We start from the raw sequence: 144,179 nt of genomic DNA on the forward strand, positions 1-144,179 counted from the left end.
ATGTGGTGTTTGAATTGTCCAATGTGGTGTTGTTTTGTTTGTGTGTCCATTGTGAGCGCAGGGGTATGTGCCACCAATGGTTTTCTGCCGATGAATGTCCACCGTGGTGATTCGTGGGTCATTATGTGATGGGCGTTGGTCTGTTGGCGTAACGGTGTGGGTTTTGATACCGCTAGTTTATCACTGACCTTTGGTCTGGAGGATTTGTGTATGTGGCTGAATACTGACGTACTTGTGTGTGTGTTTCATAATATGGTGAATAGATATCTGCTGTGGCTGCAGTAAGTTTGCGGCAGTCAGCGTGGTGGTAAGCAGGATTTACTGCCAATGTCATAATGACGGACTGAGAGTCTTAGGGCCATATTTATACTTTTTGATGCAAAACTGCGCCAACGCAGTTTTGCGCCAAACAAATTTGCGCCGGCTAACGCCATTCTGAAGCGCCATGCGGGCGCCATATTTATTGAATGACGTTAGCCGGCGTTAGCCGCCGGCGCTGTCTGGTGTGCGTTAAAAAAAACGACGTACACCAGGCAGCACCGGCGTAGGGGGAAAATGGCATATGGGCGTCCACAAATGGTGCAAGTCAGGCTGAGGCAAAAAAATCGCCTCAACCCGATTTGCGCCATTTTTTTACGACGCCCAACCCCCATTGAAATGACTCCTGTCTTAGCAAAGACAGGAGTCATGCCCCCTTGCCCAATGGCCATGCCCAGGGGACTTCTGTCCCCTGGGCATGGTCATTGGGCATAGTGGCATGTAGGGGGGCACAAATCAGGCCCCCCTATGCCACAAAAAAAAATTAAAAAAATACTTACCTGAACTTACCTTAATGTCCCTGGGGTGGGTTCCTCCATCCTTGGGTGTCCTCCTGGGGTGGGCAAGGGTGGCAGGGGTGTCCCTGGGGGCAGGGGAGGGCACCTCTGGGCTCAATCTGAGCCCACAGGTCCCTTAACGCCTGCCCTGACCCAGGCGCTAAAATCCGGCGCTAATGCGGGTTTTTTAGACCCGCCCACTCCCGGGCGTCATTTTTGCCCGGGAGTATAAATACAACGCATATGCATCGGAGTCATTTTTTAAGACGGGAACGCCTACCTTGCATATCATTAACGCAAGGAAGGTGTTCACGCAAAAAAATGACGCTAAATCCATGAACTTTGGCGCTAGACGCGTCTAACGCCAAAGTATAAATATGGAGTTAGCTTTGCGTCGAAAAAAACGATGCAATTTCGGCGCAAACGGAGTATAAATATGCCCCTAAATCCTTAGAAAACAGTGAGAATGCTGTTATTACACAAAAGTACCTGAGTAAAGTCAAAATAAAGCTGCACGGGCGAGTGTGCGTTGGGAAAAGCCAGCAATGCATACATTTCTCACTCACAAGCGAGAACGTGCATCGTTCTTCCTCCGGTCAGGTCGGCATGCGTCATTTCTTCTATCCTGCAGGAAAGCAATTTGTCAATCCTGGACAGGCATCTCGGGTCTGGGCAGGCTTTGCGTTGATTTTCCGCACCCAGCGATGTTGCATTCACATCCGGTGGCAGGGTGTCAAGAAACCATGCTGCGTGGGGGCTTGCATCATTAACAGCAGCTGCTGCGGGTGTCACACATCATTTCTGCAGCCGCGCTGCACAGATCTCCTAGCAAAGTCTGACCTGTTAAGAATAGTATGTGCCAAATGTATCCATACATTCTCAGACTGATGCAGCAGAGGTGTCGATCAGTGCTGTCAGTCGATCACTTCAGGGTCGGAGGCCATCGGTCCCTCTTGACCCCACTTGGAAATGACCAAACACACTCCAAGCAGCAAACTTAGGACACAGGCACCTCGTAGTATGATCTGTGAAAGAGACTAGTATGATTACTCTCACACGTAACATTTATCAGCTGGCACATGCTCCTTGTCCTGGTTTCATGACTAACAGAATATTGTCTTTTCCTTTTGCTATGATTTCTGCTGGTTCAGGGGGTCGATTTGGAGATTCCACCCACACCTTGGCATCAGGGTTCTTGTCAGTGGAGCCAAAGCCTCCCTTCCCTTGCACAATAAGAAGGGCCCGGGCAGTCCTCTTTTTGTCTATTCCGCTGGAATAATCACAATTTGAGCAATTCTATTTACAGTTTGTATTATCAAATCAGCATCCCCACTGTTCAAAAGTATCACCGTTATCTCTCCTTGATAGTCTGCATCGATCACTCCCCACAAAACTTGGATACCCTTAAGCACCAGCCCAGATCGAGGGGAAATCAATCTGAAATGCTCCGGGAGAATTTGTATTCCGACTCCAGTTTCAATGAGTACCATACCTCTTGGTTTCAGTCTATATATGTTCAAAGCTTGCAAATCAAGACCTGCAGCCTCTGGTGTTGCTCGATACAGAGCTAAAGCTCCTGGTCTTCCAATACGTAATACTAATAGCTGGCATCATGGGGTTGTATTTGCAACACTGGGGTTAACATTCGCATCAAAGGGGTCTCTGCTTTTGTCAACCGTCTATTGTTCAGTTTTTGTAATGCTTCATTTAAGTGATCTCTCCAATTTTTCAATGATCCATCTGACAATTTTCCCAACTGAGACTTCAACAATCCTTCAGTCTCTCAAACAAACCCACAGCTTGTAGGTAATATGGAACATGATAAATACACTCTACATTGTGCTGTGAACAATAATCTTGCACCAACTTATCTTTAAAATGTGATCGTTATCACTTTGAATCCGAAGTGGAATTCCATAATATAAAATCAACAAATCTAGGGGCAGATTTAGAAGCCCCTAATGCCTCCTTGAGCCACATTAACATCATTCTTTTACACCAATGTGGCCCAACAAGGCCAAAATTGATGCACCAAATTTACAAAGGGGCCCAAAGCATGCCTTGCACAACTTTGTAACCCTTTGCACTACATTATGCCTGTGTCCACTGGGGGGCTGAAAAAAGAGCACAATGAATTATCCGAGATTTCTGCCCATATTTATACTTTTTGATGCAAATTAGCGCTAGGGCAGATTTGCGTCAAAAAGTTTACCGCCGGCTAATGCCATTCCAACGTGCCAGCCGGGCGCCTTATTTCTGGAACGATGTTAGCCGGTGCTGCGGCCTGGTTAGCGTCAAAATAAATGAAAGTAAACCGGGCAATGGAGGCGAAGGGAAGACTGGGGGTTGTGCGCCAAAGAATGGTGCAAGTCAGGTTAGAGTAAAAAATATTGGCTTTAACCTGACTTGCGCCATGTTTTGACACACAACCCCCAAGGAAATGACTCCTGTCTTAGCAAAGACAGGAGTCATGCCCCCCTACCCAATGACCATGCCCAGGGGACTTCTGGCCATTGGGCACAGTGTTTTGTAAGGGGGCCCAAGTTAGGCCCCTCTATGCCACTTAAAAAAAAACTAAATTATACTTACCTGCACTCACCATAGATGGAGCCCCCCATCCATGGGTGTTCTCCAGGGGTGGGCGAGGGTGGCAGGGGGTGTCCCTGAGTGCAGGGAAGGGCACCTGTGGACTGCTTCCATGGTCTCCCACCATGGAAATAAGCACACAGGTCCCTTAACGCCTGCCCTGACCCAGGCGTTAAAAAACGGTGCAAATCCAGCTGGGTGCCATGTTTTAAGGACCGCCTCCTCCTGTGTGTCATTTTGACATCGGAGAATAAATAAGGCGCACACGCCTTAGAGTAATTATTTGCAGGGAATGCCTACCTTGCATGTCATTAGCACAAGGTAGGTTTTCAAGTACAAAAAATGACTCAAACTACATAACTTTGGTGCTAGACGGGTCTAGCGCCAAAGTATAAATATGTTATGTTATGTTATGTTATAATGGTTTATATAGCGCCTAACTGCCCAACGGCCTCGTAGCGCTTATACTGCCATGGCAGTGACATACTGTTTATGTTTATACAGGAGATTTAAATTTTGAATAGCCAAGTCTTCAGTTCCTTCCTAAACGACATCTCTTGAGGGTTTGCTCTCATCTTGAGAGGGAGATTATTCCAGAGCAAAGCACCTTGGTATGCAAGCGATCTTCCTCCCCATCTGGCTTTCCTCACTGTTGGAACTATGGCCAGATTAGCTGAGGAGGATCTAAGTGGCCTGACTGGAATATAAACCTGTGCCAGTGTTTTCAGCATTTCCGGTCCATTATCAAATATGGATCTATGAATGTGACAAAGGGTTTTGAACTGAATCCTTTCCGCTACAGGGAGCCAGTGTAGGGAGACGATTCCTGACCGTATCGAGTGCTGTCTAGGAATATTTAGCAGCAGACGAGCCGCTGCATTTTGTACCCTTTGTAATCTTTGAATTACATATTTCGGTGAGCCTATAAACAAGGCATTGCCATAGTCAATCCGAGAGCCTATCAGTGCCTGGATAACCATTCTTCTGGCTGAGAACGGTAAAATAGTTAAAACCTTCCTCAGGGTCCTTAGTAGAGCAAATGCAGTTCCTGCCATTCTGTTCGCATGTTGGGCCATTGAGAGAAAAGGGTCCAACCATACCCCTAAGCTTTTAATAAGACATTTGGGGCGTGGGAGGGTAGGCACCCCTCTCAGTAGGCTCGGATTGATTGAGGGCATTTTATTTCCAAAAAACATGACTTCCGTTTTGTCATCGTTGAGCTTTAATTTACTTTCAGACATCCAGGCTGCAACTGCTTTCATACAGGGACCTAGTGCTGTGCCCATATCTGGGCGGGCATTGGAAAAGGAGACTATCAGTTGCGTGTCATCTGCATATGATACCAGCTTCAATCCGAATGGCTCAACTATTCCTGCTAGTGGCCGCATATAAACGTTAAAAAGTAATGGACTTAGAGCCGAACCTTGAGGAACACCACAGCTACTGAAGGTGCTCCTGGAGATATACTCTCTCTCGAGTACCTGAAAGGACCTCCCATGTATAAATGAGCAAATCCATTCTAGCGCAGTTCCGGCAATTCCACATCTTCGCAATCTGTCTATAAGGATTTTTAGGTCAACTGTGTCAACTGCCGCACTTAGGTCAAGGAGGATAATAGAGGTTTCCATACCTTTATCCATCCTCTTTCTTGCTTCTTCAGTGATGGCAATCAGTGCGGTTTCTGTGCAATGTTTAGGTCTAAAACCCATATGGGTAGGATGTAGAAGTTTATTTTCTTTCAGAAGCGTAGATAACTGAGAATGTACGTGCTTCTCAGCAAGTTTGGCAATAAGAGGCAGTAATGAGATTGGCCTATACTTGTTCAGTATCTTAGGATTTAGATTAGTTTTTTTTAAGAGCGGCTTGACAATGGCCTGTTTCCAGTGATCAGGTACAGTGCCGTCCCTTAGTGAGGTATTAATAAGTTGCGTGATTATCGGCCCCAATACTGATATTCCCAAGGATAAGATCTGGGGGGGGGCAGGATCTAAAGGGGAGCCTGATTTCGTTGAACTCAGTAAGTTGATAACTCTGTCCAAACTGATAGGTGTAAAATTTGTGAGAAGAGTAGCCTCCATGACCTCTTGGTTCATCCTCCCCTGATCTTTACTAGGGGGGTTAGGGAAGGCTTGATATATGTTCTGAATTTTACTTAAAAAGAAACTAGCCAGATCTTCTACATGTTGTTGTGGAAAGTCCCTGATTTCTGCTTCCTCCCTTGGATAAATAAGATCTTTTAGGGCATTAAAAATCTCCTTGGGTGAATTAGCTGCTGCTTCAATTTTTCCTGAGTAGTAAGTCGCCTGAGTTTTTTTAATTTCTAAATGATACTCTTGAATTAGATTTTTGTAGCCCCTTTTCATGGATTCACCTTGGGTGCATCTCCATCTCCTCTCTTGCTTTCTACACTCTCTTTTCTTCTCGAGTAGGCGTGCATTGTACCATGGAGCCGACTTCTTTCGTTGGATGTTTTTAGACGAGGAGAGAGGAATAGTCTCCTCTAGGCTATCCTCTATCCATTTGTTAACAGAGTGCTAAAATTCAGTTATATCATTTCTATTTATACTTTCTGGTCTATTTTTTTCCAGTGCGGAAATAAACTCTGTAGATTTTAGTTTGTGCCATTTCCTTCTGCGAGGGGGTGCCCCCATATAGGTGATCTTATAGTAAGTGATGTGTAGTTCCAGCTCTAGAAGGAAGTGATCCGACCATGCTAGCGGGCAAGACGATAGAAATTTTATACTTGGAACATTAGAGAATACCAAATCCAGTGTATGTCCCTTAATATGAGTAGGCCCTTGAATAAGTTGTATTACGTCACATGCATTCATGTCTGCTATCAACATCTTAGTAGAAGCATTATCTGTATTTTCCGCATGTAGGTTAAAGTCACCCAACACTAAGAAATTTTATTTAGTGTATATTAGTTGTGAAGTTTTTTCTGCCAGTGACATCATAAAACCTCCCATGGGACCTGGTGGACGGTAAATCAAAACACCCGAGAGGGTGTAATGAGGGTTCACGTTGATGGAGAAAGACATACTCTCGCAGTCTTTAATTAGATTGGGTGCGGTATTAATCTTACACGTGTCTCTATAGATGACTGCAATGCCACCCCCTCTACTAGGTCTGTCCACCCTGCTGATCTTATAGCCTGAGGGAAGAGCCATTGCGACATCTGGAGCAGATCTTTCATCCAGCCAGGTTTCTGTCAGAAATAAGGCCAGAGGTTTGATTTGTTCAATTAAAAGGTGGATATCCATTATATGCGCTCCTAATGAGCGACAATTAACTAAGAAAATTGATAATTTATCAGAGTTCTCAACTTGTTGATAGTCTGTGTGCGTTTTGAGTGACCATGCACACAAGGGGCATCTAAATTTGCCAATATGTGGGACTAGGCTTTTACTACACAGCGCATGAGATTTATTGTTAAGGAGGAGTAATTCATCTTTGGAATAAGTGATAACTACCTTCTCTGTTGAAACTCGGGCATAGTTTCTTGGCTCGATCTGGCGCGGACGGGCGCAGACGGGCTCTTTACATTAAAATCGAGCGACTAGCTCCTTCAAGTGCAAAGTGCAAAGTGCAATAAGAATTCAATTTCAATACATCAGATTCAATGTTTAACAATTTACATTAAAATTCAACCACAACAGTATCTCGCCGTTTTAGCCAAGCGTGGGAAGGCACAGGGAGCCTCTGCCTACCTTCAGCTGCGCGCTGCGATCATGGTGTGAATAAATAGCTCTCTAGCAGTAAAAAGCTAGAGTGCTAACCCCCAAAATAGCGGCGGTTTTCCGCCTTGTATCGAGAGTGGGATGTGCTATTTTCCTGATTTTCCCCGTAATTTATATGACCTATTACTTATAGGACTAGGTCGCCGTAAAATATGATCAGTGTGCTAATATAAATCTTTACCAGACGAATTCTAGGCAGACATCTAAAAAACGAATCTCTTTACATTAAAATCGAGCGACTAGCTCCTTCAAGTGCAAAGTGCAAAGTGCAATAAGAATTCAATTTCAATACATCAGATTCAATGTTTAACAATTTACATTAAAATTCAACCACAACAGTATCTCGCCGTTTTAGCCAAGCGTGGGAAGGCACAGGGAGCCTCTGCCTACCTTCAGCCTACTTCTGCCTACTTAATATGGAGTTAAGTTTGCGCCAAATTTCCATTAAAAAAATGATGCAAATCTGGCGCAAACAGAGTATAAATATGGGCCTTCTTTAGGTCAGTTTATTAGGCACTTTTGGCACTTTTAACACCTGTTCAGAGCAGGCCTTAAAAGGAGGCACTCCATGGAGTACAATGGACCTCAATGGGCTTCGCAGGATTAGAGTCAACATTTTTTACGCTAATCATGCAAAGCTACGAACTAGTCCAAAACTTTGACACTATTTCCTTAACTACCGCAATGGTGCAACATATCTAACATGATGGCATTAGAGGGGTGCTCAGGGGCACAAGAAAACTGGTGTTGCATTTGGTACAGCACCTGTTTTCTTAAATCAGGCCCCTAGAGTTTTACTGGTATTGAACTGGGTAACACTCTTGCATGGATATACTATTAAATAGCCAGAATAAGTATCTACAACTGTACATGCATATTGGCATGCCTGACTAATTGGCATTGGTCTGATGTAATCAATCTGCCATATCTGCGCTGGAAACTTTCCTCTCCCCAGTTGACATCTGACTATCTGTGGAACAGATCTCTGTTGTGTGTGCTGAAAAATAGGACATTGTCTGATCATGGTTTTGATCAAATCTAGGGGAATGTGTATCCCTCTAATCTCTGCCCATCTGTTAGTGGCCTTCTCTCCCAGGTGTCCACATTTTTGGTGAGCCCACTTAGTCATTCCCACCAAATTAGAATCATGTTTTGTCACTTTTACTTCAGAGATTTCGGCTTTTTGATCTAAAAAGGGAATTAAACCATTGTTCTAGTGAGTCAGTGGGACAGTGGGCGTCTACATGGTATACAGTGACTCTGTTTTGCTGTAACATTTCCCAATTTCCTGCAACAATTCTTTGCCCCACACCTCCATGAGATGTATTTGCCAGTTATGTGCATGCCACATGGGGAGCCAGGTAGCTAGCCTATTGGCAGTAGACCAAGAATAGGAATAAATGTGACATTTTCTTGTTTTAAAGCTTGATATACAGCATGCAAGTCTGCATATTGACTGATCTTTCCTTCTCCAGTAGTGGAAAGCAGCTTTTTTGTTACTGGATTGTATGACACTGCCTTCTAATGTCTCTTGGCCCCCACATACTTTGCTGAACCATCGGGGAACCATGCATGTTTCCTGTCCTCAGGGGATAATGACTCAAATGGCTCACCCCACTTCACTGGTGACTCTCTTACCTCTGGCACCTCGTGTAACACCTCCTTATCCTCCACGGGGCCTGTGTGACCTGTTCATGCAGGGCCACAGTTCCCACTGGTCCCTCCTGGGCCCTGACCTGTATGTACCGTTTCCACTTAATGACACTTGCTTCTTGTGCATGCCCTATTCAGTGAGTTTTGAGTGAACTCATCACCCATTGCATTATAGGAATCTCAGAATCACATTGTGCACCATTGTTATCTGTTCAGTATCCACCAGAGCCCAATAACATGCCAGCTACTGTTTTTCAAATAGAGTGTACAAATCTCTAATGTCTGGAAACCTTTTGGTCCAGAAACCCAGGGGCACCCTCTTCCTTCCCTGTTTTTGCCACATACTCCAGCTTGCCACTGAACTGTCAAATGTAACTCAATGTCTCCCTCCTGTACTGGCCACAGGTATAAAGCTTGTTGTATGGTATACTTTGCCAATTCGAAAGCGCACTGCTGCTGCTCTTCCTATTCAAAGTCATGTTTCTTACAAGTCACTTTGTACAAAGAGGCCAAAATCTGATTCAAGTGAGAAGTATGCTGCCTCCAAAAACCAAACAATCCAATAAACCACTGGGTTTCTTGCCTATTACATGGTGTAGTAAATTCCAGTATCTTTTGTCTCACCTGCGGCAATGCCTCCCTATCTCCCTGATTCCATTGAATTCCTAGGAATTTCACACTTTGGGAGGGTCCTTGTACCTTTTGGGATTTTTCTCCCACCCCTTGTCTTGCAAATATTTCACAACCCTGTCCAACTGAATCTGCACCTGTTCTTGCGTTTCTCCCTGAATCATTACATCATCAATATGATAAAGCTGCACCCCTGGAATGACAGGTACTTCTTCCAGGTGTTCTGCCACCAGTCAGTGACAGATAGTGGGCTATGTCCATAGCCCATAGGAAGTTTTAAAAATTTCATTTTTCTCCCATTCCACGAGAAGGAGAATTGCTCTTGATTCTCAGGGGCCAATGGTATAGTAAAGAAAACATTGGCAATATCAATCGTTGCATACCAGGTCCCTTTATGTCTCAGTATCTTTTAAATCAAGGTAATGGTGTCTGGGAGGTGACAGTCAAAGGGGGTGCATGTTTATTCAATTCTCGGTAATCAATTGTGATTCTCCAGCTACCATCTGGCTTGCGCACAGGCCAGACAGGATTATTCCATGCAGTGGTGACTGGGGCCAGCACCCCTGACTCTACCAAATACTGTGTGGTTTTGCTTATCTCTTCCTGCACTCCTGGGATTCAGTACTGCTTTAAATGAACCACCTTGGTGGCTGGGGAAACCTGTGACGGAGGTATTTTCAAATGACCAACTCTCACAGCACCCATCTTCTAAATATAGAGTCATCCCCTTCAGAATATCCGTGCCAAGTATGTATTCAAAGAGGAGCACTATCATGACAGTGTACTCCCTTTTTGGTGGTCTCCCTATTTTCATTTGGACCTTGGTTTGTACAGTGGGGGTTTCTTTTCAACCTAACCCTGTGATTGTGTAATGCTGTCCTTTGAACTTTTTCGGATTTCCATATATCAAGGAGGCCTCCGCTCTGGGATCCACCAGAGTCCAAACCTTTTGAACATTCCTGTTTTTTCAATAAATTACTATATCAACATGGGGTCTATTATCTTTACGAGCCCATCCTTGCACCCGAGCTTGGCCTTCTTCCTAGTCTGAGTTCAACCTGTTGACTTTCGCAAAAGTCAAATCCAGATAAATCCTTTGATACCTACAGGGTAACTTCTCTTCCCCTGTGTTTTGCATTTGTGTCCAAATCTTCTTCTTCCTTCACCATGGGGGGTACTTCTCTCTCCTTCTTTCTTTTCATCCTTCACTTCTTGCTTGCCCTGACTCATCCTCTCATTATACTGCTTGTTCACTTTCATGCTCTCCTCTTTCCTGTCCATCCATCACTTTTGATACATTTCCCACAGACTTTTGGTATCTATTCCATCTATCTATTCTTTCTTCACACCATCCTTCAATAATGCCATTAACCTATCTCGCCTATATACCCTATAGTTGTATGTGCGGCACTCCGAATGGAAGGCACTTTTGGGTTTTATCCACTCTCCCAACTCTCCCAATTCTCAAACTGCCACAAGTACCTCTTTCAGCCCATGTCCTGTCTGATTAATTAGCAGAGTCATTGTTACCTGCTTGTGAGCTGGGGGGCCAAACAAGTTATTTTTATTCACACTGATACAGTCAGCGGTTCCTCCATTAAATTGTGAGCCTCATTCAAAAGAATGGCAATTTTCATACCTTCTTCCTTAACTATTTGCATGGCATCTCTTAATGAAGGTCAGGGTTTATCATTTGGTGGCCATTTTGACACCATATGGTATTTGTGATTACACTCCACAACCGCTAATTGTAACAGGCTAATTTGATTTTCATTCCGATAACCCCTAAATTCTGCCTGAACAGTGAGGTCAGTGCTAAGGGTGCGAAGCCTCCATGCATCTCCTACATCTAATATCAGTCCAAAGGCTCATGTAACAAATAATCGTACCACCCACATAAGCAATGTTTCCCCAGGTCTCTGATGACACCTGTCCATGATATCACTAATCTCTTGCTGAGAATAATCTTCCAGAAAGTGCATTGCGACCCCTTCTTGTAATTTCTGTCTGAATATGGGCTGCGCACGGGCGACTTTTGGTCCTCTGGCTCACCCTGACCACTATTTTGGCAACACTCTTCCCAAGAATCAGAAAGCTCTGAAGAATCCCGGACATTACTGTCCCATTCCTCAGGATTCCAGTCTATCCCTGCCTTAGCAATAGCTAAATGAACCTTCCTTTTATTAACTCTTCCCTGTCTCTTCTTGTATTTGTACTGCGCCATGTGCACTGCGGCTCTCTCAGCCACAGTCTGGTAAGTTTCCAATTTGTCTCTTAACAATTTATTCTGACATAATAACATTGTAGAACTATTTTTGGCTTCCCCTTATTGCTTTTCGATCTGCTCACGTTCCTGTTCTAACTGAGCACATTTCTCATGCATTTTAATATAAGCACATAAGAGGATCCATCCGCTCCGTCCTAACGTGCTAAGTTCTCTTCCTTTTTATAATGCCACTTTCTGCAAACAAGCCAATACATCTGCTGGCTTTGTATCTGCCATACACGTATTCCAGTTTTCACTCAAGCCAGCACAGTGAGGCCACTCATGCGCAAGCATACCATTTGGGGCTGCTTTCCATACCCGATATTTCATATGGTTTTTGGTAAACTGCCTTCGTCTTTTTGCCAGACATTTTTCACTTAAATCTTTTACTTTGAATCCAGCAAGTGATGCCAAAATATATTGCTTTCACTTAAACTAAGAGGACACAATGCCAAAAGAATTCAGCACCCTTAGTCTGAAAAATTAATTTATTAATGTACTTCCCAAATATCAATCAAAGAACATACAATTATATGAGACTCTCCACTGTGCACTACTCCAGTCTGTACAAGTCCAATGCATGCACTATTGTACTCTATGCTTTTCCACGCAATCATATTCTACTTTACACCACTCTACTGTGGTCCACTCTACGCTATTCCACTGTGTGCCACTCCATTCTATGCTATGTTATTTCACTATAAGCACCTTTGATCTTTACCCTGCTACTGTATAGTATTTAACTCTACCCTACTCTACTGTATGCCACTCCGCTGTATATTTTACACTCTACCCCTCCAAAATACACTACTCTGATCTAAACCACTTCACTGTATTCTACTCCACTGTATGCTACACCACTCCACTGTTTGCTACTACACTTTATGCTATCACACTCTATGCCACTCCTTTCTACGCTACTTCACTTTACACTGTTCCACTTTATGCCACTCCACTGTATAGTACTACACTCTATACCACTCCGGTGAACTTTTCTCCACTCGATATAACTGCACTCAACAAAACTCTACCACATTCTTTACCACTCTACCCGACTCTACTCCTCTTTATCCTTGTACACTCCACTGTCCAAATTTGCACTCAACTCTATGCCTGTGCACTTTATTGCACAACACTCTATTCCACTCTGTGACAGTTTTCAACACAGTGCGACACAGCACTCCACACTACTGTATGAGATATCACTTTAATTGATGTTTCTTCGATGCTACGCTATTCAACTTCAATGTATACCACTCCACTCCACAGCAATCCATTGTACCCCTCTCCACTGTCCACCACTTCACTCTACACTATTCCACACAATGCTACTCCATTGTTCTATACTCCACTGTACAGTATTCCACTGTGCACTATTGCATTTTATGTTACTCCACTTTATAGTAATCCACTCTATATGACTACAGCCACTCCATGCTATGCTGCTCTATTGTATGACACTCTCCTCCACTCTAAATAAATGCACTTTATAAAAGTCTATCACAATTCCTGGCACTCTCCACTGTCCAGCTCTGTACTCTACTCTATGTACCCTCCAATGTACAACACTGTATTCCATTATATGACACTTTTCTATACAACACAGCACTCCACTCTACTGTAATAGATCCCTCTCTAATTTTTAACACTTTACTACCTATGCTATTACACTCGGTTCCATGCCACCCTATGACACATATTTTACTCCACACAACATTACACCACTTCAATCAACTCTACTCCACTGTACGAGAATTTACTTCTCTCTATGCTACTATACAACAATCCACTCTACGCAGCTCCACTGTTTCACACACTACTGTACTCTATGGAACTTCACTCTAAAACACTCTGCTATACTGTATGCCACTCTTTGACACTTTACTCCTGTCTGTACACCTTCACTCCTCTGTACAATAATGTACTGTACTGTATGGCACTGTACAGCACTCTACTCTATGCTCCTCTACGATACTCTAGTCCACTATACAACAATGTACACATTTATTTGTATGTCATTACACCCCACTTTTCTACACTCTACTCTATGATAGTACTCAACTCTACTCCATTATTCCATTGTATGACACTCCACTGTACACCACTCTATGCCATTGTACTCTATTACACTGCATGCCAATCTATTCTACCGTACTCTACAACATGGTACTCCAAATTTCACCACTCCACTCTGCAAAAATCTTTGTCCCGCTCAACGCCACTGTACTATAAGCGGCCCTGTGCCACTTACTGTCCGACACACTACTCAACTGTATGCAACTCCCCTTAACAACACTATACTACACGCTATGACAATCTACTTCACTTTATGCTCATCCACTCTACGCCGCTGCACTACACAGTATGACACTCAACAGAACATCACTCAACTTCTCTTTATGATATGCCACTCCACTATATAACATGGCACTCCAGTCTACAACACTGTTCTCCACTGAACTCTACAAGACTCTACTTGATAATACTTCATTCTGTGACACTCTACTTCACTCTATTCCACTGTATGACAGTCTACGATACTCAACTACATGAAACACCATGCGCTACATTATATAACACTTTACACTGTACAAAACAATGCTATACTTCATTCTATTCCACTTAATCCCAATCTACAATACTCCACTTTGTGACAACAGACTTTACAACACTCTCCACCACATATGTCTCCACTTGCAACAAGGGACTATACGATTTGAAACACATTTTTATTAAAAAATAAAAAAAAACATTGAAATTTAATGGAAAAATAAAGGTTAAAGCTTAGTTATAGTTAGGAAAATATTTTTTTCCTATACAAAGCATGTTTAAACTACACAGACTTTAATAATTCTAAAGTTATAGTTATATAATTAATCTAAAATGTATCCACTCTCTTCAAATATTACATGTCATGAGTGATGTAATATGTGAGGTCATAAGCAGTGTCTTGTGGGGCCCAAGTTATAGTTAGTTCTGCTAATTGTAACTGGTGAATTTCTATGGTATTTTGAGTTCAAAATATTACTGTAGTCACTGACATATTCATCTAACCATAACATTACTTTAACCTTTGGTTATCAGTCAGTTCATAAGGTTTTTCTTTTCAAACAAAAACAGATATTTTCATCACATCTAACTATAATGCTCCTTTGGCCTTTGTTTTTTTCAGTGAATTTCCAGGGTATTTTTACTGAAAGTAATATTTTATTACCATACATAATGCCAACCCTCCCTCTGCGCACGGTCTTTGGCTGTACATGGTGGGGTAGGGGGGTTCTCCATTGGACCTAGTGGCAGCCAATCCCATGTTGTGCACAACCTTCACCTGTGCACAGCAGGAGGTTGACAACAGGGCCTGGCCTCTGACCAGGTCCTTTGGACAACCCACTCAGAGTAGGACAACCCATCTGCAGGCAGTCAACCTCACACTGCACACACCCTCTCGTCACATGTGGAGTGGAGTTGGCCTCAGGGCCTAGCTTGCACCCAGGCCCTGTGTCAAACTCTCCAAAGGCAGCCAGCCTTTGGTTGTTCGTGGCATGGAGTTAGCCGTAGGGCCTGTCTAGCAGCCAGGCACTGCTCCCAACTGTCGACAGGCAGGCAACCACACACTGTACAGAGCTTTTGGCTGTGCACAGGGTGGGTTGGCCAGAGGGCTTGGCCTGCCTCCAGGTCCTGTGGCCAAACCTTCCAGCAGGCTGCCAAACCCACACCACTGACACCACTCACAGCCTTTGGTGTGAGCAGCATAAGTTTGGCCTTCAGGCCCGGGGACCTCATCCCCTGTCGCTAAAACACTTAAATTAAGAGCCCCCTCCTCAACTCTTAAGTGCCCCTGGGGACCCAATCCCCTGCAACCAGTTCCAATAAAAAGGGGCGAGGGACCTTCTGGCCTCACTCCCCAAGCCTTAAAAGGCCCCGGGGACCCTACCCTTAGGGGACAAATACAAATAAACAAGTGAGGAGGGCATGCAGCACCTATTCCCTTGCCTTAATAGGCCCTCTGGACCGCCTTCCCTGGGGCCAAATACAATAAAAAAGTGGGGGACTGTGGCCTCCTTACCAAGCCCTACTGCACTCCAGGGACCCCCAAATCCCCTGGGTCAAAATCTAAGGGGAGGGGGAATGGAGCCCCCTTTCCCAAGCCTTATCAGGCTTTAGGGATCCCAACATGCTCCCCCTCCCTAAGCCTTATTAGTCCCCAGGGACCCCCCATTCCCAGCAGTCATTTTTGTTCAAAAGGGGTGGGAGGCTGAATGCTCCACCTCCCCCAGCCTTAACAGGCCCCAGGAACACCCCCCCATGGCCAAAGCAAATTAAATAGGGGGGCATGCAGCCCACCTCCCTGAATCTAATTAGGCCCCAGGGACCCCATCCCCAAAGGGCTAAAATTTAAACAAAAAGGGAGGAGATCATGCAGCCCCCCACCCCAAACCTTTACAGGCTCCAGGGATGCCAACTCCTGGGGCTATACCATATTTTAAAGGGTAAAAGGGCCATGCCACCCCAATTTCTGAGCCTATGTTGCCCCAAGAACTCCCATTCCCAGAGTTCGCTCAATTAAAGTTAGGTGCTCCAGTGCCCACCCAGGACACCAATTGGCCAACTCTTTGGAGTCTGTGAGCATGGTCCTGAGTCCCAGTCAGCTCCTTGCATGGTGCGGGAGCCAGCATTGCTCCCACCTAGATGGAGTAGCTATTTATGCTGCATCCTCCAGTTGGGACCAGCATGTTGTTCTGTTTGACTACCCCCATCAGTCTGGGCAGTTAAACAGAACACAGGTCTGCTCCCAGTCAGCAGGAGCATTTTTAAAGCTCTCTCTATGTGGAAACAGACTAGGGCCTGATTTAGAGTTTGGCAGACCGGTTACTCTGTCACAAACATGACGGATATCTTGTTGCCATATTACAATTTCCATAGGATATAATGGACTTGTAATTCAGCAGACGGGATATCCCTCATGTTTGTGATGGAGTAACCCACTCGCCTAGCTCTAAGTCAGATGCTTAGTTTGACAGAAAAATTAAAAATGTTCCCGCTAGACAGCACCAAATACATGTTTCTCTGCCCTGCTATTTCGGGCAGGGAAACTACTGTGTCCAGATAATGGGCTCCCTGGGACACAATAAATGAGCCAGCTATTGAAGATGGGGTCCCCAGGGATTACAAAAGGGTAAGGAAAGTTGGTTGTACAGCTCCTCTCCCTTTCAATTAAACCTACAGCCCTGAAGAATGGGGTCCCCAGGGCATTTTTAGGCTGTGGAGGAGGGGCTTGCAGCCCCCTCCCCTAGTGAATACTGCAGGACCCAGGAATGGGGTCCCCAGGGCTGAACATAGCTCAGGGATTGGTGCCATGCACACCCTTTCCCTAAATAATTACATTGGGCCCCAAGGGTTGGGGTTCCCAGGACTAAAAATGGCTTGGATTGGGGGGAGCTGCACTCCTTCCCCTAAATAATTACTTTCCCTGGGGTCAAAAACAGCTCAGAGAGAGGGGCTGTGCACACCCTCCCCTTAAATACTCCAGGACCTCAGGTAATAGGGTCCACCGGGGCCTAAAAAGAAGGCTGCAGTTTTTTTTTGCTGCTATCCCACAGGACTGCTGCAGGATTGTAGCTAAATTTGCCAATTTCTTATTTTACATTTTGGTCCCAGGGTGGCCCTCTGGGTCTCCTACATGTGGACTAGGTAAGCAGGGTATCCATACGTTGTGACCAACCTCCCAGTGTGGGGTTGACTGACTTCATGTGGTTAGCTGCATGTGGGGGATTGACTGCAGCCAACCCTATGCTGCAGATGGCCAAAGTCTGTGACAAGCAGGCGGTTGTATTTACGAATCGTTGTTAAATATTATTCTACATTAAAAAAGCCTAGATAATAATTGACAACAAGACAAAAGCTAAAGTACCTTTATAGCTAGGTGTAATATAACTATCTGTATTTGTTAAAAAAAAAAACTTAGAAATTCATTGAAAAAAAACATAGTTTAAAGGAAAGTGTTGTACAGATTGCTCTTGAAATGGGGTTACCATTTGAACTATGAAAGTAAGAACAAAACAGCTCAGAATAATATGAAACATAGTTACTGCTATCATACTTACATCCCCCATAGGTAAACCAAACTTGTGTTATTTGCACCATTAACCCTATACCATAAACTTAATGGATAACTGAGTTCATGTTGACTATGAACCGCAGATTAAAGGGCGACCTATCCTGCACATGGTGTTCAATCTGTATAGAGCTGTTCAGGGAAAACGAAGTTCCTCCAGATACTCAAAACCTGTTACATAACTGATGCTCTACTATAGACACTCTTTACCTGTATCAAACCCCTGACAGTCACTGAACCTACATCAAGAAATTAAGTTGATATGATTAGAAAAGTGGGTGCTGTTAAAAGTGTTTTCTCTATGTAAAGAGGTTACTCTGTACCACACCATTTGCAGGCAGTGAAACCCTCATGAGAAATATACCATAGAGTATTAAAAATGATCTACTAAGCACAGTGCACACTCTATGCACAACTTGTCTGAAAAGCAACAATTCACTTAAAATAACAAAGGTCTGCAGGTGCTAAAGATCATACTATCTGCAGCCTTCATACTGTGGTGAAAACCTTACAGACAGCCCATATTCTGAAGTAAAACAAGCACATGTACTTATGTTGGTAACTGGTGCACACAGTCTTCTATGTGAAGTAGAAATTGTCATGCTGAGAAGATTCTGTCTATTAACTCAAGGCTGCTTACAATACTTAGGGCCAAATTTACAAGACCTTGATGCATCAGTTCTGATGCCTCAGATTTTTTGCGCTGCCCTGCAATCCCCTAACAATGCTATGGATGTGCTGTATTTTCAATACAGAGCTCCATGGTGCACTTTTTCACAGGTGCTTTAGAAATTCTGATGCATCTGTGGCACAAAACTCACTCATTGCTGGACTAGCCTCAAAAGAATGACGCCACTCCAGCAATGCAAGGAAGTTTCCATTTGTTAAAATGCCTTGCATCAGTTTAATGCCTGCTCTGAGCGGGCATTACATTTTTGACACAGTGAAGTCACAGAACGATGCAGTGAAATTTAGTAAATCTCACTGCACCAATTCTGCATTACGTTTTGCCTGGGAATGCCTACCTTGCATACATTATACCTGGCACAGGTAGAATGCGACACAAGGCTTTACAAACTGATACAATGATACCCCTGCTCCAGTTTGTAAATGTGCCACAGTGTATGGGACTGCTTGCGCCACAGCAGCGTAAAACAAAGTTTATACCATGTTCAATACCTCTACACACCTATGGTGGATTAGGAGCACATATGCTTTGTAAACACTCATACAAATTAGCTGGACACAGGCTATACAAAATTAGGTAGAAAAGTAATATGGTAGTTACTTGTTAGTATGTAAACTCTAAAACAAAGTAACACACTCAGGGGGTCATTTTGACCTCAGCGGTCTTCGAGGGACCGCCGTGCGGAAGACCGCCAGTGGTGGCGGTTTTCTGCTCGTCCTATTATGACCGTTGGCAGGTCTCCGTCCTTTTACGGACGGAGAGCCGCCAACAGCCATACTGGCGGGAGGCGGGGAAGTGGAGGTTGCTCCACCTCCACCACCACGCCAACAGAACACCACCCAGCAAATCACGTCCTGTGATTCACCGTGGCGGTGTTCTGTTGGTGGTGTGGTGTCGGCGGAGCTGCCCCCATGGCTCCCGTCCCCTCCCGGAGGATCGTCGGACCAGGTAAGTCGATCGTCTGTGAGGGGAGGGGGGTGGGGGGCGTTGTGTGTTGTGTGGTAGCATGGGGGTGTGCTTGTGTGTATGTAGAGGGTGTGTGTGCGTGTATGTCTGTGGGTATGTCTCTATGGATGTGTGCGTGTATGTTTGAATGTGGGCGTGCGTGTATGACTGTGTGTGTGGATGTAGGCATGTATGTCGGCGTGTGTGCGTGTAAGTGTGTAAGTGGTGCCTGCGTGCATGTCGTGTGGGTATAGGTGATGTGATGTTGGGGGTCGGGGTGGGGAGGGGGGCCCTGCCACCTTTGGGGGGCGGCAGGGGTGGTGGGGGGTGTAGGGGAGGGAGTCGGGGTGGGGGGTGGGGGAGACCCCTATAAGTGCCAGTGAAAGAATTCCCTGGCACTGATACTGCTTACCGCCATGGATTTCATGGCGGTTCAAACCGCTGGGAATCCACAGCGGTAAGCCGGGTCAAAATAACGCCGGCGGTAATGTGACGGCCGCCGGGCTGAAGACCCAGGTCTCCTGCCCGGCGGGCGTCTCCGCCATGGCAGGCGGAACGGAGAACCAGCGGATGACCATGGCAGTAACCGCCATGGTCATAATTCCACAAGGTAAGACTGCCAGCCTGTTGGCGGTCTTACCACCGGTTCTCCGCCTTCCGCCAGGGTCATAATGACCCCCTCAGTGAATAATGTCATCAGTGATGTCATAAGTGATGTAATCAATGATGTAATAAATTATGGCGAAGAATATGTCATGAGTCAAGTCATATGTGAGGTCATAAGCAGTGCATGGGGCGCCAGTTGTAATTAGTTCTGCTAACTATAATTAGTGAACTTGTATGTGTTTTTTGTTTTTTTTCAGTGAAAATATATACATATAAAATAGGTATTAGTGCAAGAAGAAACATATGGCTACTGTTACCTGGCAAGAACATTTTTAAGGCTCTCCCTGGGTGGGGGAAGATATGCCTAACCTTCCACCAGGAATAGTGGCAGGGAAGGGAGATCTGCTCTCACTTGGCAGGAGCTTTAAAATGTCCACACTATAGCAGCTAGGAAAATACACATTGTTGCTGCCTGGCAGGAGCAAACAAAAACAGCTGCTCCTTCCAGATGGGAGCAGTAATGACTCCTGCAGCACCTAGGATGGGTACATGTAGAAAGCCGTCTTGGGCTGCACAGTCCTGGGGCTAAACCCCTGGTCACCAACTTGCTGTTTGGTGGGTGCCTAATGTGTACACCAGGGCACTCAGACAGAGGAAACACAGTCCCAGGGGGAATGGGGCCCCAGGGGCAATTAAAGGTTTAGGGAGGTGTGCCACATGCCCCCCTCCCCTTTAAGTTAAGTGCAGCCCCACAAGATGGAGTCCCTTGGCAAATGAAGGCTTGGATAGTGGGGCAGCATGCCCCTACCCTTAAAATACGTTCTGGACCCATAAGATGGTGTCTCCTAGGCCACTATTTGCTTTGGGGAGGAGGGCACTGTGTCTCCCTCCCCTTGAATGCCCTGAGGGAATGCGGTTCCTGGGGACCCTTGTGGCACAGGGAGCTTAGCCATGTGTCCCCTCCTTTTTACAAATTTCTGTTTGGCCCCTGGGGATGGGGTCCTTGGGGCCACTATTGGTTATCGGAGAGGGACTGTGTGTCCCCTCCCCACAGGAATGGGGTCTCCTGTGCTTGAAGAGGTCCAGGACATAGCGACCGTTTGCTCCTCCTCCCGTTTAAAAAAAAGGCCGGGATGATGAGGTTCCCGGGACCAGAAGTGGCTTGGTGAGAAGGACTGCACCAATGGGTTCTATGAAGGGCTTGTCTGGAGGCCAGGACCTGCCGCCAACACCATTCTGTTAATCGGGCAAATTTGCAACCTCAAAAAGGAATCGTATATCTAGCCCATGGATCCCTGGAGCGAATTTTTGTTGCCATGTGTGAATATGGATTATGCATGTGTAGCACGACGTAGGCCTGTCTCATTTGTTACGGTCTTGTTGGGCCAGGAGGAGTGCCCAAAGCACTACCCTCATGATGGTGAAAGGCTCCTGCCCTTACCAGGACTTAAGTAACATTGGTGCATTGATGGCTGCATGGTGTGTAATGATCAGTATGAGTGAAAAGGTATTTTTACCTATGTCACTGGACTGAGGCCTACGGGCCCACTGATGTAAAGTTCCACTGCTGTCTCCCTAACTCCCCCTTGGCCTACATCGAGTCAGTATGTAGTGCTGTGCAGCACACGTAGGTCCATGCATGTCCTGGGTGTATATGTGCTTGTGAGTGGTATGATACATGGGAGACTCTAGGTTCTATTTTGGGACTCCCAGGGCTGTTTGGGAGGAGCATGATTAAGTAAACGATTACCCGAGAGGTAATTATGGATTGCAGCATTTCTCAGAGGTTGGTGGGACATAAACTGAAGGAAAGAAGAACCAGGGTCTTCAGTGCAATGTTGCTCTTTGATTAGGAAACAGGTCTCTGGGAAGAGGCATGGGCATATGTTAGAGAAGAGATGAGGCTGATAAGAAATTCATAAAGAGAAGGTCTGGGGCCCTTCAATAACCCTTTGATGCACGTATCGCTGTCGTTGGCATTTACCTGTGAACCTCTAGTTACTCCCAGGTCTTGTTTTGTGGGGCTGTCAGATTTGGAGTCGCTCCTGCTTTGACAGACTGCTTTCTGGAGGAAGGCCAGGGCAGAGGAGTGGGCACTTCAAAAGGAAGCAGAACCCAAACACAGACTTCAGAGACTCAGGCACGAAATCCCATTTTGTTGGTTCTGGAACAGGGGCAATCAGAATCAGAGCTCAGGGCCCTTAAAATCGTCAATTGCTAAGCAGCCAGTCAGGCTATATGTCAATGAGAAGCTCTGCAAGACTTCTACCTGTGACCGCAAGACTTCTACCTGTGACTAGGGCTAGGGCTTAATGTCTACCCGTCTCCCAGCTGGTTCATGCAACATCATGAAGGGAAATCCAGGAACCCTTGCCTTAAAGACTGGAGCACCATCACCTTCCTGCTTTCCAAGAACAATGTACCCTGTAAAGAAGAGGAGAGCGCTTGGAGGGAGCGAGGTCCAGTGGGAATCATGGTGAGTGGATCGCCATTGTGAAGCTTGAAGAGGCAGCTGCTGCACCGATCAAGCCTTTGCCCACGTTCAGATTCAAATCAGCAACTCCGTATGACAGAGCAGGGCTGCCGTGAAGCTAGCCATTGTATTAATGCACTAATCAGACGATCACCCTGCAGGGTAAAGTTGGTGACTCGGTCTGCCAGAGCAGGCCACCGTGAAGACTAGATTACTGCTGCACCAATCGGGCCCTTGCCAGTGCGTGGAGTAAAGATGAAAAATCTATATGCCAGAGGGGACTGCATTGAAGAACGAGGACCATTGTTGGATTTTGATGTTGAGAGGAAAGGACGCCATGGTGACCAGTGCATTCTTGAGCCCCAGCAGAAGTATGAGAACCCTGCAATTATCCTCCTACCTGTAGGAAGGATCAGAGGAACTTATTGTGTCATCAGATGAAGCACTGTGGATGATCAGCTGCTGCCCATGTAAAGCCAAGGGTGGTACTCACAGCCATCACAGCTGCAGACCTCCTTGATGTCCAAGTGCTAAATGCTCTTGGAAACTCCAGTAGATCAACCCCTCCAGGAGAGGGAACGACTGATTGCAGAGCTGAAGAGTCCAGTGGAACTTGTTCTGCCTCATAGTGCTTTGGATGCTAGAACAATTTTGACATTGGAAGAATCAAAGTGGGACTCCTGAAGCTCGGACTATCAGTGTGTCCAAGCTCCCTAACTTAAGTCAGTAACCTAAATGTCTCCTATTGTGAATGGAGAATAGCCACAGCCATTAGAGAGAGGGAAGTATGAATCAGGGAACTGCCTGTTGAATATTAGCGTACTGACTTCAGGAGACTGAATATTATTTCTGTACACCGTATTTTATTTTGTATTTGTACTTAAATACTAGTTTTTTTGTAGAAACAAGTATTTGACTGGTCTATTATTTATTGCTTCTACTGAATGCATTTACATTTGTGAGCCTGTGTTCAGCGCCCTCCATCTTCCTCACTCCCAAGCCCCACTCTGCAAGTAGTCTTAGTCTGCTGGATTGCACTACCACTGAGAGTCAAGCTGAACTGGTACTTGGCCCAGTTGCCCGGGATCTGAAGTAAGTCAAGTTCTGAGATCTCAGAAGTAAAAGCTTGCAAACACTAAAGTTTGGCCAAGTAGCTCCTACTTGTCCTGTGGCCCTCCGAAAAGGGTTCCCACCCTCTCTTTTCCATAAGGAAAAAGGAATGCCTCTTGATTTTCCAACCTTATCTCTTACCACCCAAATATAGACTACTTGTAATGTTGAGTTTTGTCTATATTTTATCAAATTGCAGGTATGCATGGAAATATGTCGCTGTTTTTTAACATAAATGATGCTACATTTTTAATTAGTGGGACCGCTTTATGAAACTATTAAACACATAAGTAGAAAAAGAAGGCAAAATGTAACATGCAGATGGCATAATAACTCAAACAATGCCAGTTTCACCACTACTTAAAGGTAAATCAAAGGTCCAGAAAGAATCATACGTACACACTCTCTCTACAAAGCCTACCTATTTCAACTGAAAAATAGCTTTAATTTCAAAATGAAAATGTCAGGATGTCATTTATAGCTCTTCTCCCCATTTTTGTCCTAAAAGGGAGCCCCTCTGTTGTGAGGTCTTTACAATTCTCTGGTATTTTAAGACTGGTCTCCGTTTTGAGGATGTAGCATGAAGATATTTGAACACCCTTTTGATATTTCCTTGCTAATAGATGGCATCTTTTCAAGGAGATTCCGTTATGAAATTTCCTGTCTCCTTCCAAACTATGTACACTGAAATTGTGTAAGCTTGTATTGAACTATTAAACTCGTTCGTCCAGTATTCTTTTCCAAAACTGCTCTACATCGCCTAGCACAGGGTTTTCTTTATATTTTTTGTGATTATATTTCTTGGGCGCTGATGAGCGAGAAAGCAGGCCACTCCAGCCCTACTACCCTTCGATGTTACAGCCCAACAAATTCTGTGCTAGTTGAAAATTGTTGTTTTGCTTTTTGCATTATATTTGCAATTCATATACCTAGCAGATATGTCACATTTAACCTTCTGTTACTATCATTATTTTCACCTAAACTCCAAAAGTTCAATTGATAGGATAACATGTTTGTTACCCTTTTTTTAATCCAAGATCATAAACTTTAGGTTCTCTTATCAGCCAGCATTGCCTGACTGTTAGCTTTTATCCAATTTATACATATGTGCCTTCTAATAGTTACCATTATTAGAAATAACCAATTTGGGAAACTGGTAGGATGCCAAACAAAATCAATGTAATAGTCACTGAATTCTCCATATGAAACTTCTGATCACAATCTTATCTACACAACCTCAAACGTCTGGAACCCTTTGGCACTTGACCAACATGCGTTTTCTGTGTGTGGACATTTTGGCATTCAACACAGTTTTTTTGTTTTTTGCAAATTTGATTATCTTTGACAGTCTATAAAAGCATCTTTGCTATACAGAAATGGTGTGTCTAAAGTAACACATGTTTAACTAAGTAGAAAACATATTGATTCTTGCAATAATCCTTGAACGTCCAGCAACAATGGAAGACTTTTTCCACTTTTCCCAAGGTTAGTCTCAACTGTCCCTTCTCAATTTCCTACAATAGCCCTAGACATTTAGGGGCAGATAATTGAAAAGTTAACGAATGAATCAAAGGTGAATTAGTCAACATAAGTAGCAGAGTTCAGAAAATCAGTCCATCAATCATCTGTCTCTGTCCACTATCAATCGTCATAGAAGGGAAACCCTTATCTAATCCAAATTAGCATCAGCATGTAGGGCTTCATGCAAAACAATTTAGAAGATATATTTGGAAAAAAAAATCTAACTAAGAGAAAAATATTAGAGTGCGCAGTTGGTACTTAGAAAGAAAAGCCACAAGAATATAATTCAGTCACATTGTCATATCTACCTATCCTCAGTATGGATCAGCAACAAAGTCAGTCTTCGTCTTCAGGTCATCAATCGATCAGCATCACATCAGGCTCTCCTGAGCATGAGCCCAACGTCAGAATCTCAAATCTCTTCTTCCTCAATATCGGAATAAGGTCTCTTCCCCTAACATCTGCACCTAACATCTTTCTCCTCTTCCCTCTGTCACGCTGTTATATCGAAGTCACCCAGACTATCCCCCAAATCCTAATTGTTCAATTAATCCCACAATTGTACTCTAACCAATAAATTTCATAATTCAAATCTCTGAATTCTAATATTACACAGTTCTCAGATTGTTGATTGGTTCACTGTACGATGTTCTCATCATCCCGCTCGTCAGGTATTGAAAGTGTTGCATCTTCTTCTCCAGTCAGTGTCTCTATTGTTCGAGTCCTGGGAAAGTACACTCAGAGCGCTTCACACACTTTTCGCTACATTTCCAATTTCCATCATCTCCTGTCCGTCGGTTCATGCAAAGGTTTCAGCTAAGCAAATTTTATTTTTAAAAAATGAGTGGTTCACGTTCATTCAGCTGGTCAGTGTTTTCATTGCACATTAGAAATACAGCTTCTGCATTAAGCCTAGTATGACTAGGCCACGACTTAAGTTAAGCTCTACAATATAATGCAAAACATAGGATATATCTCTCAATATGACACACTATTACATTATTTTTATATGTTTTTCTATATTTCATATATGCTAGTCATTTTACTAGTACATTCACAAATGTAGAATCTTGGTGATCGCTCTCCGAGCTCACAATTTCAAATGTGCACATTATTTTTTTCTATGTGAATCATTTTCTACATTTTTCATTATTCAGAATACATAATCATTCATGAATAATTCTCAATTAAGTCATTTTGGGTTAACACCAGATACCAAAGAGCATTCCGGGAACAGTGACATGATTGCTGTACCAACTTCATCTTAACAAACGGAGAACCAGCTCCAACGTGATTGGATGGAAATTGATTTCAAACTCTCACTCTGGACGGAACTGTTTATGTGGAGTTCCACTATGTCATATAAAAGATTTACTTTGACTCACACCTGAATGGATGCTGCTGATGAGATTCTTGAATGAGGAGCTCCAAGCAGCCCATTAAACTGCCCATTGAGAAAGACTAATGTGATGCTGAAATTCTGAAAGCCTGACTTGCTACTGCTGCTGACTCTGTGGAAGCTCCTGAAGATCCTGTTGAAGCATATATGCTAAGTAAGAACATTGTTAATGATGTTAATGTGCTTAATAATGAAAAAATGTGTAGAGAACTTAATTGTAGATAAAATAATGTGCACGTTGGAAAATGTGCCGTTGGTGTATGTCCGCCATGTATACGAGATTTTATTAATATAACTGAAACTTATGTTTTACTTCAATTTGTAGTGTTAACTTAGCCGAACTTAAGGCCTAGTCTTCCTATGCCTTGCACGCAGAGAGCAGAAACAATAACCGCGTTTGCAAGAAGCTGCTATGGCCTGACCTTGACTCGATGTAAAAGTTGCTTAGCTAGAATTTTCTGCAACGTACTGGTGGACAGGAGATGATGAAGACAATTTGATACAATTACGTGTAACGTAGGCTACATGTACTTTCCCAGGACTTGAACAATGAAGGCACTGACTGAAGAGGAACATGCAACAATTTCGATACCCGAAGAGCCGTATGATGAGGACATCATGTAGCAGACCAATCCACATCTTGTGAACGGACTGATATTAAAATTGGTAGATTTTGTAAACAAATACTATAGGTTAAAGTCATATCTGCTGACTGGCTCACCAATTAGGAATTAGGAGGACGGACTGGGAGACCCTAATAAAAAGTCATGACAAGGGTCTAAAACTTCAGATGCGGAGAGATGCGAGGGGTGAATTGATGTCGTCAGGAGGCGCTGTCCGAGGTTCTGTCATTGGGCTCATACTCTGTGAGCCTGATGCATGGCTGACTAACTGATGACCTGAAGACGAAGACTGATCTGTTGCTGATCCATCCTGGATAGGTAGCTATGAAAATGTGACTGACAACTTGTGCCTTTTCTTCTAGGTACCAACTGCTTTGATTATAGAATTCTCACTTAGATAGATTTTTTCCAAATTAACGTTTCTTTCTAAAATGTTTTTGCATGAAGTCCCACATGCTCATGCTAATCTTGGTTAGGTAGGCTGTTAAGGGAGACATTGACAGTGAGACTTGACTGACGAGCTATTTGCTGAACTCTGCTATTAATGCTGGTATTCTTAGATTATGTAGACGCATTTATGCATATGGTTTTCCTCAAGTTATGCTATGATGTTTTCATTAATGAATTAATGATTAAGTGGATTGAATAAAGATTGAACTAACAGATCATTTAGATTTGTAATCAATAGGGAAATAAAAATTGTTTAACTCATCACTGAGTTGTGGTTATACATGAGTAGATGGTTTTGAGTTGTTTTTCCATAGAATGTTTCTTGATTATTGATGTTAGTTATTGATTCAGTAGTCACTGCATGACTAGGATACTCCATGCAATTCAAAAGGTTCATCGACCTATACTCGTCCCCTTGTGACTTTACTTACTAAGGACCAAGCATGCTTGCAATCCCAAAGAAAACTCATGTATCCTGAGGAGGGTGGGATATTTTACAGCTCCCAGCCAACCCAAGTCAGACATGTGGACACATGCCATTGAGGTGCCTTCAATTACTCTTCTAAGAATTGGAGGAGAACTGCTCAAGAAGCATCTGTCTACAAGTGAAGGAGAGACTGGCTGTAATTTTGTCTGCTGAACACACTCTCTTCCTTTGCCAGCATTTGTTTGCTTGATCTTTATGTGATAGTCTTCCCTCCAGATTAACAACTAATCTTCATCAAGCATAGTGCCCTCTAGGAGCAAATTCCACCCTCTGCACTCCACGCACAAGAGAAAATGTCCCTAACCCTGCCCTGCCCTGTAGCTGTCTACCATCAGTTCAGTTTGTAATCTAGTCAAAACCAAAACTATTAGTGAGGTCCTGTATGGCTGATGTGTACATTCTTGTACCTGGTAACTCACACCCCAATTGCCCCTGAGGTTCAGGCCACTGTGTACACAAAGTCTGCCACCTTTAACCCCTTCGCAGCCAGGCCTTTTCCCCCTCAGGTTTTGGCTATTTGGCTACCCACACCAAATTTGTGTCCTTTTTTTCCAACATCCTAGGAATTCTAGAGGTATTCAGACTTTGTGGGTTCCCCTGAAGGAGACCAAGAAATTAGCCAAAATACAGTGACAATTTCGTTTATTTAAAAAAAATGGGACAAAAGGGCTGCAGAAGAAGGCTTGTGGGGTGTTTTCCCTGAAAATGGCATCAACAAAGGGTTTGTGGTGCTAAAATCACCAGCTTCCCAGCTTTCAGGAACAGGCAGACTTGAATCAGAAAGCCCAATTTTTCAAACAATTTCTACATTTTACCGGGTCATACCCCATTTTTACTGTTTTTTGTGCTTCAGCCTCCTTCCAGTTAGTGACAGAAATAGGTGAGAACCCAATGTTGGGTCCCGGAAAGCTAAACATTTCTACAAAGTAGACAAAATTCTGAATATAGCAAGGGGTCATTCGTGTAGATCCTACAGGTGTTTCCTACAGAAAATAACAGCTGAAATAAAAGAATATTGAAATTGAGGTGAAAAAAACAGCCATTTTTCTCGACATTTTACTCTGTAACTTTTTCCTGCGATGTCAGATTTTTTAAAGCAATATACCGTTACATCTGCTGGACTCTTCTGGTTGTGAAGATATATAGGGCTTGTAGGTTCATCAAGAACCCTAGGTACCCAGAGCCAATAAATGAGCTGCACCTTGCAATGGGTTTTCATTCTGTACCAGGTATTCAGCAATTAATTTGCTGAAATATAAAAAGTGAAAAATAGGTATCAAGAAAACCTTTGCATTTCCAAAATGCGCACAAGATAAGGTGTTTAGAAGCAGTGGTTATTTGTACATCTCTGAATTCCAGGGTGCCCATACTACCATGTGAATTACAGGGCATTTCTAAAATAGACATATTTTTTGCACACTGTCTTACATTTGGAAGGAAAAAATGTAGAGAAAGACAAGGGGCAATAACACTTGTTTTGCTATTCTGTGTTCCCCCAAGTCACCCTATAAAAATGGTACCTCACTTGCGTGGTTAGGCCTACTGCTTGCAACAGGAAACACAAAATGGACACATCACATTTTTACATTGAAATCTGACATGATTTTTGGAAACTTCCTAGCTGTAGATTTCGGCCTCTAGCTCAGCCGGCACCTGAGGAAACCTAGCAAACTAGCGCATTTTTTAAAACTAGACAACACGGGGACTCCAAGATGGGGTGACTTGTGGGGCTCTGACCAGGTTCTGTTACCCAGAATCCTTTGCAAACCTCAAACTTTGGCCAAAAAAAACACTTTTTCCTCGCTTTTCGGTGACAGAAAGTTCTGAAATCCTAGAGGAGCCACAAATTTCCTTCCACCCAGCGTTCCCCCAAGTCTCCCGATACAAATGGTACCTCACTTGTGTGGGTAGGCCTAGCGCCCGCAAAAGGAAATGCCCCAAAACACAATGTGGACACATCATATTTCACAAAGAAAACAGAGCTGTGTTTTACAAAGTGCCTAGCTGTGGATTTTGGCCTCTAGCTCAGCCGGCACCAGGGGAAACCTAGCAAACCAGCGAATTTTTCAAAACTAGACACCTATGGAAATCCAAGATGGGGTGACTTGTGGGGCTCTGACCAGGTTCTGTTACCCAGAATCCTTTGCAAACCTCAAAATTTGGCCAAAAAAACACTTTTTCCTTATATTTCGGTGACAGAAAGTTCTGGAATCTGAGAGGAGCCACAAATTTCCTTCCACCCAGCCTTCCCCCTAGTCTCCCGATAAAAATAGTACCTCACTTGTGTGGGTAGGCCTAGGGCCTGTTAAAGGAAATGCCCCAAAACACAACATGGACACATCACATTTTCACAAAGAAAACTGAGCTGTTTTTTACAAAGTGCCTAGCTGTGGATTTTGGCCTCTAGCTCAGCCGGCACCTGGGGAAACCTAGCAAACCTGTGCATTTTTGAAAACTAGACACCTGGTGGAATCCAAGATGGGGTGACTTGTGGGGCTCTGACCAGGTTGTGTTACCCAGAATCCTTTGCAAACCTCAAACTTTGGCCAAAAAAAACACGTTTTCCTCGCATTTCGGTGACAGAAAGTTCTGAAATCCTAGAGGAGCCACAAATTTCCTTCCACCCAGCGTTCCCCCAAGTCTCCCGATACAAATGGTACCTCACTTGTGTGGGTAGGCCTAGCGCCCGCGAAAGGAAATGCCCCAAAACACAATGTGGACACATCATATTTCACAAAGAAAACAGAGCTGTGTTTTACAAAGTGCCCAGCTGTGGATTTTGGCCTCTAGCTCAGCCGGCACCAGGGGAAACCTAGCAAACCAGCGAATTTTTCAAAACTAGACACCTATGGAAATCCAAGATGGGGTGACTTGTGGGGCTCTGACCAGGTTCTGTTACCCAGAATCCTTTGCAAACCTCAAAATTTGGCCAAAAAAACACTTTTTTCCTTATATTTCGGTGACAGAAAGTTCTGGAATCTGAGAGGAGCCACAAATTTCCTTCCACCCAGCCTTCCCCCTAGTCTCCCGATAAAAATAGTACCTCACTTGTGTGGGTAGGCCTAGGGCCTGTTAAAGGAAATGCCCCAAAACACAACATGGACACATCACATTTTCACAAAGAAAACTGAGCTGTTTTTTACAAAGTGCCTAGCTGTGGATTTTGGCCTCTAGCTCAGCCGGCACCTGGGGAAACCTAGCAAACCTGTGCATTTTTGAAAACTAGACACCTGGTGGAATCCAAGATGGGGTGACTTGTGGGGCTCTGACCAGGTTGTGTTACCCAGAATCCTTTGCAAACCTCAAAATTTGGTCCCAAAAACATTTTTTCCTCTCATTTTGGTGACAGAAAGTTCTGGAATCTGAGAGGAGCCACAAATTTCCTTCCACCCAGCATTCCCCCAAGTCTCCCGATAAAAATGATACCTTACTTGTGTGGGTGTCCCAGGTGCCTGCAACAGAAAAATGCTAAAAACCTGTAGAGATTGAGGGGATAGCACAGCAACTTGATAAGCACATATTTTTCTTTTATACATCTTTTAGGCTGACTCTGCTTTGGGGACCCACACAAGTGAGGTATCATTTTACTTGGGAGAGGAACTCTGGGTGGTAGGAAATTTGTGCCGCAGAAGTTATCCTACAAAGAAAAGTGAGGAAAATATGCTTTTTTAAGCAAATGTTGAGGTTTGCAGAGGAGTCTGGGTAAGTAAAATTTGGGGGATCCAGGCAAGCCACACCTCCTTGGACTTTTTGGGGAGTCTATTTTTATAACAAGCCTGGGTTTGGTAAGTCTCCCTAGATGAAGGCTGCACCCGGGACCAAAGACATAGGTGCCCCTCCCAAACACAGGTAGTTTTGCAATAGATTAATATGATGTTTCCACCTATTTATGTGTTGTTCCAAACACTAAAATTGTGAAAAGAAACGCACTTTGGTTATGTTAAAAAAGACCCCTTACCCACCAACCAGGTTGGTGGCATGCTTCTTCATAGGGGTCCCACCCAAGACACCTACTGTCACAGGTATTCTGCGACGCCTGATTACAGCGGAGTAGATTTTGTCATTTTTACCACACATACTGGTTGGATTTGGCACGAGAGTAAGTGATGGTTCAGGAGATCAAATTTTATTAACAAGAGATTTCACAAAAATGAAATGCACTGTTAATAACTGAAAGGCCAAAAAACTGAACCAATGACTCACAGCTCATTAGTTGTAAAGCCACGACGAGGCAACAACCGCTTTACAGTCCATTCACACACCATCCATACATGACATGCACAAGACCATTCACGCCACCAGCCACGGGCCCAGCACATTACAACACTTGCATCGACAGACAGCGCCACTCAAGGGCCCATCACTTTCATATGCCCACATGCCTGATACAGCAATCACACTAGCTGATGAGTGTGTGGACTGGCGTGTGGCTGGCACCGCCAGTCAAGTGCCACCCCACGCACACCACCAGCCAAGCACCACTCCAGCCACTCCCACCGCCAGCCAAGCGCCACCCCACGCACACCGCTATCACTTTTTTTTTGTTTTTAAACAACAAAGAAACCACTAATTATAAATAAGTAGAAAACTACAAACACAAAAGCTCTAACTGAATACATGACAGTAATGACAAATATGAAACTGAACATATAAAAATATTAAACAGCAGTTTACGCTAACGGAATTTCCCAATAATTCTTCTGTGTGAGTTAGCTCCTGAAACAGCCACCCACACACAGCCCAGGCTTTGAAGGACAATCTGGGCAGTACATCCTAGTCTCCTTCTTGATACCTCGAGCACAGACTCTACGGGGCATATTTATACTCCGTTTGCGCCGAATTTGCGTCGTTTTTTTCGACGCAAATTCGACGCAAAACTAACTCCATATTTATACTTTGGCGTTAGACGTGTCTAGCGCCAAAGTTCATGGAGTTAGCGTCATTTTTTAGCGTGGACACCTTCCTTGCGTTAATGAGATGCAAGGTAGGCGTTCCCGTCTCCAAAAATGACTCCCAGGCATGTGCGTGGTATTTATACTCCCGGGCAAAAATCACACCCGGGAGTGGGCGGGGCAAAAAACCCTGCATTCGCGCCTCTTTTTAACGCCTGGGTCAGGGCAGGCGTTAAGGGACCTGTGGGCTCAGAATGAGCCCAGAGGTGCCCTCCCCTGCCCCCAGGGACCCCCCCTGCCACACTTGCCCACCCCAGGAGGACACCCAAGGATGGAGGGACCCATCCCAGGGAAGAAAAGGTAAGTTGTGGTAAGTATTTTTCAATTTTTTTTTGTGGCATAGGGGGGCCTGATTTGTGCCCCCCTACATGCCACTATGCCCAATGACCATGCCCAGGGGACAGAAGTCACCTGGGCATGGCCATTGGGCAAGGGGGCATGACTCCTGTCTTTGCTAAGACAGGAGTCATGTTAATGGCGTCTGGGCGCCCCCAAAAAATGGCGCAAATCGGGTTAAGACGTTTTTTTTTTGCCTCAGCCTGACTTGCCCCATTTTGGGACGCCCAAACGCCATTTTTCCCTAGGCCGGCACTGCCTGGTGTACGTCGTTTTTTTTTCACGCACACCTGGCAGCGCCGGTTGGCTAACGCCGGCTAACGCCATTCAATAAATACGGCGCCCGCATGGCGCTTCAGAATGGCGTTAGCCGGCGCTAATTTTTTTGGCGCAAAACTGCGTTAGCGCAGTTTTGCGTCAAAAAGTATAAATATGGGCCTACATCTCTTAGCAGGAAAGTTTTTTTTTGCCGTGGGAGGAATGTGCTCAGCAAAGTGACAATCTTTCAATCTAGCCACATCCTCCGCCACTGCTTCTATAGGAACTCTTTCATGTTCCAGCACAACAAGGCTTGCTATGATAGACTCCTGAAATTTCACAAATGTCATCCTTGACTCTGGAGAACTATCCTTGAACACAACAAAAGCATTAAAAGTTGCCAAGTGGAACAGGTGAACCGCTAATTTCTTATACCAAACATTAGACTTACGAGCAGCAGTGTAAGGTTCCAACCTCTGATCTACTCTATCAACACCACCCATGTGCTTATTATAGTCTAAAATGCACACAGGTTTGCACACTACGGCAACCTGACCCCAAACAGCCACAGGTGAAGTACTCTCATCATGGATGGTATTTAGCATGTACACATCCCTCTTGTCTACAAATGTCAGAGCTAGCAGCTCATCATTCCACAAGACACTGCACTGTCCCTTCTTAAGTTTTTTACAGACAAGCTCTCTTGGATAGCCTTTCCAATTAGAGCGGGTTATGCCTCAAGCAACAGTGTCCATTCTAAACAACTCCTTGAACAACTGAACTCCAGTGTAGAAGCTATCTACATATAAATAGTGACCTTTGTTAAACAGTCGTCTACCAAGTTCCCACACAATTTTCTCACTAACTCCAAAAGTGTGTGGACAACCAGGGGTTCAATACTGGAATTCCTGCCAGTGTAGACCTGGAAATTATAAACATATCCTGTACTACTTTCAGACAGCATATACATCTTAATTCCATACTGTGCCCTCTTGCTAGGAATGTACTGCCTGAAAACCAAATGACCCTTGAACAGGACCAAAGACTCATCTACAGATATTTCTTTGACTGAAACATAGATCTCTGAACACCGATCTACCAAATGATCAAGGACAGGTCTAATCTTAAAAAGATGGCCGCACGCTGACGTCATGGGGGGGTATGGGTGTGGTGGGTGGAAGGGGAATGGATTTCCCCTCCAGCCCTGGCCTTGGCCCTCGGGTGGTGCGCTAGCGCTTCTCCCAAGGGCTGTTCAGTGGAGGTAATGGTTACAGGCGCAGCCATGGACTTAACCATTACATCCATGACGGCGAAGTGGTTAAAGTGAAAGCATTTGTTTTTGTGAACAACACCGATCGTAGCTGGTTAGTGACAGCAAGCAGTGTAGACTAATTATAACTATTTTAAGTGTTAGAAATACAGTTATTGTGTTTCTATATTTGATTTGGCTTATTTATATTGTTTCCTATAATTTTGAAAGTGAATAGTTTAATGATAGATTGATATACCTACTCTGTTATTAAAATGTTTTCTCTTCTAAAAAATCTTGAACATATATTTATTGTGCTGTAATGTGCAAAGAACCTGGTTAGAGTTAGCCATGCACATCTCAACCAAACACCCTGGGGAGTCAAGAATACTTGAGATGCCAACTTTTTAGTGCAGACGAAGCACCCAGTGTCCTGTATAGTGGGTGAGAGCTGCAACCCCACTTCTGATAATTCGAGATAGAAAGAATAAATTAATGTCTGTAATTTATAAGGCACGTATTAGCATAAGAAGATGTCCTGGTGCAACAAAATGTTCTTCAAGGCTATCAAATCAAACTTTTGTAAAGTAGAGATTTTAAAAGAGTAGTTTTGAGATAGTTTTGACAAGATAAATTAGAACATTAGTAAACAAAATGGGAGGAAAATATTTCTAATTATTTCCTGATATCGAAAAAAAATCCACATCATGAATGGGCTCTCCTAACCCATAGTACCTATAAAAGGGAAGCAGATGTAAGAACACTTGCATGGACAAAACTGGTGAAATCAGCTGCCACCATGTTGCATGTGCTACACAGTGGCAGCAACCCAAACTTTTGAAAAGAGTATTCTCTTAGATATAGGATGTTAGACAAGCTGGACAATGTAATTGAAAATGTGTTCTGTCCGAAAAAAAGCCACAAACAAGTTGCTTTCTGTAATGATAATGCTGAAAATAGTTGAGGAGGCCCAAATACACAGGACTATCACATTCAATACAGTCTGAGATTATAGGTTAAGTAACGTTTTTTCTGGCACTCACTAAAAAGCTGTACATTTTGCAAGGCACTAGGTATTAGTTGATGCTGGGATTTCTATACCTTTCCAATGGTACAAGTCACTTTTCTAAAGATTGAGGCAACCAGTCATTCGACAAAGCAGATCGAAAGACACCACAATTCAGCACCATGGTCTTGTTGGTGTTGAGTTTTAAACAACTATCAAACATCTGTTATGCAATAGCAAGAAGACTTTCATAAAAACATAACAGAACATTAGTGGAATCCAAAATAAAGCCATCTGGGTATCATTCACAGGAGTACATTTGGAATCCAAAAAATTATATTTTTATTTCCAAGTCTGGATAACAAGATGAGGTGAGAGACCATATTGAAGGCCACCAAGAGGATCAAAAGGCAAAAGCCGGCCTTTCCTTTGGTGTTTGGGCTCTCCATTTGATCCTCCAATGCTTCCACAAGAAGATATTGTGTTCTGTTGGCAGGGCAGCGGCCAGCTTGAGCATATTCTAATTCTCACAAAATATGATGTTCCACATAGAAGAAAAGCTTAGCATTAAAAACTACTCTATCAAACAGTAAAAATAACATTAAAAAAATTAGATAGATTAAAAGGATCGGCTTCTGTTTTTTTAAAAGATGTATACCTGTAGCCCTCTTCTAGAAATAAGTACATTAGCAGACCTAACAGGGTATTTGCACACGTGCCCTATGACAGGGTTAATAAACAGAATACCAAATAAACCAATTTAATAAACAGAGAATCTTGAGACTCGACCAATTTGGACAGCAGGTTACACCTGGCTCGAAGAGCCAAGGTTCCCAAAGGTTACGTTCTAGCAAAGTAAGCTGATCCACCAGTGCAGACACCAAGCAAGAGGATTCAACAAAAGCACCAAATAGTGTGTGATATTCTCAGTCTTGAAACAAACCAGCAGCATGAACTGTGCATAACACTTGTGGGACTCTAGTGGAAGGATGCCAGACTGCTAGTGACATCAGATGATTTACAATTTTAAACATTTCTCATGTGGAGTAAAATAATTCCTAATACAGTAATCATAATAGAAGGAAAATGTTTTGAATATGGCAGCTTTGTGTTTTCTTCTAGTATCTACAAAGCTCTTTTTAGATGACACACAAAATGTTACACTTGCGCTCTAATATTTGCAAGTGAATTTAAAGCATTTCAGTTTCTAATTATACTAGGGAGCTTGGCGATCATCCAGCTGGACAGACACCTTCCTGAAAGGACACTGCAAAACTCTTGCAAGCCAGTGGTTAAATTAGGTAAATTAAAGATTGAACTTTGCCTCTATTCCAGGAGCAGATCATATTGTGACAGCAAGAGAGTCCACAGGGACATTTTGTATAGATCAAATAGAAATGAAGAAAAGAGCTGGACAGCCATTCCACACCATCCTCATAAGGATTGTAATCACCAGTCTTCTGTTAAAAAGAAAAGGTCTGATGACAAAGAAGTTCTAAGATGCTGAAATTTCTTACTTTGTTTGCTAAGAGTGAGTAAAGTTAAGAGCAAACAATTAAACCCAGACATTTTTCTGAAAGTATTGTTGAGAGATTGAGGGGCATATTTATACTCTGTTTGCGCCGGAATTGCGTCGTTTTTTTGACGCAATTCCGACGCAAAACTAACTTCATATTTATACTTTGTAGTTAGATGCGTCTAGCGCCAAAGTCCATGGAGTTTGCGTAATTTTTTTGCGTGGACACCTACTTTGCGTTAATGATATGCAAGGTAGGCGTTCCCGTCTAAAAAATTGACTCCGAGGCATGTGCGCCGTATTTACACTCCCGGGCAAAATTCACGCCCAGGAGTGGGCGGGTCAAAAAAAATGACATCCAGCCGCTTTTGCGCCGTTTTTTAGCGCCTGGTCAGGGCAGGCGTTAAGGGACCTGTGGGCTCGGAAGGAGCCCAGAGGTGCCCTCCCAAGCCCCCAGGGACACCCCCTGCCACCCTTCCCCACCCCAGGAGGACACCCAAGGCTGGAGGGACCCATCCCAGGGACATTAAGGTAAGTTCAGGTAAGTTTATTTTTTTTATTTTTTTGTGGCATAGGGGGGCCTGATTTGTGCCCCCCTACATGCCACCATGCCCAATGACCATGCCCAGGGGACATAAGTCCCCTGGGCATGGCCATTGGGCAAGGGGGCATGACTCCTGTCTTTGCTAAGACAGGAGTCATTTCAATGGGGGTTGGGAGTCGAAAAAAATGGGGCAAATCGGGTTGAGGCGAAAAATTTGCCTCAGCCTGACTTGACCCATTTTTTGGCGCCCAAGCTCCATATCCCCCTACGCCGGCGCTGCCTGGTGTACGTCGTTTTTTTTCACACACACCAGGCAGCGCCGCCGGCTAACGCCGGCTAACGTCATTGAATAAATACGGCGCCCGCATGGTGCTTCAGAATGGCGTTAGCCGGCGCAAATTATTTTGACGCAAAACTGCGTTAGCTCAAAAAAAGTTGAAGTAGCCCAAAAGCTCTTGTGTCAAACAAGTTGCTTACAGGAAAGAAATACTAATTAACAATATAGGAGAAATATAACCCATCAAAATAAAACTAATTAAATTAATTAAAGCACATCTAGCTCTAAAATTAAAACAATTAATTAAAGTAGCCAGTGGAGGACGGTAGAGCCCAGCATCTAGAAGTTAAAAGCAATGTTGTAGCAAGTTTACTAGCATATAGAATCCTTGCGAGGTCATACCTCAACCAGCCTTAGGTTTCCCTATTACTACAAGGGTCATGGAAAAAAAACTAACATTAGATGAACTACAAATCGAATGTAGAAGGCACATGATTAGAAATCTGCTTATAAACTGATGGTAATAACTGCATGTAAGATAGTTCCCAATATGAAATGAAAGTTGCTGTTTCCCTCCAGCGAATGAGCGCAAGTTGTCTGTTGAGAATGAGTTGGCTAGTTAAAATTATATGGTTAAAATTTGAATTATGGAGATAGTTATGGTTAGTGGGGATTATAAAGTGAAATGTGACACCCCAGAGGGCAAAAAGAAAAGCTACTTGAATTTAATGATGTTTAGAGATTTTGAAGACCATTACAGCTAGGGGTTGGCGTATCTGGCGGAATTTGATTTTGCAGAATTCTGCTAATTACATTTAATTTCTGTTACAGTGGGTATTTGGAGCTATTTTCTTAGCGCAGAATGCACCCTTATGTCAAAAAATGGATGCAAGGATGCATTTTGCGCTAACAAATAGCGCTGACAAATACCAATTGAAGTGCATACCCCTCGGCATCCTTACATACTCTGCGGTAATTAGGGCAGTGTATGTATGAGCAACAAGGCGTATGCAGTACTGTGCATACCCTCGGCACCCTTACAATTTCTCCAATGAGTATGTAAGGGCGCCGAGGGATCAGCGCCCTTACAATTACTCTGAAGTAACTAATGCAGAGTATATAAGGGCATTTGGTAATTGCCACTATTGTGGTCACCCCTCTGAGTCCTTAGATACTCTGCAGTAATCACTGTAGAGTGTGTAATGGTGCTTAGGGGTATGCACTCAGTGGTTATTAAACAGGGCCAGAAGAGGGTGCTGCCCCTCTTTGTTTAAAAATCATGCAGTTTAAACTTTAATCTGCAGTGGTTTTAAAACATAAAAGAACTGCTCCCTCTTCCGGCCCTGGTTAAAAACCCGAACACTGCAGATTAATTCTGTTGCCAGAGCGGTGGCATTTATTAGTAATTACAGGTTTGAAGAGTAATGTGGAATTACTAAATTTCGCCAATTCCGCCGGTTGAATTAAAAATTCACTCATCCCTAATTACAACCGATGGGCAGGTTGACAATACGATTAAGACATTGTCCAAATTGTAGGAGGAAACCAGTTCTGGAGATCTAGAATGATAAGTAAAATTTGACATTCCCTCTCTGCCACCGACCATTTTAGTACAACGATTGAAAACGTGCTTCGTGATGAAACACAGTATTGTCAGTAAAATTCATTTCTTAGGATGATAAGTTATCGTAGGATACTAATATCTGAAGACACTGGTGAATAACCAGCTTACTTTATGCCACTTTATTGAATGAAATAGAGGTGAAGTACAGAAATGCATGAATTGGCCAATCCACTTAAAAAATAATTATGTGACTGTATTTGAGGCAGAGCTTGAGGTAAAAGTACATTACTGAGATATTTACCAATCTATGATATGGTGTAGCAGTAAGGTTGTTGAATTAAAAAATAAGGAGCAAGAAGAAACCATGACTTCTACATAACTGCTACAGTCTTAGCAAAACATGCAAAATGGAGTAGACAATGCAAAGGTATGCTCACTATCTGCTTCCCCACCCTGAGTTACCTTAAACCAAATGGGAAGCATGTTCTCATAGTTAGTGTATGGCCCTCATTAACCGAACGTGTCATCACTTTATCACTGAGAGCCTCCACCTAGAACTGGAAAACATTATGCATTAGAGTAGATGTGGATGGTGTCACTCCCTAACCTACACTCTCCGTAAGCTAAATCATCTGCTAAAAAGTCTGAGAACGTAACAGCTAATGACCTTTATGTGAGTTAAAGTAATAGATTATGGTAGAGTTTACTCCTGTCTTCTCTACGACCGGTTAAGATTATGAGCATTCATCCTTAATTTGGAACCTCTTTTTTATTATAAAGCTTCAAGATGTTTGTGTGCATGATTGGTCCAGCTCACTCATCCAGACAATGAATTTATGAAGGGGTCACATTGGTATTAAGGAGATGACAGAATAATAAAAGATCAAATATTTCAAAAAGGATGACAGTAGTTCTGCAAGAATAGCAAGAGACTGATGCTAATATTCTTGTGATGGGATACCATATGAGAACTGTACCTGTGCTAGGGGCCAAGTCCCAAAGAAGTGATTCCTGTCAAATACATTTCTTAAACGATTCATTCTATCATGTTCTCCTCTTTGATGGAGGGTTCTGGTTACTACTACACAGGTCTCATAAATAGGTGATGAAATGCTACCTCACTAATGAAAATGAACCTCTTCTTAAGCCCAAGCAAACAGAAATGTGTCACTCGTCATATCATTCGACATAAACAGCACCAGTCTCTACAGGCACGAGGTATTATGTCAGGGAGGCTCAAACCCACAAGTGTCTCACAAAGTGGAAAAAATTATTCACCTTCTCTATGTCACACTCTTTGGTGGTACTCTCTCTGAGCTGGCTTCCTATTCTTTGGTAGGACCTTCTCACTGAGGGTTCCACTCCATCATTCTATTTGGCTAATCTCCTGAAGTGAATGTTTGCAACTACCCTGAAAACCCTGACTACCACCTCCATCACATGCTTTCAAATTATTATACAATCTTAAACTCTGTCTCTCTTGTCACCTATCCCATTGTTGCACCTATGCTGGTGCTAAGACACAGCTTTATCAACATTGCCTTTTGACATTCTGATCAGCCATCCTGGATATTTTAACTATGAGTCACTCAGAAACACATTCATTGAGTTTGGATTACCATAAACCAAACAATTCTATTACACTTGTGGACACATGGGCTGAAACATGACTCTTTCACTTGATTCTAGATGTTGCATCAAGCGCTAAATAAGGGATATATAAACCCTCCCAGCCTTCTAATAAAAGCTTCTCTAGTCTTGTGAAAGTCCTAGTCAGACAAGCCTCAACCCTGTAATACACAACTCACTCATTGACAATAACCATATATAAAAACTAAACCACAGCTCATCCACAGGGGTTTAGGGACCATGTCACCTCACCTTTTGCCTAAAAAGAAGAGTGTCTGTGAGGCTGAGCAAAGGTCGGCTTGACAGACATTCTATTTTTAGGGCAGGCAGCCAGGAGCTAGACATGTGCTAAATGCGCAGACTCCTGGCTGCCTGAGCTGAACTTTGCCGGACTGAAAAATATCACAGCTCCTGTGGGCGTGACCTCCTCAGCATGGCAAAGCACCTCAAGGCCCTCCCCCTCATGACAAGTGGGAGTGTCACTGATTAGTTTGGACGTGGGTGCTTCAGTTCTAAGTTCTGAAGTGCCTAGATCCCAGTATCACCGATTGACAGCTCGTCACAGAGTGGGGTGGGGTCAGCAGTCTCACTGACCCCATCCCGCTCTGTTACGAGTAAGGGAAGGCAGGCAGTAGTCCCAACCCACCTGGGACCTACGAGGCAGAGCTGCACAGGTAAATGTGATTTTTCTTTTAATGTTTGGTGCATGCGTCTATCAATATTTGGGAGTGAGTGTTGTGATTGGATATATGTATGTGTGTATGTATGCGTGTGTTTTTGAAGTCATGGGTGTGAGTCAGTGTTTATGGTGTGTTTATGTCCCGCCCACCCCACTCCCTGCTAAAAGTACCAGCTACCATTGCTAAATTCACAAATAGAACTTTGTGTGCTTGACTCAGAAAACCATTGAGGTTACGTGTTCACTCTGACACAAATGACGAATGTACACACATAAATGATTGAAATATGTCTTTTTACATAGCTGCGTAGAATAACATGAATGATTGAAAGGAAGGCAGAGATGTTGTATTTTTTAAAGAAATATGATTGTACTTGTTTAAAACGTTCCACATAAAACATGTGTTCCAGCCGCCCACTCACAAGCAGGCAAATATGTTTGTTTATGAACACAGAGTTCTTAGAAACCATGGAATCCTGTATCATGATCTGCCTCCCTGGTAGCCATGGGAGCCCAGGAGAGCCTCTAATCATCGTGCTATCATTGGATAGCCCTGATGCAGCCATTGTTGTGTCAAGATTCAGTAATCTAGAATGTGGCATCTCCAGTCATTTCTCAGCTGGGAGGTTGGCAAGTAGTAGCAGAGACGGTGTTGAATACATATATTCTTGTTTCTGGATTCCATGGACATTTAGACCTACCAACTGTTAGTGTCTTCATTATATAATCCCACTGGCCTAGCCCGTGTCTGAAGGGCTAACTCTGATTCCTGACAGCCGTTTCTGTGCTCACAGGAATTCATCAAATGGAGGAAAATAAGGTAGGAGAAGATCACAAAAATAAACCAGAATCTAACAATGTTTAAAGTTTCATGTATTTGCCAACCCTGTGTCTAATCCTCATCTTCTAGCACAGATGTTAAGCACAAATCAAGCATTGTGTGCCATTGTGTGCTTTTCTTTAAAATACATTAACATTTTACAAAGTTGTCAGGGGCAGGTATTTCAAAATGTTTCCCAGTGTGCTCAAATGTGCGATCTTGGCTCAGCCTTCACTTACATACAACAAATGTCTCATAAAAAATGCACATCCAGTGAGAAAGCTGCAGAGTAAGACTAATTAAAAAGTGCGAGAGAAAGGATTCACAAAGCACGACACTGAGCTATTGAATACTGTGTCTATATGAGACTTGACTAACCTGACATTTTATGGGTGCTGGCATATCCGAAAAAAATGCTCTCGAAATGTGATGTCCAAAGTGCAGGTGGGTGCTGAGCCTTTGAATATTTTCTGGTGGAAAATTAGACAGAGGCTGAATTCCAGTAGGCAGTGGTTTGATTACCTATTCTTAAAACATATTTACCCAAAAGCAAAGGGTCGACTAATGATAAGTGATAATAACACCTGAGCTTTCTGTATTTTGAACAGTTAAATTACCTATTTAAAACGATTAGCATTTTGATGAGGGATTTTAATTCAACTATGTTTCCCCGTGACAATGTAATGGTAATTCATGCTGGAGTGACTGAAATTAGGCATATCCTTCTTCCAAAATTACAGAGTTGTTAATCTAATTCCAGAAGTTTCAAATTGTTGAACAACTTGTGAATTATACTATTTCTATATGTACATGGTTGATCTATGTATCCTGCATACTTAAGATGTACTACTTTCTGCAAATGTGTGAATAACAATACCTTTGCTCACTTTAAGGCATGCAGGGAGATTAGGGACTATATGGTATGTTGGAAGTGGTCATTTTGCTCAGTTCATCACTTTAAATGGATAGTAGTTTTGAAGAACATGGATGAGATTTTGATTTTGCATCAGGTTTTCGTTACTTTTATAAAGGAGACTCAATGCAAAATGTTTTTTAGGATTTACAAACCAACGCAAATTGGTATCTGTGTTGGTGTTTAGGTAAAAGTAATGCAAGTCAGCTTGAAGCACTGACTTGCTTTACTCTGTGTCAAGAGGGCGTTCCATGGGTGGTACATGGGCTTTCTTGAGTTGTTGGCACAAAACTCTGTCTACTAGTAGTAGACAGGGTGTTTGCCAAAAAGTAATACCATTTGAAAGCAGACTTTAGAAAGGAGAAATATTTATATTTTTCCTATGTTTTCCCAGTTTGCATGTGTGCTGCACTACACAGCTCACATAAAGGTAGGAAGAGTTTTAAAGTTAGTCTATGCATCTTATTGTGTACTGGAAGTGTAACCTTTCAATGTAAAACTTACACTGGCCTCATGCAGACACCTTTGCGCAAAAGTGTGTGCATGATGCTTGGCAACCTGATTGTGCTCTGGTGCTATGGAGAAAAGAGAAGCGTGTCACATCTATGCAGATATGGTGCTTTCATGGTCTCTCCCTCTCATACAATGTAGCAACTTTAGGTGCTGCACTGCATTGTGTGAGAGGTACGTAAATCTGAGCCTATGACTTTTCAGATTTGTCTAAATGTGTTATTCCTCACAAGCAGGAGCTACCACAGAATGTATCTAACTCACAGGCAGACTGGAATTCTTTAACTAATCAAGTCAACCAATTTTTTATGTAATCACTTTATATGGATAGATTAGTCTAGGACAAACCTGTTGAGTTTATTTGTAAATCATTGTAAACATTTTTAATTCAAAATTAAAAAAAGTAAATTAGGACTCAAAGGGCCAGGTGTTGGATTGTGACTTTTAGAATTGATATTAACATGAAGAGCTTGCAATATAATGTCTAATGGAGCTGCATAGAAAATGTGTTAATGTAGTACTAATGCACGCGTTTGAAATGTTTCCACGGTGAATGACCACCAATGCATACGATGATTAATGAAACTGACTAATAATGAATTTAACAGTGTACTAATCTATGACTTTGTATTAGCATTAAGAGTTATGTATTAGGGTTATGCTAAATTACTCACTAGGCCTTAGTTTAGCAAGGGTCTGGGCCTAGCTGCCTAGTCTCGTATTAATTGTGTTTTTCTAACGTGCAATGTGCTGCTTTCCTGAAGGACATGAAGCTGTACTTTTCCAGAAGCTAGAGATATGTGTGTAGCCGTATTAAATTCTTTCTCATGGGACCCGAGTTGCTGAAGGAGAAATTCTTGCCGAATGCAACAGTGTAATTCGCAACAGGTGCAAGGTCGCCTGGACTAGGAGATGACAATGGAACTACTGACTGGAGCGACAAGTGTAACTTTTCTTACCTGACATTCCACCCGTTGAAGACGTCAATCACAGGAGCCAATCAACTGCATGAGAACTGTCTTAGGTGAAAATTCGAGTCCGGTGTGGGACGGATTATTGGACAGAGATAACGATGTACCAAATATTGCCCAATGGGAAATTAGAGACTTGTTCGACAACTTTGATATAACGACGTGACCCAAGGAGAAATTAGCCATTACTGAGCTATCACTCTGCTATTCTTCACCATTCTTCATCATCCTTTGCCATTCTGAGAGACTTAGGGGCATATTTATACTCTGTTTGCGCCGAATGTGCGTAAAAATTTTTGACGCACAATCGCCGCAAACCCTGCCCCATATTTATACTTTGACGTCCGACCCCGAGGGCGTCAAAGTTCCACCATGTGCGTCATTTTTTGGAAGGGGGTACCAGCCTTGCGTTAATGATATGCAAGGTAGGCGTTCCCTTCCAAAAAATGACTTTAAGGCCTGTGCCCCATATTTATACTGTGACGTCATTTTGACGCACAGGAGGGGGCAGGCCTTAAAAAACGGCGCCCAGCCTGATGGGAGCCGTTTTTTAACGCCTGGGTCAGGGCAAGCGTTAAGGGACCTGTGGGCTCAGAAGGAGCCCAGAGGTGCCCTCCCATGCCCCCAGGGACACCCCCTGCCACCCTTGCCCACCCCAGGAGGACACCCAAGGATGCAGGGACCCATCCCAGGGAAGTTGAGGTAAGTTGGGGTAAGTATTTTTTTCGTATTTTTTTTGTGGCATAGGGGGGCCTGATTTGGGCCCCCCTACATGCCACTATGCCCAATGACCATGCCCAGGGGACATAAGTCCCCTGGGCATGGCCATTGGGCAAGGGGGCATGACTCCTGTCTTTGCTAAGGCAGGAGTCATTTCAATGGGGGTTGGGCGTAAAAAAAAATGGCGCAAATTGGGTTGAGGGCTGAATTTTGCCTCAGACCTGACTTGCCCCATTTTTTGACGCCCAACCTCCATTTTCCCCTACGCCGGCGCTGCCTGGTGTGAGTCATTTTTTTTTACGCACACCAGTCCGCAGCGCCGGCTAAAGTTATTCAATAAATAAGGCGCCCGCATGGCGCTTTGGAATGGCGTTAGCCGGCGGTAAAACTTTTGACGCACAACTGCGTTGGCGAAGTTGTGCGTCAAAAAGTATAAATATGGGCCTTTGTCTTTAGCTGTCTGATACTTAAACCATCCTCACCTTATTCCTTGTCCGATATGCACTTCTCCTCCTTATGAGGGAAGAGCCTTTCTGGCTATGCCCTATTGAGACTTACCTGTCTGTCCTGGCTGATGGCGAATTGACTGATGTCCTGAGGACGAAGACTGACGCTGTATGCTGACCCATTTGGATGGGTAACTATTTGATGATAAATTGTGATTGTCTGTTTGCTTTTCTTTCTAGGTACTAACTGCTCTTTTGATAGAGACCACAATTAGATGTTTTCCAAATTCATGTTGCCAAATTGTTTTGCATGAAGCCCAACATGCTGATGCTAATTCGAGGTTAATTAAGGAGTTCACTAATATCGGGTGCAAATAGACAAATGACCGACTTCTTGCTTTTTTGAATAATGTACTAATGACACTCTGCTAAAGTTGACTCATGTTAACGTCGTGTTTTGTTCTAATGTTCATGACCTATGCTTTGATAACGTCTTACACGAGTTGCCAAGTTATAGTGGTATTGATGTGCTTATTGGTATTGCGACAAATAAATATGATACTAGAGTGTAACTAATAGGGAATAAATATGCTAAATCTTACTAGATTTGTGTGGTTATTGATGGCTGAAAGGTCATGGTGCGTTTGTTGTATTGATCTATGTTAACAGTATTGATTAGCTCGAGAGATTAGTATCGTGAAAATTGATGAGGTTATTGATCTTTTGATTGCAATGCAAATTGGATATCTCGTTCTGTGAAGTCCCCAAATGTGGTCAAAAGATTAATTGGCCTAAACGTGTCCCCTTGCAAGTTAAATTATCAAGGTTCGGACACGTTATCACAGGTTTACAATAAATTTGTGCATCGAAGCACCTCTTTTTTGCGTGCCCCTACTGCCACCTAATGACACCTAATGGTTGTGTTGTATTTACAATATGGCACATGCAAAAAAACAAGTGATGGACGGAATGCTGAACAATGTCAAACATTCACCCCCCAGTACAGAGATCTGGGCCTAAATCCATCGTTCTTTTGCTAACCATGCCGTTCCAGTTTGGACCCAGCCATATGCAAATCAGTCTTGACCCTGTTCCCCATAGGAACAGTCTGAAACTGCCAAGCCAGGTCCCCCATGGACTGAAACAAGCATCCTAGGACCAGTTTCAGGGTATCACCCTTCAACAGCCAGGCTAGCTTGATTCCAGTGGCATGGGGAGCACAGGACCTACGTCTGGGCATACCCTTCCCTCTTGGGGCAACAAATGCAAAAAGGACAAGTGATGGACGGAATGCTGAATAATATCAAACATTTGCCCCCAGTACAGAAATCTGGGCTGAAGACCATTGCTTTTTTGCTACCCGAGCCGTTCCAGTTTGGACCCAGACATATGCAAATCAGTCTTGACCCTGTTCCCCATCGGAACAGTCCAGCCCACACTGCCAAGACAGGTCCTCCCTGGACTGGAAACAAGCATCCTAAGACTAGTTTCAGGGTATCATCCCTCATCAGCCAGGCTAGCTTAAGTCCAATAGCATGGGGAGCACGGGACCCGTGTGTGGGCATAACCTTCCCACTTGGGGCAACAACTGCAAAAAGAACAAGTGATGAATGGGACGCTGAAGAATGTCAAACATTCACCCCCAGCACAGAGTTCTGGGCCTAAATCCATTGTTCTTTGCTACCCATGCAGTTCCAGTTTGGACCCAGCCATATGCAAATCAGTCTTGACCCTGTTCCCCATAGGAACAGTCCAGCCCGAACTGCCAAGCCAGGTCCTCCCTGAAGTGGAAACAAACATCCTAAGACTGGTTTCAGGGTTTCACCCTTCATCAGCCAGGCTAGCTTGATTCCAGTGGCATGGGGAGCACCAGACCCACGTCTGGTCATACCCTTCCCACTTGGGCCAACAAATGGAAAAAAAACATGTGATGGATGGAATGCTGAACAATGTTAAATATTCACCAGCAGTACAGAGATCTGGGCCTAAATCCATCGCTTTTTTTTCTACCCATGCCGTTCCAGTTTGGACCTAGTCATATGCAAATCAGTCTTGACCCTGTTCCCCATAGGAACAGTCCAGCCCAAACTGACAAGCCAGGTCCTCCCGGGACTGGAAACAAGCATCCTAGGACTAGTTTCAGGGTATCACCCTTCATCAGCCAGGCTAGCTTAATTCATCCCCCAGTACTGAGATCTGGGCCTAAATCCATTGTTCTTTGCTACCCATGATGTTCCAGTTTGGACCCAACCATATGCAAATCGGTCTTGACCCTGTTCCCCATAGAAACAGTCCAGCCCAAACTGCCAAGACAGGTCATCCCTGGACTGGAAACAAACATCCTAGGACTGGTTTCATGGTACCAGCCTTCATCAGCCAGGCTAGCTTGATTCCAGTGGCATGGCGAGCACGGGACCCACGTCTGGGCATACCCTTCTTACTTGGGGCAACAAATGCAAAAAGAACAAGTGTTTGACGGAATGCTGAAGAATGTCAAACATTCATCCCCCAGTACAGAGATCTGGGCCTAAATTCATTGTTTTTTTGCTACCCGTGCTGTTCCAGTTTGGACCCAGCCATATGCAAATCAGTCGACCCTGTTCCCCATCGGAACAGTCCAGCCCACACTGCCAAGACAGGTCTTCCCTGGACTGGAAACAAGCATCCTAAGACTAGTTTCAGGGTATCATCCCTCATCAGCCAGGCTAGCTTAAGTCCAATAGCATGGGGAGCACGGGACCCATGTGTGGGCATAACCTTCCCACTTGGGGGCAACAACTGCAAAAAGAACAAGTGATGAATGGGACGCTGAAGAATGTCAAACATTCACCCCAGCACAGAGTTCTGGGCCTAAATCCATTGCTTTTCTGCTACCCATGCCGTTCTAGTTTGGACCCAGCCATATGCAAATCAGTCTTGACCCTGTTTCCCATAGGAACAGTCCAGGCCGAACTGCCAAGCCAGGTCCTCCCTGGACTGGAAATAAACATCCTAGGACCGGTTTCATGGTATCACCTTTCATCAGCCAGGCTAGCTTGATTCCAGTGGCATGGGGAGAACGGGACGCACATCTGGGCATAACCTTCCCACTTGGGGCAACAAATGCAAAAAGAACACGTGATGGATGGAATGCTAAACAATGTCAAACATTCACCCCCAGTACTTGGGGTGAGTGGTTGAAAAGTTTCAGCACTCCATTCATCATCCTTTTGTGTTTACAATACGGCACACCATGGCTCATGTTAGGACAACAGCATCAAAACTGTTTATGCTATTGTGTCGCTTTGCTACACTAGAGTCAAAAATGTTGACACTAGTGCAGCAAAGTGCAAGGAGGCCCATTAATTACAATGTATTGAGCAGGCGTTACAAATGACGCCAAAAATGGTGCAGTGAAAACGTATAGATTTAACTGCACCATTTTTGCGGGCCTCCTAACACCAGAATGCCGTTCTTGTATACATTATGCCTGATGCAGGTAAAATGTGGCGCGAGGGGTTGCAATGTGGCGCAATGTATGCATTGCGCCACTTTGGTAATATGGCACGGCGACAATTGCCTCATTGTGCCACATTAGCGTAAAACAAAATATTGCTAATGTGGCGCAAGGCAGCTCTAGGGCCTTGTAAATCTGGACCAAAGAGTCTTCAGCAGACACAGTAAACTTATAACTAAAGGTACTGGCATAGCTTTCCAAAGAAAATTATAGGTAAATGCTGAGGGTCAGGTTTAACAAAAAGTTATGCAGTGCAGCAATTCACCTTGCTGTTCTGCGTGGCTGGAAAAGGGCAGGAATGCGCTGTATTAAACATTATATGGTGCAATCCTGCCTTTTCCCAGTGCTGGTGCACATGAGCTGCCTAGCTGCAAAGCAGGTACTTTTGCACCACGGTGCAAGGGTGCCTATGTTGTAAGCAGGTTTGTTTTGCTCAAAAAGGGACATCTTCCTGAACAAAGGCAATCCTCTGATGCATTTTCCTCTTTAAATGTGTGCTACTGGATGCAGCAGACACAGAAAGAGGAATAACGAGGAGAAATAATCATATTCCTCCTCATTAGTACTCACCTAGGAAGAAGTAGCAGTTTTGGTGCATTCTCAAGTCTACCAATTATGGTGAATATGGGAATGCATCAAAATCCATGGTGCAGAGTAACTAAACACAGCGATTTGCTCTGCTTTACATTACACTGGATTCATCAAGCCACTTTGGGCCACGCATGGTGGCTTTTCATTGCTTGATAAATCACACTTTAAGAGTTGTGTTGGTTTTGCAACCCCTTGCGTTGTGCAAAGCGAAGCGACCCTTTAATAAATCTGTGCCTGTCTGCTATTATCAGATGAACCTATACCACTTTCTGCATTCAAAGTTACCTTTATATATTCTAGGAAGCAAAGATAGAAGATTCATGCTAAGTATAGGAAAACAACACATTTGAGAAGGAACTGTGCATTAATGATTTCTGCAGTTGTGTATAGGGATAATATGCTACTATGGGGCCAGCTTGTTGAAGGCAGAGTCAATGTTACAAAAGTGGAAACAAGTTTGATGTAATTCCTGTTTGTGCTGGAAAAGGGTTTTGAGTGCCATATTTCAAATTCCTGCACATTCTCCCAAAACATTGCACCAGGTAAAAGCTGATGAACTGTTCAGATGTGGAATGATTGAGAAATGGGTAATTTCCAACCCTATTGGTTGCAATAATAGTGATTAATAATACATTTTCCCATTTTCCTGAGAACACTTGGAGTACGGGTCGGAGTATCACATTATTCCTCCATGTTAAAATTAGGGACGTCTCCAATATCGGCAATTCCTAGTGCAGGAATATCATATCATTATTCATGCACCTTTCTGGATGAGTGATGACACAAATGCCCATATTTATACTTTTTTAGCGCCGCATTTGCGCGGCTTTTTGACGCACAAACGGCGCAAACGTACAAAATACAATTGTATTTTGCAAGTTTCTGCTTCTTTTGCGTCAGAAAATTACGCAAATGCAGCGCTAAAAAAGTATAATTATCGGTCAAAATATCTGTACTTTATTAATCCCATTCAGTGACATATTGTAGTGTTGACACAAGTGCTCAGAGGCAGCATTGCAAAGATAGAGGAGTTAAACCTATAATGAGTTATTCTAGCCCACGTCACCCACATGTGTTTCCTATCAATGCTCTAACACATTCCTTTGCCTTGTGGGCAAATGTTTAATTTTCATTCTTTTAAATATTTGAAAATTAGTGCTTCATGCCAGCACCACAGAAAGGTGGTACTGTGCGCCTAAAATGGGTATCACTAGTAGACGCTCCTCCAAGTTTCTATGTGACAAAACTTTAGGGCATTTGTAATCCTTTCCAGAACACAAGTATTTAGTTTCGATCTTCAAACTGATTTCTGCAAGCTTATGTATATTTTTATTAACTGCCAATTGTTTGTGATTTTGGCCTACTGGGTGGATATATACAGCAAAAAGTGGGCAGTACTGTTAAATTATTGAGCTCGTGACTGCCCTTGAATTTAAAAAAAGGACTGCTAATTTCTTAGAAATTGTTTGCTTGGGGAGTTATTTCAGCATTCAGGAGGCTGTTGTATTCTGATAAATGAGTGGTGAAGTGCCTGAAGAATACCAGCAGCCATACCAAGTTTTTGGACACATAAATGTTTGAGCCAGGAAGGAAATAGTTTTCTGTGTTCATGATACATATGCCTGGAAGACTTAGGGATATGTAATCAAAACTGTCTAGATAGGGTTATTTGAGTGTGATATTTTAGTCACCTCTAATGTTGCAACACACCTGCATGAGGCACAGAATTGTGGCATTGACTAGGGGGTTGCTCGCAGTCAATTCTGGTTCTGGTGCCCACTCTGTGGTTTGCCTGAGGAACACAGGCTCTGAAAAGATGTATCCTTTAGTTAGTACCTTGTAGCCCATTCAGCTTGGTTTCCTACATCTGCTCTTCTGAATCTAGTGGAAAATAAGTTCATAAGTCTATTATTTGGGGTTAGAAGAACTGCACCCGTCTTGTGGTCGATAATTTTACATTGTTTGTAATTTGTTGTGTTAACATCTAATATGCTTTTGATTTTACACGCTGAAGACTATTAACAATTCCTTACTGCAGAGTTTTAAAAATATGTTAGAAACTGTGACTAAGTGTCCGATTTATGTCTTGGCGGTAAGTATACTCTTTCACAACAGAGTATGCGTAATGCCAAGATAATGGCCCGCCCCGGGATTTGAATGCTGACAGATCATATGCTTAATCACATGGAGACTTCTCTGCCTCCACTGTGATAAAACCCCTCCGCCAGCCCTGTGGAGGTGGTGTTGTCGGAGGCAGACCTGGGTTTCTGTGCACCTGATTTAGATGGGCGGAATTACAGGTCAGTTATCACTGCCCATCACCACCAAGAAAACCCTAGAGGTAAGGGGCAGTGAAAACTGCTTAATGCTCTCATGGACATGAGGGAGAACTCCTATAGTGAGGGGAACAGCCTCTTTTTTATTTTCAAAAGAAATCCTGTTTCAGGGTTTTCTTTTCGAAAATTTAAAAAGAAAACTGTTTGGTGCACAGCTTCGTCATGTTGACTGAGCCAAGCACCAAACAGCAGAATGCACTGACAGGAACTGACATGATGGCGGTTCCTTGCAATGCTTCATAAATGACCCCAAGCTTTGTATCTGGCAGGTGGCATCTCCATGAGGGCGACAAAGTGATTCACTCTGTCACACTGGCGGAACAACTAGCGGTCGCCAGGAATTAAATCAGCCCCTACCTCTTGATTGGGTTGTGACAATGGGAAATTGGAAGATCTGCATAGCAGTTTTAGAGTTGTCATAGTCATCATGAGTAATTGTGAATATTAACTCCAGTGGCAGCTGATAAACGTAAAGTGGTGCCTTATTATTTCAGGAAAAAAACAGTGGATATTTGATAAACTGTGTAAGTATCATTTACCATCTTATGAGTGATGTAATATGTGTGTTCCTAAGTAGTGAATGCAGAGGCACGAGATTTAGTTAGCTCACTGAAATATAAATGGCAATTTTTTTTTTTTTAAACATTTATTTTCAATCCATTTCACCACCTAAATGTAATATCAGTTTAACCTTTGTTTTTCCAGTGAATTCCTACTTTTTGTTAATTAAATCTAAAATCTCATTACCCTCCCTAACAATAATGTCACTTTAACCTTTGTTTTTTTATTTTTTTTCCTTGGTCAGCCACTGCGCCTCCCTCCTGTCTTCCATGATCCGTTGTGATGCCAATGCTCTCTTCACCTCTCCTCTTTGGTCAGCTTACTGTCCCTGCCCTCTAGTGCCTGTTGTCTATGTGCTGCCCCTATCTCTTCCCCTGCCCACTGTTGGCTTTGGATTGACCCTGTCACTTTTGCTTGCCCTCTATTGACAATATGCTGCTTCTACCACTCTGTACTGCCCTCTGTGGTGCATTGTTTTGCCACTGCTCCGCCTGCCTACCTTCTACTTTCCATGTGCAACCACTGCTCCTCCTTCCTTCACTCCTTTATGTTGTACCCACCCTCCTACGTGCCCTCTGTGGTCTGTTGTTCTGTCCCTGCTCCTCAAAATAACCCTTTGCTGTTTGTGACTCTCCTTGCCTCTTTCCGCCTCACCTCCATGGTGATTGCTGATTCTACCCTCTCCTGTCTGCCGTCCATTGTCTTTGTGGTGCTCCTCCCCCCTCACAACTGCCCTCCATTGTCTGTGTGCTGCCCCTTCCACTTACCCCCCATGGACCATTGTGCTGCCCCTCCCCCTTCCTTTCCCACATGCTCTCTATTGGCAGTTTGTTGCCCTCCCTCCTGCCCTCCATGCTGTGCTGCCTGTAACCCTCCATCCTGCCTCTGATCATCTCTCCTGTCTTTCGTGGTCCGTTGTGCTGCTATTCTCATCCTGTCTGCCCTCTGTCATAGGCACACTGCCCATGACCCCTTCTGTGTGCCCTCCATTGTCCATATGTTCTTGCCGTCTGTTGTCAGATTCCAGCCATATCCTCTTCTTTCTGCCCTTGCTGGTCATCTTGCTGCCCCATGCCCTTCAGCCTGCCCTATGAGATCCATTGTGATGCCCCACGCCTTCCAACCTGCCCTTTGTGGTAAGTTTGCTACACCTGTCTATCCCGTCTGCCCTCCATGAGCCGTTGTGTTCCCCTCCCCCTACTGACTGCTTTCCATGTTCAGCTTGCTGCCTCTGACTAACACCATCTGCTCTCTCTTGTCTGTGTACTGCCGCTGCCCCCTCATGCCACCCCCTTAATGATCACCTTCACGCCCTGGCACCCTCCTTTCTGCCCTCTTTTGTCTGTTGTACTGCACTGTGACTTGACCTCCATGGTCTTCATGCTTCCCCTGACCTTTCTTCCTGCTCTCCGTTGTCCGTTGTGCTGCCTTTCTCCTTCTGCCTGCCTATGCATCAGCATGATGCTTATGACCCTTCCTGTCTGCCTTCATTTGTCCATGTGTTCCCATATCCCTCCTTCCTACGCTCAATTGTCAGCTTGCTGCCCCAATCCCCTCTAACCTATCATCAATGGTCCATAGTGATTCCCCTGCCCCTCAACCTGCCCTACCTGTCCAGTGTGCGGCAGCTGTTTGTTTCTTCTGCCCTCAAAGGTCCATTATGATTCACAGCCTCTACAGTCTGCTCTCCGTGGCCAGTTTGCTTCCTCTGACCCATACCATCTATCCCCAGTTGTACTTGTACTGCTCCTGTTCCCTGGCGCCAGCCCCCCATGGTCATCCTGATGCCCCATCCCTTTCCCTTCTGCCCTTCATCATCCATTGTAGTGCCCTGCTCCTCAGACCCACTATTATGGTCAGCTGGCCATCCGTCTTTCGCTCCATGGTCTGTTGAGCTGCCCATGCCCATCTGGCCTGCTTGACATGGTGAGCTTGTCTACCCTGCACCTCCTGTTCCTCCCTCCTGCCCTCCGTGGTCAGCTTGTTGCCCTTACCCCCTCCTGCTTGCCCTATGTGATTATCTTTCTGCCCATCCCCCATGCTTCTGACCTACATGGTCTTTTGAGTTGACCCTCCCTCTCCTGCCTGATTTCCATGGTCAGCTTGCTCTCCTACCACTCCATTATGCCTTCTGCTGTCTGGTGTACTGCCCCCTCCCTTCCTGTTTGCCCACTGTGGTGAGCTTGCTGCCTCTGCCACACTTCCACCAGCCCTGCATTGTCAGCTTGCTTCTCCCGCCCCTCCCCCCTGCCATTAGCAGTCTATTGTGTAGCTCCTCTCCCTCCTGCATGCTCTTTGAGGTCAGCTTACTGCCCTTGCGCCCCCCTACAGCCCTCTGTGGTCTGTTCTGCAGCTCCTGCCCCTCCCACCTGCCTTCCATAGTATGCAAGCTGCCACTACCCCTTCTTCCAGCTCTCCATGATCATTTCTGTTGTCCCTGCTGGGTCAGCCTGCCCCCTGTGGTCAGCTTGCTGCCCGCGTCCTCTCCTGCCTTTCCTTGGTTTACCTTGTGCTGCCTCTGCCCCACTACCCTGCCCTCCATTAACCCTTGCCCCTGCTCCTTCTGCCTTCCCTCAGTGGTCATCTTGCTGCCACTGCACCATTCTGCCTGTCCTCCATTGACCATAGGCTGCTTCTGCCCCACATGCCCAACACTATCATTATAGTGCCCCTGTCCATCCCACTTTCTTTTTGTGATCATTTTGCTGCCTGTGCCCCCTCCCTTCTGCCCGCTGTGGTTGATTATGTTGCTTCTGTCCCTCCTGATTAATCGCAGTGCTCACCATTCTGCCCCTGCCCCTCCACTTTGCCATTAATGGTCAGTTGTGCTGCCCCTGCTGGCCCTCAGTGGTCCATTGTGCTGCCCCCTGCCTCTCTCATTTGCTCTCCACGGTCAGCTTGCTGCTCCTGCCGATCCCTCCTGCACTTCATGGCCCCTTGCGCTGCCCTGTCCTTCATTCCTACCATCCCTAGACAGCTTGCTTCCTCTGCTCATCCCTCCAGCACTCTCTGGTCCTGCCTTTCCTACCTTTCATCCATAGTCAGTTTGCTTCCCATGCACCTCCCTCCTGCCAGCAATGGTCTGGTGTGCTGCTGCCTCTCCTTTCTGCCCACAATGGTAAGATAGCTGCCCCTGCACATCAAGTCTGCCCTCAATTGTACATGTGATGCCCATGCCCCTACCATCTGCTCTCCATTATCCTGAGGCTACCCCTACCCCTCAATCTTGCCCACTGTGGTCCATTGTGCTACTTCTGCTCCTTCCCTTCGTGGTCTGTTATTCTGCCCCTTTAACCTGTCTTCTGTGGTCAGCTTGCTGCCCCTGCACCTCCCTCAGGCCTTCCATGGGCCCACTCTTTCATGGGCCCACTCTTTTTCCTCTCTGGTCCGTTATCCAACTCATGCCCCTCCTTCCTGCATGCTGTGGTTTATTGTGTTGTTCCTGCCCTTCCCAGACATGATCAGCTTGCTGCTCTTGTTCCTCCAACCTGCCATATATGGCCCATGCTGCCCCTCCCACCTGCCTGTTCTCCATTGTCTGTTTGCTGCCCTTTCCTTTCCATCTTGCCCTCTGTGTTCCATTGTGCTGCCTCTGCCCTCCATTATTAGCCAGCTGCACCTGCTCCTCTGACCTGTCCTTTTTTTGTCGGTGTGTGGTTCCCCTGCCTACTGCCGTCTTTCATTTCTGGTCCTGGCGATTAACCAGCTTCCTGCTGTATGCTATTCATGGTCCATTGTACTTTCTCTGCCCTTCCTGACTGCCTGCCATGATCAGCTTTCTGCCACTCCATTTTATCATCTTTGGTGATTTTCTGGCCCTCTGGCTCCCCCTACCTTCTGTAGTCAACTTACAGCCCCTGCCCATCCGACCTGCACTCTGAGGTCCATTGCACTGCCCATGCCCTTCATGCCTGCCACCCCTGGTCAACATGCTGCCTCCTTCCATCTCCTGCACCCTATGGTTCATTGTGCTTTCTGCCCCTTGTCCAACCCTCATTCAAACTGCGGTCCATTGTGCTGCCTCTACCCATTCCACCTCCCATCCCTGATCAGCTTGCTTCCCCTGTTCCTCCTTCCTGCCATACATGCTCCAGTGTGCTGCCCCTCCCACCTGCCCTCAATAGCAAGATTAATGCCTCTGCCTATCGAACCTGACATCCATTGTGCAAGTGCTGCCCATACCTCCACTGCCTGCTCTCCATTGTCCGTGTGATGCCCTTGCTCCTCCATCTTGCCTTCGGTATTCCATTATGCTGCCTCTGCCCTTTCCACCTGCCCTCAGTGGTCTGTTGTACTTCCCCTGTCCCTCTCATCTGCTCTCTTGGCCAGCTTGCTGCCCCAGCACCTCCCTCCTGCGTTTCATGGTCCTTTGTGTTGCCAATGGCACTAATTCTTACCTTCCACGGTCAGCTTGCTACCTCTGCCCCCTCCATTCTACTTCAAGTGTCCAGGTTCTGTGCCTGACCCCTGCCCTTGGCCCTCGCTCTTGCCCTCTATTGTCTGTGTGTTGTCTCTGTCCTGCCCTCATACCTGCTGTAGTCTGATGTGCTGCCATGGCCCCTCCTCCTGCTTCTATGGTCTGTTGTTCTGCCCCTGCCTCTTCTGCTTGCCCTCTCTAGTGAACTTGTTGTAATTTCCCTCTCCTATCTGCTGCATTTGTCCTTGTACTGCCCCTACCACTTTTCCCTGACCATGTGATGCCCTTACTCATCCTTTCTGTCCTCTTTCATCAGATTGCCGCCCCACTCTCTCCCGCCTGCTCTCCATTGCCTTTGTGTTGCCCTGCTGTTCTCCTTTACCCTACATTGTCCGTTGGCTGTTGCTGCTCCTCCTTCCTGCCCATTGTGCTCAGATTGCTGCTACTTGCCCACTCTCTCGCCCTTTATGGTCAGTTGTGCTGCCTCTTTACCTCCCACCTGCCAACTCTGGTACGTTATTGCCTCTGATCCTCCCTTCTGCCCTCTGTGGTTCATTGTGCTGCTCCTGCCCCTCCTGTCTGTCACTCCATGGTTAGTTTGCTGTCCCTGCCCGTTCTGCTTGGCCTCCATAGTGCCTATGCTGCCCATGACCCTCCTACTTGCCCTACATTGTTTCTGTGCTGCCCCTGCCCCTTCATCCTGTATTCTGTGGTCCATTGTGCTGCCCATGTCCTTCTTTCCTGCTCTCCGTATTCAGGTCCTTTGTTTGTCATCTTGCCTACTCCTTACCCTCCATGTTTGGGTTGCTGTCCCTGGCCCCTCTCTCTTGCCCACCGTTGTCCATTTGTTGCACCTGCCCCCTCCCACCTGCCCTCTGTGATCTGTTGCACTGCCCCTTGGCCCTCCCTTCTGTCGGCCTGTTGCTTCTACCCTTCATTCCTGGCCTCTGTGGTTCAATGTGCAGCCAATGCCTCTCCTCCTGCCTCCGTGGTCTGTTGTGCTGCCCCTGCTCTCTGTTCTCCATGTGCTGCAGCTATTCTTTCCTGACTGCCATCTGTTGTCAGTGTGTTGTCCCTGTCACTGCCTTCTGACCTCCATGGTCTGCAGTGTTTCTACTGCTCCTCCTGCTTGTCTACAATGATCACAATGCTGCCCATGCCTCTCCCTCCTTCCCCCATGGTCTTTTGTGCCTTTCATGCCCCTCTGCCCTTCCCTACATGGTCAGCTTACACTACCTGGCTCTTTCTTTGCCCTCTGTGGTCCGTTGTGCTTCCCCTGCCTTTCCTGTCTAGTGAGATTGCTTCCCTTCCCTCCCTCCAGCAATCTGTGGTTCATCAGCCCTTCCTGACTGCTCTCTGTGGTCATCTTGCTCCTGCTTGCTCCTGCCTTCCATGGTCCTTTGTGCTGCCCTGTCCTTCCAACCTGTGGTCAAATTAGTGCCCATTCTGATCCAGTGTGCTGCATTTGTCCATTTCTCCTTCCCTCATTGTTCCGTTGTGCTGCCTATACCCCTCCCGCCTGCCCATCATGGTTAGTTTTCTGCCCCTCTCTGTTTAGTGGCCTGTTGTGCTGCCCCTACTTTCTGCCCTCGATGGTTAGATTGCTGCTTTTGCCCCATCTGTCTTCTCTTCATGGTCCGTGTGCTGTCCCTAGCTCGCCATCCTGGCCTCTGTGTTCCATTGTTTTGCTCTTGCTCCTCTTGACTGTCTTCGATTATCTGTGAGGTGCTGTGCACTGCTCTCTGATCCTTTGTAGTCCATTGTGGTGTGCCACTGCCGACTGCCCTACGTTGTGCATGTGCTTCCCCTAATCTCCTGCCTGCTCTAACTAGTCAGCTTGCGCTTCTGCCCCCTCTCGCCAAGGTCTTCATTTTCATTCTGCTTCCTCTATTCTCTCCTGCCTTCCGTCTGTTATCAATGTCATGCACAGTCCCTCCCTCATGCCCTCTGTGGTTTGTTGTACTGACCCTGCCCTTCCTGCATGCCCTCTGTGGTCACCGAGCTGGCCCTGCACCCTCCTGCCTGCCCTCCATTGTCTGTGTGCTGCCCCTTCTTCAATCCTTTCCCTAGCATTCTCCATGGGTTGCCACTGCCTCTCTCACCTGCCCTTCACCTTCCTGCCTTCTCTCCATTGCTCATGTGCTGCCCCTGTCCCTCCCTCCTCCCCTATGTGGTACATTGTACTGTTCCTGCACCTCCCTTTTGCACTCAGTGGTCCATTGTGCTCCCCTGTCCCCTCCCGCCTGCCCTCAATGGTCCTTGTTCTGCCGCTGCGTCTTCCTGTCTGCCCTCTGTGGTCAGCTTGCCATTTCTGCCCCTCCCTTCTGTGGTCCTTTGTGCTGTCCCTGCTTGTGGTCCCTGCATACCCTACCTGGTCTCCGTTGTCTGTGTTTTGTGCCACTGCCCCTCCACTCTACCCTCCATTGGCTCAGCTCTGTCCTGTTCTTCTCACCAGGTCTTGGTGATCAGCTGAATGTCCTGCCCCTCCCTCCTGCCTTCTCTGGTGTGTTGTGATGACCCTTCTTCTTTGTTCTGTCCTTCGTGCCTGGCATGACGTGCTCTTCATGGCCATCATGGCCATCCTGCTCCCTCAAGTCTCTTCTCTATTGTCTGGGTGCTGCCCCTGCTTCAGCTTGCTACCCTGCTCCCGTAATTCTGCCCTTCTTTGTCCATTGTGCTTCCCTTGCCCTTCTCACCCGTGGTCGTCATGAGCTCCCTGCCCCTCCCTCTTGCCCTCTCTGCAATATTGTGCTGCCTCTGCCTCTGCCCTTCCCACCTGCCCAAAGTTGCTGTCCCTCTCTCCTGCCCTATGTGGTCAACTTACTGCTCCTTTCCCCTCCTGATTGCCCTCTATTTTGCATATGGCATGTCTACCCCTCCTGCCTTTTCTTTGAGGTCATCTTTCTGCCCATGCTACATTCCTTCTGCCCTCAGTGGTCCGCTGTGCTGCCTGATTAACTTCTGACTGCCCACTGTTGTTGGCTTGCTGCCCCTCCCCATCCCTCTGGTTCTCTATGTTTCTTTGTACTGCCCACTGTTGCTCCAGCCTGTCCTCTATGATCAATTTGTGCTACAAAAGCCCTCCTGCCTGTCCATAGTGGTTAGCTTGTTGCCTTTAACTCCTGCATTCTGCAGTTTGTTGTATTGCACCAGCCCTCCTACCTGCCCTCTGTTGTCTGTTTAGTGTCTCTTCCCCCTCCTGCATTCCTTTCATAGTCATCTTGCTGCCCCTGTTACCTATTACCTCCTGGCCAAGATCCGTTCTGTGACTGCTCATGTGTGATTAGTTTGATACCCCTGCCTCTCGCTCTTGCTATTCTGTGCTCCATTGTGCTACCCCTTCCAGTCCTGCCGGCCCTTTATGGTTGGTCTGCTTTTCCTACCTCACCTGTGTGCATCTATTGTCAGCTTACTGCCCATGCCCATTCCACCATACGCCATGGTCCGTTGTGTGGCCCCTATTGCTCCTGTCTGCTCTCCATGGTCAGCTTGCTGGCACTTTCCCCTCATTCCTGCCCTCAGTGATCCTTCATGCTTCCACTACGCTGAACAACTGTACACTGTGGTGCATTTGCTTCACCTGCCCTTCCTTCCTGTCCTCAGTGGTCCATTTATTGTGCTGCCACTGCCCCGCTTATCTGTTCTCAGTGGTCAGATTGCTGCCACTGTCTTTGTCTCTTTCCTCAATGCTCTCTTGTGCTGTCCCTCCCATGTGCCCACATAGTCAGCTTGCTGCCCCTTCCCATCCCTTCTTCACTCCATGGGTCTGTTCTCTTGCCCCTCCCTACTCCCTTGCTCTCTGTGGTAAACTTGCTGCCCCTGTATTCCTGCCTGCCCTCTATTGTGCTGCCTGTGCCTCTGCCTCCTGCCCTGTGTGTTTGGTTGTGGTGCACTTTCTCCATTGAACTGCCCTCTGTGGTCAATTTGCAGGACTTACCCATCCCTCCTGCCCTCCTTGGTTTGTTGTAATGCCCCTTCCCCTCCTGCCTTCCCTCCATTGTGTGTGTACTGCCTCTGCCCTCCAGCACCAGCGTCAGTGGCAATCTTGCTGTCCCTGCCCCCTCCTTTCTGCTCACCTTGGTCCTTGGTGCTGTCCCTGCCCCTCCCACTTGCTATCAGGGTCAGATCACTGCCTCTGCTTCTTTCCCCCATTGTGCTGTGTATGCCCTCCTGTCTGGCCGCCATGGTGATCTTAGTGCTCCTGCTACTCCCTTCTGCACTATTGGTTTATTGTGCTGCACATGCCATCTTGCTGTCCTTGCTGCTCCCACCTGCCCTCTGCTGTTTGTTTGGTGCCCCTGCCCACTCTTGTGCTCTCTTCATGGTGATCTTGCTTCCCCTGCTCTCTGTATTCAGCACTCTGTGGTCTGTCGTGCTGCCCCTTCTGTTCCTGACTGCAGACTGTGGTTAGCTTGCTGCCCCTCCCTTTTGCCCTCTCTTGTTTATTGTGGTTTCCCACCTGCCCTCAATGATCTGCTTGCTTCCCCTACCCATTCTTCCTAAACTCCATGGGCCATTGTCCTGCCCCTTCCCCTCCTTCCTGTCCTCTCTGATCAGCTTCCTCAACCTGCCATTCTGTCTGCTCCCCATGAGCAACTTGCTGCCACCACATTCATGCCCCCCATGGTCCCTTTCCTCCTACACCCAGTGGTCCACTGTGTTACCCAAGCCCATCTGATCTACCATCTGTAGGCATCTTGCTGCCCCAGGCACACCTTTTTGCCTTCTGTGGCCTGTTGTGCTGCCCCTGCTCCTTCTGCCTGCTTTCAATGATCACCATGCTGCCTTGCCTCTCCCACTGGCCTCCTCACCCTCCTTTCTATCCTTTGTGATAAGCTTGTTCCTTGTGCCCCTCATTCCTGCCAATTGTTGTCTGCGTGCTGCCACTTTCTCTCTTTCCTGCCCTCCATTGTCCATGGGATGCCCTTGCTCCTCCTGTCTGCCCTCTATGGATAGGTTTCTTTGCCTGCACCCTTCTACTTGCCTTCTGTTGTTTATTTTCTGCCCTCCCCCCTTTCTTGACCTCTGTTGTCTGTGAACTTCCCCTGCTACTCCTGCTTGCCCTTCTTGGTTAGATTGCTGTCCCTGACCCCTCCTGCCCTCTCTTCATTGTTTGGTACCCCTGCCCTCCTTTCATGATCATCTTGCTGCCTTTTCTCCCTATCTTTCGCCATTAGTGTTGTGCTGGCCCTGCCCCTCCCTCTTGCCTTCCGTGATCTGTTGTGCTGCCCCTGCCACTCCTGCCTGGACTCCGTGACCACCTTTCTTCTCTTCCCTTTATCCTGCCGTCCATGGTTCAGTGTGCTGCCACTTCTTCTTTCACTTTTCCTCTGTAGTGGTTAGCTTGCTGCCTCCTCCCCTTCCGCCTACCATCTGTTGTCCTTGTGCTGCCTCAACCTTATACCATCTGTAGTCCGCTGTGTTACTCCTCTCACCTGCCCTCCATGATCCCCTTGCTGCCCCTCCATCTTACTCTCCATGGCCTGTTGTGATACCTCTGTCCCTTCTGCCTGCCTTCATTCATCACCATGCTGCCCTTGCCACTCCTCCTTGGCCACCAAGGTCCTATGTGCTGCTCCTTCCCCTCCTTTCTGTCCTTTAGCTTCCATCTGTGCCACCTCTTGCCTGCCTTCTGTTGCCTGTATGCTACTTTTATCCCTCTCCTCTTTCCTCCATTGCCCATATTCTGCCTCTACTCCAACTGCCTGCCATTCGTGGTCAGCTTTCTGCCTCTCCCCCCTTCTCCCTGCCTTCTGTTGTTTGTGTGCCATATGTCCTCACCTCCCCTGCCCTCTTTTGTCTGCTGTGCTGTTCCTGCCACTTTTGCTTGGTCTTCGCGATCCCTTACCTTCTCCTGCCCCTTCATCCCACTGTCTGTTGTCTGGTGTGCCTCCCTTTCTCCATTCACCTTCCCTCTGTATCCTTTTGTCTGCCATCTGTTGTTTTGTACTGCCCCTGCCTTCTGCCCTCTGTGGTCCGTTGTGCTGCTCCTGCAACTTCCACTGCCCCCTATGGTTAGATTCCTGCACTTCCTCACCTTCCTGCCCTCTGTGGTCTATTGCGCTGGCACTACCCCTCCTGCCTGACCTTCCCATTAAGCTTGCTTGTCTGCTTCTCTGTCCCGCTTCTGTGGTCTGTTATGCTGCCCCTTCGGCTTGCACTCCCTGGTCAGTGTGTTGCCACTGCACTGTCACAGCTGCAGTCTTTAGTCTATCTGCTGCCTTTGTCCCATTTCCTCCCCTCCAATGTCGGTTGTGCTGTCTTACCTTGTCAGCATGCACCCCAAGTTCAGCTTGCTATCCTTGTCCCTCATTCATGCCCTCTGTGGTCTGTTGTTCTGCACATGCCTCTCCAACTTGCCCTCCTTGATCAGCTGGTTGCCCTTACAACTCCCTCTTGCCCTCTGTGGACTATTTTGCTGCCCCTTAACACCCTTACCTCCATTTTCTGTATGATGCCCCTGCCCCTTCCTCTAGTCCACTATGGTCCTTTGACCTTTTCCTTTCCCTCCCTCCCGCCCTCTGTGCACCGCCTGCCCTCTATTGTCCTTATGCTTCCCCTCCAGTCTGCTCTCTGTGGTCAGCTTAATGCATCTGCCCCTCCCATCTGACCCTTGTTCTTTCTTCTGCTGCTTCTATACCATTCTGCTTATACTCTGGTATCTGCCTCACCTTCCTGCCTTCCATGGTCCATTGGGCTGCCCTGTCCCTCTCTCCAGCCTTCCATGATCACCTTGTTGCTTCTGCTCATCACTTCTCTGCATGCTGTGGTCTGTTGTGCCGCCCCCTCTTGTATGCCTCCTTGTTCAGCTTGCTACTCCTGCTTGCTCCTACCTTTCCTCCATTGTCCTTGTGCTGCCTCCACCCCTCCCCACTTGCCCTCCATGGTCAGCTTGATAACCGTACCCACTGACTTCTGCCCTCAATGTTCTGTTGTTCTGCCCCTGCCTGGTCTGCCTGCCATTTGTTGTCAGATTTCTGACCCTGTCCCTCTCTCATGCCCTCTGTGGTTCAATGTCCTGCCCCTGTTCTTCCCTCCTGCCTTCTGTGGTCAGTTGTGTGTCAGCTGCCCACCTGTCCTCTGCTGTCCTTGTGCTGCCTCTGCAGCCTTTTCTCTGTGGTCATCTTAATACAACTGCCCCCTCCCATCTGCCCTCCGTTGGTCTTGTGCTGCTTCTATACATTTATGCCTATCCTCTGTTGTCTGTGTGATGCCCCTGACCATCCCTCCTCCTCAATGGTCCATTGTGCTGCCCCGTCCCTCCCATTTTGCCTTTTTTGGTCGGCTTGCTGATCCTGCCTCACCTTTGTGCCATCAGTGGTCAGTTGTACTGCCCCTGCCACTCCCATCTGTCCTCCACAGTGAGCTTGCTGCCCCTTCCCAATCCCATTGGATTTCCATCTGCTACCAATGTCCCTTCCATCTGCCAGCAATCTCTGTGGGCTGCCTTTCCCCTCTTGCCTGCCATCTGTTGTAAATTTGCCTTCCCAAACCCTTCCAGCCTGCCCTCAATTGTCTATGTGCTGCCCTGCCTCCTGCACAACATGGTCCATTGTACTGTCCCTGCCTTTCCCACCTGCCCTCTCCATGGACAGCTTGCTGTCCTCACCCACACCCTCCTGCCCTCAGTTGTTCATGTGCTGCCCCTTCTCACTCCTGCCTGCTCTCTGTGGTCAGCTTGTTCCCCTTGCCCCTCCCTCTCGTACTCTGTGGTCTGTTGTGCTGCCACTAGCATTCACACCTGCTCCCAATTGTCAGCTTGCCTCACTTTCCTCTTGCACTCCTTGCTACTTTGATCTACGGACAAATTTGTCATCCTTCTCTGGAATCAAATGTGCAACATGGTCAAAGGACCTTTGGCCCCAGAACGATGTGTGGTGAACCATCAACAATGCTTAAACACCACCCCAACAATTTAGGCACCATGACCAATGTGGCCATAGAGGGAAGACATACACCAGGAATAAAGTTTAAAGATGTATTACAAACACAAGCTTAAAGTCATGTAGATAATGCCCAAAACTAAATTACATAGATACATAATCACCAAGGATTACCCAAGGTGACGAAACAGATTCAAGCATACTAACAGTAACAAAACTAAGCATTCAAGAAGAAGAATATATAAAGCCAGTAAGAATATCTGTGATACAGATATAACACGTTGTTCAGAATATACATTCACTAGTCAATTCAAATTCAGCAGAGTCAATAACCTTTGGCTGGGCACAAGTCATTCCTACAGCTAACCAAATCAGGGAAATACATATGTTGAGAGAAACACATGCGGCAAAATACAAAAAGGACAAGAAATCATTTGGAAAAAGAATAGCTCCGGCAACAGGTCACTAACTAAAAATAAAAATAAAATAAATGTTTGCATGGTGGAGTTTCTAACCTAAAAGGCCATTTCAAGGGGCATTGGCAAATGGCAGAGAGGAAGATACCTCTCCTAGGGATGCAACTTTCAGGAAACTTCATCAGAAAAGAATCTGGTCAGCAAGGCATCTACAAGCATCAGGGAATTGTCATGGGGTTGGCCAAGACAATACTGCTTCTGCTCTGACCAAAGTTTGAATGTCCATTGGTAAATCAATTCACATAAAGTATTCTGATTCATCAAAGATGTCAGTTCATATTACGTTGAATACGCTTCATCCAATCATAAATTATCACCAGACTCCAGGTTGCAACAGTTGGACAATTTCCTGAGTCTGTCATGGGAAAATCTCTTTTCCGTGGGACTCCAAATAGGTTTGAAACAAATGTGTACGATCTCAGTCCATGTTCTGGCACTATATACTCCTCAAAGACAATTGGGTTTGGCTTTCCACAGTTAAACAAAACTTATTACAAATGGACTTTGTTTCTCATGGGAACGAAATCTGAAAGAAGACTTTATGTTATGAAAAAATAATTCAACACTTTTACATGACTGCAAACTGTAAGCTCTGTAGTCCACAGTGATGCTAACACAAGGAAAAATATAAATTGGACTTAATTAGTACTTTGCAGTAAACCACAAATAATATACAAACTTATAACTTCATCATTAATAATATTTCATCAGTATGAGTAATACATTTAATATAAATTGGAAAAGCTTATTTATTGCACTATATCAGGCATATCAGAGACCTGTTTTTTTCTTTTACATATTTTTAAAGTTCATAAATCATGAGAAATGTACTATCCTTTCTAGAAGTATTTTTAGTTCAGAGCCTACATTTCATGTTAACATCAACTTTAAACTTCTAGCATGTGATTTATTTCAAAAGCCACCTATGTCAAACTTTGAAATACAAATAAATTTAAAATGCGTGTCAGTGCAGTTTTCTATGTTAGTTTTTCCACTCTGCGTTCATAAAGTAAAACTTGTCACAGTCTAATGATTTTAGCAACATGAGGGACAGCAATAAAATGTACACTCTATCAGTTCTGACCCTGCCCCCACACCTTCCATCCATGATCTAATTGCTGCCCCTTCTGCCTGCCCTCTGTGGTCCGGTGTGCTAACCCATCCACCTGCTCCCTGTGGTCAGATTGCTGTCCCTGCCCATCCTGCTTACCATCTGCTGTGTGTGTGCTGCTCATTCTCCCTTCCTCATTTTCCATTAACCATATATTGCCCCTACCTCTTTGTCCTGCAGTTTATAGGCTCTCACCTCCTCTCCAATGTCTGCTACCTCTAACTCTCTTGCTTGACCTCGATGGTCAGCTTGCTGTCCCTCCCTCCCCACTTGACCTCTGTTGTCTTTGTGCTGCCCTGGAACACTCCCTCCAGCTCTCCATTACTGTGCACTGCCCATGGCCCTTCCTCCTGCTCTCTGTAGGCTCCCACCTGCCGTCCCATGTCTGTGTGCCTCACCTGCCCGCCCTCCTTGGTCCATTGTATTACCCTTGCTTCCTACCACCTCCCGTCCATTTTTTGGGTGGTGCCTCTGCCTCCTGATCTTCCTTCCTGTACAACGTGGTACATTGTGCTGGCCCTGCTCTCTCCTGCCTTCCCTCCATGGTAAACTTGCTGCTGCTGCCCCTTCCTCCTGTTCTCAGGAATCATTTTCTTTTTGTTTTAAACTAAAATTTGGGTCCCTTTGGAAACGCTCTACATGGCCCTGGGGGTCAGGGTGATCCCACTTTGCCTCTTTATATGCTATTTCACTTTTTTTCAGGACTCTGGGACCAAGTCCCCCAGTCTTGTAATAGCTGCTACAATATTTTGTTTATTCTTGTGGCCAGTCAAACAAATCCCTTGGTAGTGTGAACGGTAATTGGTATCATAGTACTAAAAAGGCCAAATGGAGAAAAAGCTCTCTGGCCAATCAGAAGGCTTTATTTTATTTTTTTACATTACATTATGACAGGACTCTGTTGGTGAATACTTATTATTTTAACTCTTAACATAAATGGAACAAGTTGAGAGAGAGCTGAGGGGAAGATTTGAGTGCTTTGGGGAAGATTTGAGTGCTTTGATAAAGAGGCAGATGGATGAGAAAAAGATACCTGAATGAGAGGGACGCAGGTAAAAGGAAGATCATCAAGGCAGTATCTAATCTTTTTATCTGCCTTGCACTTACTGCATGATTTGTAACTGTAGTGATGTCCCTTTTCATAGTGTCATCAAAGTAAAATGCCACATGCCATCACTTCCTAGGATATTATGTGAAAGTTCATATGATGTCTTTTCCTATGATGTGAGTGGGGGTGGTCAAAGGGTGAGCTATTTCACATCCTCTACCCCTAGGATTTTGTTGAATCGACGTCCATGCCCAAATATCACCAAAATGTAACCCAAGTATAGCCTAATGACAGAAGCGTGCAAAGCAATTAGGGGCATATTTACAAGCCCTTTGCGCCACCTTGCATCGTCCTAGCAATCTTTTTTTATGCTAAAGAGGCCTTTTTCCTGCAACAGATTTACAAAGTGGTGCAAATCTTGCAATGCGCCACTTTGTGAAACCTTGCTCCACATTATGCATGCGTCAGGCATAATGTATGCAAGGGGGGGGGGGGGCGTTCCGACACAGGGGGGCTCAAAAAATGGTGCAGTGAAATGTACAAAATTTCACTGTGCCTTTTTTTCCATCATTTTTAACACCTGCCCAAGGCGGGTGTTTAAATGATGCACCCATAGTAACCTATGGGCCTCCCTGTGCTTTGTCACACTAGCATCAAAAATGTTTACGCTAGTGCAGCAAAGCACCACAATAGCGTCAAAAATGACAACCGTGGTGCACAGTATTATATATACAGAGCATCCCTGGTGTCGTTAAGTAGTGGTGGGGGGATGCAAGAAAAGTGGCGCATTGGGATGCGATGCGCCACTTACTTGTAAATCTGCCCCTATTTTTTATTTTTATTTATAGCGCAGACTTGACCCAAAGGTATTGGAGTGCTTTACATGAGCATCAATTACATTACACAAGAACACATTCATTTTGGTTTTAGGCATGGGTGGATTAAGTGATTTGCCCAGAATCACAGGATGTTGAGGTGATGCCGAAACTCAAACCTGATTGCCCAGTTGGAGAGCCTGCAGCTCTCACTGTAGAGCCACATCCTCTCCCCTAAGTGTAAAATATAATCAAGTGATCGACTGGATAAAAAAAACATAAAGATAGCAAGTAATTCAAAAGTGCTTTGTCTCTTTGAGAACTCAGAAAATATGCCCTTATTTAATTTTTTTAGAGTACTAACCATAATTTTCATGGGAATGAGACCCTCCGATTTTTATAATGTCTAAAGAAAATACTTTAGGTATTACAGTTTTGATTACATCAAGATGTCAGGCGTGCCACACTTTTGTAATAAATATAGAATGTTAGCAATCTAGTTGTTCATTAGAATACTGTGGGGAGGCAGTTGTCATTGAAGACTGTGGGGAAGCAGATGTCAGGGGCATGGACCTGGATAATTGAGGGCAAGGAGGAGGGTAAAGAGGGAACAAGTTTACTATGCTGGACAGGTGGGAGGGGCAGTGGCAGCACAACCCACCATTGAGAGCAGGGAAAAGGGGGCCAGGGTCAACAAACCAACCATGCAGGACAGGCAAAAGTGGCTGTGGCAATATAACAGACCATTGAGGGTATAAGGAAGAGGCTGTGGCAGTACAACTGAACATGCCAACAAACCTGATTCAGGCAGGAGACTCCCAATGTTTCTAAGCCAAAAGGGGCTTTGTTCTATCTATCTCCTGCCATAAAATCACCTTTTTTCAATGTAGTCAATGGGGAAAATCAATTCCCCAGGTTTTTTTTTAAATGTCCCTCTTACCAGGTTCAAAATGTTGGCAAGTATTGTACATTGGATCATGGATGGCAGGAGGAATGGGGTAGAGGCATGGACTTGGCTAACAGAGGGCAATAGAGAGATTGGCAGGTACACCAAACTGACCTTACAGGCCAGGTGCCAGGGGTTGCAGAAGCACAATACACCACACCGGAACAAGCAGGATGGAAGTGAAGCACAGTGAACCATGGAAAGCAATAGGGAGGGGGCAGGGCCATGCACATGAACAACAGAGAGCAGAGGGGAAGAGGCAAGGACAGCAAGCAGACCATATCAGACAGACAGGAGGGACAATTGTAGCATAAGGGACCACAAAAGGAAGGAGAGAGGAGCAGGGGCAAGACAAAGGACCAGACAAAGTCAGGAGGGTTCAGATAGGGGCATGCACATGGAAAACGAAGGGCAGGGGGCAAGGGGGCACGAGCAGCAAGCTGACCAGGGAGGGCGACGGGATGGGAACTGGAAGCACAACACACCATGGAGGGCAACAGTGAGACTATAATGGCTAACAGATAGACAATGGAGAGAAGGTGGGAGGGCGTTAGGGGCAGCAAGCTGACCACACTGGCCAGGTGGGAGAGGCTGTGGTACACAAAAGACCATGCATGGCAAGCAGGTGGGTTAGTGGCAGCACAGTGGCCATGGTTAACAAGAGGGAGGGGGCAGGAGCATGCACAAAGGACCATGGGGGACAGAAGGGAGGGGTAGGGGCTATACACAGACAGGAGAGCATAACAGAGCGTAGAGGGCAGCACGGAGTGGCTGCAAAATGGACCATGGAGGACAGGAGGGGGGGGATAGGGGCATGGAACTGAGGAGAGAGCGTTGAAGTGGCAGGGACAGGCAGCAGCCACCTGACCATGCTGGGTAAGTGGGAGGGGCAGTGGCAGCTCAGCAGAACACTCAGAGTAGATAGGAGGGGAAGTGGCAGGTCAGTGGAACATGGTGGGTAAAAAGGAGGGAGCAGAGGCATGAACACAGACATCAGAGGGCATAGGGAAGGGGGTAGGGGCAGCAAGCTAGGCAGGAGGGCAATACTGGGGCATAGATTTGGGCAATGGAGGGCAGGAGGAGTAGGCAGGGATATCAAGCTAAGTGGGGTTTAGTGGCAGCACTTTGGACCATGCAGGGCAGGAGGCAGGGGGCGGGTGCAAAGACTGGGACAACAGAGGGTAGGGAGGAGGTGCATGGGGTAGCAAGCTAACTGTTCAGGGCAGGCAGAAAGGGCAGTGGCAGAACAACAGCCACACAGGGTTGTAATGAGAGAGCTAGGGCATGGACTCCGACAATGGATGTCAAGGAGAAGGAGGGCAGGAGCAGCAAGCTTGGGTGGGGACAGACCAATACCAGACCAGGCCCTGTGTCTAAAGCCCCCTCACTGTGCATTTTGATGGACAACTTACTTAACATTAAAAAGAAACAGAATTAAAAAAGCTTAGAAATTCACTAGAAAACAAATGTCATAGTTAGGCTCAGATTTTACATACACAAAACCATAGATTTTGAGCTTTTATAGTGAGAGTTATTTCAAATAACTATAACTTGCACCCTCGTCATGTACTGCTAATTACACCATATTTTCTATGACATCATTGATCACTGTAACATTTGCAGTAAAATGATTGATGAGAAAACTGTGTATGGTGAGGGCACCAGTTATAGTTACCTGACATCTTGTATATTTCTCCTCGAAAAACACTTTTGCTTACCGTTTATTTAAGCATAACTGAACCTCACTGTTGCTCAATAGAACTTTATGCCAAAGTCTCTATATCACCAAAGAAATGCACATGCCATTTACACATTGCTATAAATGTTTTAGTGATATCTTTAGTACATTTACCCATTGACACAGAACTATAGTTTGAAAATGTTAAAAATGTCTAGATTTTTCAGATTAGTAAAGTACATTCACAATTAATTTACCTCAAGTTTTTCATTTACTCAATAATAACCGGCGAATGTGAATTTCTAGACATTTTAATGATGCACATTTGGCAAATGGTTGAAAATTAGGTGCATTCAGCTGAACTAAATCTATGTTAACAATGTATATAGCATTGCTATGGTACAATGTAGGGAAAATGAGCAGTGTGAATTTTTAAATAAGAAATTTGTAAAAAACAATTCTCTTGTTTACTTTTGTGCTGAATTGTCAACAGAAGGCTGAAAAAAGCTGCATAAAACCGATGAGTGAGTCACCGAACAAGATCAGCAGAAGACGACGAGCCCATGCTCGCCGACGGGAACCTAGGCCGAACATGAAGGTACACAGTCTTTCATCAGATACATTAAGAAGTTAATTTAAAATGTCTTCTTCATCAGTACATATTGTGTGATGGGGCAGTGCTGACTGTACAAATCACTCTAAAGAAAGGCCACACTTGCATGTTTTATTTATTTTTGAAAAATACGAAGGCCCAAGTTTATACTTTTTTAGCGCTGCATTTGCGCCGCTTTTTGATGCAAAAATGGCGCAAACTTACAAAATACAATTGTATTTTGCAAGTTTGTGCCGATTTAGCGTAAAAAAATTACGCAAATGCAGCACTAAAACGTATAAATATGGGCCGAAGTATTTTGTTTTTAAGTAGAATGTTTGGTAAATGGGGTGCATTTATGTCGACATATTACATTTATATTATTTAAAAATCACTGTTCTTCTTAAAAACAACTATTTTGAAACAATTCATATGGGCTTTTTTAAAAGTTCCTCTTGGATATCTGAGTTTAATTTCTTCACAAAAATGAAAGGTTCTTGCACACCTTCACCAAGAGAGAAACTTTGCAGGGGAGACCTTCTTATTTGGTCTGTTCAATGACCAACATTGCCATCTTTCAGCAGGATGTGGAGAGGGGCGGAATGATTCACCCGGAAGCTGAGAAAAACAGTGGTGTTTTCTTCAGTGTTGGCATGCGCCAGCTGTCCAAAAGAGTCTCCTTGAACTGCTAAAAAGTCAAGTGCAGGGATATGGTAGACCAGGTTCAGAGACCTGGAACCCCAGGCATGAGTATTCAAAAACCATGAAATTGAAAGCCCTCTTTAGCATAACATGAAAAATACAGATTATGTCCTTGTTGCAGCCCATTTTGTCACAGTATTTATAGTGTGCTTTCAAAGCAAAAATATCATAAGAAAGTTCCTTCAGAGATTCAATAGTCCACATTAAAACAATATTAACTGCTTTAGTTCAAATTATATTCCTCCCTCCTGAGCACTACTTCCTGCAAAGTGTGGCATCTGGCTATCCCAAGATGCACCATTCTGCCCACTCCCAATATGATAGGACCTCTCTTTCGGCGTGTGGAGCTCCCTAATCCAACCGAGAGGTGTGGCTACTAGGGGCATACATGCTCCTGAAAACGCAGTTTGACAACAGATTCCTCTCTCCTTCCTGGGTGCCATTTAGTCTTCCTAAACAATGGACTGCCCCTCTCCAAAATGTTCCCAATTTGCTCTTCAAAGGCAACTTCAGCTTTGAAACTTGTCTTCTGGGCCAACACCTGTGCGGCTTCATACAGGAAGGAGGTAATGCCTCTCTCCAGTGCAGGCCCCCACTATCTCCTATTGGGGAGTCATTAGCATGTCTTCCTAATAGGGTAAAAATCTGTCTTGGGTTCCAGCTCATTGTGTAACTATTAGGGTGGAAGAGATTCAAGCAACGAAGTGGTAATGTTACGAGTTGTTTGATACCTTGGAGTATCAACTTTGGTCACACCGTTCAAGAGTTAGCACAGCTAAGGTTGCAGCATGTTACCCTGTGCTTGCCAAGAGGGTGACACAGTCTTTCCACAGTAGAAACGTCAGTGTTGTGTTTTTACTATCAGAACATGTAAAGTACATGATCTGACTGTAAAATATGCTTCATCCTGCTTTAGGGTTTGGTAAGAGTGACTTAAACATATTACCAGAGGAGGCTAGCTTTGCCATTGCTTTTCATTGCAGAGCCGGGCTAGCAACTTGAAACTGCCCTTTCAGTCTACAAAAGCAGACTGCAAGGCTCATTTTACTGTGTCACACCCAAGGTGGCACAACCAGTGCTACAATCCCACGAGTGACCTTCTAGCTTACATGACCTAGGAACCCTAGATAACACATACTAGGGGATTATAAGTAAATTAGCTTATGCCTATCTGGTATTAGCCAGTTCGACACATAAGTTTTAGGGCTAGGGCTGGGGCACTGAGTATGGCACTGTCATTGTTAACAGTCATCAGTGCACCCTTAAAGTATGAAAACCTGCAGCATCAGTCAAACAACTGGGGGTGGCCACACGAAAAATAGGCATTTCCTTATAGTCTGGCAGCTGGGTTCTGTATAATCTAAAGTTTTCTGGTCAATTGCGTGTTGATCCCTATTCCTACATAAAGTGTGTTGCCGTAGTCCACCTTGCTGATAATGAGGGCCTGGGTGATGGTTCTGTGAGTGTTTAAGGGAGTCACTTGAAAATCATCTTGAGTATGTGAAAACAGGAGGTGTACATTTGGCCTATCATAGTGAACTGGTTGTCATCTACTATACAAATGTTCATCACAAGGTTGTTTGGATTGAGTGTGGGACAGAAATCAACAGGCCACCCGGTGGGGTCCCATAGCAAGGTGTCTTTGCTGAAGATGACTACTTATGTCTTGTCTTTGTTGAGCTTAAGGAGGTTGATTTTGATTCTTCTGGTAACTTCAGATATGCAAACAGAGAAGTTGATCGGGGCTCTATGTTTTGTCAAAGAGGGTGAGGATGAGCTGGCTGTTGTCTGTATAGGATATGAAATCAGTTTTGTAGACACAAATGATGCTGGCAAGTGGGACCTTGTAGTTCTTAACAGTGTGGGACTGAGGAAGGATCCTTGTGGTGCTTCACAGATAATTTTGGCAGCGACTGAGGTGGAAGAAGTCAGGCTGACCTGTGAGGAAAGAGCAGATCCCACAGAGCTTTAGCCTATGAATGCCGGCATTATGTACTTGTTGAATGAGGATGGGCTGGGAGATGGTATCTGCAACAACACATGCTTTTTGCAGGTTTCCATCCCCCTCTTGCCCCTATTTAGACTGTTAGCTGCTGATTTTACAATTGTGAGAGTGCACTGACTCTCTGCTATCCAGACCACATTGACAGCTTTTATTCCTTTTACAAAAGTAAGCTGAATTGGGTGACCCTCAATTTGTAATCACTAACTCACTTATAAGTCTCTAGTATATGGCACCCAGGTACTGAGGGCATGTAAGGCAAAGTGTCCACACAAAGCTGCTACACTGGATGTACCACCCTATGCATGACAAAGTGAAGAAATGGCTCTCAGTCTGACACTGCATATTGGAAAGGCAGTGTCACACTGCAAGCTCGAGTTTGCCATTGCCATTAATGACAAAGGCCCTCATTACAACCCTGGAGGTAAATCTCGCTTACCGCCGTGCTGACGGCCGCCAACATACTGTGACCGCGGCGGTATTCTGCTACGGGAATTATGACCCACACAGAGAAATCCGCCACTATACAGACACCCACACAAGTCCGCCACACCAAAGGTCAGTGATAAACTGGCGACAGCAAAACCCACACTGTCACACCAATAGGAATACGCCCACAGTATCACGACCCATGAATCACCGTGGCAGTCTTACAACCGCAGTAAACCATTGGCGGTACACACCACCGTGCTCAAAATACACATACATATACAAAACACAACCACATTGGATAATTCAAACTACACACACCTGACACACATACACACACCACACCCTCACCACTATAAAACACACATCCACATTACCCACAACCCTTTCAACGAACAAATTAGAACAAGCAGAGAGAGAAAAGCAAAGACCACACCTTTACCCAGAGGCACAGAACACCATCACACATACACCATCCACGCACATCACATAATACATCACAACACAGCACCCCACATATCACCTCACACATCACATCATGGCACCTCAAAGACACCCCAGGTTTTCTGAGGAGGAGCTAAGGGTCATGGTGGAGGAAATCATCCGGGTAGAGCCACAGCTATTCGGATCACAGGTGCAGCGGACCTCCATTGCAAGGAAGATGGAGCTATGGCAGAGAATCGTCGACAGGGTCAACGCTGTGGAACAGCATCCAAGAACCAGGGATGACATCAGGAAGAGGTGGAATGACCTATGAGGAAAGGTACGTTCTGTAATTTCAAGACACCAGATTGCTGTACAGAGGACTGGCGGTGGACCCCCACCTCCTCCCCCACAACTAACAACATGGGAGGAGCAAGTCTTGGCGAATATGCATCCTGAGGGCCTCGCAGGAGTAGCAGGAGGACTAGACTCTAGTAAGTCAAATCTTCACTACTTTATCCCCCCCACCCTACCTGCATGCCATCACAAACTCCTACCCTCACTCCCATCACTCCAACACCTCACATATACTCCACTACCACAAACCACCCTTCCCAATACCAAGCCCTGCATGCAACACCAATGCATGGACACCCATCACAGACCTCTATGGACACCCATCACCACAGCATGTACACTGGATAGACTCACCCAGCCCACCTAATCAGCAATCACACAAGGCCAAGGCAACAGTGCAAGCACATGTATACAGAGAAACACACCCATTGCACAATATGTCAAACACAGATACAATAACAATGCATTTGCATCCCAGCAGGACCCCTACCCAACATTGCAGGACAGGAGGTGCCAGCTATATCAAGCCCCCCCACAGAAGAGGCCCACAGTGATGACAGCAGTTCTGCACGCATGGATCAGGATGACCAGCCTGGCCCATCTGGGACCTATGGACAGTCGGTTCCCCTACCACAGCCCCAAACCACCACAGAACCTCCCCCCTCAGGAAACACCACCACAGCACCCACCCAGTGGGCCCATGCCACTGTCCCCAGGACAGGTCAATCAGCAGTATGTCCACCACTACAGGGACCCCAGGCAACCCCACTAACCCAGGACGATCAGGGACCTGGGGTCAGTGGCAGTGGGGACACGGTTCAGGGGACAGAGGCACAGGACAACAGGGAAGACTGCTGTGCAACAGGGGGAGGACAGGTACAGGGAACCCACTCTCCACGAGGCACTCTCCAACATCATGGGAGCATACGACCATCACCAGGAGACCATGGGCTCGGTTGTGGCCAAGTTTCAGCAGACCCAGTGGCTGCAGGAGAGACAGTATATGGGGATCAGGGATGATCTCACCAAAATCTACACCATCCTGGTCACCATAGCAGGGGTGCTGGCTGATATGGGCAAGACCATGAGGGAGGCAGTGGCTCAACAAAGGGCCCCTCACACTAGCCACACTGTGAACAGCCTTCCACCTCTGCTGGAGCTAGTGGACAGGAGGCCCGCCACAGGACCAACAGGCCACCAGCACCCCACCCCCTGCAGAAGGAGACCCACCCTGCAAACGGTCCCCGCGATACAGGAAGAAGACAGAGAACATTGCCAAGACCCCCGCCAGGAAATAGGACCCTCCTGATTGTCATCCTTCTGTCCAACTATGTCACCCTGTCCACCTTGAACTGCCATTGCTCACCTTTCCTATGTCCCATTGGACAATGCACCTGTAATACCAAGAGACTGGACTCTACCATGGACCTTCCTCCACCATCACCGCAGACCCTTGCACATACCTCTATACCCATTAGCACCTAAATAAACACCCTTTAATCAAAAAACAATCTGGAGTCAGTCTGATCTTTCACAAATGTATTATCACAACATTAGCAACAAATTGCAATGTAAATGTTCATTTACTCATACCAATGTATGACAGTTGTTGGGCAGCAGTACACACAGCAGAAGGCAGAATGGGGTACCCAGATCTGCAAAAAGGAAATCCAAAGGGAACATTCAGTGTCCATAGACAGAGGTTAAGAGGCTGCCATGTACAATGTCCTAAAGTATACTGAAATGTGAAGAGGAGTTATAGTCTCTTACCTGTGTGTCACTGGAAGTTCTGCATGATGATGTTCGTTCTGTTGTCAATATCTTCTTCCTCTGCCTCCTCTTCCTCACTGTCCACAGGCTCCACCGCTGCCACAAGACCATCACCAGGCTCATCCTCCAGCAGAAAGGGCACCTGCCGTCTCAGTGCCAGGTTGTGCAACATACATCATGCCACGATTATCTGGCACACCTTCTTCGGAGAGTAGTACAGGGAGCCACCTGTTAGATGGAGGCACCGGAATCTAGCCTTCAGGACGCAGAACATCCTCTCATTAATATGCCTAGTTCACCCATGTGCCTCATTGCAGCATTCCTCTGCCCTTGTCCTGGCCTTCCTCACTGGGGTCAGTAGCCATGAGAGGTTGGGGTAACCAGAGTCACCTGCAAATTTTGAGGGATACCTGTTAGACACACACTAACCCTTAGGGACTACCCCATACCCAGACACGTACTCATATTGTGTGGGGACCTTGGGCACACCTATTAGCCACACCCGGTGCCTCTGGAGTTGGCCCATCACATAAGGGATACTGCTATTACTCAAGATATAGGAGTCATGCACAGAGCCAGGATACTTGGCATTCACATGGGAGATGTACTGGTCTGCCAAACACACCATTTGCACATTCATTGAATGGTAGCTTTTTCTATTTCTGTACACTTGTTCATTTCTGTGGGGGGTGACAAATGCAACATGTGTACCATCAATGGCACCAATGATGTTGGGGATATGTCCCAGGGCATAAAAGTCAGCTTTAACTGTGGCCAAATCATCCACCTGGGGGAACACGGTGTAGCTGCAAAAATGTTTCAGCAGGGCAGACAAACCCTGCTCAACACATTAGAAAACATTGGCTGACACATCCCAGATGCCATGGCCACTGTAGTTTGGAAGGAACCACTTGCCAGGAAATGGATCACTGACATGACGTGCACTAGAAGGGGTATACCTGTGGGATGGGGGATAGCTGACATCAGGTCTGGCTCCAATCGGGCACACAGTTCTTGGATTGTGGCACGATCAAGTCTGTATGTGATTATGATGTGTCTGTCTCCCATTGTCGACAGGTCCACCAAGGGTCTGTACACCGGAGGATATCGCCATCTCATCATCTGCCACCGCGGTTGTAGCCTATGAAGGAGAACGGTGAGCAGAGGGTCATTTACCACATAGGTAGCACAACTGTGTCTGAAGTAATGTTAGAGAATCTGTGTGTGAAATCGTGCGTCCGTATATGTGCCAATGTGTGCTGTGAAGCAGTTAGGTGCCATGCCATGTGCACCCCTGAAATGGCAGCTACCTGACTTGTGAGGAGGGACAACGGAAAATTAGGTAACTGCGCTGGCATTGTGCAGCGCTGCGGTGGGTGGTCGAAGACCGCCGCACAACTCCGCATTTGCTATCATTGGGCCCTATGGGTCCCAGGAGCCAATGGCGATGTATGTCAGTGGTGACGCCATTTTCTATCTGTTCACTCACTTGATACCTGACCGTCAACAGGAGAGGACCTACACTGCTAGTGCTGCTGTGACCTGAGTCTGGAAGCGACAAAGGCTACAGTGTCTGGGGAAAGGGCCCCTGCCTTCACTGTGGAGGAGTTGGACAAACTGGTGGATGGGGGTCCTCCCCCAGTACACGCTACTCTACGGTCCTCCAGACAAACAGGTGAGTACACTGTCAGCATGATGCGTGGGCAATGCCTGTTTGGAGTGGTGTGGATGTAAGGCACATGTTGGGGGGTGGGCTGAGTGCTGCATGTGAGGATGGTCAGTGTATGTGCGGCAGGGCATGGGTGGGGACTAGTGGGCAATGATCATGATGGTCCGGATGGGTGAGTAATTTCCTTTCCACCTGTACTTTCCCTCTAGGTCAACGCCCACCAGAAGAAGGGTATTTGGCGTGCCATCGCCAAGGAAGTGCGGACCCTGGGAGTCTATCACAGATGGAGCACACACTGCTGAAAGAGATGGGAGGACCTGTGCCGCTGGAGCAAGAAGACGGCAGAGGCCCAGCTGGGGCTGGCCTCCCAATGTGGAAGGGGTGCCTGTTACACCGTGACCACCCTGATGATCTGCATCCTGGCAGTGGCTTATCCGGAGTTGGATGGGCGCTTGAGGGCATCACAGCAGCCACAAGGGGGTGAATACAGTGTCATAAAGCTGACTCTGCGTGGTTTAGGAACTAGTTGGGTGGGGGGTGGGGGCTGTGGGTGCCCCTAGGCCAGGGCGGCCATGCCAGGGTATGTCCCTTGTTTGCAGGCTCAGAAGCATCCTTAACCCAATGGTACAATTGGGCAGCAACTAGTGTGCAGGGTCCTGTGGGTGTCAGGTGTGCATGTGCTGGCGTTAGGCATTGTACCCCATGGGCTAGTGACTACCATAGTGACTGGTTGGGCAAGGCTTAGTGCATAGGGCAGCTCAGTGTGTGTTTTGTCCACCAACGGTAGTGGTGTTGCTGGCATTGACCATATGTGTCCTCTGTCTTTCCCCTCCTTCTTGTTTTGTCACCCTGTCCTTGTGTGAATTAGCATCATCTGGCAGAGGAGCAGAGGCACCGGTGACTGAGGGAGCTGCATCCCACATGGCCCATGAGGGTGATTCACGGAGGGTTAAGGCACCAGTGGGACGGAGGGCGAGAGGAACTCCATGACGGGACAGGAGGGGATACCAGCGTCTGTGACTCCTCCTCTGATGGACCTCCCTGGCAGTGGTGGACACCTCTGTGCCCACCCCCTACCAGCACCGCCCTCCTAGCAGCCCCTCAGCATGTTTCCCTTGCCCTCTCACCCAGGAGAGTGGGCATCTCCTTCGCCCCAGGCACCTCAGGCCCTGCCCCAGTCAGACCTGCTGCCCTCAGTGAGGAGGCTATTGACCTCCTGAGATCCCTCAGTGTTGGGGAGTCAACCATTCTGAATGCCATTCAGGGTGTCCAGAGGCATTTGCAGCAACCAAATGCATACCTGGAGGGCATTCATTCTGGTGTGTCGGCCCAACAGAGAGCATTTCAAGCTCTGGCCTCAGCACTGATGGCAGCCATTGTCCCAGTGTCCAGCCTCCCCCTCCAACTTCCACTACCCTGACCCATTCCCCTCTAACTCAGCCTATCCCAAGCACACCTTCAGACCAGCATGCACACACATCAACAGACAAAAGTGGCTCAGGAAAAAATAAACACCACACATCACACAGGCACTCACACAAGCACCGTTCCCATGCACACATACCAACATCTACTTCATCCACTGTGTCCCCCTCCTCCACGTCCTCCACCTCCCTCCCAGTCTTGTCTCCACTCACACCTGCATGCACTACATCATCAGCCACTGCCTCCATCACCAGCACGCCCATCACAACACACCGCTCACGTGCAATCACAACCCCCACTACCATTCACATGTCCCCTATGTCCTCTTCCAGTGTGTCTGTGAGCCCTCCTCCCAAAGTACACAAACACAGGCACACACCCACTCACCAGCCATCCACCTCACAACAGCCTCCAGCCCATGCACTTTCACCCAAACTCAGCAGACGTACACCTCCTACAACCACTACCTCCTCCTCCACTCCCACATCCCCTTCATCGTCCCGTCCCAGTGTGTCTAAGAAACTTTTCCTAGGTAACTTTAACCTCTTCCCTACACCTCCCCCCCGTCCGTCCCCTAGGGCCAGGATGTCTAGATCCCAGCCCAGCACCTCAGCCACCACATCTGCGTCTGCTGTGATCCGTGCAAGTCCGGTTGGCTCGAAGGGGGCACCCGTCAGAGCTGCCAGTGTGCCACCTACAGATGTGAAGGACCACCCGATTCCGCCACTTGCCAAGGTCAAAAAGAGGCCGGCTTCCAGCAGGGGAAAGTTGCACCACCCACCCAGCAAGGCCTCACCCAAACACAGAGAGGACCGTGTCAAGGTCCCAGCAGCGACTGCCAAGGTGGGGAAGGGACACAAGACAAAGGGCAAGTCACCTCAGGGCATGATGCCTCCTGGTGAGGGGCTGGTGACCACCATTTCCTCAGGGATGCCAGAGACCTGTACCACAGTCACCACCGCCGCAACGACCGCCACCTGCACTGCTACTGCCACAACATCAGGCTGCAGCATCCTCCCCAAGGATCAGCCATCCAAGGCTGCCGGAGATGGTATGGTGTCTCCCTCCAACACAACAGACACCTGCACCATGGCCAGCATCTCCGCTGCAGCCACCGCCGCAGCAACCGCCACCTGCACCACCATCTGCACCACCACGTGCCCAGCTGGTACCACTATATCGGACGTCAGCAGCATCACCAGTGGGTAGCCGTCCAAGGTTGCAGGTGGCGTCCTGGACCCTGGACATGCAACTTGAGGAACCACCACCAGCACTGGCACTGGCATGACCATTAGTTGGCAGCATAGGTCGCCGCAGGATGGAGTGTGGCTCTGCCTCCATGGAGTATCATGCTACCTGTTCCATGTACATCTCGTGGCTCAGACACCCAGGTGACAGGAGGTTAACTGCCACACCCCAGGTGCAGCATCACTGGGCACACTGCCCCCTCCAGAACCAGTGGAGAGATGCATCCACTCCCCCTATCCTTGGCAGGATCAAGCACTCTGGGCACAATCCTCCCTCCAAAACCAGTGGAGAGATGCACCCACTCCCCCTATCCTTGGCAGGATCAAGCACTCTGGGCACAATGCCTCCTCCAGAACCAGTGGAACATGTTTCCAACTTGAGAGACTGTGGCTTTGCACTCCCCAGGAGCAAGCAGTGGGCAAACCACCCACTTGTGAGACTCTGGCTTTGCACTCCCCAGGACCAAGCAGTGGGCAAACCACCCACTAGAGAGACTGTGGCCTTGCACTCCCAGGAGCAAGCAGTGGGTAAACCACTCACTTGAGAGTCTGTGGCTATGCACTCCCCAGGAGAAAACAGTGGGCAAACCACCCACTTGAGAGACTGTGGCTTTGCACTCCCCAGGACCAAGCAGTGGGCAAACCACCCACTAGAGAGACTGTGGCCTTGCACTCCCCAGGACCAAGCAGTGGGCAAACCACCCACTTGAGCGACTGTGGCTTTGCACTCCCTAGGAGCAGGCAGTGGTCATGGAGGCCCCTTGAGGGGCAGTGGCGCTGTACCTTCTTCCGGCTGAGGTGCTCCCCTCCCCTTCCCCCTGAGGTGCCTGTGTTTTTTTCGACCTGATGCCCCTGTAGTGTTCTCTCCGTTTTGAGGCAGGTGTCATGTCTGGGCTTCGCCCATGCTTTTTGGGACCACTGGTCCACGGACATTTACAAGGGACAGTGTACGGCCTTGTGTATATAATGTGAACTTTTGTATATACTGATTATTTGATTGTCTCTTCCCATATCTGAATGTTCCAATATAACATTGGTTAGACTCATTTCCTTTTGTCCTTGTGTTCTTCCAGGGGGCGACGGGTGTATTAATATTGTTGTTGGATGTGTTTGTGTGTATGTTGTGGGTGAGGGTGGGGGTGTGGGTGTTGCGTGCCGCGTGTGTGTGTCACTCTCTTTTCCCTCCTCCCCTCCCCTGTGTGCTAGGTGCAATACTCACTGTCGTCGTCGCCGCCGCCTTCTTTCTACTTCCTGTTGTAGGAGAAGATACACCAACATAGGTAGGCTCTGCAATTCGGGCTCCATGGCATCCTGGTTCTTCGTGGAGTGTCGAAAGGTGAGTGGTACTCCTTCGATGTACTGTTTTTGCCGTGCTTTTGATGTCATAGGTACCGCCCCGGAAAAGCTGGCGGATTGGCCTCTCATATTAGTGTGGGTGGTACATTGTCTTCCGCCTGTCTCTTGGCGGTGACCGCTGCAGTGTTTGTTGCTATCGCCGTGGCGGTCGGAGTGTTAAAGTGGCTGTCTATGTTGGCGGTTTACGCTGTGGTTGTGATCTCATTTTATTTACCGCCGGCCTGTTGGCGGTGTTCCGACCACTTTAACACCGACCGCCAGGGTTGTAATGAGGCACAAAGTTCCTTTGTGATATATTTAGGTCTCCTCTAAGGTAGGTCTATGAAGCCCTATGGCAAGGAGCTGTTTATTACTAAGCAAGTCATATACTTGCTTATGCATGTATGTATAAGCAGCAAAACCATTAAAGTTGTTGTTTTGCTGAGAAAAGTTAGAAGCCCCATTGGCTAACAGATGGTTACCGGCTGCCATCCCAGCCTGGCTGACCTCTGAATGGGACTACCTAGCTGGGTATTGTAAGGTATTAGGTTAATCATGGCATTAAATGTGACTTGATGTTCAAGTCAACATTTATGTCTCTGTTAAAGTTTAGCAACTTTTAGAAAGTTGACACTCTGTGACACAGATAGACCAGTGGCTTCACAACAGCACACAGACAGCTTTCTGCCTGCCTGGGAAGACTTGTGAGCAACTACTAGGCCTAAGAACAAAGGCAGTTGCTGCAGAGTGAGGTGTGACCTCCTCTCCCAGAAAGGCATCTCAGGGTGTTAGCCCAAAAGCAAAGCTTCAAAGGGGAAGCTGCCTTTGAAGGGCCACTGGTAATAACACTCCTGAGCACGCTGCCTTTTGTTCATGTAGGCATGTTGGAAACAGGGTCAGAGAGAGAAAACCATTGCCAACCCAGTTTTCTCGTGGGTGTGTAGACCACTGGTAACCACACCTCTGGAGTGGGCTGCCAAGCAACCCACAGTCAAGGAAAGGGTCTGACATCTTGAGAGTGGCAAGAATATTGCACTATGAGATTTACAAATGCCACTCATTGCAAGAACTGTCACCAGAGAGGAGGGAGCCTACTAGCCCATCAGCTAGTGACTGCATTGTCTCCTCAGAGCACATTTCCTGGCTAAAACAGCACCCCTAGCACTCTAAACCTTAGTGGACTGTGAATTTGGAGAAAGGAAGACCATTTTGCTGCTGTAGAATGCTCGCAAAGAGAAGCTGCACCTTTGGAAGGGCTTCATCTGCTGCACTTTAGGCTATTAGAGTTTGGACCATGTCCAAAGTTCCTGGCTTGGGGAAAAGGTGTTCCCAGCCCCAGATTGAAGCAATGACTCCAAGTTTCAGTTGGCTAGCCCCCTGAGCGGTACCAGGGGCATTAAAGCTGGAAGAGCCTGAACTGCAAAGTCAGGAGCCACCAGAGACTTTTTACTGTTATCGGACACTGGGCACTAACAGAGACTTAACCGAAATAGCCGAAAGTTGCACCTGTGTCTACTAGATCTGTGGGTGTTGTCTGTTCTTTGTTTCATCGACCAAGAGGGACACTAGTCCCCACTAAAGGATTGCACACTGACCACTATGTTGTGAGAATCAAAGGTCTGCCACAGCTGCTTTTCTATAATCACAAAGCGGACTTCGTGGGACCCTAAGTTCTGTGGCCAAAATCTCCCCACCTCACCCCTGGAAAGAGGAGTCACTCGCAACTCACCCCCATCAGCCATACTGCATCAGGAGCATCATTGAGCATCTTTTTGCCTGTATACTCAGCATCAATCCCACTTTACTGAAGTCTATGGCAGGCATCCTGTGAAGTTTGGAACTTGTTCTTAAAAATGCTTTGGTGGCTAGGCACCTGTCCAAGGTACCCAGACTGGCCTCCTAGACCTTTGTCCTGCTGGAACTCAATACACAACTTGAGTCAGAGTTGCCGAATTAACACTTTCAAACTTTTTCAAAGTGTTTCTTTGGCCAATACTTGTTTGTGGTTGGAATCAAAGTTCAAAAACATTTTGTTGACCAATTCTTATTTGCGGTTGGAATTAAACTTCTTAAAATTCATGTCTCCAGAACCCTCTAGTAAATTTTGATGATTTAGGACTCTAAAAATTCATAGAAATACGCTCTATTTTTATAAATTGTTGTTGTGTCTCTTTCTTGATGTGTGACTTTCTTATTCTGTTGCTTGGTGCAGTTACATGCTTTACACTTCTTCTTTTGTCTAAACCTTGCTACTCGAAGCCACAGCTGTCAGGGGTTGAGCTAAAGGTTTACAAATGAGGCTGCCTGGACCAAAGAAAGGTTCTGTGAATGTATTCCATAATAAGGCCCCAAAGCCATATCATAATACACTTAGCTTCCTACAGTTTCAAAGCCAGCAGATAGATCCAGAAGGATGAGGGCAGCCGAGTCTGCTCTCTCCATGATCAGTTGGATGTTGCTTGTAGTGGTGATAAAGACCATTTCAGTGGTGTGGTGGGGTCTGAAGTTGGCTTGGATTGTGTTGAGGTGGTTGTTGTCATTGAGGTCAACAGCTAGATGTTTGTTCATTATTTTTTACATGCTTTCACTGGGAAGAGAAGCAGGGATATGGGCCTGCAAATATTTTAGAGTTTGCTGATGGTTGCTTAAGAAGATTGAGAACTAAAGCATGTTTCCTGGCATCTGGGAAAGTGACTGTTTTGATCAAGTCATTCAGGATCGATGTGAGGGCTGAAGATGAGGTCCACTCCTTTAATGAACACGTAATTAAGGCAGACGTCCGATGGAGATCAGGGTGTATGGATCGCATGGTCTCTGTGGTTTCTTGATTGGTAATAGTGGGCCAGGTGGTTAGAGTAGTTCTCTTGGCGCTGGAAGTGACAGTACAGTGGCTGCGAGGGTGGAGGGGTCTGTAGGGGCTCAAAGGTGTTGTAAGTGCTGGAGGGGTGTAGTACAGAATCAAAGTTTTTGTAAATGTTGAAACTCTTGCTGCTGAAGAAGAGGAACAGCTGGATTTACTGGGAGAGGAGGGTGCTGTTCAGGTTGTAGTTGGTAGTTATATGGAGTTTGAAAGTTAAAATGTTCATGTTGCTGTTGGTGATAGCCGAGGTAGCTCTGTACTGGATTTTACTCATTGAAGGTGATGGCAAGCCCTCCTCCAGGTCTATTAGTCCTGTCCTGTATTATCACCTTCCATTCAGAGGAATAGCTGTGGCAATGTCAGGGAGCCAATGTGGGAGTTAGCCAGGTCTCTGTGAGAAAAAGCACCCCCAGTGTGTGGCCATGCAGTAGGTCCCAAATTTTATGGCGGTCTGTTGGGAGAGTGGGTTTTGAGAAGGTGGCAGGATAGGGAGAGGTAGAGACAGGGAGAGGTGGTGGTTGGGTGAGGTGTGTGTTATCTGTGGTATCTGCAGGGGTGGTGCCAGGGTGCATGAGAAGTGGAGGTGGAGCAGGCACATTTGACTGATGAGGCAAGACCCCTACTTGAGTCCTCTTCTGTGCATCTGCCTCTGTTCTTAGCTGGTGGGCTAAGTACAGTTAATTCCAGCATTGCTCTTGGCTTTCCCTGTCTTCCTGATTGGTTTGGGGCTTCACATTTTCATAATTGACTAGGTGTTTCTTGTCTTCTATTCTCTGGCTCCTGGAGGAGGAGTGAGACCTGGACAATGTGTAGCATAGCTCCCCTTGGCAGGGGTACCGTAACCCTTTCGTTTTGGTCATGTTTTGGTTTGGGGCATTATCATTTTGACCTTGTGGGGCTTTGTCTTTGCTTGGTTGGATTCAGTGAGCTATGTACTTTGTCTTCAGTCCTTGGCTGTACTCTTAATTGTGGGCTTAGGGCTATGTGGCAAATATCTTTTATTGGTCTTGGCCTTTTCATTGTTCCGGTTTGACTTAGGGCTTTGGTTTAGTGGTTGACTGGGACTTTCTTGGCTTTTTTTTGCTTCTGCTATTTTTGAGGGGGCCCAGGTGTGCTGGCTCAAAGGGTCATTTGGGCCTATTTCTAGCCCTATGCTTGTTCAGGCTTTGTGTTCCCCTAGTACTCCCCGTGGACCTTTGGCATGTCGGGTAGGTGGCCACACTCCGTGTCTCTGTTTGGTGTTGTGAGTTTTTTTTTACCAGAGTGATCCTGCTTCAACCCTGGGTGGGGTCCTATTGACAACATTTTGTTTTCATGTGGAGTATAGGCTTAGTAGTTTACATTCTGCCATGCCTCTAGTTTGCCTGCTTGTGATTGGCATTCTGCATCCTTCGTCTGTGGTTTAGTACTTTTTTTTTGCTGGGTTCTTAAGTGTTACATTTTGCTGGTTATGGAGCTATCTGGGGGCTTGCAGTTTTGATATGGTAGACTGCTTTGGCTTACCAGCTCCTTAATTTTCAACCATGTAGGGCTCAGTGCTGGTGTTTCTAGTTTTTGGCTTCTCTGGGGGTTCTGCCATCTTTTGGTTCTAGGGGCAGCTACAACTGATTTCTTTGTATTTGTCTACTGGAGTGCTTGGTCTGATCTGCATTCTGTCTTCTGCTCTCTTGCTTTTCAATCTGGCCTTCTGATTCTCTACCAGTAGCATAGGATGCAATAACCTGACTGTTCTTTGTCCTGTTATTGGGCATCCAAGTCTCGGCCAATTGCACTCTGGGGCCTTGTGGGCTAACTGGGTTTGGTGGCTATCTCTGACTGGGCATGCCTTCTTTTGCCTCCTATACAGAACCATTGGTTTGGAAATGACGCTGGCTGATCACCTTTTGATTTGCATGCTCTTCTGTCCTCTGAGCTCTCTGCTGCTCTTACTTGATCTGGGCTATGTGGGGGCTGTTGGTGCTGTTTCCCATTCAGCACTCTTTGGGGGTGCAGCTGTCCTTGCAGCCCTCCTCGTGTCCCTTGCTTCACTCCCTCCCTTGCTCCCCCACTTCCCTCAGAACTGATCAAGTAGAGACAGGATGTTGAGTTGGACCTCTCTTAGCTGCTGCTTGAGCTCCCTTCTGGACTTAGTGACTTCTAGTTTCAGAATCAATGCAGTCTCTGAACAGCCTGACTGTTCATCATTCCCCTTCCTTGACGTTCTTGGGTTTCAGTGTAGGCATTGGGCTGTGACCTGTTCCTTCTCAGGCTTGATGGGCTTCTCTGTATCTTCCAGTCTTGCCAGATTCTTTTCAGCTTTCTTACCCTAGTATCTGCAGACTTCCACAGGTATTCCTGTCAAGCATGTTGTACACCTTTGTAAGCCTCTTACCTAAGGTGTGTGGTATGGTCTAGTCCCTTCAGGTGGTCTTCTTCCTTGCTTGTCTGCTCTGCCTCTTCTCCTAGATGCCCGTGATGTGGCAGTGTGGTGTTGTGACTCTCAATTTACATGATCTTTCTCTCCTGTTCTTACCTTCCAGACTTCCTGCTGCCTTGGAGTTGTGGTTATGTGGTTGTTTTTTTCTGGGCTTGATTCTTGGTCTATATCTTTGGGGCGGTGGGCCCTTTGGGACCCGGGCTGTGGTCTTTTAGATTGTTGGGGTGTTCCACTCTCTTGATTCTCTGACTGGGCTATTTGTTCTGCAGTTTACGGCTGTTTCCCTCCTTTTGGTCAGTTGCTTTGGTTCAGTGTCATGACAGTTTGTTGCTTGGTGGTGATTTTTTCCACTCTTTGCTGTGTTTCATGACTATGGAATTGACTTGGTTTGGGGGTTCCTGTTGGCATACACACAGGTCACAATCTGCCCTTGTGAATAATTTGTCCATGGTGTTCTTTTCTATGGAGCATCTTCCATTGCTTTGTGGGCGTGTGTGTTCTCTAGGTGATTAGGTTATAGGCTTCTACTTTGATAAACCTGCTTGGAAGTAAGGAATAGACTGTGTGATTTCTGGACAATCCACTCATAGGCATGTGTTTTGGTATCCTTGTGGAAGTAAGGAATGGGGCAAAATAGGGTTGAGAAGGTAATAGGCAAACTTTTTACCAGTAATATTCATTGTTTCAATTACACTTTCTTATCCCTTTATTCCCACCCTCCCTAACTGTCCTCATATATATCTCTACTACACAGGTATGTCATGTGTTGATGTGGGTCCGGCTTGCCTTTATGGGTCTTCTTGACGGAGAGGGGCCTGAAAAAGAGATTACAGCTGAAGACAAGGACATATTTTTTTGTTTTTGCTGGATAAAATGTTGGGGAGTGGTGTTGGTGCTAGAAAAACCTCATAGAAGCAATTACTAGGATGGGGGAGGGGCATTCAGAGTAATTAAGTCCATCAATAAGCCATCAGATCATTTGTGGTCTTTTTCCGAAGCCAATGCTACTTTGATCATGAAATTTGTGGACTTTTCGAAGCTTGAAACTCATGCAACTAAAAAGTCCCACTTTAAATTTAACCTCACAGTTTCTAAAATAGTTGTACACCAATTGCTAAGTGATTCAGCCTACTATTGAAAACTTCAAGCATATTGAACCCTCTTCACAAACATTTTTGAGCACTTAAGTATTACTGAGGTGTGCCAAACAAGAGACATTTTAGTTCTAAATGATCCATCCTGATCCTCAGACTCATGATTAGTGGAATTTCTGAAGTATAATTTGCCCTGGCTATGATGAAACATCTAGCAATATATTTTTCACTGTTGTAAATTTATAGTTCATCCATGAAAGAAAATATTACAGACGGAGAAATAGGGTATGTCCACAGTTGGTGTTTTGTGCTTTTTGGTTCTATTTTCATTGACATTTTAAAAAATGCATGTCTCTAGTTCTGTGGATTCGATTTTTGCTGTTTTGGTCTTGTTTCATTTACTAAAATGTATTCTATTTGTCTAAAATGGTATGGGATTTTTCTTGTTTTGTGTTTTCACTTTATTACTGTTTGAAGTGCTGCATAAATGCTTTAAACATCACCTCTAAATTGAACCTGTCTATTCTGCGCCAAGCTACCAGAGGGTTGAACACAGGTTAATTTAGGGTTTGCTTGTGACTTCACCATGACAAGGATTGTGGTTACTTCTTAAGTAGGATCTCACCCCCCTTTAACTTTATCCCACTTTCTTACAATTTTGCTTTAGCATTTAAACATTGACATGTCTCAGAAACTTGGGGAAGCAGTTTAAAGATCACAAGTTGGAATATTCTGCCTAAACTTGCATTTTATATGGAATTATTTTCAGCATTTTAGTTTTGTAATCTCATATGTAATGCATCAGGGTGCTTTGTATGTTTACCCTATTCCTGTTGCTATTGACACTGCTGATGATTATGATATACAGCACTTTAAAGAAACTCATCATATCCCAAGAGATACCTCTAAAATCATTAGTCTGTTATATGTTACTTTATCCCCTATATGAAAAAGTGGTTTGTTAGGGGGGACTGGTGTCACTATCTTGTTAGGTCAAGTTTAAGCTTTCAGTAATTTAAACCTGAGCTTAGCTCATGGTAGTTATGGCTTTAAGGAGACAAGCTTAATTTAAAAAAATTGCGTAAAGCATTTAGAAGAACCAAACAGTTTAAGAGTCAAAACCACAACAGAATAAAACCCAGAGTCTAATTTATAAAAATAGAGAAAAGTCTAATAAAGAAAAAAGCACTAAAACAACAAAAATCCAATAAGAAGAACAGATATTACTTTTTTAAGAATTAGTACTAGAAAGCACAAAGCACCAGTGACAGTCTATGGTGGTATTAGACAGGACCTAGATTTAATTTCAGGCTGACCACGACTGAGATACTTGGAAATTTGAAAACGTTTTTGAGGCCCAGTCTGAAAAGTAGACTTTGCTTTTTTTCTGAGGCAACACTCTTCTCCTTGTGGGAAAAATCTGAAAATCAATCCAACACCATGGAACCATCAGTTGTATAGTTTTTGTGATCAATCTCCTAGAAGCTCTGGAGGAAAAATTTTGAAAACGTTTCCAACGTTTCTGAAAGAAACTCAAAAGCAGGCTCTTGTTAAATCTCAGAAAAATGTCAAATACTTACAATCTGTTTACTCCAATACTCATGCATGCTAATATGTTCCTCTTTTTTTACTATATTAGCCTTGCTTCTTTATGGTCATGGTTCCAGATAAGTAAAAACTTTTAAAGTATATGCTTGTGGTCATGTAACATAACTATTTATTTGTATATACTTTAAAAGTGCATGTCAGTATCTTCTGTTTTGCAGACTGCTTTCAAATGAAAGTGTTAAGCAATTCTTTCATAACAGATCGATGTCCAAGTATCAGAAACCATATGTGTTTCATTCTTTGTCACAAATAACATATAGGGCCTGATTACAACTTTGGCGGAGGGGGTTAATCCGTCCTAAATGTGACGGATATCCCACCCACCATATTACGAGTTCCATAGGATGTAATGGACTCGTAATATGGCGGGCAGTATATCTGTCACATTTGGGACGGATTAACCCCCTCCGCCAAAGTTGTAATCAGGCCCATAGTGTAAACCGTTTATGTCCTCCAACACATTTGTAAAGCAGTGTACTTTAGGACTTATTAGAACGAGTACAGTCAGACTTGACTTATTTGAAATCCTTCATTGTTACATATTAATAGAGCACATCTTCAAGTCCAGTGAGAAAACTTTGAATCTACATTTGAAGAGAGGATTAAAATGAGGTGCAACGTATTCTCTATTGACCAGTCGTATAGGACTCCATTCATATTTTGTTTTGCAATGTAATAGCAGCACATTGGACTTTTGACTGTGGCGGAGTAAGAAAGCTATGCATTTCCAACCTATTTACCTTCTGTGAAATGTCAGACTGTAAGCTTACACATCCAGAACAGAAATACCAACAAATCCGTCCAATTTTAGGCCCTCATTTTAACCTCGGCGGTCTTTTTAGAAGACCGACTAGGTACCACCGTGCTAAAGACCGCCAGTGCAGGTGTTTTTCCGCACAGCATATTATGACTGCTGGCAGCCCTCTGTCCTTTTTCAGACGGAGAGCCGCCAGCAGCCATACTGGCGGTCGGCAGGGAAGTGGAGGCTGCTCCACCTTCACCACCACGTCATCAGAACACCACCCACCAAATCACGTTCCATGATTCGGTGTGGCGGTGTTCTGGTGATGGGGTGCTGGCGGCGGAGCAGCCCCCATAGATCCCGTTCCCTCCCGTAGGATCACCGGACCAGGTAAGGTGATTGTCCATTAGGGGAGGGGGGTAGTTGTGTGTTGTGTGTATGCATGGGGGTGTGAGTGTGTGTAGAGGGGGTGTGTGAGTGCGTGTATGCATGCGGGGGGTGTTGTGTGTTTGAAAATGTGTGCGTGTATGTCTGTTTGTATGTCTGTGAGTATGTGTGTGTGTATGTCTTTATGTATGTGTGCATGTATGACTGTGTGTGTGTTTGTTGGAATATTTGTTAGTATGTGTGGGAGTATGTGTAGTGGTAGTATCTGTTTGCGTGTAGGAGGGTGTCGATGTTGGGGGGGGTGGGGAGGGGTTCCTGCCACCTTTGGGGGATGATAGAGGGGTCGGGGGTGTGGGGGTTGGACTCGGGGTGGGGGAGGAGGGTGGGAGAGACCCCTATCAGTGCCAGGGAAGGAATTCCCTGGCACTGATAGTGCCTACCACCATGGATTTCATGGCGGTACAGAACCCCACGAAATCCATGGCGGTATGCAGGGTCGTGATACCGCCGGAGGCGTTGTGACAGTTGCTGGTCTGGAGACCGAAGTCTCCAGCCCAGCGGTCATTACCACCCTGGCGGCCGGAGTGGAGAAGTGGCGGTTTAGAATGGCGGTCACCGCCATGCTTGTAATGCCATTTTTTTTTTTTCGCCGGCCTGTTGGCAGCATTACCGCCATTTCTCCACCGACCACCAGGGTTGTAATGAGGGCCTTAGTGGTAAGATGTGAACCAGAATGTTTAGGTCAGACACTCATTTTAATATGGGTTATCATGAGTATTTTTTGTTGTGCACTTATCTCTAACAAAATTCACAAAAATGCACTAGTTGTTTTCCCCTGACATACTAAAAAGGGTTAAAAAGACTGAAACTGATCTGTGGTTGCTTGTGTTTCCATTCTGAGGAGACGTGGCCTGACAGTTCATGCTAGACTGTTCTTATTAGAGCAGCACCAGGAATGATTTAAATATATTTTCCCTTCATGCAGGAGTCGTGCAGCTGAGAAAAGAAATGTCTGTAAAGTACACAGATCAATTGACAGTGAGACTTTTGCAAACACTCCACCTATTACCTTTTAGTAACCTATGCAAAAATTATTATCACTATAAATACAGGACAGTGTAGTTTGATCCCGTACTCCTCAATACATGCAAGAAGTAAATATATCAGCATACACTTCTGAAGGTCACCATTTTCCTTTTTTTATGTGCAGTTATGGCCATCTTTTGAAGACAAAATTGAGGAACCATCCTATACTCTCTGCACATGCAGTACCAGCGATGCCGGAAAATCCTTGACATCCCAGGTTAGTATGGTATCGTTCTATTTGGTCAAGATCACAATTTGATTTACTTGATAGAAAGTGATTCCTAGAAATACATGGGCTTTTAATTAAATTTAATGGGAATACCGTCTGCATGTTAATCTTTATGAGCAACCTTCTTATGGTGAAATATTTAACTGGCAAAGCCTCCTAATTCTCAGAAAATAAACTCATATGAGTATTTGAAATGCAACTCCTTCATAATGTACTATATGTTATACTCCTATCAGTTTCTGAGCCAACTGGCATTTGATGCCAGAATGTTTCATAGTGCCATTTGTAATTAAAAAGTATAAGCACCTTGCCAATCTTACATTTATCAATTGCAAGCCCTGTTTTCTTCTTTGGTGCTTATGCTGAACACTTATGCTGTGAAATTCCAATTGATGATTTTGTTTGTGTACAGAGCCTACCTTTGTACAGTAGTAGGATGTAGAATATATTCCTTTTAGTTGTCACTTTGCTGATAATCAGTTTGTGTACAGCAAGCAGTAATTTGTGACCCCACAGCTGCCCTCTGTGAGCAGTCCTGGATAGTTTCTTATCTATCCCTTCTGTGCCCATTACAGCACTGGGTTCCTCGGTCTCGATTTACAAAGAGAGCTCTGCAAGTCAATGTGGCTTATTTTTGTAGTAATACAAACTATCTCCTGGAAGAGTAAGTCAGGACGTTTCCTGGGTTATCTCTAGCTTACTTCTGTAATTCAGGAAAAATCGAGGAGAACTGCAAATGTAAGTCACAGCAAAATCTTTGTGAATCAGGCTTCTGGAGAATTGACCGGAGTACATTTTGTTCACAACACATTTCCGTGTAGCACTTCTTTCCTTCCTTTATCTTTGACGGAGTGCTGGAGCCCTGGAAAATTCCTACTGTCCAGTTCCAGACTCAACTACCACCAGCGGGGTGAGAGAGACACACCAACACCAATCTCTCACCCAGTGGCTGAATCTTTGGACTTGGCGAAGAGTGTAGTAGTCAGAATTATTCAATTATTAAACAATGACATCATACCATAAACAATTTTGGACACCATAAACAATTTAACTCCAAATCAAACTCCAAACCAATTAAAGCATCAAAGCTTTATTACAATCCCAGAATCAATGTCACATATATTGTGCACAAAACTAAGTTAACAGCATACATGAAAACCTTAAGCTGGCCAATGCATATGAAAATATTTAATCTACTTAACATCAACATTGTTAGACACTCCAAAAGAGTTATGTAGATTAGCAACAACACAATATGCACATTAATACCAGATGATGGTGACACCAGTAAATCATCAAAATACAGTTTTAACAATTAATTTCAGAGTTGGGCCATTCCTAACACTAACCAGAATTGAGATGTGCTTGCGAGGGAAAGGGCTTACTAATGCGGCAGAAGCAAAAATAAAAGAAGACAAAATAATTTGGAAAACACCTAACTAGGGCAACTAACTCTCAAAAAATGCTGGTGTAAGTGACTAAGCTAAAAGGACCGAAGAAACTACATCTAGTTATACCTCTCCTCATGGGATAGCATACAGGATGATTCCCCTGTCACCTCCTTCCAGCCTCAACTGATAGCAGCATCAGAATGGTGCAGAACACGAGCTGCACATAGGACAGATCGGCAGTTCAGAAATAGTTGGCCTTATTAGTACTAAACCACATAACAGAATAGAGCAGTTAAGACTATAATGAGAAAACTCATCAGGGAACTTCGAGAAGAGATGTGAGAGCACATTAGACCTACTCCAATAGAGGTCTAAGCAATACCAAGCAGGGGAGAAGACTGCCGAAAACTAACTTCAGTTTTCAATGGTCCTTCAGGTGGGCAAATACTGGGAGTCAGTATCCAATCACTGTAGATGGCACCTCCAAGTTTGCAACTTTTAGAAATCCTCTCAGCAAAAGTACGCTGGCATCTGCATGACTTAATGAATTCCACCAAAATATTATATTTTCGAATGATTTGCAACTTACAGTTCCTTTCACATAATCCACAATGAGCTAAACTAATATTCTTTCACGAGCACTGTGATTTCCAGCTCCATTTAACATCTAGAACAAATGGTGTTACATTATTGCATCTGAAACATGTCTCTTGCCTACAATACAATAGGACATTCAGTATGACATTAGCTGCCTAGAGAAAGTATTCAGGCCAGAGGGGACAGAATAAACAATTATTTCTGATGGATACACCTACCTGTGGATTCCTCACCAAAAGAATTCTCCCCTCGCGCAAGCCTTCGACGGAAATTCCTTCTAGCTCTGCACGTCGACGATGACGCCACAATTGCCCGACTCCACGCGACGCCACATGACGTCATCTAGGCAATAAGAAGCCGTCATCGATGTGCAGACGTCAGTTCCCTTTTTTCCGTGCCCGAATAACGGTTTTTTCTTCGAGGCTCACAGGGAGCTACTGTTACCAACTGACGGTTACGATGTCGCAGCCTAGAAAATCCAGCTTTAAACTTGGAACCAATGCGGGGTCGGATGTCGGTTACTGACCCCCACGAAAACTGCCTCTGGTGCCTTAGTTCCGATCATGAGGTCGAGGCATGCGGTTTGTGCCAGTGCATGAACCCTAAGGCACTCAAAGAAAGAGAGGTGAAGTTATTCTTGGCCCGGTCCAAGAAGAAGAAAGAGAGGCGTCATAGGGGGGAGTCTTCGTCGAGATCCTCTAGGTCTCGTCATCACCATAGTGGCTCTCGGCGCCGTCATGGATCTCGGCGCCGATCGAGCAAAGGACGGTCTAGGTCTAGATCGGCTTCTCCGTCGACTCGGCGTCGTCCGACGTGGGAGATAAGCCCGACCGTCACCCCTCCACCTCTGGCGACCCCGACGTCACCTGGGTCGGTCTTTGAGATCGAGCCTCCCAGAGGCCTGAAGGTTCTCCGGGCCAGGAGTTACCTGGACCCTCTTCGGCATCTTTGCCGGCGCAGCAGCAACAGTACCCGGCTTTCCCGACTCCGGGATCGGATCCTGCAGCGTTTTTGAACGCTATGTTTAACATCTTTGCTTCCATGGTGCCGGGTGGAAGTCATGCAGGTCCGTCTGGCCCTTTGGCCTTCGACTTGGGTGTTCCGGCGTCTTTCAAGTCGGCGCCGTTCACCCCGTTTATGTCTGCTGCGTCTGAAGCGGCGCCGATGCCTACGATGTCGATCAGGATGGCTACACCTGTTACGGCACTGTCGGATTCGCCTCTTATCCCATCGACGTCCAAGAACGCTGTGGAGCCAGAGCCTCCGGCTTCGGACAAATCCGAGGTTCGGCGCCGACGGAGATCTTCGGCGACGGCTGACGCCTTGTCGACTCCAGGCTTGGAGTCCAGACTTAGATCAAGGCGCCTGGCCCTTCGTCTCTTGGAAGAGGAGGAGTACGCGAGGCAACACCTGGAGGAAGGAGAAGTTGTAGAGCCCTCAGGTGACTTCCAAGGTCTGGACTCAGCTAGTGGCCTTGACACTACCCCGGAATGGGATCTAGCTTCTCCTGGAGAGATCACAGAGGAAGCAGCTTCTTTCCATAAGGTCATTCGTAAGGCTGCGGACTTTTTGGATATTACTCTTCCTACCGCGGAGGTTAAGAGAAATTTATTGACAGAGGTCCTCCATCTGACATCTGCTTCTGCTGAGCCTCTTCTTCCATTCAACGAGGCTCTGCTGGACCCTATTAAGGATATTTGGATGAAACCTGTATCCGGGAACCACATCCATTTTGCCGACTTTTTTATAACGAAGTCCTGGTTAACGAAAGCGGAACAACGCTTTCTTTAACCACGACTTCGTTATTTTGTGCCTTAACCACCCATGTCCTGAACAACGAACATGCATGGTTAAGGTACAAACAAGGGAGTCGGCTGAGGAGGACGACGCAGATGACGAGGCGACGACTCAGGTAAGTGGGGTTTTTAGGTTTTGGGGAGGGGGTGGGGGGTCGGGGTTTTAGGTTTTGGGGTGGGGTTGGGGGGTGGGGCGTTTTTGGTTTTGGGGAGGGGGTGGGGGGTCAGGGTTTTAGGTTTTGGGGTGGGGTTGGGGGGGTTGGGCGTTTTTGGTTTTGGGGAGGGGGGTCGGGGGTTTTAGGTTTTGGGGTGGGCTGGGGGGTGGGGCATTTTAGGTTTTGGGGAGGGGGTTGGGGGTCAGGGTTTTAGGTTTTGGGGTGGGGTTGGGGGGGTGGGGCGTTTTTGGTTTTGGGGAGGGGGTGGGCGGTCGGGGGTTTTAGGTTTTGGGGTGGGGTTGGGGGGGTGGGGCGTTTTTGGTTTTGGGGAGGCGGTGGGGGGTCGGGGTTTTAGGTTTTGGGGTGGGGTTGGGGGGGTGGGGCATTTTTGGTTTTGGGGAGGGGGTGGGGGTCGGGGTTTTAGGTTTTGGGGTGGGGTTGGGGGGTGGGGCGTTTTAGGTTTTGGGGAGGGGGTGGGGGGTCAGGGGGTTTTAGGTTTTGGGGTGGGGTTGGGGGGGTGGGGTGAGGCATGCAGGATCAATGGGTCCCTGGTACTAATGACTTTACCAGGAATGCTTTTACAACAAAATATTGTTGTTAAGGCATTCGTGGTAAAGGCATTAGTAGTAACAACGAGGTCGGTGTTCCGACCTCGTTGTTTAGGCACCCGTTGTTTTGTCAGTCGGCATTCCGTCGTACAACCCTGTATCCACTGCTGCGGTCAACAGAGCGGTGGCTCGGCGTTACAGGACGGCGCCTGGGGATCCGGTGTTTCTTTCCAGGCAACCAACTCTGGAGAGCCTTGTGGTCCAGGCTTCATGTTCCTCCAGATCCTCTCCTGGCTCGTTTCCTGGGGTTCCTGCTGATAGAGAGTCAAAAAAGATGGACCATACTGCTAAAAAGAAATTTTCATCATGCAGTATGGCCCTGAAATCTTCCAATGCCACATGCATACTGGGACTTTACATACATGCCCTTATGGAAGAGGCAAAGGGCCATCCTAATGTGTCACAGGAGATGCTGCACCTCTTTTTAGATGCTCAAGCGGCTGCAACGCAAGTGATCCAGTCTGGTTTGGACACTTCGGACTCGGTGGCTAGGGCTATGGGCACGACCATAGTCTCTAGGAGGCAGTCTTGGCTTCGATCATCGGGCTTCTCGACGGACGTGCAGGCTACACTCCTTGATCTTCCGTTTGATGGGGAAAAGCTCTTCGGTTCAAAGGCTGATTCAGTCTTGGAACGTTTTAAAGAGAGCAGAGCGATAGCTAGATCCTTGGGACTCCAGTCGTCGGCCTCATCCACCTTTAGAGGCTTTCTGAGATTTAAAGAATTTGGACGTGGTTCCTTTCGAGGAAGACTGCAAGGACCACAACCAACTGCTTCTACCCTGCCTTGCATATCCTTCAGGGGCAGGGGCAGAGTCCGTACGAGAGGAGCCACCTTGCAGCACTCTGCCTCTTCCTCTTCCTCGGGAGGGGTGCAGCAAGGAAAGCAGCCGTAGTCCTCCACCATTCTCTGTCCATTCGTCTCCAGTAGGGGGGAGACTTACCCTTTTTCTTCCAATGTGGGAGGTCATAACATCAGACTCCTTGGTCATCGACATTGTGAAGAGGGGGTACGCTCTTCCCTTTCGGGAATTTCCTCCCACCCTCCCTCCCCAACCATCCTTCTGTTCGGAAGACCATATTCTCCTGTTACAGCAGGAGGTATTATCCCTATTATAAAAAGGTGCAATAGAGTTGGTTCCCGAGCAAGAGAGGGGTCAGGGGTGCTATTCAAGATACTTTCTGATTCCCAAGAAGGATGGTCGGCTGAGACCGATTTTGGACTTGAGGATTTTGAATTGGTTCCTCAAACAGGAAAAGTTCAAAATGCTGACCCTCTCACAGGTTCTTTTGGCGTTGAACGAAGGAGACTGGATGGTGTCGGTCGATTTGCAGGACATGTATTTTCATATTCCGATCCTCAGATCGCACAGGAAGTATCTCGGTTTTGTGGTGGGATCACAACATTATCAGTTTGCGGTCCTCCCGTTTGGTCTTACTTCAGCACCTCGAGTCTTCACGAAGGTGATGGCGGTGGTAGCGGCAGAGCTCAGAAGAAAGGGGATCACTGTGTTTCCCTATCTGGACGATTGGTTGATCAAAGCCAATACTCCAGAGCTCGTGCGGTGCCATCTCCAGTCGACGACTCAATTGTTGTACGACCTGGGGTTTTCAGTCAATGTACCCAAGTCTCACCTGGAGCCCTCTCATTGCCTCCTGTTCATAGGGGCAGTATTGGACACGACATTGAATCAGGCCTTTCCTCCGCCACAGCGGGATCAGGATATACAGGCTTTGATTCCAATGTTTTGAAATGGAGCAGTAGTTCCAATCCTCAAAGTCCTTCGTCTGCTCGGTCTGTTTGCTTCTTGCATACTGTTGGTCACTCATGCACACTGGCACATGAGGGCTCTCCAGTGGTGCGTCCGCAGGCAGTGGTTTCAGCACAAAGGGGATCTCGAGGACTCGATAAAGATCTCCAGAGATACTGCAGTGGATCTTCAATGGTGGGCAGCGGTCGACAACCTGTCTCAAGGAAGGCCGTTCTCGCTACCCCCACCAGTGGCCTCAGTGGTAACGGATGCTTCCACTCTAGGATGGGGAGCTCATCTGGGGGACCTGGAGATCAAAGGCCTTTGGTCTCCAGTAGAACAGAAATTACACATCAATCTGTTAGAATTGCGGGCAGTACGGCTGGCACTCAAGGCCTTCCTCCCTTCCATTCGCGGTCAGTCAGTCCAGGTTCTAAAGGACAACACGACCGCGATGTGGTATATAAACAAACAGGGAGGAGTGGGGTCGTATCTTCTTTGCAGAGAAGCTCTTCGACTCTGGTCCTGGCTTCAGGACCACAAGATCTGCTTGATTGCACATCATTTGGCCGGAGTCCTGAATGTGCATGCAGACATTCTCAGTCGACGCAGCTCGGTCGACCACGAGTGGCGTCTTCATCCAGATCTAGTTCTGTATATCTTTCGGATGTGGGGATATCCACAAATAGATCTGTTTGCAACTCAAGAGAATGCGCAGTGCTCGCTATTTTTCAGCCTCCAGTATCCAGTGCAAGGAGCTTTGGGGGACGCGTTTCAGATGTCCTGGAAGGGTCAGTTGCTTTACGCGTTTCCCCCATACCCTTAATTCCTCGAGTTCTGAGGAAGATCCGCCAAGACTGAGCGCAAGTCATCTTAATAGCTCCGGATTGGCCAAGAAGGGTGTGGTATTCGGACCTACTCCAACTCTCTCAGTGCCCTCCGCTCCGTCTCCCTTGCAGGGTGGACCTCCTCTCGCAGTCGCAGGGGCAGATTCTTCACCCCCAACTCCAGAGCCTGCATCTTCATGCCTGGAGATTGAACGGGGCAATCTGAGTTCCTTTTCTCTCCATCCAGATGTGGTGGAAGTTATTCTATCGGCCAGGCGACACTCCACCAAGTCAATCTATGCGAATCGTTGGGCTAAGTTTACAAGCTGGTGTGGAGAGAATAGTTTAGATCCTTTAAGAGCTGGTTTATCTGGCATTTTGTCATTTGCGCTCTATTTGGCACAGAAAGGTTTTTCAGTTGCCATTGTTAAGGGTTATTTGTCTGCACTATCTTCTTTTCTGTGCCTTCCTGATCAACCATCCTTCTTTAAATCACCAATTGTTTTAAAGTTTCTAAAGGGACTCACTAATAAATATCCGCCCACGCCTTTCGTTATGCCTCAGTGGGACCTTAACTTGGTTTTAACTTTTCTTATGGGGGCCCCGTTTGAACCCATGCACTCTTGTTCTTTACGGTTCCTAGTATTTAAAACTGTTTTCCTGGTGGCAATAACATCTGCCAGAAGGGTTAGTGAGCTTCAGGCTCTAACTGTAGAAACCCCATTCCTTTCCTTCTTCAAGGAGAAAGTGGTGTTGAGGACCAAGGCGGCTTTCCTACCGAAGGTTGTTACACTCTTTCACCTGGGGCAGTCAATTACTCTCTATTCCTTTTACCCTCCACCTCACCCATCCAAGGAGGAAGAGAGGCTCCACCGGCTTGATCTGCGAAGAGCAGTGAGCTTCTACGTCGCCAGGACGAAAGAGTTCAGACAGGATGAACAGCTCTTCGTTGGATACGTGGGGAAGAGGAAAGGTAGAGCGGTCCACAAGAGAACGCTATCCAGGTGGGTCATTCTATGTATTAAGATCTGCTATTCTTTGGCGAAGAGAGATCCACCTGTGGGGCTTCGTGCCCATTCCACCAGGGCCAAAGCAGCTTCATCGGCTTTGGCTAGAGGTGTTCCTGTGGCTGATATCTGCAGGGCAGCGACCTGGGCATCCCTCCATACTTTTGCCAAGCATTACTGTTTGGACTCTGAGGTCAGGAGGGATGGCAATTTTGCTCGCTCGGTTCTGCAAGATTTCTTGGTTTGACCATTCGGGCACCCACCACCGGAGGTTATACTGCTTGGGGACTCTATTCTTTTGGTGAGGAATCCACAGGTAGGTGTATCCATCAGAAGAATAAGTTACTTACCTTCGGTAACGCTTTTTCTGGTGGATACAGTAACTACCTGTGATCTCTCTCATCTTTATTGCACAGCACAATCCTTTTACACCAAAATGATTTAGGTTTGCTCAGACATTAGGTAAGAGTTTGTATTTCTTCCTTTCAATTTGGTAGAATGTTGAGCAAGTTCTTTGAAATTTATGAACCACAAGCACAATATTGAACTTAAGCACGTAGTTGCATAGGAAATGGATTTAAGATTTTGTGGCAGGTGTTCATCTCATATGTAATAAACAGGTGCATAGTCTGTGAAGTTTGGTCCCAAGGCAGAGAGAAAAAACAGAAACAAAACAATTTAATTTTGCACTGTGATCAAACTCAGATGAAAATCATTGCAATAGCTCTGATTTATTTTACAAACCAAGTACCCACTTGTGACAAAAAATCCTGGACCATTGTGCCCCAACTTAGCAAGCAACTGCTGTTCGGTCCATTAAAAATATATGCTTCTCAAGTTATGATTTCTGGGTAGACTCTGATTTTCGTTATATGGAATGGATATTTCTTATGTCCAAGAGGAGTTATAAGATACAATGTTACTGTACACCGTTCATCCTGTGAAGTCATCTATATCTCTGGACATTAGGGGGATGCATATAGTCCACAGAGCACAGATTGTATCAATATTATCACATTGAAATGTTTTAGTATAATCCAATCCCATTTCATTTAAATACTTCTGCTAGTTGGTATTTCGACTTAAAACTACATCTTGATATGGTATGTGCGTGCCATATTACACTGTCACCCACAAATTGTCTGTATCATCTTGCCTTGCCTTCCTTCTTTCTTGCTAGCTGGTTAAGCAATGCAATATCTTCTTTTTTCCTCAAGTAGAATCTGACAAACTAATTTAGATTATGGCCAAAGAGAGACCCACCTAAATGGGTAAAGCTCCTGATCTGTCATAAGTGTGCTTCCCCAGCCTCATTTAGAGTTGGAGAAATGCTTGGCTGGGTTTTCATAACTAGGAGGCTGTGACTTGTGATGACCTACACAAGGCCACAAGGTCTTAATGGCATTATCCTAACCTAATTAGACGGGGGCTCCTGCCACTTATTTTTCTTTACCTGAGTCTGCCATGCCTGGTATGTCAGATCAGGGCAGCCAAAACAAATATCACTTCCTCAAGCATATCAGGGACCTTGTTTTTCTTCTTTTTTAAATAACATTTTCATTGTGAATCTTTTTTAGAAAAACATACAATAAATGACAAGTAAACAAATCTAATGTGGTGGCAGATTTTCCTTCATCCGTATCTTCAGTGCATCTGCCACACAGACAGAATCATTGCAAGACATAGATAGACATCCCCACTAGCAAAGCTAGAGGGGGGTCTAGTCTCTAAATATGGCAGGTGGTCCTTTGACAGAAGAGAGGCAGCCAGGGCCTCAGCTGATTTGGTGAGCTTGGGGAGTGCCTGCCAAATATATTACCAAGTCTCAAGTTCTATGTTTGAAAGTCACAGGAGTTTGAACCTGAAATGGGATTAACAGCCCAAACATAATCTGTAACTAGTTTTTTAAACGTCCCCGTGCTTCACAGGTTTCAGGAAGTAGAGAATGAATCAGATTATGTAGGGTAAACTATCATTTTTATATGAATCATCACGAGAATTTTGTGATGTACTCATCTCATACAACTTCACAACAATGCACTAGATTTCTCTGGTGACATACCAATGGCACTGAAAATGGCTGAATCATGTCTGAGGTTGTTTGTTTTCTCATTTTGAGGGGACATGTTCAGTTTGGACGGTTCCTGATGGAGCAAGACCAAAAAAGGTTTACTTTTCTTTGCCTTTCCATGTCTAGAGTGGCCCAGTGGGCTAAAAGAAAATGACTATAATGCATGCTGGAGCAGTTGCCAGTGGCATAGACTTTTGCAAGCATCCCCCCTTCACCTTTTGTTGTTTTACTGCTGCTAATGATCATGATGACATATCACTTCATGACAAAACCCATGAAACCCAATAAATAAAATATCACCATAAGTATAACATGACTTAGTTGGTGCCCATATTCCTCAAAACATGAAAGCTTTAAAAATAGCTAATATAAGTTCATCAGCGTGGTAGGGCTTTTCTGGAGGTCATAAGTGTTCTGTTTACCACTGAGCAGTTATTTGCATATCTGGAAACCATAGCCAATGATTGTTCATATTTTGATTGTGCACCAAGTATAAGCTGTGGCCACAGCTTTCCACCCATGACACTACTGGTTCTTAAGGTAAAGTGCTGAAATTGAGGGGCATATTTATACTCTGTTTGTACCGAATTATCGTCATGTTTTAAAACTCTAATTTGGTGCAAAACTAACTCCATATTTATACTTTGGCGCTAGACCAGTCTAGCGCCAAATTTATGGAGTTAAAGTCATTTTTTGGATGTGGAAAACTACCTTGCCTTAATGAGATACAAGGTAGGCGTTCCTGTGCAAAAAATGACTCTATGGCCTTAACGCCATATTTATACTCCTGTGCAAAAATGGTGCACAGGAGGGAGGAGGGGTAAAAAAAATGGCACAAAGCTTGCTTTGCTCCATTTTTTAGGGCCTGGGTCAGAGCAAGCTTTAGGGGACCTGTGGCCTATTTCCATTGTGGAACACCATGGAATAAACCCACAGGTGCCCACCCCAGGCCCCAGGGACACCCAACCCACACAAGAGGGACAGAGGAGGATGGGGGATCCCATTCCAGGTAAGTACAGGTAATTACAGGTAAGTATTTGATTTTATTTTTTTTAAAGTGCCATAGGAGGCCCTGAAATGGGCCCCTATACATGGCACTGGGTGTAATGGCCATGCCCAGGGGACCCTGGTCCCCTGTGGTGGCCATTGGGTTGGTGAGCCTGACTAATGTGGTATGGATGCTTTTGCATCAGAAAATGACTTTAAGCAGGTTAGAGTCTTTTTTTTTACACTAACCTGCCCAACGTCATTTTTTGGTGCAAAACCCCCTTCTTCCATACCGCCAGCCCACCCGGCTAATGTTTTTTTTTTTTACACTAGCCTACCCTTTGCACTAACTTGCACCATTCCATAAATGTGGTGCCTGGCTGGTGAACAGAAATGGTGCAAGCCGGTGCTAAACCTTTTGGTGCAAAACTGCGTTAGTGCAGTTTTGCCCCAAAAAGTATAAATCAGGGCCTAAGTCTGTGAACATCATTTGATTCACAAGACTGTGCGATTTCTAAAAAAACATTTGCCTTATTTATATTATGTGGGAAATATGTTTATTTGACTCTTTATCATATTGTGGTGCAGCATCTATCTCGTGAAGCCCACAATTTCTCATGGATTAGGCGTATACTATTAGTGCTCTTCCTTTTTTCAAACTAGCAGGTTAAAACTGGCTAATCAAAACTTCTCTTCCTTTTGCCCAAGGTCGAGCCTGAGGGACTCATTTAGAGTTAGTAAGACCAAGAGAGCCACAATTATTGGCCGAGCTCCTGCCCTACCCAACTTATGGTTCCCCTTCCGCATTTAGGGCCTGATTTAAGAAAAGTGGCACTGCACCCAGTTAGGAGCCTCTTTTCTTGTGCCCCTTAGAGCCCCCCTAACGCCACCATGTGTGCACTGTATCTAAGATTCAGCACATCAAGGCGATATATTGGGGAACTAGCGTCAACATTTTTTATGCTAGTTTGGAGTTTTGCAGGATTAGCATAAAAAACATTTATGCTAATCCTGCAAAGCCCATTGATGCCCATTGTAAACATTCAATGGCCTAGGTTTAAGAGGCCCTAGTGCCATTCCAATGCCATACAGGTGTCATTTTTTTATGCTAATGTGGTGTAAAAAGGCCAAAAATGCTGCACACATATTTAAAAAGTGGCACACTGCCTGCATTGAGCCAGGCATAATGTATGCATGGGGGTATTCCCCCAATAAGAGGGGGGGGGTGTAAAGATGGCTCAAAGAAATCAAAAAGATTTCTTTGCGTCATTTTTTCCAGGATTTTTAATGCCTGCTCAATGCAGGCATTAAAAAGAGGCTCCTATTGGTTTCAATGGGCCTCTGGTTGCTTTGCAGGATTAGCATCAAGATTTTTGATGCTAGTTCCCTAACTACCACCAAGGTGCACCGTATTTTAAATAAGGAGCACACATGGTGGTGTGAGGAGGGCTCTATGGGGTGAAAGAAAAGTGGTGCTGCAATAGGTGCAGTGCCACTTTTCATAAATCCGTCCCTATATTTATCACAAAAGTGTGTCACTCCTGAAGTTATGCATTCTGCAGCATACATAGAAAGAGCATAAATTCAGAAATGATTGTTTATGTGCGGGAAGGTGTCCCTTCCTGCACATAAACAATCATTTGAAATGAAGCTTTGGCACTTCTGTGTGTGCTGCATTTTGGGTTGCGCCGTATTCAATTAAATACCTCGCATCCATGCATTGTGAAAATGATGGAGCGCAGCGCTGCCAATTTTGCCACAGCGTCATGCTTCATCATTTTCCCATATATATGGACCTCAGTTCAGTAGAAAAAAAAGTGCATTGAGCTAGTCGACGATAGAAGGAGGGCAATGAAAGCTGAACTAGAAAAGGAAGTAGTTTTGCAAAATTGGTAAAAAGATGCAACACATTCAGTGTCTGAGAATCAAGGATTCTTAGCTTTAGATTGGCAACATGTGGAAAAATATGTGTATATAGACCAAAGTCAAAGACAGATACACATTTTGTAGGAACTAGTGAATGTCTTCATGTTTTTGTTTTCAAAATCACATGGACCTTTATGGTAAATGGACAATGATATTTTACATGTGGAAAGAAAGCTTATAACAAGCTGCCAAAAGCTGGCATAGAACTTGTTACCTGGGAGTAGTTTTTCCAAAATGTTATCATGTGGACAACATCAATGAACCAGTCTGGGATGAGAAATTAAACTCCAGAGTTAAAAGAGGAGCAAGGGTCTCAGAGACAGTTGGGGATATATTTGGTGCCATAATTCCAGCAGTGGAAGTTATCTTGAATGATTGGGAAGTTGTCAACAATAGTAAACAAGCTATCTACTGACATTGCAGGAGCTATGTTAATAATGGGCACGCTTTTCAACATCTATATGGCCCGCTCACTAAGATTACCAAACAACACAAGCTTAACATAGTCTCCTATGCACATGACACCCAACTGATCCTCTCCCTGTCGAGGAATCTGCAAAAGCCAAGAGGAATTTCCACAACAGGATAAGATCAGTCATTGCCTGGATGAAGGTCAGCTGCCTCATGCTCAACTCAGACAAGACAGAGATCCTCGTGATCGGCTCCAAACCTTCTGTCTGGAATGACTCCTGGTGGCTCACCACTCTGGGTAACGCCCCCCTCCCGCCACTGACCATGCGCGTAACCTGGGGATCATCCTGGACTCCACTCTATCAATGACCCGCCAAGTTAACGCCGTCTCCTCATCAAGCTTCCATACCCTCCATCTCCTGCAGAAGATTTTCAAATGGATTCCAGCGACACAAGGGAGACAATCACCCATGCACTCATCACCAGCAAACTGGACTACAGTATTGTACTCTATGCTGACATTACCAAGAAACTTCAATCAAGACTACAACGAGTCCAGAATGCAGCAGCCAGACTCATACTGGACATCCCCTGACAGAGCCAAATCTCCTCCCACCTCCGCGGCCTACACTGGCTCGCAGTCAACAAGTGCATCACAGACAAACTCCTAATGCACACCTTCAAGGCACTGCACAACATAGGACCAGCATACCTCAACCACCGCCTCACCTTCTACATACCCAACAGACGTCTCCATTCCTCTCAGCTGCCCTTGCAGCCAGCCCCAGGATCTGGAAAAGTACAGCAGGAGGAAGATCCTTCTCCTACCTAGCAGCCTGGACATGGAACACACTTCCCCTCAAGCTCAGGCAGACCGCATCACTGAAGCAGTTCAAGAAGGACTTCAGGACCTGGCTTTTTGATTGAGCAGCACACCTAAATTCTGCACCTTGAGACTCTATGGGTGATTAGCTGCACTTTATAAATCCTTGATTGATTGATTGATTGATTGACCCCGACACCCCTCACTTGCCCCGAGCCCTAAAACTTCCCCCTAATAAGAAAACTACTCCAACCTCTTCACTCACCCTAAGCCCTAAAAGAAAATTATCCTGACCCCCCACCCCTGCCCCTGAAAATGAAGTTACCCTGATCACCCACCCACCCTGAACCCTAAAATCCAAAGTACCCCGATAACCCCACCCACCCTAAGTTCTAAATCCACCCTACCCCTAAAAACTGCCCACCAACTCTGCCCCAACCCCACTTACCTCACCACATCCTCTGCTAATCCTTCCTCCTCTTCTCTTCTCTTCTCCCTCCTCCCACCCTTCCTTAAAATTCCCCCCACCCCTTTAAAAATAAACTACCCCACCCACACCCTAAGGCCTAAATAAAGAAATACCCAAACCCAACCACCCTAGTCCCTAAAAAAATAATACCCTGACCACCCCACCCTAATCCCTTAGAACAATACCCAAACCCCGCCCATAAAAAAAGTAGCCCACCCCGACCCACCACCCACCCCAATCTCTTATTCCACCCTCCACCCCTGCCCCAGCCCCCCTTACCTCACCACTTCCTCTCTTAACAACACATGGCTTTTTTCTATGCCTTAACCACGTGTATGCATAGTTCAACACATGTGTGGTTAAGGCACAGGAAAAGCCATGCATTGGTCAGGCATGCGTGATTACGCTTGCGCGGGGAACGTCTGCGTCCTTAACGCTGAGTTGTTAAGGACGTTTCCCTTACCCATATGTGTTTGCCCCACACATGTATTTCCCTAATTTGGTTAGCTGTAGGGTTGACATGTGCCCAGTATAAGATTATTGACTTAGTTAAATTTGAATTGGCTAAATGATTGTGAAATCTGAGCATAGAGTGATTTCCGTGTTTCTGATATTTCTACTGACTATCTTTATCATGTTTCTTGAATGCCTAGCTTTATGGATGTAAGAATGCCTGAATCTATTTCATCGCATGGGGCAACCCTTGCGCGATTATCTATAATTTGGTGATTATCTATAACTTGGTTTTGCTCATAGTCTGCATGACATCGAGCTTGTCTTTGTAATTAAGCTTTGAACTATATTCCTGATTAGAGTTTTCCATCCATGGCCACATTGGTCATGGTGGCTAAATTATTGAGACATGTCGAATTAATTGTTGATGGTTCGCAACACTTCTTACTGGGTCAAAGGGTCCACCGGCCTTGTTGTGCATTTGATTCCTGCGAAGGATGAAAAATGCATCCACACCATCAACTCCCCATTTCAAAGCCTGTGAAATAAAAACAGATCGAAACCTGAGATTATATTATTTTTCCATACACAGAAGGTGGGGGTGGGGCTATGAGCAAAAGAGTCACCCTCAGTCAAAATGTGAATAGATTCATGGGTGGACAAAGAAACATATGTCCTTCATCATATCAAAACAAATGTAGGGCCTGAATGCGAATAACCCTGTTATTCTAAGGGACTAATGGAACAGTTTAGTTTACACAACAAGTCACGTCCTAACAGATTTACTGGACTTGAATTGTGAACCACAAATTGGTCCTTGCCTTCAAATTAACCTATTTTAATGGAAACATGTTCGTTCACAGGATTTTTCAATTGCATTTTGGTACTCCAGTAACCTGAATTCTTCTTCCTGATAGGGGCAAGACTGGCACTTCTGCTGTTCCGACAGTGAAACGAGTAGCTCCATTGTCGACCAAGAATGACACATCGTGTCCCATACCATTTACATTTACATAGGGACCACGTTGATCTACCTCTAAGGTTGCGGCTAACATGCAATCCTTATCATAAAAACTATCACTGTGTAATGTTCCCAAGAATTCCTCATCACTTAAATCAATTAAGGGAAACTGTGAAGCTATCTGGTTTATGTTTAGATTTGCCAATTGATTTGTGTTTACTTTTGCCATCTGATTCATGTTTTGCTGAGGGACTATCACCTGCTGCTGTGTAGTTGGGGTTTGTGGTATCTGCATTTGCTGCCCTACGGGCATTTGTACAATCAAAATTCTGGGTCTTTGGACTCTCTGAATTTGAACCTGATTGTTACCTTGAGTCTGAGCAACTCCAGCACTCTGCACCAAATTATTGACAATATTATAAGGACATTCCCTCCCCCAATGACCATAATTTCCACAAACACTACGTTGCCTCCTTTGTTTTCTTCAGTGACTGAACATCAATCAAATTTCCACTCTGATCTACATGAACAACACATCCTCTACCTCTAAACTGAACTGAACTAAACCGCATTGCTAAATAGCTGTTGCACTCCTTGCATCCCACTTGTGTTTACCATCACCAGTGGATTCTGACTTCCTTTACTCACAGCCTTCAATTGCATCACCCTCACCTTTTCTCTCAACTTTTACTCCTTCAATTCAATTTCATTACTACCTGACATATTGCATGATCTCATTGATGGGCATGTTCTGTCAACAAATTAAATGCTGCCGAATCACTGCACTAATTTCGGGCTTCCATTTAAATAAAAAATCTAAACACAAAATGACCCATATCTTTCAGTTCAATGTTTTCACTACCACTGTGCTGTTTGAAAGCTTGTAACAGTCTCTCATAATGTGCATGAATCGACTCTTTAGTTTTGCGTACTGCCCTGTCAATTTACTGCCAATCAATATCTTTCAGAAACACTTTATTCTTCGAGAATTCAAATACCTTCTAATACTTTTTCATCACCTTTTCAGATGAGACACCTGTTACTGTGTCTCTCAGAAGTTCACACTCTGGCCAATCAATGCTTCATTTGAACTCAGTCTACAAATCAAGTGGAATCAAAATAACAAACAATGTATTCAAGTCTTCCCACAAACATTTTGAAAGTTTTACAAAACTCTCTGTCTGCTTGTACCACTCCATTGTTATTTCTTTCAATCTCGAGTATTCATTTGTGAATGACAGCATATCACTCCTACTCCAAGGTACATGCATGGAGCCTCCATTTCGTATTTCTCTCATATGCATACTTTTTTGTATTGTTCTCAGTCTGATTTCCTCCTGTCGGAGACAAATTCTGTTCTCTTTTCTTTGCCCATCCGCCTTCCCATTTATCTAATGCTCCCCATGTTTGAAAATCATTCCTTAATGAGCATTTCGATTCCAGGTGATCTTATACCTTGAATATCTTTGTTACTTAAACCTAATCTATAGCTTCTCTTTGAGGGTTTAGGACTTCTCTAAATTCATTTCATATTTCTCTGCCAATTCTGCTAACTTCTCATATGTTTAGTCCTGCTCTTTGAGTAACATCCTTATACATAAATTGCAATTCATTTCCTGTGTATGTTTCTAATTGCTCCATTTTAATTCTAATGTCAATCTAGGCGCATTCACTGTTCCACCTCTCTCTGCTGTCTCTTCTGATCTAACGTTACCATTTACTGAACTGGTTGCTCCTTGTGGGCTCAGATTGTTTAACAAATCAGTTAGCTGCTGTGCTGAAAGTCCTTGCAAGCTAATGTTATTTCTCTGGGGCACTTTTTGTGCGGTAATGCAATGAGCGCTTGTAATCGGATCTGGTGTGGGCATGTAAGAAAGTGGGGTTTCCTGAGTAAACTTCTCATCAAGAACTGGTCCTGCTTTATTTAACATCTGGTCAGGGTTCTGCAATTCGTGTAAGGGTCAGAGTTGGAACAAAAGAAGCTATTCTCTTCATCTCCAAATTATTTGAATATACTAATATCTGCATACCGATTGGTGATATCCCAGCAGATGCTGCTGGCGTTTCAGGAAACTGCTGCAACATTCATTGGCTGGGCATTACTTTCAGGGTTGCCTGAAGCATGCAATGGAACAACTAGACCTGCAATCACAGGAACTATTAGTGTATTGGGACCAATCAGGTTTGTCTGACTGTGGAATTTTCATTCCAGCACTTTGATCTGTCAGGACAGTACTGAAAGTCTGTCCTGTTTGATTCTGAGTAACATCTGACATTGTCTGTACTGGTGTACACAAAGGCATACTCTCATTCTGATTACAGTTCTGCACAGGCATAGTCACATTAGGTATCTCCACTATTAGATTCACATTATGACTTGTTATTACCTGGTTCACAACTGGACTTGTAATGTACTGTGCTGTCTTAACAGTTGGAACTGGTGGATAAACTATGGGCACTTTTGTCCCTGAATTTGTAGGTGTACTTGGAACTGTCTGAATCTGTGCAAGTGGAGCAGTTGACCCATTTGGGGCTACATTTTGTACTGCTTCCTCAACTGAGTGATACAGTTGGGAGCGATTCATCAGAAGCTGATTTATGAACTCAACTTCCGAATCACTTTCATATGTAGCTGTATTTTGTACCCTCATCTTCAGTTGTCTGATCTGCCTTTGCTGATTGATTTTTTCTCCCGAGTCTTAGGTTTTGTACTCCCATCACCTTCTTCTGTAATAGCTAAAACATTCCAAATCCATCTAATATCTCTGCTCCCCACCGTTTTTGTTCTGCATTCCATATAGCTTCCTCTAATGTTTTAAGTGCTTTCCGCATTCTGTTCTCAAATGTTGTTGTTTCATTCTGTCTTGAGGCAAGTTCCTAAATAGCAAGTGCTTCAAATTGTGCGGGTCTTGGAGGAGGCTTTAATTCATACATTGCTCGCCTCAAATTTTCTAAAATTCTCAAATGAAATGATCCATAAAAAGGAAAAGCTAATGAACCATCTTTCACAGTTATTTTACACTATTGTTTGCGCCATACGCATGCTGAACCTCATCTTGTTGCAGTCACTTCATAAGCTGGTGTTCTCTCGGGTGCAACTTTTTCACCCTCTGTAACTGGAATGAACATATCTCCTCTTATTGCACTTAAGGCCTTGAAAAATGTCATATTTGCTCAAATTCAATTAACCACAACAATTTTCGATCAAAGCAGGAAGTAAATTCAATCCCTTTCACAACTGTTCTCCACCAATAGCAACATGGTACTGTCCACCAATACCAGCGGGCCTTCACAATAACCAACATATACCAGCGCTGCACTGAATTATGTCACACTCAGTCGCAAGCTCTCTCCTACAATAACTCACTCACACCTAATGCAAAATATTACAAGAAAAGTCCAACAACCAGTATGCACACTACTAGTAGGGACTCAAACACTCTGAAAGCTGTATGGGCTACACTTCAGACTATGGCCTTCACAATTACACAATGACTGAAACTTGACCAGCAGTTTTCACCCTGGTTGATATAGGTCCTCTGTAGGCCTTTCAGATTCACTAAATACCAACCAACAACTCACACTACCTCAAGGAAAACTATTGGCCCCATCAATGACATCTCATGACAAGTACCTCACTGAAGACAAATTAACAAAGTGTCTTCAACAATTGTGCCTTGTTAAACCTGACAACCTTGGGGTGATCATCCTCCAACTTTTTGCCTGCCTCCGTCATTTTTCTGACACTGTTTTTGCTGGTTTTAGGACTCTGTGCACTTTACCACTTATGTCCAGTGTTAAAGTGCATATGCTCTCTCCCCTAAACATGGTAACATTGGTTCTTACCCAATTGGCATATTTAATTTACCTGTAAGTCCCTAGTAAAGTGCACTACATGTGCCCAGGGCCTGTAAATTAAATGCTACTAGTGGGCCTGCACCCCTGATTGTGCCACCCACATATGTAGCCCCTTAACCATGTCTCAGGCCTGCCATTGCAAGGCCTGTGTCTAGTTTCACTGCCACTTTGACTTGGCATTTAAAATTACTTGCCAAGCCTTAAACTCCCCTTTTTCTAGATATAAGGCACCCCTAATGCAGGCCCTAGGCAACCCATAGGGCAGGGTGCGATGTAAGTAAAAGGCCGGACATGTCCTTATGTGTTTTACATTTCCTGGTAGTGAAACACTCACAAATTAATTTTCCACTACTGTGAGGCCTGCTGCTTTCATACACTAGCATTTGAATTGACTTCATATGCTCTTAAGTGGTAGATTCCAGCCTGGGAGGAGTAGCCATGTGTTGTTTGGTATTGCCAGACTGGTAATAGAAAATCCTGCTTACTGGTGAAGTTGGATTTAATACTACTATTTTAGAAATGCCAATTTTAGAATCTTGGCAATTCTCTGCATTTACTGCCATCTGTGTCTTACAGCCTGTCTCCAATCCATGTATGGTCTGTGCTGGTTGACAGCTCCCCTTGTGCATTCCACCCAGACAACCACAAACACAGGTCAATCAGTCACATCTGCATTCATCTGCATACTGAATTGGTCTTCCTGGGCAGGAAGGGTGGAGGGGCTCACATTTATACTTCAAAGGTCAGTGGCCTGCCCTCACACAAAGGATTGATAACCCCCCACAGGGACCTTGGCAGGCAGGACTGGGCTGAAATGGGAACTTGTGCACTTCAAAACAACTACTCTTTGAAGTTTCCCCCACTTCAAAGGCATTTTTAGGTATATAAAGTGGGTCTCTGACCCCACCAAATCAGACACTTCTAGATCTACACCTAAACTCTGTCAGAGGAGCTGCCTGGCTGCCCAAAGGACTCATCAGGACTGCTTTTCTGAGCAGGGCTGCTGCCCTGCTATTGCCCTGCTGCCCTGCTGGCCTCTCACTTTGTTAGAAGGACACTGCCTTCCCCAAAAGTGCTCTCCAATGGCTTGGATTCAGCTTACCGCCTGTTTCGAAGTCTCAGGGACAGCAAAGACTTAATTTACTAGCTTTTAGCTAGTTTTGTGACTTCAGCGACGCCAGGAACGATTTCAGCGACCCCAGCACCAATGCTGCAGCCTGCTTCTGTTCCGTGGACATTGCTGCACCTAACCACTGTGGCCAGCAACGCAGGCTCGATATTGCTATGACACCGTAGATGTCACACAGGGTCATGGCGATGCAGCGAAGTTGATACAACATGTCCTGACCTTGAATCCATCGACTGACACATCACCAACAATGCCGCACCAGCCCCCTGCCTGCAACTGGATGTAACCAACACCTCGCCCCCACCTGCCTTGTAGTGTGGAACTAACTCCTCATCTCCTCAGGCGCCGTAAGGGACTGATGCTTTACCAGCCGCAGTGCCGCCTCATCTCCCCGACTCCGTGTGACATCTTTGTTTATTCGTTTTCAAAAGGTACTGTATCTGGGGGTCCATGCAACTTTATTACCGGCGCCTGTGGCATCCGATTATTGGGAATGACTTTCAACGATGACGTGAGAGCCTCAGTTGGAGCTAATGTGTTTCTAAGTGCTTTAGTTGGATTTAATCTTTAAAAATCCATAACTCTGCTTGTGTACTTTGGATTTTCTTTGTTTCAACCTTATTTTATTCAGATAAATATTTTTCTAAACCTGTCTGTTGGGTTACTGTAAGGGTTATTGCACAAATACTTTACCCATTGCCTTCTAAGTTAAACCTGACTGCTCAGTGCCAAGTTACCAGAGGGTGGGGACAGGATAATTTGGACTGTGTAGTGATTTACCCTGACTAGAACTTTGGTCCCTACTTGGACAAGGGTGAATCTGCTACGAGAACTGTGGGCGCATTTTTCATCCTTCCTAGGATCAAATGTACAACAAGGTTATCTGCAAGTGCAAATCTCAATTGATATGCATGCAACACGTCACTTGTAGTCACAATGCTGGAACTTCTTCAATCTCTGGAACAGACCATGGAACGAATTACACAGTGGGCACATTTTTAACTGGGCAATGACATGAGGTCAATCCTAACTCATTAACACTAAACAAAATTATGGTTCCCTCTTTTATGGGATGAAACCATGAATCTGCTATCAGAACTGTGGGCACATTTTTCATACTTCATAGGATCAAATGCACAACAAGGTCAGCTGACCTTTTGACCCACAAAGATGTGTGGTGAACCATCAACAATTACTTCAACACCATCCCAATAATTTAGACACCATGGCCAATGTGGCCACAGAAGGAAAACTCTAATCAGGAATATAGTTCAAAGCTTTTTTACAAAGACAAGCTCAAAGTCATGTAGACTATGAGGAAAACCAAGTTGTAGAGATACATAATCACCAAGGGTTGCCTAAGGTGATTAAATATATTCAGGCTTACTAACATCCATAAAACTAAGCATTCCAGAAGAATGATACAGAAAATCAATAGAAATATCTGAGACACGGAAATCGAGCGATGCTCAGATATCACAATCATTTAGTCAATACAAATTCAGTTAAGTCAATAATCTTTGGCTGGGCACATGTCAATCCTGCAGCTAACCAAATTAGGGAAATACATGTGTGCAGAGAAACACATGCGGGCAAAATGCAAAAAGGACAAAAATAATTTGGAAAAATAGAATAACTCAGGCTACAGGACACTAACTAAAAGAAAAAATAAAATAAGAAGTATCAGCATGGTGGAGTTTCATTTCCTAAAAGGGCATTCAAGGCGCAAGGGCAAATGGCAGAAAGAAAAATACCTCTCCAAGGTATTTCTCTTCAAGCATTCAGGAAATCTTCTTTAGCAGTGCATCTGGTCAGCAAGGCATCTGGAAGCATCAGGAAACTATCTGTCTCTGACCAAGACAAGAGTAGGGCTGCTTCTCCTCTGCACTCGGACTGCTCTGAGCAAAGTTCTGTTCTGATCTAAGTTTAAAAATCCAACAATATAGTACTCCACATGAGATGTTCCAATTGGTCACTAGTGTCAGCTCATGATACGCTGAAGGGGCATCATCCAATCATAAATGATCACCAAAATTTAGGTTGCAACAGTTCGACATTTTCCCAAGTCTGTCATGAGAACATCTCTATTCCGTGTGACTCCAAATGGGTTGTAACAATTGTATAGAATCTCAGTCCATGTTCCTGTACTTTTTTTTTTACATTCTCACAGCCAAATGGGTACAGTTCTTTTACAGCTAAACAATAGACCTTTTACAAATGGGAATTTGCTTCTCATGGGAATGAAATCTGAAAGAAGACGTAATGTTTTGAAAAATGATTCATCACTTTCACATGAGTGCGAAATGCAAGCTCTGTAGGCCCCAGTTATGCAATGGAACTATAAAATGCAATTGATTTATACAGTTCTAATAAAACACATATACTATTCAAACTTATACATTTGTCATTACTAATATATCATCAGTATGAGCAAAACATTTCATTTAAATTGGAAAAGCTTTGTTATTGCATTACATTAAGTATAGCTGAGAACTAAATTTTTCTCACTTGTAGATATTTTCAAAGTCATTAATCTTTCAATTAACGCAAGAAATCTAAATTTGTTTTAGAGTCTAAATTACACTTTATCATCAACTTTAACCCTCTAGCATGAATTTAATGGAAAAGGCACCTATGTCGAAATGTGAAATACAAGCAATTGTCACATTTAAAATGAGTGTCAGTGCAGCTTTCTACATTTGTTTTTCTCTCATTTATGTTCATAAACTTAAACTTGTCACAGTCTAATGACTTCATTGACACGAGGGGCAAAGCTAAAATTGTCAGAGTCACCAGATCCTCGGGGTCTGCGCACATTCCCAACACGTCCACCACAAGACACCTCCAGTACTCTGATTAGAATGTCACAGAGTCTAAGAGAGTCCAAGTGGGGAAAAGGGGATTAGGTAGGGAACAGCTGGGAAGGAAACCTGTAGGAAGCAAAAAGGTTAAAACACACAATATCAAGATTTTATCACATTAATCATTACTAGACTATGATTCTAAGCATTGTCATACTGGAAACATGGATAACTTAAACATAGACTAAATAGCTAGGCCTCAAGATGTCTGGTCACCTGTGAAGGAATCAAGTAGGATTAATACAACGGTTCAATGAACCTCTCAATGAAACGTTACACATGGATTAGAAAACATCAGAACCTTCTAGAATTACGTTTGTCAAATTCAAGCAGAGTCTTTTGCAAGAGGACAAGAAAATAATCAGAATGAATTCTATAACACCATAGGAATTGCGCTTAAGGGACTTATTATGCACACACAATATAATATCTAGAATTCTAACACTTTAGTTTCTAAGAATTCAGGAACATGAATTGCGCTCAATGCGGATTTCCACAAGGTTTTGTACATGCCATGAAATGGTTGCGCACAATGAATAACATGAATTAAGCAAAAGAAATGAATCGCGCGTCTTGCCAATTCGAATGCCACCATGTGAATGCTATGAAATGGTAGCGCACTATGAGTTACATGAGTTCAGCATAAGAAATGATTAGTGCGTCTTGCCGATTCAAATGTCACCACGTAAATGCAAGGAAATGGTAACACACAATGAATATCATGAATTAAGCACAAGAAATGAATCGCACGTTTTGCCGATTCGAATGCTACCTTGCGAATGCCATGAAGTGGTAGCGCACACTGAATATTCATGAATTAAGCACAAGGAATGAATCACGCGTCTTGCCGATTCAAAGGCCACCATGTGATTGCCATAAAATGGTGGCACACAATGAATAACATTGTGCTTAATAGCACCCGCAAATGAATCGCGCGTCTTGCTGATTCCAATGCCACCCTGTAAATGCCATAAAATGGTAGTGATAATACACAAAGGGAGAGTATAAGGGAGCGGGAGAAGACACACGCCGTACTCGACTCCCCAAACATAATACTAAATCACAAAAGAGAGTACGGGGTTTCGGCAACTATAGGTAGGTTACTAGTGTGCCAGTTGCGACACTAGACCAATCTTGTACCTCGACTAAAGGTAAAAATGTGGATGGAATGTGAAGTGGTATGAGGTCTGTAGAGGGGGATTTCCTTTACGGACTAGGTGGTCTCACACACTATATAGTGTCAGGCTTCATCATATGACCACCTAGCCCCACCCAGGTAGGACAATACCACCTGGGCGGACTCAACCTCACTGTTAAAAGAACAGGAGGGAGTGCGTAAATTAATTTGATATCTGGAAAGAAGGGATCCAGCTGTGCTATGGGAATAAAAACACCTACTCAGATACCCGGGTGAGTTTAATAGAAGGTTCTGTGTGGTGTGATTAAAAGAAGTGGGGAACCAGTGTGAGAGCAATGACTCACAAGGTCACCTATCTAAAAGAAGTCGCCGACATGTTTCTGCCCTTATGATTGAGCTATGGAGGGTCTCTGGGCATTCATCAGGGCGTGGGATCCCTGTTGCAAATGCTTATTACGCGCTGCAGAAATAATCGCAGTAGGAAAAAGGGGGGGGGGAAGGAAGGGCCTACCTTAACCAAGGGAATACCTGGGGAGGACCCTAGCAATGGAGGCTACTAGCCTCTGGTATCCTGGAGAGGGAGCGTCCCCTTATAGTGAGACTTGCATCAAAGGTGGGCACTCTCTGTGCGCCTATACCGACCTCTCCTTCAGGACCGCTTGGTCCTCCCCACCCATCCTCCCTCTCTTACATCATTTTTGCATGGGAGTATAAATATGGTGTAAAGGCCATAGAGTAATGTTTTTGCACGGGAACACCTACCTTGCATCTCATTAAGGCAAGATAGGTTTCCACTTCCAAAAAATGACTTTAACTACATAAATTTGGCGCTAGATGGGTCTAGCACCAAAGTATAAATATGGAGCTAGTTTTGCACTGAATTAGAGTAAAAAAAATTATGCTAATTCAGTGCAAACAGAGTATAAATATGCCTAATCTGGTTAGAGTCATTTATTTTGACTCTAACCTGCCTAACATCATTTTTTTTTTACGCTAGCCTACCCTTTGCACCGGCTTGCACTATTCCATAAATATGGTGCCCAGCTGGTGCTAACAAATGGGGCAAGCTGGTGCAAAACTTTTTGGTGAAAAACTGCGTTGGTGCAGTTTTGCACCAAAAAAGTATAAATAAGGCCCTTAGTGTGGAGGCTCTTCTGGAAGAAGCTTTTGCAGACGAGCTATGGAATGCCATACAGGAATACCTTCAGATCAACCTGGCAACATTGAATCACATAGGAATCAGGGGTGTATGTATTGCTAAGCATAATGGGATTGTAAAAACACTGTAGGCACATTTGTCCTGATTGAAACAGGAGTTGAAGTTGTTGGAGGGATCTCTACACTCTGCTGATCAGACCTAGATGCAGGCATGCATAAAAGATATATTCAATGAATATTCAAAGATAGCTAACAAAGAATCCAAATACCAAGTTAATATGCCCACGCCTGAGCACATGGTGAAGGAGAGCTCCCTATGAGGTCACTGGCAAACATAGGCTGCCAACATCATCATGCACATTACAGATGAAGAGAGCTCACTCCATAGAAATAAAGCACAGATTTAATTGGCATTCCACTTGTACTGCTCTAAGCAATATTCTTCCAGAGGATCTCAACCAGTTATAGGTGAGTACCTGGGAGATATGGCCTTGGGCTAGATAAGTAATACCCAGTACCTGTTTCTGAATCAGACGTAGACAATTGTCAAAATTAAAGGTGCGATAAATGGGCTTTTTAATTATAGGACCTTGGGATCAGATGGATTATCTTCAGGATTTTTTCAGGACATTTTGGCTGTACACCTGCTGTCCTTCTTCATGGAGTATTGAATACAGCATGCACTACCAACAACCCTGCCTAAAGCTATCCTAGTGGGTTTTGTTTTAACCCCTTCTGTGCCCAGGACATAATAGTTACATCCTGAGGCACAGTGCTTGTGTGCCCAGGACGTAACCATTACGTCCTGGGCACAGAACCCAGAGGGAGCGCTGTGGGGTCCCCCCAAACCTCCACCAAGGCAGGGATGGAAGGGGAAGCCCTTCCCCTTCCACCCCCAACCCCCCCACCCCACCTTTGACATCAGCGCGCGATCGTGCGCTGACAATCACAGAGGCCTCCTCCCATCACACTGGAAGCTCAGCTTCCAGCGCCATCGGAAGAGAAATGCAAAGCATTTCTCCTCCGATCACGTGGAGGAGGCTGGAGAGGCTTCAAAGGGAAGGAAATGAATTTTCTTCCCTTTGAAGTCTCTCTGAGCATTATAGCAGCCGGATTGCAAGCAATCCGGCTGCTAAAACGCCCACTAGACACCAGGGATTTATTTGTTTTTAGGAAATTGACATGAGGGAGTGACCCTTTGGGCAAGGGTCGCTCCCAGGGGGGGGCATTTTTTTTTAAGGCCTTTCATGCCCCCAGGGAGGGCAGAAACATCTAGACGCCAGGAAAAAAAAAATGTGTGTGTTTTTTTTTTGTTTGTTTGTTTTTTTAGAGATGGGGAGCGACCCATTAGGAAAGGGTCGCTCCCCTGGGGGGGAAATTGTATTTAGACAATTTCTGCCCCCCTTGGGGGCAGATCAGCCGATTTTTGTTAGGCCAATCTGCCCCCATGGGGGTAGAAACCACTTAGGCACCAGGGATTGGTGTGTGTATGCGTGTGTTTTCTTTAGGGTAAGGGTCGCTCCCCATGGGGGCACATTACTGTTGGCCATATCTGGGCAGATGGGCCTATTTTTGGAAGGCCCATAAGCCCACCAAAGGCCAGGGAAGTTTTTTTTTCAAAAATAAGAGGGTGGGGGTATGGCCATACTCCCACCTCAAATAAATGGGGCCAAAGTTGTTCTGCCCACCAGTGGGCAGATGGGGCAATTACCCCTGATCCACACCCCGGGGCAGAAAGTCTACTAAATGCCAGGGAATTAAAAAAAATATATATATTGGGGTGGTGGCTACCAACCAGTATGGGCCTGATTACGCCCCCACCTCAACTGAAGGGGGTAACAGTCTTTCAGCTCTCCCCCGCACTCTAAAACATCTTATCCCACAGCAAGCAAGAAGACATTTGATTATTTTGGGTTTTAGTTTTACATTTGGGCCATGAGAACTTGGCTTACTGTCAAAATTGTCCCACTTGGACTGGTGAGGGCTACACTTCATGGACTTTGGGACGCTGCCATGTAGAAAAATCCACAAGACCTAGACTCATATGAAAACTAAACATCTCAGTGATTCCAGGGTGGTGTGTTTCACATGCACCCGCACCATTTTTGTACCCACAATCCCCTACAAACCTCCAACTTTGCTGGAAATCACACATTTTTCCCATGTTTTTGTGATGGAACCTTCTGGAATCAGCAGGAATCCACAAAATTCCTACCACCCAGCATTGTCTCATCTATACCGATAAAAATTCAAACATGTGGGAAAAATGGGATTTTTTTGTGAAATTTGAGGTTTGCTGAGGATTCTGGGTAAGAAAACATTGGGGGATCCACACAAGTCACATTTCACTGGACTCCCTCGGGTGTCTAGTTTTCAGAAATGTCCACACTGGAATTCAGAGATGTGCAAATAACCACTGCTTTTCAACACCTTATCTTGTGGCCATTTTGGAAATACAAAGGTTTTCTTGATACCTATTTTTCATTTTTTATATTTCAGCAAATGGATTGCTGTATACCCGGTATAGAATAAAAACCCATTGCAATGTGCAGCTCATTTATTGGCTCTGGGTACCTAGAGTTCTTGATGAACCTACAAGCCCTATATATCCCACAACCGGAAGAGTCCAGCTCATGTAACGGTATATTGCTTTAAAAAATCTGACATCGCAGGAAAAAGTTACAGAGTAAAACGTGGAGAAAAATGGCTGTTTGTTTACCTCAATTTCAATATTTTTTTATTTCAGCTGTTATTTTCTGTAGGAAACACTTGTAGGATCTACACAAATGACCCCTTGCTGAATTCAGAATTTTGTCTACTTTCATAAATGTTTATCTTTCTGGGATCTAGCATTGGTTTCTCACCCATTATGGTCACTAACTGGAAGGAGGCTGAAAGCACAAAAAATAATAAAAATGGGGTATGTCCCAGTAAAATGTCAAAATTGTATTGAAAAATTGGGTTTTCCAATTCAAGGCTGCCTGTTCCTGAAAGCTGGGATGATGGTGATCTTGGCACCGCAAACCCTTTGTTGATGCCATTTTCAGGGAAAAAAAACATGAGCCGCCTTCTGCAGCCCTTTTTGCCCATTTTCATTTGAAAAAAACTACATTTTCACCGTATTTTGGCTAATTATTTGGTCTCCTTCAGAGGAACCCACAAAGTCTGGGTACCTCTAGAATCCCTAGGATGTTGGAAAAAAAGGACGCAAATTTGGCGTGGGTAGCTTATGTGAACAAAAACTTATGAGGGCCTAAGCACGAACTGCCCCAAATAACAGAAAAAAGGCTCAGCACAGGAGGGGGAAAAGGCCTGGCAGCAAAGGGGATAAACCAGGAAAACAGGCACACTGCTGAGATTTGCACTGCCACTGTCCCTTCTGAACTGTGAGAATAAAATCCATGCTAAAATAATAGCAAACTAGCTAAACCTCCTATCCCCCAATCTAATGCAACTCTGTTAGAAATGGGATCTGTGGTTGGAAGTCAGGTTACACCCTGTCCAAGCAAGGACCCTCACTCTAATCAGGGTAAAAGAGAATCACCTTCATCTAACCCCTGCTCACCCCCTAGGTAGCTTGGCACGAGCAGTAGGCTTAACTTCAGAGTGCTAGCTGTAAAGTATTTGTACCAACACACACAGTAACTTAATGAAAACACTAAAAAATGACACAACACAGGTTTAGAAAAATAGAAGATATTTATCTAAACAAAACAAGACCAAAATGACAAACATCCACAATACACAAGTCAAGATATCAATTAAAAAACAGAAAGAGTCTTCATGTAATTCTAAACACAACGCTAACACTGTTAGCGTGGGAATGTACCTTGGTGCATCAAAAATAACCACGCATGGGTGGGTGTGCCTCAAAAATGGCTCGCGATGCGTCGATATCACTTACGAGTGAGACCGTGTGTCATTTCTCCTTCAGTCGAGTCGGCATGCGTCATTTCTTCTCTCCGCCGGACAGCGATGCGTCAATTTGAACCACAGTCTCGGGTCTGGGCAGGCTTTGGGTCATTTTCACATGTACAACAATGTTTGCGTCAGAAATCCTGCCGCTCGATGATCCCAAAACCACACAGCACGGTTTGCGATCTCACCAGCCTCCGTCAGCAATGCTGTGCGTCGTTTCTCCAGCCACGGGCGTCGATCTTCCAGTCGCCTTGCAGGCGAGCTTCGATTTTCAGCTGTGAAGCCGGCAGCAACTTAATTTTTCAGCCGCAGATCAGAGTCACGTTGATCTTTTTCCCCCCACAGCGGTTGCTGTGTGGATTTCTCACTCTTGGCCTGTCAGCTTCTCCTTTCAGGGTCCCAGGAACTGGATGGAAACCACTTTGCAGAGTAGGAGTCTCAGCAGAGTCTCCAGGTGCTGGCAGAGAGAAGTCTTTGCTGTCCCTGAGACTTCAAACAACAGAAGGCAAGATCTAAATCAAACCCTTGGAGAGTTCTTCACAAGAAGGAAGGCAACCCAAACTCCAGTCATTCTCCTCTAGTACAGGCAGAAGCAGCAACTGAGGGATAGCTCCACAAAGCACAGTCACAGGAAGGGCAGCTCTTCTTCCTCAGCTCCTCAGCTCTTCTCCAGGTGGAGGTTCCTCTTGGTTTCCAGAAGTGTTTTAAAGTCTGTGGTTTTGGGTGCCCTTCTTATACCCATTTTGCCCTTTGAAGTAGGCTTACTTCAAAGGAAAGTCTCTCTTGTTTGTGCAACTGCCTTGGGTAGCATAGGCTAGATGCTGCCTTGCCCAGGCCAGGCCCCAGACACACACCAGGGGGTTGGAGACTGCATTGTGTGAGGGCAGGCACAGCCCTTTCAGGTGTGAGTGACCACTCCTCCCCTCCCTCCTAACACAGATGGCTCATCAGGAAATGAGCTCCCTTTGTGTTACTGTCTAGTGAGAGGTGCAACCAGCCCAACTGTAAAACTGACCCAGACAGGGAATCCACAAACAGCCAGAGTCACAGAAATGGTTTAAGCAAGAAAATGATCACTTTCTAAAAGTGCCGTTTTCAAACACACAATCTTAAAATCAACTTTACTAAAAGATGTATTTTTAAATTGTGAGCTCAGAGACCCCAAACTACAGGTGTCTATCCGCTCCCAAAGGGAATCTACACTTTAATCATATTTAAAGGTAGTCCCCATGTTAACCAATGAGAAGGACAGGCCTTGCAACAGTGAAAAACGAATTTAGCAGTATTTCACTGTCAGGACATATAAAAAACATTACTATGGCCCTCATTACAACCCTGGCAGTAAATGACGCCTACCGCCATGCTGACGGCCTCCAACATACCGTGACCGCGGGGGTAATCCACCACGGGTATTATGACCCACACTTTGAAATCCGCCACTATGCAGACACCCACACAAGTCCGCCACACCGAAGGTCAGTGATAAACTGGCGATAGCAAAACCCACACCGTTACGCCAACAGGAATACACCCACAGTATCACCACCCACGAATCACTGTGACGGTCTCTCAATCGCCGCAAACCATTGGCGGTACATACCACTGCGCTCAAAATACACACACACTTACAAAACTACACCACATTGGACAATTCGAACTACACACACCTGACACACATACACACACCACACCCACACACCCAATCCAATATAAAACACACACCCACATCACCCACAACCCCATCCAGCAAAAAAAAAAGATAGCAAGCAGAGAAAGACCAGCAAGGAGCACACACTCAATCAGAGGCTCAGCACACCATCACCCATATACCATTCACGCACATCACAGCATACACCACAACACATCACCCCACACATACTCACACATATCACTCGTACCACATCCATGGCACCCCAAAGACACCCCAGGTTTTCTGAGGAGGAGCTAAGGGTAATGGTGGAGGAAATCATCCTGGTAGAGCCACAGCTATTCGGATCACAGGTGCAGCAGACGTCAATTTCAAGGAAGATGGAGCTATGGTGGTGAATCATGGACAGGGTCAACGCCGTGGGACAGCACCCAAGAACCAGGGATAACATCAGGAAGAGGTGGAAAAACCTACGGGGGAAGGTGCATTCCGTGGTAGCAAGACATCTGATTGCTGTACAGAGGACTGGCGGTGGACCCCCACCTAGTCCCCCACTAATAACATGGGAGGAGCAAGTCTTGCCGATCATGCATCCTGAGGGCCTCGCAGGAGTAGCAGGAGGACTGGACTCTGGTAAGTCAAATCTGAACTACTTCACCCCCCCCACCTGTATGCCATCACAAATTCCTACCCCTACCCTCACCCCATCACTCCACCACCTCACATATACCCCACCATCACAACCCGCCCATCCCAATACCAAGCCGTGCATGCCACATCAATTCATGGACCCCCATCACAGACCTCAAGGACACCCATCACCACAGCATGCGCAGTAGAGAGACTCACCCAGCCCACAAAATCACCATTCACACAAGGGCAAGCCGACAGGGAAATCACAAACATAGACACACCCATGCACAATATGGCCCACACAGATACATTAACAATGCATTTGTATCCCAATAGGACCCCTACTCAACGTCACCAGAGAGGAGGTGGCAGCTACATCCAGCCCCCCCGAAGAGGCCCACAGTGATGACAGCAGCTCTGTACGCCTGGATCAGGATGACCAACCTGGCCCATCAGGGGCCTCTGGACAGTCGGTTCCCCTGCCACAGTCCCAACACACCACAGACCCTCCCCCCTCAGGAAACACCAACACAGCACCCACCCAGCGGGCCCATGCCACTGTCCCCAGGACACGTCAATCAGCAGTGTGTCCACCAGTATAGGGACCCCAGGCAACCCCACAAACCCAGGACGATCTGGGATCTGGGGTCAGTGGCAGTGGGCACACGGTTCAGGGGACAGAGACACAGGACAACAGGGAAGCTGGAAGGGCTGCTGTGCGGCAGGGGGTGGACAGGCCCAGGGAACCCACTCTCCACGAGGCACTCTCAAACATCCTGGGAGCATACCACCATTCTTAGGAGACGATGGGCCAGATACTGGCCAAGTTGCAGGAGACCCAGCGGCTGCAGGAGGGATGGTACCTGGGGATCAGGGATGACCTAACAAAAATATACACCATCCTGGTCACCATTGTAGGGGTGCTGGCTGACATGGGCAAGACCATGAGGGAGGCAGTGGCATAACAAAGTGAGCCTGACACTAGCCAAACCAAGGAACAGCCTTCCACCACCACTGGCGATAGTGGACAGGAGGCCCTGCCACAGGACCAACAGGCCACCAGCACTCTACCCCTTTCAGAAGGAGAACCACCCTGCAAACGGTCCCTGCGATCCAGCAGAAGACAGAGAACATTGCCAAGACCCCGCCAGGAAATAGGACTCTCCTGATAGTCACCCTTCTGCCCCACTCTGTTACCCTTTCCACCTTGAACTGCCATTGCTCCCCTTCTTATGTCCCCTTGGGCAATGCACCTGTGATACCAAGAGACTGGACTCTACCCTGGACTTTCCTCCACCATCACCCCAGACATTTGCACATACCCCTACACTTATTAGCACCTAAATGAACACCCTTGAAACAAATACCAATCTGGAGTCAGTCTAATGATTCACAAATGTATTAGTACAACATTATCAAAGCCTTGCAACGTATATGTACAGTGAAATATACTACAGGATGACCTTTGGTGGGCAGCAGTACATATAGCAGTAGCCAGAATGGGGCATAGAGATCTGAAAATAGAGAATCCAAAGGGAACAGTCAGTGGCCATAGACATAGGGTAAGAGGCTGCCTTGTACAATGTCCAACAGATTACTGAAATGTTGAGTGGAGTTACAGTCCCTTACCTGTGTGTCACTGGACGTACTGCTGTATTATATTTGTTCTGTTGTCAACATCTTCTTCCTCTGCCTCCTCTTCGTCACCGTCCACAGGCTCCACCGCTGCCACAAGACCATCTCCAGGCACATCCTCCTGCAGAAAAGGCACCTGGCGTCTCAAGGCCAGGTTGTGCAACATGCAGCATGCAACGATGATCTGGCATACCTTCTTGGGTGATTAGTACAGGGAGCCACCTGTCAGATGGAGGCACCGGAACCTGGCCTTCAGGAGGCCGAAGGTCCTTTCAATAATCCTCCTTGTACGCCCATGTGCCTCATTGTAACGTTCCTCTGCCCTTTTCCTGGCATTCCTCACTGGGGTCAGTAGCCATGAGAGGTTGGGGTAACCAGAGTCACCTGTAAATTTAGTGTGACAACTTTTAGACACACACTAACCCTTAGGGGCAATCCCATACTCAGACATCAACATATACTGGGTGGGGACCTTTGGCTCACCTATTTGCCACACCCGGTGCCTCTGGAGTTGGCCCATATGGGATGCTGCTATTCCTCAATATAAAGGCGGCATGCACAGAGTCAGGATATTTGGCATTCACATGGAAGATGTACTGGTTCGCTAAACACACCATCTGCACATTCATAGAGTGATAGCTTTTTCTATTCCTGTAAACCTGTTCATTTCTCCGGGGGGGGGAACAAATGCTACATGTGTACCATCAATGGCACCAATGATGTTGGGGCTATGTCCCAGGACATAAAAGTCAGCCTTCGCTGTGGCCAAATCCTCCACCTGGGGGAACAAAATGTAGCTGTGCATGTGTTTCAGCAGGGCAGACAACACTCTGGTCAACACATTGGAGAACATTGGCTGAGACATCCCTGATGCCATGGCCACTGTTGTTTGGAACGAACCCTTTGCCAGGAAATGGAGCACTGACTGGACCTGCACCAGAGGGGGTATTTCTGTGGGCTGGCGGATAGCTGACATCAGGTCTGACCCCAATTGGGCACACAGTTCTTGGATTGTGGCAAGATCAAGTCTGTATGTGATGATAATGTGTCTGTCCTCCATTGTTGCAAGGTTAACCAGGGGTCTGTACACAACAGGATGCCGCCATCTCATATTCTGCCTCAGCGGTTGAAGCCTATGGAAGAGAACGGTGAGCAGAGGGTCAGATTTCTACATCTATTGCACTAATGTTGATTAATTTACTTTACAGAAGCAGTATGTGAACTCGAGAGTCAGTTGATGTGCCAATGTCTGCCGTGACGCAGTTAGGTGCCATGCCCTGTGCCCTCCTGAAATGGCAGCTGCCTGACCTGGGAGGAGGGACAAGTGGAAATGAGGTAATTACGCTGGCGTTGTGTGGTGTCGCGGTAGGTGGTCGATGACCGCCGCGCAACTTCGCATTGGTTATTATTGGGCCCTTTGGGTTCCAGGAGCCAATGGCGCTGTACGCCGGCGGTGACGGTACGCACCGCCGTGGATGTGACTGCCATTTTCTATTTGTTCACTCACTTGCTACCTGACCTTCAACAGGAGAGGACCTACACTGCAAGTGCTGCTGTGACCTCTGTCTAGAAGTGACAATGGCTCATGTGTCTGGGGAAAGAGCCCCTGCCTTCACTGCGGAGGAGTTGGAGAAAATGTTGGATGGGGTCCTACCCCAGTACACATTACTCTACGGTCCTCCAGACAAACTGGTGAGTACACTGTGAGCATGATGTGTGGGCCATGAATGTATGGAGTGCTGTGGATGTAAGTCACATGTTGGGGGGTGCTGAGGCGTCCTTGCCAGAGTGCAGCATGTAAGGTGGCCAGTGTATGTGCGTCAAGGCATGAGTGGGAACTGGTGGGCAATGAGAATGACGGTTCAATGGGTGAGTAATTTCTTTTGCTGCTGTCTTTTCCCTCCAGGTCAGCGCCCACCAGAAAAAAGGTATTTGGCGTGCCATCGCCAAGGAGGTGCGGGCCCTGGAGGTCTTTCACAGGCAGAGCACCCACTGCCGCAAGAGATGGGAGGACCTGCGCTGCTGGGAAAAGACTCCCAACGTGGAAGGGGTGCCCGTCGCACCATGACCCCCCTGATTTTCCACATCCTGCCGGTGGCGTATCCGGAGTTAGATGGGCACTTGAGGGCATCACAGCAGCCACAAGGGAGTGAGTACAAATTCTGAAAGCTGACTTTGCGCGTGTTAGGAGGTAGCTGGGTGGGGGATGTGGGCTGTGGGTGCCCCTAAGCCAGGGCAATCATGGCAATGTAGGTCCCTTGTTGGGCAGGCTCTGGAGCACTTCTACCCCAATGGTGTAAGTGGCCATCTACTACTGGGCCGGGTCCTGTGGGTCTCTGGTGTGCAGATGCTGGCGTTAGACATTGTACCCCATGGGCTGGTGACTGTCTCAGTAAGTGGTTGGGCATGGCCTAGTTCATAGGACTGATCCCTGTGTGTAGTGTCCGCCGACAGTGGTGTTGTTGCTGGCATTGACCAAGTGTATCCTCTATTCCCCCCCTTTTTGTTTTGTCACGCTGTCCTTGTGTACATTAGCATCATCTGGCGGAGGAGCATAGGCACCGGCGACGGAGGGAGCTGCATCCCACATGGGCCTGGAGGCCGAATCCACCGCAGGTGAAGGCACAAGTGGGACGGAGGGCTAGGGGAGCACCACGACGGGGACAGGAGGGGAGACCACAGACAGCGACTCCTCCTCCAATGGAAGCTCCCTGGCAGTGGTGGACAACTCTGTGCACACCCTAACAACAGGTACAGCCGCCAACCCCCAACCAGCACTGCCCTCCCAGCAGCCCCTCAGCATGTTTCCCGTGCCCGCTCACCCAGGAGGGTAGGCATCTCCTTTTCCCCAGGCACCTCAGGCCCTGCCCCAGTCAGCCCGCTGCCCTCAGTGAGGAGGCTAGTGACCTCCTGAGATCCCTCACTGTTGAGCAGTCAACCATCCTGAATGCCATCCAGGGTGTCAAGAGGCCTTTGCAACAAACAAATGCATACTTGGAGGGCATTTACTCTGGCGTGGCGGCCCAACAGAGAGCATTTCAGGTTCTGGCCTCCACACTGATGGCAGCCCTTGTCCCTGTGTCTAGCCTCCCCCCTCCAACTTCCTTTACCCAGACCCAATCCCCTCAACCTCAGCCTATCCCAAGCACATCTTCAGACCAGCATTCACCCAAGTCACCACATAAAAGTGACTCAGCCAAACATAAGCACCACACTTCATCTAACAGGCACTCACACAAGCAGCATGCCCATGCAAACACACCAACATCCACTGCCTCCACTGCGTCCACGGGCTGGTGCCTCCTTCCACCACTACCAGCACCTGCACCATGGCCAGCACCGCCAGCATCCCCGCCGCAGGCACCGCCACAAGCACCGCCACCTGCCCCACCGCTGCTACAACAACTGTCAGCAGCAGCATCCCCAGTGGGCAGCTGTCCGACGCTGCAGGAGATGGCCTGGAGCCTCCCACCACCACTGGAAGCACCCTCACCAGCACCGGCACTACCACCAGTTTGCAGCCTTAGTCGCCGCAGGATGGAGTTTGGCCCTGCCTCCATGGAGTATCATGCTACCTGTTCCTGCAAATCTCGTGCCTCAGGCACCCAGGTGAGGGAATGTGAAATGCCACACCCTAAGTGCTGCATCACTGGGCACAAAGCCCCCTCCAGAACTAGTGGAGCAAGGCATCCACTAACTTTACCCTTGGCAGGATGAAGCAGACTGGGGACAAAGCCCCCTCCAGAACCAGTGGAGAAAGGCATCCACTCCCCCTTTCCTTGGCAGGATGAAGCAGACAGGGCACAAAGCCCCCTCCAGAACCAGTGGAAAAAGACATCCACTCCCCTATCCTTGGCAGGATGAAGCATACTAGGCACAAAGCCCCCTCCAGAACCAGTGGAGATGCCACCCACTTTAGAGACTGTGGCCTTGCACTCCCCAGGAGCAAGCAGTGGGCAACCCACCCACCTGAGAGACTGTGGCCTTGCACTCCCCAGGAGCAAGCAGTGGGCAACCCACCCACTTGGGAGACTGTGGCCTTGCACTCCCCAGGAGCACGCAGTGGGCAACCCACCCACTTGAGAGCCTGTGGCCTTGCACTCCCCGAAAGCAAGCAGTGGGCAACCCACCTACTCGAGAGACTGTGGCCTTGCACTCCCCTGGACCAAGCAGTGGGCAACCCACCCACTTGAGAGACTGTGGTCTTGCACTCCCCAGGAGCAATCAGTGGGCAAGGAGCCCCCTCGAGGAGCAGTGGTGTAGTACCATCTTCCGGCTGAGGTGCCCCCCCTTCCTGTCCCCCTGAGGTGCCTGTGTGTTTACTACCTGATGCCCCTGCAGTGTTCTCTCCGTATTGAGGCAGGAGTCAAGTGTGGGCTTGGCCGATGATTTTTGGCCCAGTGGGCCACGGACATTTGCAAAGGACAGTGTACGGCCTTCTGTACATATTGTAAATATTTGTAAATACTGTTTTTCTATTCATTAAGTATATCTGCCTATTTCTAAAATATCACAGATTTAATTCAATTCCTTTTGTCCTTGCGTTCTTCCAGGGGGTAACAGGGTGTAAATGTAATGTTGCTGCATGTGTTTGTGTGTGTGGCGTTGTGGGTGGGGGTGGGGGTGTTGTGTGTATGTGTCACTCTCCTTTTCCTCCCCCCTTCCCCTGTGAGCTAGGTGCAGTACTCACCGTGGTCGTCGCTGCCGCCTTTGATATTCCTCGTTTATTAGAAGGTAGACCAGCATTGGCAGGACCTGCAGCTCGGGCTCCATGGTGTCCTGATTCTTCGTAGATTGTCGAGAGGTGAGTGGTTTCCCTTCCAAAGACTGTTTCTGCTGTGCTTTTGATGGTGTTGGTACCGCCCTGGAAAATCTGGTGGAATGGCAGATTGTAATAGGGTGGGTGGTACATTGTATCCCGCCTGTTTGTTGGCGGTGACCGCAGCGGTGTTTGTTGCTATCACCGTGGCGGTCAGAGTGTTAAAGTGGCTTTCTATGTTGGTGGCTTTCGCCGTGGTCGTGATCCAATTTTTTTTACCGCCGGCCTTTTGGCGCTATTACCGCCGCTTTAACATGGACCGACAGGGTTGTAATGAGGGTCTATATGTCCTACCTTAACCATACAAAGCACCCCGCATTTGGGGCTACCTAGAGCCTACCTTAGGGGTGCCTTAAAGGTAACAAAAGCGAAGGTTTAGGCTTGGCAAGTGGGTACACTTGCCAAGTCGAATTCACTGTCGAATTTACAGTTAAAAACTGCACAAACAGACACTGCAGTGGCAGCTCTGAGCCTTGTTTACAGAGTTACTAATGTGGATGGCACAACCAGTGCTGCAGGCCCTCTAGTAGCATTTGATTTACAGGCCCTGGGCACCGCTAGTGCACTGTATTAGGGACTTACTAGTAAATCAAATATGCCAGTCATGGATGAACCAAAATACAAACATATTTTGTATATGAGCACTTGCACTTTAGCACTGATTAGCAGTGGTAAAGTGGCCAGAGTAGCAAAAACAGCAAAAACAGAGTCCAGCACACATCAACGACCTGAGAAACAGAGGCAAAAAGCTAAGGGAGACCACGCTAAGGATGAAAAGTCAAACAGACTCTATCAATCCAGATTTGTTTCTATTTGTTCTATGGCCCATAACTTGCACACAGTGTTTGCTTTGGTACAGGACTTAGATCAGGAGTTAGATGCAGTTGTGATTTTCCCGGATGCCTCTAAGGTATTCAGCTCCCTGGAATGGGGATTCACCCTTTTAGCTACACTGGGCCTCCCACATACTTTTTTAGACTGGATTTGGTTGTTAAGTGACACCCCAAACAGTAAAATACATATTTATGACTGCTTTTTGGCCCCCCTCGACATCTCCTGGGGCAGGGCAAGGCTGCCCTTTATCCCTAATTTTGTTTGCTCTTGTTTTGGAACCTATAATAAATTGGGATGCTAATTGAGGGGGGGCTGAAACCTGACACAAGCAGCAACCGCAATCCTTGTCAGGTTGCAGTGCAAGCAAACACCAAATTAACCTGCGCTCAACTCTCTGATAGCCTGGCACAGAGCAGTCAGGCTTAAGTTAGAGACTTCAAGGAGTACTAAAGTGAGAACAATATAAAATAGGATCCTACACCAATTTAGAAAAATAGAGTACATTTTAATATCTTGTCACACCGGACTGGGCTGGCTGCAGACACCCACTTACGTCTACTGAATGCACACCTTAAATACGAGTGCATGGTCTGCAAGGTGGTGCTTTGCGGGACTTTGCATCATCCAGCATCGGTTCTGATGAAGTTGTGCAGGGTAGCTTGGTGGGGCTTTCCTTTGCTTCGGTTTCACTAAAGCTGACAGCTATGTGGCGAGGCCCTTAGCAGCTTGGTGCTGATTTGAATGAGGCTGGCAGCTGTGCAGTGAGGCTTTGAGGGGCTTAGCTTTATTTCACGTTGCTTCACATCAGTTTCAGTGGGACCACAGCTGGGCTGATGGAAGCACTTCCAGGCCCACTTCCAAGGTTCCCAGACTGGGGTGGCAACACTGGGAGGGGAGGACTCATAGATGACAGAGTCCAGGTGCTGGGCTCACAGTTGTGGACCCCTGTTATGCCCCTGAGGCTTCTGATCAGGAGGCCAGCCAAATAGCCCTTGGAGTCACTCTGGGGTCTTGGGTTCAGTGGTGCATGTCCAGCCACAAATATCTGGGTGCCAGGGAAACACAGTGTGCATGGGATCCACATCTGGGCATACCTGTCCCACGTAAGGCAACATACTAAAGTTGCACACCATGCTACCTGAGGTGGGACCCAGCAACATGAAAGTCAGTCTTTGCCCAATGGGAACAGTTCAGTCCAAACTACCAAGCCAGGTCCTCCCTGAACTAGAACACAAGCAACCCAGGACTAGTTTTGCCCTGGTTTCGGGCTCATCAATCAGGTGTAGTTTGGTTCCATTGACACAGTGTGTACAGGACCCACGTCTGAGCACACTCATTTTACTTAGGGCAACATACTAAAGTATACAAATACTGATGGATGGAATGCTTGAATTAGTCTCAGCCACTTGCAATTACTCAGACATGGGTCCTGTGCATTCTGTGTCACTGGAACCAAGCAGTTTGGATTGGACTGTTCTCATTGTGGTGGAGTCAAGACTGATTTGCATGTTGATGGGCCCAAACTGAGGTGGCATGGTTTGCAAAGTAATGATGGATTGGGGTGTGGCCCCGAGTAATTGCCAGTAGCTGAGATTAATTCATGCAGTCCATCCATCACTTTTGATATATATTAACTTTCTAAAAGTGGCATTTTCAAAATTGTAATTTAAAATCCAACTTCACCATGAGAGAGGATTTTTCATTACAATTTAAAAGACATCAAACGTGAACTGGTTTTCTGCTCCCATTTGAAAATTATCACTTACAAAACGTAATACGATAACTCCAATATTATTCTATGGAAGAGGTAGGCCTTGCAGTATTGAAAAACTAATTTAAGAGTTTTTTTAATACTAGGACATGTAAAACTCAAAAGTCCATGTCTAGACTTTCAAATATGTTGCACCCTGCCTGCAGGGCTGTCTGGGGCCTACGATAGAGGTAACTTATATTTATTAAAAGAGAAGATTTTGGCCTGGTAAGTAAATTGTATATGCCAATTGGGTATAAGCCAATGTCATCATGTTTTAGAAAAAGAGCACAAGCACTTTAGCACTAGTTAGCAGTGGTAAGGTGCACAGAATCCTAAGGTCAACAAAACTAATTCAGCAAACATTTTAAAGAGGAAGACAAAACGTTTGGGGCCGACCCTGCAGAAATGGCCATCTCCAGCACACCCCTAGATTAACCAGATGCGTCAGTACTTTACCTAAAGATAATAATGTTTATACAACTAAACCCATGTTAAATTACAAGAAAATTTGCAACCTTGGTGACGGGTGTGGATAAACCCCACCCCGGGCACTTACTAAAATGGACCAGTACACCAGGCCCACTTCAGGCTCACTCGGGGCTACTGAGGTGCCCCCTCCAGTGACTGGCCCCTCTGCGCAGGCAAACTGAGATGTTAGCCTTAAGGTGATCCATGACTCCAAAGCACCAAAAATAGGTAAGTCCAATTAGATGTCACCCTGTTATGTCATGATCTCTGCAACATTGTCGGTCGGGTAATGGAAGCCGAAACTGGAAGACAAGGTGGCAGCCCTTAAGCTTCAACCTCCTAAGCTGTTCTTGGTGATGACATCTCTGGAGAAATGGGCTGAGGATGCCGAAAATCACTCACAGAGTATTTATTAGCATCCAGAGGGGACTGAAACATCTGATGCTGATTATCTGTAGGATCCTGGGTACCAACTGACAATCACTCTTGATGCTTCATGGTGGAGAGGGTGCACTGCTCCTTGGCCAGGAAACCACCCCAAGGGATCCTCCTCGTCTTATCATTGCCCGCATTCTCAACCATAGTGACCTCAACATCATTCTCTTCAAACATCCCAGCCCGCAAACACCAAGACCTGTGCTTTCAGAACACCAAGATCATGCACTTACTGGATTCTGCATGCACAGTCCAGCAACACAAATGTTCCTTTGAGGACTTCAAGTAATAGCTTTGGGCACGTTACCTCTGCTACATGCTCTCCTTCCCTAATTTTTAACTTTACAACCCATGTCTTTGATACCCCAGAGCAGGTGTGCGAGTGGGCAAAAGAGCATCCAGACTTGCAACACATATGTGTCACGGGTTCCATGGCAACTCATGTTGGTGAGGTTCTTATTGACTCTGTGCCTACACCTCCTCGGAGGAAGAGACCCTCTTCAGGATTGGAAGTGGGGTGTAGGGGGAGTTAGGGGGAAGTTATTGTTTAGTTGTTTGTTTCAATTTTATTTACACACAGTGACCATAGTACTTGCACTTGACACATGTTTACTTTGCTCTACTACCTCTTCTGGTCCTGTAGTGACCACCTTGCACCTGGTATTTGGGCTGCTCTCTTGAGGGAAACCACCTTGACCAACCCCTCTCCAGTCTCCGATCATTAAAGTCCTATTGTGGAATGTTAATAGTCTCCTGGAATGTATTAAACGATCAACTGTCCTACGATATGTAAAACGTGTACACCCAGATGTGGTTATGCTTCTGGAGACCCACTTGTTGGGCACCCAATAGTCCTTTCTCAGTTGCTTCAGCTATGACTTGGTGTTTCTGTCCAGCTTTTCCCAAGGCACCCAAGGAGTTGCTATTCTGCTGCCCAGGGGATTCCCTTTGGTGGTGTCAGCCACCCACCTTGACCCCAAGGGCCACTATGTAGGTATTGAGGGCTGCTTTGAGGGCCACCCCTACAATCTTTTCTCAACCTATGTTCCCTAACAGTGGCTTCAACAAACATTGCAGTCGTTTTGCAATCTCCTTATAGCCCTTCCCCCGGGCAACACTCTGATAGGAGGCAACTTCAAAACTGTCCCCCATCCATATTTGGACAATTCCAACTCCCTCTGGCCAGGCCGTTGGTCCTGTTCCTCCTAACTCTGTCTCTGAGCTGACTCACTGGGTCTTTGCGACACATGGAGGACTTGGCACCACTCCATGCACATGCACTCCCATGCTTCTGCAGCGCACAAAATGCTGTCATGTATTAATCAGATTTGGCTTCTGACCTCTGACACTCTTCACCAGACGCTTGTCCAAATCCTCCCTCATGGCATTTCAGATCATGTCCCGTACTCCTTGAAATGGTCCCTTTCCAGGGGCACTTGCAACCCATGTGGCATCTTAACACCTGGTACCTGGTGTATCAAGAAGGCTCAGATTATGTTGAAGAGGAGGTCATGGCCTTCTCACTAAACTCAGACATGCTGCTTTCCATTGGGACCCTTTGGGCATCTAGCAAACCTGACCTCTAGGGCCTGATAAAGGATTATATCTGAGGTAAGGAAACTCAGAAACTGGCACAAGCGACCGACCTAGAGACTCATAACCTCTCTTTGGAACGGCACACACTGCACCGCCCATTGGCTGATTTAGCCTGTCAATTGATGATGGCCAGATCCTCAATGAAACAAATATCCTTGGAAGGGGCCAAACAGTGTAGAAGAGAATAGACTCAGCTTGTGTACAAACATGGAGATAAATCCGGCAAACGCCTCAACTGGCTGACAAACTAGGAAGGGATGTCCAGGATCGTGCCCTCCAAATGAGACGCTGCAGGCTGCTGCCATGAGCGTGTCACAGAGGTGGCACAAGTCTTTGCCGACTTTATGCAGCAATTCCGACCTCAGTATGGGAACTTGGATCACTGCTATTGGTGGAGATCCCAAGGCCAACATCCAATCGTCCTTGGCTTATGACCTCGATCAACCAATCACAGCCGAGGAGATTGATGGGGCCCGTCGCAAATGGCCTTGGGTAAAATGCCAGGCCTGGATGGGTTCCCAGTCAAGTTCCTCAAACATTACCGATCCTTTCTTCTTTGCACCTCCTGACACTGGATGCATAAGTGGCGGACAGAGGGTTATTTCCCCATGACTTGGACATGGCCACTGTTGTCGTGCTATCTAAGGTGGGTAGGCCTATTTCTCTTATAGGAATAGACATTAAGGTGTTCGTTAAGCTCTTGGCTGCATGCCTGAATCAGGCCTGATCTACCCGGACCAATGTGCATTTATGCCCCACAAAAGCACATGCCACTGTATCCGCAGGGTCCAACTGCCTCTGTTCCAGGCACACTGCCTTACCACTCCCACAGCCTTGCTCTTAATTGATTTTGAGAAGACATTGGATACTGTTGCAAGGCCCTATTTGAGGGTGATGTTGTAGAGGATAGGCTTTGGAACCTTATTTTGTAAAATGGTCACCTCCTTTATGCTAGGCCTATGGTTGATTAGCCGCACTTTAGAAATGATTGATTGATTGATTGACAACCCCTTTCACACCCTGACTGCACCTGAGTGACCCTACTCTCACTAAACTTATCAGAATGATCCCACTATGGCAGGGAAGGTTATTGAATCATACGGCGGGCTTGTCTGGCTTTACATAATGGGACAAAATAGGGATTATCTATCTGGTGGATGTCTGATGAGGGGTTGCTCTGAAATCATTTCAAGAGCTGCAGGAGTAATATTGGCTTTCTTGTATCCAGTTCTATTGTTACCTGCAACAGCAACGCGCCTTATCAGACCAACTATCTACTGACATGCACATCCCAGAGTTCAGCCCTCTTAAAGACAAAGTCCTGATGGGGAACCTTGGTAAACACTCCAGACCAATTTACTGATCTGCAAAGGAGGTGGGAGGCATGGGTGGGATATCTGAACGACACCTATCATGAGGCCCGCCTGACTCCCTGAGAGCTAACCATCCCGCTTACCTGAACATGATAAAGCTCAACTTTTTACATATTGTGTACTGGATCTCCCAGCGACTACTTCGGACAGGCAAGGCCCCTCAGGCTTGCTATGCATAATGCTCCCTCCCGCAAGCAGATTTCTTTCACAGAGCTTGGACCTGTCTGGCTCTGACCCAAGTTTGTCCCGGGATTGAGCGTGAACTCCTTCTGGTCCTAGAGCATATAACTGCTTTTATGCCCAGGGTTGCACTTATGGGGCTCCTGGTGGAGTCTGGGGGATGGAGGATGCAGCAGTCCTTTGTTGTAGTCACCATGATGAATGGTAACCAAATAAGACATTGCACGTCACTGGAAGTCCTCGGACCTCCCTCACTCGGTGAGTAGAGGAAGGGTGTGAACTGGCATGCTCACAGGGAACTACCTATTTATGAGGTACAAGGTTGCCTGCAGAAACATGATAAATCTGGAGCAGGTGGTGGGAACATCATGGGCTGGATGACCGGGTGTGTCTTTTCTGATGTTATGTCTACCTTATGGACATGTGGAATTGTTCACGGTGTGTTTTATGCTCTTCAATCTGAAAATAATAAAATTTGGTTATTAAAAAAAGAATTACAAGAAAATTGAGAATGGCTGTTTTCACGTTTCCCAATTCTGTAGTTCTGTTTCTGAGCAAGTGAAAGACACTGACCCACCACTAATACTAGGCCTTAAAAGTGATGCTTTTTACAAACTACAAAAATCTTTGGTTCAAAAAGTAGATTACAGTTCTATAACTACAATCAAAATATGTCCTTTGATGCTTTTATCCACTCATATACTGATATATCATGTATTTAGCTTCAATGGCACAGGAGATTTATTTAAAAAAATGCCTCTCCAAGAGAATTTAAGCAGTACTTTGAGAGTTTTCAGCCTATCTCAATATTCATTCATAACTATCTGTGTGGATTTGCATGAAGGGCCAGTGATTCAATTTAACTCCTCGAGGCTCCAACTAGTGATAGCATGAAGTTACCTTTTTTAAATGCATGACCTCCATACCGGTTGGTAAATTAATATTTTCTCTGGATCATCACATTGTTATTGTTTTGCTTGGAAAGACTCATAATGGCCATTAGGAACTTTAGAGATCTTCATACTATGTTCTATACTCGCTTCCACATTCTGTGACCGCATATATTATTTCAGGAATGTGTGTCTTTCACGTAAAAAACATTCTTACCCTCATACTCAGTTGTATTTCCTGAACTAATTTAGTCCATAATGATGAGTATAGGCCTATGCTTTAAAATTCTGCATGTCCATTTGCAGAGATGTTTGTGGGCCCACGGTTACGTGCAGCAATTTTTGTTAAGTAATCCAATGCATTCTGTCACAAGTTTTTGAAACAACTGCACTTCAAGAAATCATCAGGTATCTCAAATTAAATCTTCTAATTTTCATGTGATTGGGCAGACATTTCGATAACAAGAACAAAACCTCTAGGAAAAAAATACACAGTAAATAGAGTATGCCAGGAAGATTCTGACAATTATATTCTAGTTACTTTTAGTTTTTTACAAATATCTGAAAAGGGCAAGGAAAGAAAACAAAAGCTAAAAAAGACAATAGTCACAATTAGAACTTACCTTCAGTCATTTCTGCAGGTTCCAGAACATGAGAAACCCACAACCAGCAGAGAAGAGCCAAAATTAAGCACTGTGGGGCATATTTATACTCCGTTTGCGCCGAATTTGCGTAGTTTTTTTAGACGCAAATTCGACGCAAAACTAACACCATATTTATACTTTGGCGTTAGACGCGTCTAGCGCCAAAGTTCATGGAATTAGCGTCATTTTTTTGCGTGAACACCTTCTTTGCGTTAATGATATGCAAGGTAGGTGTTCCCGTCTTAAAAAATGACTCCGATGCATATGCGTCGTATTTATACTCCCGGGCAAAAATGACGCCAGGGAGTGGGCGGGTCTAAAAAACCCGCATTTGCGCCGGATTTTAGCGCCTGGGTCAGGGCAGGCGTTAAGGGACCTGTGGGCTCAGAATGAGCCCAGAGGTGCCCTCCTCTGCCCCCAGGGACACCCCCTGCCACCCTTGCCCACCCCAGGAGGACACCCAAGGATGGAGGGACCCACCCCAGGGACATTAAGGTAGGTCCAGGTAAGTATTTTTTTTTTTTTTTTTTGTGGCATAGGGGGCCTGATTTGTGCCCCCCTACATGCCACTATGCCCAATGACCATGCCCAGGGGACAGAAGTCCCCTGGGCATGGCCATTGGGCAAGGGGGTATGACTCTTGTCTTTGCTAAGACAGGAGTCATTTCAATGGGGGATGGGCGTCGTAAAAAAATGGCGCAAATCGGGTTAAGACGAGTTTTTTGCCTCAGCCTGACTTGCCCCATTTTTGGACGCCCAAACGCCATTTTTCCCTACGCCGGCGCTGCCTGGTGTACATGTATTTTTTTCATGCACACCAGGCAGTGCCGGTCGGCTAACGCCGGCTAACGCCATTCAATAAATACGGCGCCCGCATGGCGCTTCAGAATGGCGTTAGCCGGCGCTAATTTTTTGGGCGCAAAACTGCATTAGCGCAGTTTTGCGTCAAAAAGTATAAATATGGGCCTGTATCTGCTAATTTGCCAGTGACTATGACACGTTTTCTTCACTGGTTACAAAAATGCCACTGTTACCTAAAATACAGTATTGTAAAGTTTCCTTTGAGTGTAGAGCTCTGGTATGATTATTCAATTTCCCTTTGCTTAGGATCCCAGACACATTTTTTGATGTTTGAAAGTATTGATCTGTGGTTTTTTTTAACAACTTAAAATGTGCTTTAATGCAAACAAATATGTAACCATCATAAAACTCTGTGGTGAACCCACTATATATACACATGGTCATCTGGTATTGATGGCCTCCTCCTGATGAAAATCAATATCCTCAGCTTTGCTGTACATCTTTCATTATAAAAAGGGCAGGTCTTCTGAGTGTAGGCAGTGTACTGTCTTAGAACTGTATGTGTTAGGAACCCGTGACTAGGGGCAGACTTATGAAGGAAATTACGTAATTGAGCTCAGAGGTGTCAAGGTGTGGTCTTAATAGTTATTGGCGTGTTGAGAGTTCAGTTGCATGTTGTATTGTGATGAGTAATGACACTAATGATGAGCTCTGTGTGTGGTGGGTTCTTGTGCATGCTTCCGGGCTTGGGAGAATGCTACAGGAGCATCCTCATATAACTCAAGGGACTACCATATGCTGTGGTACCTTATTTATCACCTTCAAATAACATTTTGCAATGGTCCAGAACATACCTGAACTTACTGACCCTCCAAAACTCTTTTCACCTGAATTTTCAAACATCTATATCATTTTCAGGACTTCTATGTAATATATCACATCTTAGCTGTGATCTCAGCAAGAGAATTGCGCCTGTCCGGTACAGAATGAATGGAGTGTACCCAGATCAAAATGACATTTTCAGGGAGAAGGTCATCCATTCTCCTGACCAAACACCACACATGTTGAAGCAGATATGCTAATTAGAAATTATTAATGAACGTTTCCGTGTTTTAATTAACAAGAAGACTAAACGTAGAAAAATTAATGTGCACGTTTGAAAATGTGCCCACGGGGAATGGCAGCCACTACGAACTTGTCCTAAGATGATTGAAAATGCGTGGAATAATGAAAATGTATAATAATAATGTAGTAATGTGTCATATTAAGATGTATAACCTATGTTTTGCATTATATTGTAGAGTTAATTTAGCCGAAGTTGTGGCCTAGTCTTCCCAGGCCTCACGCAGGAGCTGAATTAATAAACGCATAATGTAGAAGTTGCTGGTGCATTGAACTGACCGTGAACCATTTGCTGTTTAATAAAATTTGCTTTACTAGAGTTTTCTGCAATGTACCAATGGACAGGAGATGATCAAACTAAAAATGTTTACAGTTTGGTGTAAGGCAGACTCGATGTACTTTCCCAGGACTCAAACAATAGAGACACTGACTGGAGAAGAAGATTCAACATTTTTGATACCTGATGAGCTGGATGATGAGGACATTGTACAGTGAACCAATCAGCGAATTGAGAACGGAGAAATATTAGAATCCATAGATTTGCTAAATTTATATTATAGGATAGAGTCATAACTGCTGATTAATCGACCAATTAGGAATTAGGGGGATGGACTGAAAAACTCTAATAAAAGGTCATGACAAGGGACTAAAAATTCAGATGCGAGGAGAGAATTGATGATGTCAGAAGACGCGATTTGAGATTCTGTCATTGGGCTCATGCTCTTGAGAGCCTGATGCGTTGCTGATCGATTGATGACCTGAAGACGAAGATTGACTTTGTTGCTGATCCATTTCATGGATAGGTAGCTATGACAAAGTGACTGTT

Source organism: Pleurodeles waltl, chromosome 5 (assembly GCF_031143425.1).
Source record: "Pleurodeles waltl isolate 20211129_DDA chromosome 5, aPleWal1.hap1.20221129, whole genome shotgun sequence".
Classification (NCBI taxonomy): domain Eukaryota; kingdom Metazoa; phylum Chordata; class Amphibia; order Caudata; family Salamandridae; genus Pleurodeles; species Pleurodeles waltl.